General features: G+C 34.8%; 12 protein-coding genes across 18 annotated transcripts; 2 read left to right on the top strand and 10 right to left on the bottom strand.

Moving 5' to 3' along the window:
• Positions 1-14,582: 14,582 nt before the first annotated feature.
• Positions 14,583-27,937, bottom strand: LOC146919113 (alpha/beta-Hydrolases superfamily protein). The gene is made up of 14 exons (XM_085712359.1): positions 27,645-27,937; positions 27,232-27,366; positions 26,847-26,873; positions 26,316-26,406; positions 25,172-25,215; positions 24,677-24,775; positions 24,166-24,223; positions 24,034-24,086; positions 22,718-22,819; positions 21,072-21,137; positions 19,665-19,777; positions 19,067-19,238; positions 15,063-15,141; positions 14,583-14,786 (listed from the first exon to the last, which is right to left on the bottom strand). Exons 1-13 carry the CDS (start codon positions 27,762-27,764, stop codon positions 15,073-15,075), a joined length of 1,149 nt encoding a protein of 382 aa, XP_085568485.1. The 5' UTR covers positions 27,765-27,937; the 3' UTR covers positions 14,583-14,786; positions 15,063-15,072.
• Positions 15,812-16,506, bottom strand: LOC146919115 (putative calcium-binding protein CML27). Its single transcript, XM_085712361.1, has one exon. The coding sequence runs from the start codon at positions 16,369-16,371 to the stop codon at positions 15,952-15,954; it is 420 nt and encodes a 139-aa protein (XP_085568487.1). The 5' UTR covers positions 16,372-16,506; the 3' UTR covers positions 15,812-15,951.
• On the top strand, positions 16,451-17,016 carry LOC146919114 (putative calcium-binding protein CML27). Its single transcript, XM_085712360.1, has one exon. The coding sequence runs from the start codon at positions 16,451-16,453 to the stop codon at positions 16,874-16,876; it is 426 nt and encodes a 141-aa protein (XP_085568486.1). The 3' UTR covers positions 16,877-17,016.
• Positions 27,938-28,118: 181 nt separating the features above from the next.
• Positions 28,119-28,967, bottom strand: LOC146919112 (uncharacterized). The gene has a single exon (XM_085710603.1). It carries the CDS (start codon positions 28,965-28,967, stop codon positions 28,119-28,121), a length of 849 nt encoding a protein of 282 aa, XP_085566729.1.
• A 1,881-nt stretch (positions 28,968-30,848) lies between these two features.
• LOC146919111 (Tetratricopeptide repeat (TPR)-like superfamily protein) lies at positions 30,849-35,526 on the top strand. Of its 3 annotated transcripts, none has more exons than XR_015011349.1 (4): positions 30,849-33,410; positions 34,111-34,170; positions 35,213-35,317; positions 35,417-35,526. XR_015011349.1 is itself a non-coding variant. In XM_085712356.1 (4 exons), exons 1-4 carry the CDS (start codon positions 30,979-30,981, stop codon positions 35,285-35,287), a joined length of 2,421 nt encoding a protein of 806 aa, XP_085568482.1. In that variant the 5' UTR covers positions 30,849-30,978; the 3' UTR covers positions 35,288-35,415. The 3 variants fall into 3 exon arrangements, 1 of the variants encoding a protein (XP_085568482.1); XM_085712356.1 differs by lacking the exon at positions 35,417-35,526 and adding an exon at positions 33,470-33,505 and having other exon boundaries at positions 30,849-33,246; positions 34,131-34,170; positions 35,211-35,415; XR_015011350.1 differs by lacking the exon at positions 35,417-35,526 and having other exon boundaries at positions 33,259-33,410; positions 34,131-34,170; positions 35,213-35,312.
• A 3,809-nt stretch (positions 35,527-39,335) lies between these two features.
• On the bottom strand, positions 39,336-44,515 carry FKBP53 (FK506 BINDING PROTEIN 53). 2 transcript variants are annotated; one of them, XM_085712355.1, is made up of 12 exons: positions 44,471-44,515; positions 44,286-44,359; positions 42,995-43,227; positions 42,714-42,850; positions 41,906-41,928; positions 41,568-41,854; positions 40,716-40,892; positions 40,363-40,609; positions 40,153-40,240; positions 40,025-40,066; positions 39,881-39,929; positions 39,336-39,738 (listed from the first exon to the last, which is right to left on the bottom strand). In XM_085712355.1, exons 1-12 carry the CDS (start codon positions 44,481-44,483, stop codon positions 39,654-39,656), a joined length of 1,455 nt encoding a protein of 484 aa, XP_085568481.1. In that variant the 5' UTR covers positions 44,484-44,515; the 3' UTR covers positions 39,336-39,653. The 2 variants fall into 2 exon arrangements, with proteins under 2 accessions (XP_085568481.1, XP_085568480.1); XM_085712354.1 differs by having other exon boundaries at positions 41,568-41,928.
• Positions 44,516-46,087: 1,572 nt separating this feature from the next.
• LOC146919109 (uncharacterized) lies at positions 46,088-46,657 on the bottom strand. Its single transcript, XM_085710602.1, has one exon. It carries the CDS (start codon positions 46,655-46,657, stop codon positions 46,088-46,090), a length of 570 nt encoding a protein of 189 aa, XP_085566728.1.
• A 14,295-nt stretch (positions 46,658-60,952) lies between these two features.
• On the bottom strand, positions 60,953-62,234 carry LOC146919108 (60S ribosomal export protein NMD3-like). Its single transcript, XM_085712349.1, has one exon. It carries the CDS (start codon positions 62,197-62,199, stop codon positions 61,195-61,197), a length of 1,005 nt encoding a protein of 334 aa, XP_085568475.1. The 5' UTR covers positions 62,200-62,234; the 3' UTR covers positions 60,953-61,194.
• A 3,575-nt stretch (positions 62,235-65,809) lies between these two features.
• LOC146919107 (uncharacterized) lies at positions 65,810-68,850 on the bottom strand. Its single transcript, XM_085710601.1, has 3 exons — positions 68,839-68,850; positions 66,731-68,503; positions 65,810-66,427 (listed from the first exon to the last, which is right to left on the bottom strand). The coding sequence occupies exons 1-3, from the start codon at positions 68,848-68,850 to the stop codon at positions 65,810-65,812; spliced, it is 2,403 nt and encodes an 800-aa protein (XP_085566727.1).
• A 7,804-nt stretch (positions 68,851-76,654) lies between these two features.
• On the bottom strand, positions 76,655-77,963 carry LOC146919106 (60S ribosomal export protein NMD3-like). The gene has a single exon (XM_085712348.1). It carries the CDS (start codon positions 77,895-77,897, stop codon positions 76,878-76,880), a length of 1,020 nt encoding a protein of 339 aa, XP_085568474.1. The 5' UTR covers positions 77,898-77,963; the 3' UTR covers positions 76,655-76,877.
• Positions 77,964-95,341: 17,378 nt separating this feature from the next.
• LOC146919105 (Pentatricopeptide repeat (PPR) superfamily protein) lies at positions 95,342-99,385 on the bottom strand. 4 transcript variants are annotated; one of them, XM_085712350.1, is made up of 2 exons: positions 96,483-99,385; positions 95,342-95,945 (listed from the first exon to the last, which is right to left on the bottom strand). In XM_085712350.1, exon 1 carries the CDS (start codon positions 99,321-99,323, stop codon positions 97,332-97,334), a length of 1,992 nt encoding a protein of 663 aa, XP_085568476.1. In that variant the 5' UTR covers positions 99,324-99,385; the 3' UTR covers positions 95,342-95,945; positions 96,483-97,331. The 4 variants fall into 4 exon arrangements, with proteins under 4 accessions (XP_085568476.1, XP_085568477.1, XP_085568478.1 ...); XM_085712351.1 differs by having other exon boundaries at positions 95,342-95,900; XM_085712352.1 differs by having other exon boundaries at positions 96,984-99,385.
• A 3,842-nt stretch (positions 99,386-103,227) lies between these two features.
• Positions 103,228-104,538, bottom strand: LOC146919104 (ethylene-responsive transcription factor ERF021-like). The gene is made up of 2 exons (XM_085712347.1): positions 103,774-104,538; positions 103,228-103,485 (listed from the first exon to the last, which is right to left on the bottom strand). The coding sequence occupies exon 1, from the start codon at positions 104,327-104,329 to the stop codon at positions 103,778-103,780; it is 552 nt and encodes a 183-aa protein (XP_085568473.1). The 5' UTR covers positions 104,330-104,538; the 3' UTR covers positions 103,228-103,485; positions 103,774-103,777.
• Positions 104,539-128,074: the final 23,536 nt, after the last annotated feature.

The following is a 128,074-nucleotide window of genomic DNA, read 5'->3' as shown; positions in this document are numbered from 1 at the left end:
ATAAGGAGAAGAGTTGTGATGTTCAATTTTGAATTCTTCACATAAAGCTTGCATCATGCTATTGTTCAGATTGGAACCATTGTCAGTGATGATTTTGTTAGGAACACCATATCGACAGATGATGTTATTCTTGATAAACTTCACAACCACTTGCTTGGTCACATTGGCATAGGAGGCAGCTTCAACCCACTTGGTGAAGTAATCAATTGCCACTAGAATGAAACGATGTCCATTGGAAGCTTTCGGTTCAATTCTTCCGATCATGTCAATGCCCCACATAGAGAAAGGCCATGGGGAAGATATAACATTGAGAGCGTGTGGAGGCGCATGAATCTTGTCAGCATAAATTTGACATTTGTGGCATCTCTTAGCATGTTTGTGGCAGTCACGCTCCATAGTTATCCAGTAATAGCCGGCTCTTAACAGCTTTCTTGACATGGTGTGACCCGAAGCATGGGTCCCAAAAGTACCATCATGTACATCATGCATCAATTTCTCAGCTTCTTGTTTGTCAACACATCTCAGCAAGACCATGTCATAGTTCCTCTTGTATAGGATTTCTCCGTCCAGAAGGAATCTACTAGCCCACCGTCTCAAGGTCTTTTTATCTCTGTTGGAAACACCAGGTGGATATTCACGATTCTGCAAGAATTGCTTGATGTTGTGATACCACGGCTTTTTATCATTCACACCTTCATCAGCCTGATCTGGCATATTTTCAATGGTAAACACATGAGCGGGTCTATCAAGACGCTGCACCTTGATCACAGGCACATCATTCCAGTGATTCACACGAAACATGGAAGACAAAGTAGCGAGAGCATCAGCCATCTGGTTTTCATCCCGAGGGATGTGGTGCAGTTCAACCTTTGTAAAGTATGTCAACAGACGTCTTGCATAGTCACGGTATGGGATCAGCTTCTCATGATGAGTCTCCCATTCACCCTTTATCTGGTTAATAACAAGTGCAGAATCTCCATAGATGTCAAGGTGCTTAATTCTCAGATCGAGGGCTTCTTCAATGCCCAAGATGCATGCTTCATATTCAGCTATGTTGTTTGTGCAGTCAAAAGTTATTCGAGCGGTGAAAGGAATGTGGTGCCCCTGTGGAGTTACGATGATGGCTCCAATTCCTTTACCGTAAGCATTAACAGCACCATCAAACACCAATCCCCACTTGCTATTGGGATCCGGCCCTTCATTGATCAGTGGTTCTTCACAGTCTTTCGCTTTCAGATACATAATCTCTTCATCAGGGAAATCAAACTTAATCGGCTGGTAATCATCAAGAGGTTGGCAAGCAAGATGCTCAGCAAGGACACTTCCTTTGATTGCTTTCTGAGCTTTATACACAATATCATATTCAGACAACAACATTTGCCAACGTGCAATCTTTCCAGTAACAGCGGGCTTCTCAAAGATGTACTTGATTGGATCCATTCGGGATATCAACCAAGTTGTATGATTCACCATATAATGACGCAGGCGTTTGGCAGCCCAAGCTAAAGCACAACAAGTCTTTTCAAGCATTGTATACCGAGTCTCACAGTCGGTGAACTTCTTGCTCAGATAGTAGATAGCATGTTCTTTCTTACCAGTCTCATCCTGTTGACCGAGGACACAACCCACTGAATCATCTAACACTGACAGATACATAATCAAAGGCCTTCCTTCCGCTGGTGGGACAAGGATAGGTGGTTCCAACAGGTATTCTTTAATGCTATCAAAAGCTTCCTGACATTCATCATTCCATACAACGGGCTGATTCTTTCTGAGCAATTTGAAAATTGGACCGCAAGTAGTAGTCATGTGAGATATGAATCTTGAAATATAATTCAGACGTCCGAGGAAACCTCTAACTTGCTTCTCAGTTTGAGGGGCCGGCATCTCTCTGATGGCTCGGGCTTTGTCAGGATCAACTTCAATGCCTCTCTGGCTGACAATAAAGCCTAGCAACTTTCCGGATCTTACACCAAATGTGCACTTGTTAGGATTCAGCCGCAGCTTGTACTTTCTCAATCTTTCAAACATCTTTTTCAAATACACAACATGTTGCTCTTCATCACTTGACTTCACGATCATATCATCAACATATACTTCAATCTCTTTGTGAATCATGTCATGAAACAGAGTTGTCATACCTCTTTGATAGGTAGCACCAGCATTTATCAAGCCAAACGGCATCACTTTATAACAGAATGTTCCCCACGGAGTGATGAAGGACGTCTTTTCTCTATCTTCAGGAGACATTCGTATCTGATTATAACCAGAGAAACCATCCATGAAAGAGAACACTTTGGATTGAGCAGTACTGTCAACAAGCACATCAATATGAGGCAATGGGAAGTTATCTTTCGGACTGGCTTTGTTCAGGTCTCTGTAATCAACACACATTCGGACTTTCCCATCTTTCTTTGGCACTGGTACGATGTTGGCAATCCACTCAGGATATTCAGCTGTCATGAGGAAACCCGCATCAATTTGCTTCTGTACTTCAGCCTTGATCTTAAGAGCCATGTCTGGACGAGACCTTCTCAATTTCTGTTTGACAGGAGGACATTCAGGCCTTGTCGGTATTCGATGTTCCACAATCTTGGGATCTAGACCCGGCATATCTTCATAGGACCATGCAAAGACATCTGGATAATCATGGAGAAGCTGAGTAATCTTCTTTTTCACTTCTGGCTCAAGTGCAGCACCGATCTTGATCTCTCGCTTGTTTTCTTCAGTACCCAGGTTGATGAACTCAATTTCCTCCTGGTGAGGCTGAATGGTTCTTCTTTCTTGCTCAAGCAGTCGAGTGATCTCATATGGTATCTCTTCATCATCATCATCCTCATCTTCAGCTTCATATACAGGGAATTCAAAATTTGGAGGAACCATAGGGTCACTGTGTTCAACGGGTTTATTATGGTTCAATCTGCATAATATGATTGGGATGATTTTTAGCAAAAAGTTTTTCATGCAGATTTTTGAAATTAATAAGAAAATACAGATGTTTTGGTTTTTTCTGGCATTACCATTATTTCCAAGAAAAAGGCACTAAAAAGTAAAAAACAAAGAGTCGTGAGAAAAACGACAACTTTTATTGATAACGGCAATGCCGAAACAAACACGCCCTTACAATGATATCACTTTCGCCTTGGGCAGAGCGAAAGGATTGTTATTTTGAAAACAAAAAACATGAGCAACAAAACACATTACATGGAAGCATGCATGACTAAGGGAACATCAATGGCCTCCCAATTTCTCACAGTGCCTCATGGTATAACAAATGTAGGCACATGACCTCTTTCAGCAGCATCTTCAGCAATAGCATTGATGAACCCAGCACTGTAGAAGGTTCCCTTTGAGACAGCAGATGTCGGGGAGAATCCAAGGCCTTCTTTTCGCTTGTTTTCCAAAATCTGAATCACTTTGCCCCAGCCAGCAGCTTGCCCTTCTTGACCCGGAGAATCCTGAAGCACTGGCACAATCACACATACATCACTGACGGTCAAGCGTTTGTCATCCATCAGACCCTGGATATCATCTTGCACAACACAACAGCCCATAGGATTTTGGAGACACTCTGAACAAGAAGCATGATCATGATTGAACAAAGAAGCCTGACATAGCTTGACATGTAGCGGCACCAAGGGAGTAACAACATTGCGGACATCCAACATGGGCTCATCTTGAGTAACTGGAACCCTTTCAAAGGCCCCAATCATATTGACGGCAGCATGGTTTGGAAGCGGATTGTCAAGAACATGAGGAACACTATTCTCAAAAGTCAACCGTCCCTTTTCTATCAGGTCTTTCACAATATATTTCAGAGCAAAGCAACCTTCAACATCGTGGCCTTGAGCGCCCTGATGGAACTCACATGTCAGATCCTGACGGAACCTGGGAGGCAATGGATTAGGCGGAGGCTTGCCTGGTCTAGTAACACAGTGTCCCTTAGCCAATAAAGTTGGGAGCAGCTCACCATACCGCATTGGTATTGTTGGAAAAGAAGGTTTGGGTCGGGGACCCTGTTGTTGCTGCCGTTGCTGTTGAGCAGGAGGCTGTTGTTGTGTTGGCTGAGGGATAGCATTGACGGGCATTGGTGGTTGACCCGGTGGTAGAGGATATTGCTGATAAAATGGTGGAAAGAAAGGGTGTTGAGAGTACTGCATGTAGTGATAGGGCAGAGGTAATTGTGTAGCAGCTGCAGATGGGTTACCAGACACCATCCCTACATCAGATTCTTTCCTCTTGTGATGACCGTTACCGTACTTCTTTGGTGCACTGTTTGAAGATTCACCCTTCTCAAGGACAATAATACCATCTCGGACAGCCTCTTCTAGGCGAGTTCCCATTGTAACCATATCAGAGAAGTTGTTCGGAGCAGAGACTATCATTCTCTCCTTATATTCCTTCTTCAGAGTCTTCAGGAATGTCTGCGTTAATTCTTCCTCATCAAGTCGAGGAGAAACACGGGCAGCTGCCCCTCTCCACCTCTGAGCGTATTCACGGAAGGTCTCATCTGGTTTCTGAGATAGGGCTTTGAGAGAGTCCCTGTTTGGCCTCAGACGGGTGTTGAACTCATATTGACCTTCGAAAGCAGCAGCGAGTTCCTCAAAGGTATGGATGTTATCTTTGCTCAGACTAGTGTACCAATCTGCTGCATCATCTGTCAAGCTACTCTGAAAGCAGTGGATCATCAGTGCATCATTGTCTGCATAGTTAGACATCTTTCGGACATACCGGATGACATGGTTGTGTGGGCAAGAAGTCCCATTGTATTTGTCAAATTCTGGCTCTTTGAATTTCTTAGGAACCTCGAATCGGGATACCAAGCATAGATCACGAGCTTTAGCAGGGGCACCATTGTTTCCTCGGCTAGCCTTGACCTCACGGAGTTCTCCAGCCAACTCCCTTAACTGTCTCTTCATAGCTTCCATTGCGGGATCTTGTCCACGCGGAGTATCAACATCAATCACCTGTTGCACAGTGTGCACAATAGGGTCGGTAACAACGGTAGTCACCTGAGGCATAGCAGTGGACACAGGAATATGTCCTTGTCCAGCAAAACCAGAGACACCAGCAGCAGTATTAGGAGAATAGAAAGGTGGGAGTCCATAGGGACGGCCGTTGGGCATAACAAACCGAGCATCAGTAGCCACAGTAGATAGTGGGATAGAGGGAATCACCTCAGTAGTAACCGGAATAGAAGTGGCTGGTTGTTCCTGTGCAGCCATCATAGCGGACATAGCGTCATGAGCCTTAGCCAAGTCTTCTTTCATAGCAGCCAATTCGGCGCGGAGCTGAGCATTTTCTTCTTCAAAATTAGCCATCATCTTTCTCTTGTGAAATCTTGTCTGATGAATTCTATCTGGTTGGTAGACTTTGCGAGTACGAGCCACTTTTCAGACTGCGGCGGACAAAACCAGGAGGCAATGAGCACGAGAGAAGTTTTTTGTGCATATGATGCATGAAATGTGTTAATGCATATGCAAAATGACTCTTTTTTGTGTTATCGAAGGGTTTTAGACAAATTAAAAACTTGTAAACATTACTAGATAACAATTAACATAAACGGGAATCAAACAACTAACATATAGTTTTACAAGACAAATCCAACATGAACAAATGGAAATAACAACAGGAAATGGAAATCCTCAAGCATAGGAAGTGGAAGCATCATCCTCAGACTCAGACTCATAGCTGCAGTATCGTGCATAGAAGTCACGGGCACCCCTAGCCCTCTTAGAGTCTCTCATAAGCAACCTATCTTTCTCTTCAATCTCTCTCTTAGCCTTAGCTAACTCTTTCTTCAGTGTCAAGACCTCATGAGTCTTCTGCTCATCCTTTCCATCCAAAGTCATGATCAAGTTCTCAGCCTCATAGTATCTAGCCCTCCACTGATGCTTCTCCCGACTCTCCATAGCTAAATGCTCTTGATACATCTCCTGGGTAGGTGGGAGTAGAGGCAAAGGCATGGTAGGAACAGATGCAAACACATATCTCATAGAGGGGTAAGGCATACCAATCTCCTCAGCTTGGTTTATCACCCACTGTGTATAGGCCTCATGAGCAACACCGGACCTTACACCCATATGCTTCACCTCTTTCTTCCGAAGCTTGGTCCAAGCTTGCATGAAATCTTCTCTAATTCCGGTGGGAGCATTGGAGTAGTGAAAGAAGTAAGGAGCTGTAGCAAGATTGATGGGCTTATCTTTCATCGGGAAGCCAAATTGTCGCAAAGCAAGCTCCGGGTTATAGTTGATTCCACCCCGGGTACCATGAAGAGGTACATTAAGAAACTTTCCACCACCAAAGATGATTTCCTTAACTCTAGAAGCTGGAGTGAGCCAAACTACTTCATTAGGAGTGAGAGCCATAATCCTCTGTGAAATAGACCAATTCTCCGGATTGTCGTGGAAAGACTCCGGAAGGTGCGAAATAAACCACCTATAGAGGAGAGGCACACAACAAAGAATGTATCCGCGACCTTTGTCGGAACGATCGTGAATAGCATGGTATGTGTCAGCTAGCAAAGTAGGAACCGGATTCTTGGAGTGGAAGATCATAATAGCATTCGTGTCCACGAAGCCATCAAGATTCGGAAAGAGAATAAGCCCATAGATGAGAAGTGCAAGAATAGCCTCGAGAGTGTCCTGACAAGTGGTATTGAGATTGGCTTTCCCAAGAAGATACTCTGAAGTGAACCCTCGGATGCGTGCCTTAGTGACAAGATTCTTGGAGACATCGGTGGTCTTGAGATAGAGATCCTTAGCAATAACCAATGGAGTAGGAGAATTTTCAGGTCCTGAGAAAGGTATCCCCTTAGCAATAGATAAACCCATCAAGGAAGAATAAGCCTCCAGAGTAGGCACCAGCTGAAAGTCTGGGAAAGTGAAGCACCGATACCCCTGATCATAGAATTGCACTAAAGTGTGCACAAGCTTCTCATCCACATTAGTATGAAGAATAGGAAGTAAAGCCCCGTAACGATGTCGGAAACCAGTCGGATCCTCAATCTTGAGTGCTAAATCTCTCAAACTAGCCAAATCCACTTCCTTGAACTTGTAGGAATTAGTCCTCTTCATTCCTACAATGTTTACAAATTCAACTTGTCTAAGCCTTTCGATAACAATGCATGGAAAAAGTTTATGCATGTATGCATGTATGCATGAATGCATGATTATGTTCAAGTTCGGAGAAAACATGGTGGGTTTGAAGTTCAAAGTCGAGGAGTCATGGGTGGAGACGGTGTCCGGTGAAACTAGGGCTTTAGGATATAGTAACCGGGTTCTAAAAAGGTTCCCAAGTTGCAACCTCTCCGACGTATCTCATGGTGTCACGAGACAACACTCGCTCCATGATTATCCGCGGAAGGTCTAACTTGAGTGTAGTATCGCGTGACGACTAAAACTCGAGACAACACTCGGTTTAGCCTCCGCACTACATCCTAGAAAAATGGCCATGGATGGGTTTGGTTATCTACGGTTCATAGCGTCATAGAACAATTAGAAGTAAAGTGCCTAAACGCGACAACACGCGCCGACAACATCACCTCCAAAATGCCTTAGCTATGTGGGATTGATCGCATAATCCAAAACACGAGGCAACCCCCGGAATGAATTGTCGATTATATCCCTCCTAAATCCTAAGTTCACTCAGCCCGGGTGCAGGACTTTTGATATTCTCACCCCACACGTTTGCAAGAAATTAAACATTTATTCACATAGGAAAGCAAGTAAAAGAAGCAAGTAAAAATAGCGCAAGCGTGGAAATAAAGACTAGGCGTAACTCTCGAAACTCCCCAGTGAAGTCGCCAGCTGTTTTATCTTGGTTTTCGGGTGTCAAACATTGATTGCGTTTGAACCTTTTAAACCGGTGATATCTTATTTTTTCTTGGGAAGGGAAAAAAGTAAGCAAAACCCTTGAGAATCGAGGTCCGGGAGTTGTTTTCGCTACGGGAAGGTGTTAGGCACCCATAACGACTATAGTATCCTATAGGAACCGTCTTTAATTTCTACACGCGCGCTTTATTTTTAAATGCTATTTTGAAAGATGTTATTTAAACCTAAGAGTTTCTAAGTGAAGAATTGGAGGGAGAAGAATGTTTTTGGATTTTTATTTTAGTTGAATTGAAGGAATTTTGTTCCTTGCCTACGTACCCGATTAAGGGATCAAATCCACCGTAGTTCTCTTCCAAAAATGTTTTTGTTTTTGTTGGTTGATTTTAAGTTTGAAAATTGGAATTTTTAAGAATGAGGAAAAGAGGCCTCAAGGGCATAAGATTGTGAAATCGTGAGGTTGGAATTAGTTATTTGCAAAAACAAGTCAAAGTATGATTAAAGTTTGTTGAAATTTGATTAAGAAAATGAAATGAAAAATCAATGGGGTTTTGACCCCAAAATTTATTGTGAAAAAGCTTTGAGTGAAGTTTGTTCATATTTTTTTGGAAAATTGGTTTTTCTAAGTATAAAGCCTAAACGTTCATCTAAACATACAATCCTAAACATACATCTAAACATGCATATTCTAGCTATATACCTAAAGTGGTGTGTGTGCATGTGTCGGTGCTTGTGTCGGTGTACATTATTAGAGTCCATTGTCCTTTACATCATGCCCTAGATACATTCTATGGCCTCTTTGCCAAGCAATTAAAAGTGGCATAAAAGTAAAATATTACAAGAACTCCTAATTATTACATTCTAATTTTTGCATGAAATTGAAACTTAAAGTGCAAGAAATTGAATGGAGAGGAAGATGAAGTGGGAATGCTTATGATGTATGAAACATGAAACAAAAAAAATTTAGTAGCACAAGATATAAAACAAGTCAAAGCTATCATAACAAAAGTAAGAAAATTAACATAAAAAACAAGCAAAAACAATGCAAAATAGGCCTAAAGATTCATCAATAATGCAAGGCTTGAACAAGACCTATAATCCTCATATTTTAACAAGTTCCCAAAGAGTTTTATTTCAGTCCTAACACAAGAATTAAGAGGACTTATCAAGCCAAGCTCCCTAGCATATTTTTAGGCATATTTTCCACTTTACTTTCACACGAATACTCGCATTATTTGTAGAACAAGAAAATGAAAATTAAAACACACAAAGCAATAGGAACTTAAGTTTCTTCAGAGATAAGCAATCACAAAACCAAGTCTCAAGCATCAACATCACATAGCAAGATATCTTGACCAAAGTATAGTGGAATTTCGCAAGATTCGTCGAGAAAAAGTGAACAAAACATAAGATTTTATCACATATTTTTAATCAGGATTTATCATGTAAAATAGATCAAGAATTATCAAAAAAAAAAAATAACAAGAAAACAATTAGAAAAATTTTTAGGAATTTTATCACGGAATTTAAGCAAAGCATTGGTCCATATACGAAAATACAGTGGTACACATAGCAAAAACGGAAGCAAAAAACGCAGGTGCAAGCCCAGGCCCTAACAACCAGAATCCAAGCTCAAAAAGAGAGTACAGGGACCGTAGGATTGATCCGGTTGGATCAACCCTAGATCAAACGATCAAGAAGGCAAGAGAATATGTCATTAGCGTAGGCTTGCGCGCACAGGATCACAGGCAGGATATATAAACAAAATGCATCACAAAAGCTCATTATTCACCCTTCATTCTCTCTCTAAAACCGAATTAGAGAGAGAGAGTCTGCGAAAAGCTTGTCTTCTCCGACCTTCTTCTTCATCTTCCGGCACGGCGGCCGGTCACCTTCCGGTGGCGGCGCCGGTGCCGGAAGTACAAATCTACTCCGACTCGAAAATTTCTTGCGTTTTTAAACGTCAAATTCTTTCCTCTTTTCGAATCTGAAATCAGTTTTCAAAAGTAATGGACGGATCGGAGTAGATCTAAAGAAATGGATTCGGCTTAAAAGTCTCAAGAACAAGTTCGCAAGCACATGAATCTTCACATACAAATTCGAACAAAACGCATAGAAAGGGAGGAAAGGTGAGTTACCTCAGTCTCTATCTTCTTGTCCTTCGTTCGTGATTGTTACGAAACCACGTCCTCTTGCTTCTTTCGAATTCGGCTCCACTTTCAGCTACTTCGAGCGATTTCGAGTTTGTATGTGCTGGATTTGCCTTAGATTGCTGTTTTCGATTCTTTCTGGATTCTGAACTTTGATTCGGTTTTTGTGGAGTTCGAATTTGAAAGCTTGATCCTGATCTGTTGATGTTGATGATGGAAGATTTTGATGAATCAGTGTTGGATTGCGGTGATTGGTGGCGTTTTCGTGGTTTGTTACGGTGGAGTTAGGGCGGCGAAGTGGTGGTTTTTTGGGTTGTTACGGTGGAGTTGAGTTGGAGGAGAGAGAGAGATAGTTGGTTAGGGTTGGTGATGTGGCAGAGGATGAATGGGGAAAAGTGGAAAAATGAATAGTGAGTGATGACTGGGCCTGTGACTGGATTTATAGCTGACAAGTGTATGGACTGGACCAATAACAAACTGCCATGTGGCGTAACTAACTTTTGGACAAATAAAAGACTGACATGTGGCACTGGACTATGACTTGGACAAAAATGGACTATAATGCAAATTTTAGAAATTTAGGACTAAAATTAAAATAAAATTGAATTAAAATTGGTAATTGGTAAACAACGTAAAGTGAAACGATTAAAATTGACAAAACGGACTAAAATGAACCAATGGCCTAAATGAGGTACTTTAAAGTAACCTCTCTCTGCCGAAATTTCGCGTGAAATGACCAAAATGCCCCTGGGGCTAAAAACGACTAAAAATGACTCAGATGCGAATTTAAAAATGGATTTTTAACAGAAATTGAATCAAAGACTCATACAAGCAAAATTGAAAAGACTCAGGGACAATTTTTAGGATTTAAACAGGGCTTTAACACATGAAAAGACTAAAATGCCCCTAGGGGCAAACTGACTCAAAATGACTTCAAATGCAATTTTTAAAATGGATTTTGACATAGAATTGAAGCAGATACTTATTCTAACCAAATGAAAAGACTCAAACAAATTTTTAAAAGACTGAAAGAAATTTTGACATAGGAAATGACTAAAATACCCTTGCATGTGAATTTTGCAAATAACATTGAAATAAAATGCAGAGAAAGATGCAATTGATCAGAGACATATCAAATGGCTTGAAATGCAAGATAAGATGAATTGAGTCAGTATTTTTAGGTCCAAAATTAGGGTATAACATTCTACACTGAGTTTGATCAAACATTATATTAAGAGAAACCACACAAGTGAGATTGATATCATATATTTGTCTAAAACCTTTAGGTATCAGGTATTTGAGTCATCACACTTATATGTTGTTCAAAGTCTACTCTTCCATTCAATATATACAGAACTTTTTAACCCACACTCGACAGATTAACATCTCTTAATCAAATGCGCAACTATCCACATCCGTAATTACAAGACATATTTAAATCAGGTCAAATTAAGGCACGATTAAACAGTTTGGTTGGTGGTGGTTTCATGGAGTGAGTTTTAAGTTCTTTTCTTCCATAAGAAGAAAGAAATAAAATTAAAAGGAAAAAAAATATGGAATTGAAAAAGGAATTTAAACATGGGAAGATAGGAGAAAGACAATAAATATTATGTGTTTTGTAGTCTTAAAAAAATAAAAATATTATGCATTTTATTGTGGGTGTATAGGGAATAACGTGAGTTGTCGGTAATTTTATGGGTTTGTTGAAGGAGTTGGAGATTTTTCGGTATGGACAAAACTTAGGTACAATTTTTTAGGTGCTTTTCGTATGGTTCTTAACTAAAAATGCACCTTTTTTTTTGGATATAACAAACTTTCATAAATTATGGATTTAAGGAAATCATGGTAAATTCAGTTAAGAACCATACAAAAAGCATCTAAGGAATTGCACCTAAGTTTTTTCCTTTGGGTAATTAGTTTACCAACAAATTAGATTAGTTAAATAATTTTAAATTGTCTAATAAGCATATATTTTTGTCTACTTAGCATAATGCATCAGCATTTTACCATTTTCGTTTGCCACCAAAGTCCAAAAGTGAATAAATTTGAAATAATAGACTTTGAATGAAAAATTTCATATGAAAGAGAATGACATCCAAAAATTAAAAAAAGAATGGTTCATAACAACGTTTTGACTTTCAAAGAGTACTACATTGAGTTTGATTATCTCATTAGATAAAGAGATTCCACACGAGTGAGTTTGACACCACACCTTAACCTAAATATTAACGAATTAGGTATATGACTCATACCACTCATATGTTTCTCAATATTTACTCTTGCATCCAATGTAGAACTTTAGTTGACTCTTAAAACACTAACGTCTCTCACTCATGTTTGAGACTCTCTACATCTGTAACACCCGGAACCACACGTGCTTCCTCCGTAAAATTGAATTAGGTTATTATACCATCGTTGGACCTTATAGAGGGAGCCAACATTAGTCTGGATCAATCTATTGGACATAAAACAACTATATAAATGAGAATAATACCACATCTTCATCCAATATTTTAATTACAAGGGAATTCTAGCCCGTGCTTGGCACGGGTATCCATACTAGTTAATTAGTAATTTGTGTTAAACAAAGAAGATGATTCATTATTGCAATGAGAGAGAAAAAAACTAAAATTACCATAACACACATTGAATTTAGAGAAATGATATTTGTACAACCATTTTGGTACAACTTTTGTACAACTTTCTCTATCATACTCACATTATGTTTTTATTCTCTCTCTTCCTTTTTCTCTCTCTATTGTTTTTGACCAATGAGAAGAGAGGACAACAAAGTTGTCTCAAAGGTTGTACCAAAATGGTTGTCAAAATATCACTACTCTTGAATTTAATGGCTTTAAAAAGTAAAAGTGTGGGTTTTTGGTCCAAATATAAAATGTGTACATTGCTAATATACACCTTCTAATTTTTGAATGTGTGTGCATTAGCATTCCCCTTCTTTAATACGTTGAAATATCCAACGTTGTTTATGTGAGATAAAGGTTTTGTATATATCTTGTGTTATTCAAGCTCTCTATATACTTAAGTTCAAAAAAAAAAAAAAAAAAGCTCTCTATATACTTGGCAAATTCAAAAAACAATCAACTAGTATGTAGTTTGGCTAGGCAATAACCAATTAGTTCTTACAACCATTCAAGAAAGAGAAAGTAGGGTTTGACTCTAAGTTGTTCCAACCACTGACACCATGGAAGAATGATTGAGAATAAACGATGTCAACAACTTCAACAAGTAAAACTTGCTGAAGTATGACTGGAACAACTCTCTCTTTCAACTCAAACATGAACTTATTTCAATTTATCAGTTTTACATACTTACTATGTTTCTCATATTTATCGATTCAAATATTTCTCTCGGTCATGTCATTGAAGAATGAACATTTTGACAATTGTTTGAATGAAAGAGAATGAATTTATCAAGATTCCTTGCTAAAAACTTGATAGATCAACCCGATAAAAAACAGCTATGCATTCTTAATGTATACTTGAATTCGATTCTACAAGAACACTTTTATGTTCTGACACTTATTTTATAATGTTTTCTCATATTTTGTTTGGATGGAATTGATGATCTAATAATAATTTGCAACTATTAGATGTTGATAGCATGAAAGGGTCAAAATATGGTCATGCAAGCATTGCAAATATTACAAGTGTTCTCGTATTTTTCAAATAGATAGTCGTATACAAGCAATGCTAATTTTATAGTAGTTTTTTGTCATAAGATTGTCACATGCAAGATAAGATAACCTAGACGAGCTATAAACATTCCATTATTTATCTTTTACCATTTAAAAAAGTGTTTTTCATCGATTATAATTTTCATGTTCTACCTCTCTTACATTTCAGTTATTTGTCAATTGGGAGTGTGATACACATTACTTATAAGTTCTAAGTTCTACGTCTATTTCACTTATTTATTATTTTTACTTGATTCTTAGTGGTCTAAATATCTATTTGCATACTTTCTAAAAAATTATTTTTCAAAACCATTATGAACAATATCTATTTATATACCAATACCAATATCTATTTTCTTTAAAAACAAAAAAAAAAAAACATCAATACATATCCACCGTTTTTAATGAAATGTTTAAGAATGTTGATTTTAACGATAAAATATATATATATATATTGTTTACTAAACCACTAGTGGGATAGTTAGGTGATTGAAATACAGTAAATAATGGTATGTTAACGAAAACAAATACTCCCTCCGTCTCACAATTATATTTATTGTCCCTTTATCATTTTTTCTTTTTCTCAAAATAATTGTCACTTTACAATACCAATGCAGCATTTATTATTTTTTTTCCACTATTATACCCTTATTTATTAAATTTCATCCAACTTAACATCATAATGCCTGCACACAGAACAACTCCTAAATGTTGGGTTAGGTTCATGATGTTAAAACACTTTTTTTGAGGAAGATGTTAAAACACTTATGTCTGCATACTAAACAATTCCTAAAGGTTAGATTCATTATGTTCAAATAATAAACACAATGAATGCATACTAAACAATTCCTAAAGGCTGGGCTTGTGTGTAGTTGGAAAGAATTTGCTGCTTAAAAAACACCAAGGACGTGATGCACCAACTACTTGTGTTGGAGAGATTAAATTGATAGAGTACTCTCAAAATATGATGCACAAGAAGAGTAAAAGAATAATAGTATATACTGAAGGGATAACAGGAGAAAAAACGGGAAAATGGAAGGAAAAAATAACTAACATTTATGATTATATATCAAGCTGTGATGGCTGTACCCAGAACAAAATAGAAATTACATACTCCCTCCGTTCCTTTTTAATTGTCACTTTTGCAAAATTGTTTTGTTTCTAATTAACTGTCACTTTCAAAGTTCAATACAACATTAAATGTTGTTTTGCCTTTATTACCCTTGGTTATTTATTGCAGAGAGAGAAAGATATGAAAAGAAATATTAAATGTTGAAGGTTATTATAGGAAAAAGATAAATTGTTGTATCAAAAGTAGTAAAATGTAATTGTTGTCTTGGTTTGTGTAAAAAACCCAAAAGTGACAGTTAAAAAGGAACGGAGGGAGTAATTAGTAAAGTCACGTCCTGCTTCCTTGGAAAGAGGATGACAGTATCCTGAAGAGTCCGTCTGGGTTATCAGCATGTACCTGTTATAGACAAAAGTAAATCCTATTTTAAATAATATCACAAGAAAGCTCTGGAAAACACGATTCATCCTCATTTCATCTTAAATATGTATCCACATGAAACAAATTCCACAGAAAGATGAGCAAGTAATTCTGGCAAACACTCAATATAAAATCAACACTCATCGGCATGCAAGTTTCCCTCATAAATGCATACCCTCCTCAGTCGAATCAGGAGAGAAAATTTGCACCACTATGTGTGTGTGCGCAAGAGACATAACTAAAGCTTTTAAGCCTTTATGCTTCATTACTTAGGGTCCATGTTGAAATTGGACCTAACTCATCCGTACAAACCGGCTTAAGGTGAGGTGTGTATCCTCTTTATAAACTCTTATCAAGAGTCATATCTATCCAATGTGAGACGGGTTTTTCCCAATACACCCTCTCACGCCCAACATTGGTGCATCACCCGATCTAGAGGCTCTGATACCATGTTGAAATAGGGTCTACCTCATCCGTACAAAACCGGCTTATAAGGTGAGGAGTGCCTCCTCTTATCAAGAGTCCTATCTATCCATTTTTTTAAAGAGAAAATTGCAAAATATATTAATAACCAAGAACCAAAAGAGAACAAAGAATGTTTGAAGAGAAAACTACAGATCTACTTCTGGTAGTGTTGCTACATCTGCGGTCACTAACCTAAAATCCTTAAACCAAACATAACATAGAAAATATTAACAAAACTAGCTATATCTTATTAATCACTAAACCCTAAGAACAATTTGAAATTAAAAAAGTAAAACGTGCGAGTCGAGTATAGTAGGGATGAGATCAACGAGTCGTCATCTTCTTGAATTCCTCAAAGTTAACATTTCTGTCACAGTCAGCATCGACGCTGCTAACCATTCTCTGAAAGTCATTTAGGCAGCACTTCTCACCAAGTTTATTAAGAACGATGTGCAGCTCTTTTGGAGAGATGAGACCGTCCTTGTCGAGGTTGTAAAGGTCGAAAGCATCGTGAAGGTCGTCGTCTTTTCCGACAGCAGCAGCATAAGTGCAGTGAAAATCGGTGAATTCTTTGAGATCAATGTAACAGTCCCCGTTCTGATCAATCTGTTCCATCATGCGTTTTGCTTCACCAGATGTCATTTTGGATCCATGCGTTGAAAGCATTTCTTCCAGCACTAAGACAAAGATCTTTCTGTTGTTCTTGTCGAACTTGATGAAGATGTTACACACCTTATCTTCCATGGCGTAGTTGCTTTTTCCCGAAAGCAAAGGAGGGGAAGAAATGATTTCGTATTCTTGGAACCAAAACGGTGATTACGGTATGAACGACGAGGTGTGTAACATCTTCAACAAGTTCGACAAGAACGGCGACGGAAAAATCTCTCTCTTAGATCCGAAAGAAATGCTTTCAATGCTTGGATCCAAAACGACATCTGATGAAGTAAAACGCATGAAGGAACGGATTGATCAGAACGGCAATGGTTACATTGATCTCAAAGAATTTGCTGATTTCCATTGCACTCATGTTGGTGATGCTGCCAGAAAAGACGACGAGCTTCACGATGCTATCGACCTTTACGACCTCGACAAGGACGGCCTCATCTCTCCAAAAGAACTGCACATTGTTCTTAATAAACTTGGCGAGAAGTACTCCCTCGGTGACTACCTGAGAATGATAAGCAACGTCGATGTTGATGATGACGGAAACATTAACTTTGAGGAGTTCAAGAAGATGATGGCTCGTTGATCTCATCTCTACTATACACGACTTGCATGTTTTCCTTTTTTAATTTCAAATTGTTGTTAGGGATTAGTGATTAAGAAGATATAGCTAGTTTTGTTAATATCTTCTTTGATATTTTCTATGTTATGTTTGGTTTTAGGATTTTAGGTTAGTGACTGCAGATGTAACAGCTCTATCATGTAGATGTAGCAGCTCTACCAGGAGAAGTAGATCAGTAGTTTTCTTTTCAAACATTCTCTTTTCTCTTTTGGTCCTTAGTAATTAATATATTTTGCAATTTTCTCTTCAAAAAAATAAAAATAGATAGATAGGATTTTTGATGAGAATTTATAGAGAGAAAACCCTCCTCACCTTACAAGCTGGTTTTGTGAGGATGAGTTAGGCCCAATTTCAACATGGTACCAGAGTCTATCGATCCAATGTGGGACTTGGGTTTTTCCCAATAGACCATCATTCGGTTTCTTGAGAGTCAATGTTTGTCTAGAGCTTTTCAACATTAAACCAAATAGATCTGGACTTGGATTAACCAATCATGAAAGGAACTAATAAACTAATTATGCCAATATACAACCAACTCCTTGATGAAACAGCCGTTAGTGTTTTGTATGCCTGGTGAGCCAACAATGACATGTCATCTCGGATCATTTGCTGCCATGCAACCAATGCAACCAAATGTGAATTTTACATTGATTTCACAACCGAAATTTAGGTGAACCTGCTGCACAACTGCAGATAATCTCGGTCCTAAATATGTTTCCCTCTTCAAATTTCACAACCGAAATTTAGGTCAACCTGCTGCACAACTGCAGATAATCTCGGTCCTAAATATGTTTCCCTCTTCAAAAATTGTAAGATCTTATCCAACGAGACAAAAAAAAGAGGACATATGAATATTGATTTTAGTTTTGGTTCAGTTTATTTTCCTGCTATGTCGGCTATCTGGACAATACAGTACTGAAGAACATCTTTTTTTTTCCTGTCAAGTATATTCTCATCTAAGCCAAAGGGAGGAATACCCCGCTGTTCTGTTTCAGTTTATATTATGCTGTTCAGGCCAGCTAGAAAATTATTTGCTGCGAAAAACGCCCTTTTTTGCAGTCAAAACTTCTTTTCATCTTGCCCCAAGGGAGGTAAATGCCACAAACAAACAAACATGAACCTTGAATTGTTGAATGGCTTTGATCATCTTAGAATTCTGACCAACTGGGGAAAGTGTCAAATTACAAACTAGTAATAACATACCTTAGAACAGGCCTAGAAGACGAAAAGATTAACATAACTTCAGTTGAAAATGCAGTATGATATATGTCAAATTACCCTTAGACATCACCATCAAAATTGTCCTAGTATCAATTCCAAAAGAAAAAAAAAGAAAAAAAATCACTAGTATCATTCAAGATGTTGTACGGGCACCTAGCAGCACTAGATTTAAGTATATGTTGGGAATTTCACATTAATTGTGGTCCTCCACTAACCACCTTAGATGCGGCGGTATGTGGGTTGCCTTAGTTGCGGCGGTATGTGGGTTTCCTTCATTGCGACCTCTTGCACCATCCTTGTGTTATGTGAAGACTTGGATTTAGTCCCACATCACCTGGAGATACGACCTAAATGGTGCTTATAAAGTTTGGACAGTTCTCGCCTCACAAGTCAGTTTGTGGGGTTGAGTAAGACCAAACTCAAATTCTAAGATGGTATCAGAATCTATCCTAGATCCATTGTTGGGATGCCTGCATCATCCACGTCCAGGACCATTGGACCTAGGTTTTAGGGGATATTTTGGAAATTCTGCCATAATTTTGGTCCACCTCTAGACGCCTTGATTGCGGCATTTCAACTGCCTTCTTTGCAGCCTCCAACACCATCAGAGTTGGGTGTGAGGGGCTGTGTTTAGTCCAGCATTGCCTAGAGATATGGCCCAATATAATGCTTATAGAGCTTGGACAGCCACACCTTACTAGCCAGTTTTGTGGGGAGTTAGGTCGCACCCAAATTATACAAGTACATAATAAATAATTAAAAGCAACATCCTCTAGCCACACTTATTCCCTAACATCTACAACATTATGGAGCTAGTGGCTACTCACATTATTTGATTATGTTTTAGAAGATATCATGAGAATGGTCCATGTAAGGTGAAAGGCATGCAAAGAAGGGGGACCATACTCTAAAAAGAATAACCATATATCATACCCAGTGGCCAGCATCTTCAAGGACGTGCATTTCAACTCCACCTCCTTCCTCAGAAGCAATCTCCTCTGCAACATGGATTCGCTGAAGATCTTCAAGCGCCCATCTGTGTAGGCTTCTCTCTGCTTTCAAAAAGTTAATATGCACACCACGAGGTACATCTTCAACAATTTTCCTGTGAACAGAGTCATGAGATATTACAGGATCCACAATAATCTTGTAGTGTAAAAAATTGCAATTCAAATTTGAAAGTGATTGCATCTATTGTTAATCTTGGCATCGGTATATGCATTATTAATCATGGAATTTATTTCTTTGGCAGTACGTATTAAATATCAAATTAATAGCCATGCGAAACCTCTCACTATTATTCATTCTAATGATACACTAGACAGGACCTCTGTTGCACCGACACTTATGAACGAAGGCGTGTCCCGGTGTCCGACACCTACACGACACCAACACTTGTGATTACATTGAAATATGTCATTTTCTCAAAACTTTATCGGTGTCGACAGGTCCCTATTTTACTCAACTAGAGAAGGTTGATATGAACCAATACATTACAGCTAGTGTTGTTATCACAGTTCACAGTGCGTACCACAAATTTGTTTCTTCATAGGATTGATACATTTCTGATATCCCCTTGAGATCAAACACCCATGAAAAGCATGAATTAGAAGAGCTGGTAGGTCTTAGGTTGGTCACAACCCACTACATGAAATACACGAGGGAAAAAATTAAAAAATAATAGAAATAAACTGCCAATCAAAAGAACACTCTGCTTTTGGGCTCCGGCCCTTCCTTTATAAGAAATAAATTAAATAAATAAACATCTATTTATATTTGTTAGGTTTAATGTGAATTCTCTTATTTGTAATCTCCAACATATTCATCAAGGCAACAAAGCTCTAAAATATTTTAATAACTTAGTTAATCAGGCATCTGCTGAAATGATTATTACATGTATGACAAAGTCAGAACTCAGAATTCGATTCTGATCGACAAACAATCATAACTTTCCGGAAGGGTGAACCACAGACAATTCATGAATATAATATCTGTGTTCATCATTTAATGATTAGTCCTACAGTAGGATAGACTTTTCTAAAACTAACATCTGCTATCACCTGATGCCAATTTTCAATACTTGTCAGTTCATCGTACAGTCAATTGTGTAATACCCAATTATGTTTTTAACTTAGAATTCCAAAGTATGTCTTACTCCATCCTCAAATAGTAGCACGTCTAAAATCTGAATCCAATGTTTCAAAAAAGTAAAAACATTTGAATCAGTCTTTTGATTAAATTAAATGCTATTTGTTTGAATAATACTAACAACTTGGGTTTTAAAAAGTACAAAGTAAAAACATTTGAATCAGTCTTTTGATTAAATTAAATGCTATTTGTTTGAATAATACTAACAACTTGGGTTTTAAAAAGTACAGGTTGAGAAGATTTAGTCATTAGATTCATTGCAGTGATAAACTTAGCCATTCAATATTTTAAGAAATATGCTTACGAGTGCAATTAAAATAGAAATTATTATTTAATCAAAAAAGTAGAAGTTATTAAAAATGCCTAGTGGGGAACCTAGTTGGGCGAAAACAAACTACCAGTTGGTCCTTCCGCATCCTGGTCTGTTAAAGTAAAGCTGTCTACAATAGATCCACAGTGGGTCTGGCCCTTCTCTAGACACCCCCATGGCGGGAGCTCTATTACACCAAATTTCCCGTTTTCTTTTTTATTACATCAACTTTGTCTTTTAATTTTTTAGGATGGTAGACTCTTTTGTGTACAGGAGAATTTCCATGAGTCACAGATTTGTTAAAAGCATCAGTTTCACCTATCATGGCCTATTTAATATTATAATTGAACCAAGAACATGTGTGCAGTATCTAATCTAATTATCAATAAAAGAGTTTTAAATACTACATAACCAAGCAACAATACATGCACAATTTGAAAAATGGTCAGTATCAAAGTACGGGATGGCTCTGTTACGTACCTGTGCTACATCATTGGAAAATCCTTGTTGAATAAGAGCTTTGAGAATATCCTTCTTTGAAGAGACCTTCCTTAAGGAAAATACCATATAACAATAAAAATTTGCTCGCAAAAGGGACGGTGATAACAGATAGGGGAAAAAGAAAAATTGAGCGCGTAAAATTTAATTTCTATATGCATGATTTCAGTTGACAGAGTTCATTACATCATTCTGTGTATATAAACTTGCAAGAGAAGGTGTTTTGTTATGTATGTCTGGTTGTGCGGACAATGGGATAAAACACTGACAATAAATGTAGCACCGGAGAATGAACAGATGGTTAGATGGATCTGATATTTCGATAGCATGTAGATAGGGTGAAGGTGGTACTAATTCCGTAGGTTTCAGTTAATAACTCATCAAAAAATAACTGACAGTGGTAGATTGCTATGAAGGTGACCTGAAAATGTGTTTGAAAACAACAAAAGAGACTACACGACTGGTGAGAGTAGAAACCAGATCAAAACCGACAGCAGCAAGCGACAGTCACTAGTAAAGAAGTTTAATAGGGGGCCAAAAATGGGTCTGACGCCGAAAAATGGAGATAAGACACAATTTACGGGAGAAAGAAATTCACCAATGCACCAAGGGTCCACTAGATTTGTCTAACTGGGCTCTGAATATCATGTTGAAATATAAGAGAAACAAAAGGTATATAATGATATCAATGTACACTTCATAGTGGAGCTCAGTTATATATACAAAGATTAACACGACTATATTTACATGATATACAGAAAGTACAGCCACACCTACCCTATTTACATTCTAACACCCTTCCTCAGATGTCATAATAAATACTCCCTCTGTCACAAACTATAAGTCACTTTGAAATAGAATTTTGTCTCAAATTATAAGTCGTTTTAGAATATCAATGAAATTATTAATGTTTCTTTTCCTACCATACCCTTTACTATTTATTACTCTCTTCTTCCGCTTTTAATTTCTCTTTCTCATACCATTAATGAAGGATGATTTTGTAAAGTAACTCATGATTTCCCTTTCCCGTACAAAATTAGCTACATTTCATAATTTGTGTGAAATTGCCAGAGTGACTTATAATTTGGGACAAAGGGAGGACTACATAACGGAAAAAGACTGCACATACAAATTGTACACAATTAACATGGTTCAGCTCAACATCCTGCATCCATGGATGAAAATGGATCAAGTATTCTATAAAAAAAAACAAGAAGGCATGCGAATGTTTATGGAACTCTCAATCTCCTTTATCTAAGAACTACCTTACCACACTACCACTGGTCCTAGATGGCTAGATACATGCAAAACCCTACAAGGGTTATATAACCTTATGAACAATCTTTCTCACGCTCTTATCCTCATTCTTATATCTCTAACAATTCCCTAATATGCAAATTCACTAGTCTCTTTTAAAAGTATATATTTCACATAACTTAAACATACCATGATATGAGTTACAGATTGAATGTACTAACAGAATAGGAAATTGTGAATAACTAATAAAAACAAGAATTCAGGGCAAAACCAACAAATACACTTTGAGAATTAAGATCACCATTACACTCATTTACTCAAAAAGACAAGTTAAGTGAGAAAAGCAATGGAAGAATCGACTAAATATCTACCTCCTTTGGCAGTGTACTTAATAGGGATATGAGTTCTGCCGGGTGGTCCTCTCCATCTCCACCTGCTCGAACTTTTCCAGGAGTTGCATCCAGAATCCAAGCCTTCAAATAGCATAGGAACATGAGAGTATGGTCTAGTATAGCAAACAAGAACACATAAAGTATAATCATAATCTGATAGAAACTGGTAACAATCATAAAAAAATATAAAGGAAATAACTGATTTTTATTGAACAATTTTGCTTACTTCGGACAGAATTTAGATTGCAGCAAGAAATCTAGTTTACAGAATTATAAGAAGGAAAACTAAGATAGACACTTCCTATCCAAGAAGTTTGAGATTCTTGGTCTCTCCCTTCCAAGAAGTCGAGAGTTTGGTCTCCCCCAATCAATACCCGGTCCCAAAATAAAATGCCTACCGACATTTCCTTCCATTTCCCTATTTATTAAATAATTGTCAACGACATAACTGCGGCCTAATACATAATTGCTGCTTAATAAATATAATAATTGTGTGTCAACTTAGAATTTTAAGGGCTTTTTTGAACATTTTGAACTCATTCTGAAGTGTGGCACTGTAGAAGCTGCTACATCATTATTTTGGCTTCTACACTACACCGCTACATCCCATTATTGAGAACACTGGTCAGAATTAAACGACATCAAATTGGAATAATCCTATGACCCCCCCCCCCCCCCAAGTCGCATAACATCCAACGTCAGCACGTGCCCCACGTATGTGCATCCTCTGCACATTTTCCTGACATCAATGAGTGTACAGCATGGTTCCTTCCGGCCGCCATATTATGCAGGCACCTTTTCTGGCTATTCTGTCACACTTTTCAGACCTTGCCACACACTGAAACTTAACCAGTGATTTGTATACGCACCGTTAGCTTCCACCACAGTCCCATATGCACCGACCCCTAGACAGCATCACCCTCTGACACTATGTCAGCAACGACACACTATTATCTTCATTCTCACACAGTAACCAGACATGAATTTGGTTTATTTTGTCCTTTGCCTACAGTTCTGCTTCTCAGGCATGTATTTTGAAGTATTAAGATGATTAGCGGCAATATACTCAGGCATATATTATGAGGTACTAGAGTGATTGAAGAAAACCATTTTTCCTATATCCTGCATTTCATCCCTCTAAAAGTCTTATTAAACCTTGCAGTGTGCACAGTATTTAAAATAGCAAGAGAGAAAAATTGTCCCCCAAATCACATTTTTAACAAAAAATGAAAACAGTTTAAAGTTAATCCAAAATCAGTCCAGCAAAAGCAAACGACGACTAAATTTGGGCTTACTCTGACTGGTCTAGCAAGAGGTTTTGCAGCTTGGTCCACCATGCTCAAAACAACTGAACATACAGAACGAAGTAAGTAAAAATGACTTACAGATCCATTGAAAAAAGAAAAAAGTAATACACAATAACTAACCTTTTCCCCCAAAACTATGACCAACTAACACACGAGGTGTTATTCTTAGTTCCCGAACCTAACATGAGAGAGAATGACGTTACAAGAAATGGAAAATAATTTACATGTGTGCATAACAATATAAATTTAATCAGATCTCTTTAACTAAATCTTTTAAGTGCAGCAAATAAGTTTGATCAACCATTACATGGAAAACACAAAGGATTCACGTTCTCATAGTTGATATCATTTAACATTTCACATCAAAGAAAGGATAATGTATTGCAACAATAAATCAAGGGAAATAAAGTGCCAAGCAAAAGATAATTGAGGTATTCACCCAGTCTAGATGTAGAACATAAATCATGAAAGACATCCAAATGGTTCAGTACTGGATGTTCCATCTCATAGAACCACCAAGGTTTAAATTCAACCAGGAGAGCATGGCATTAAAGTCATATAGACCCCTGCCCCATTCTATATCACGCTCACCATATAAATATGATTTGTGAAACATGTTAAAAACACGTACCAGTTTCAAAACATCAAGAGCAGCAGAGGCAACAGTATGGGGATCTCTCTTCTTGATTGATGCTGAATCGCCATGACACCGCAGATCTACTAAAAGAAACTGTCAATACAAACACATGCAACAAACAGGAATCAGATTGATTTACATCTAGAGTGTTCTTACTTTGCAATCCCGAAGTTCATAATTTGTGATACCGTGAAAAGAAAATGTTGCCTAATAGTGGAGTTTAATAATTCAATCCATACTTATTATATTTATTCCATCATCAATAAACAAGAAGGTGATCATCTTTGTTGCAACTAAGGTTTTCACTTCATAAAATATTTTAAATTTTCAAAATCATGGAAATGCATGGTTCACTAATAGTGTGAATAACTCTAGAGTGTTAGCAGATGAAAATTAAATACATAGTCATGATGCATACTAAAATCATATAGTATTTATATGGAAAGTAAGATATAACAAAACTTGGCACAAAAGTGTACATAAACATACCTGCCACATAGGAAACTCTCTTGCCAATCTTTTTGCAAAAGTTCCTGAAATATCATTTTTCTTCAACAATGAATTATAAAACAAATAACTTATTCTTCCCATTAAAATTTTCTTGACAAACTATGCAAAAATATCTAACCCAAACTTTTGGCACCAAATGAGAACTACAACAAAAGAAGAAATTGAAAAAACAAAATTAAAGGTTTAACATCATTGATAAAGGAAACCGAGTCTATAAATGCTTTCAACATGTTCAAACACACATCATTAGGTATCCAGTAAAAAACAGATTCTTGTCGGCTTGGCGCGTACCAAACACAGCTGGGAAACCTCACGGATGCTTGGGGATGTCATTTTTTCCGCTTACATCCACACACGCACACACACACACGCGCGCGCACACACACACACACATGTATAGGAGGCATATCAAGTGAGTGGGCGTATCAAGTTAAATTTCGGTTATTATATTTCATCAGTATAACATGAAACCTTGGAAATAGAACCATTAGCCAAGATCAAACTCTCCAATGGATTGAATGTCCACAGACAATGACAAGGAAAGCCTTTAAAATAAGTTTTGCTTTTAGCCCATAAGGAATCCTAGAAAAACATCGACTTATTGAGTTTTAATGAACTCCTTTTTCCACTTGAATCCCTATAATTTCAATACCACAAATGTCATCCTTTAATATTGCATTTCAACGCAATGTGGCCCTTCAAAATATTAAAGATAAATGGCCACACCAGCAATGAAAAAAGATATTTAATTAACAACAACAACAACAATAACAATAAAATTAAAAAGGTATAGAAGTGGAACCATGCATTTGGAACTGGAAATATAAGAACCAAAATAATTGAACTTTTTGATTTAACAGCAAACGCGGATCCATTTTCATCGTTGAAAATCCAACGGTAAAATCAGTAAAATGTTGATCAATTTTCACCTGACTAGGAAAGCAAGACTTTTAAATGCTTGATGACATAGTAACTATTAATATTACAGACTTCCCAAATAGAACAAAGGTATTCTAAAATTCTATGTGAGTTTTGAGAACACGCAGAAGAGAAGTTTAATCAAGTGGAATACATTGCTGCAGCACGACAATCATGCACATTATACACAAACAGTAGCACTCACCCCAGTTTTTCCTGCACCCAAGGATACCGTGCAGAAAGACAGCTGTTGGTGGTTCGGGTAGAGATCTGGCCATAACAGAACTCCACTTCACCTGTATACCAAATAACTTATGTTTATCAGTCTATTGAAATGTTCACACAGTTCCAGAACTATATTTTACAAACTTTTTAACTCAATCTCCACATACAGTTTCAAACCAATTTGTTATGATTTATGAAGCCTTTTGAACATGATATTAAACAACTAATGGCTTAGTAAACTGTCTCGGTTTAAAATCAGACATCTCAATTCATCCTAAACCAGCAGGGTATGAGTGACATGAAGACCGACAAGAGTAGACGTTTTTTGATTGTCAACAAAGAACAACTAAACAAGATATGAATATAAAAATGAATACAACACTCACAAGCCTGCGTCTTAATGGACTAAATGTAAATAATACATCTAGAAACTGAGAAGATTAATCATCTGAAAAGTGCAGACAAATTCGTGCAAGATAAAATAGAGAATCAATAAACAAACAATACTTACAAGTGCTCCTTGAACCAAATCATATGCCTGAGACAAATAATAAATAAAGAGTTCTCAGTTGCAATAAACATGAACAAAATTAGATAATTCATTTGTTAAACTTCAAAATAAAGAATAAGATGAATTTAATTAGTATATTGTGTCAATGTAAAATTACTTTACACATGCATCCAATGTTTGTGTTGCCACGTCAATTAATGAATATGACAACTCATGTGTTTTCATATTCATTAGTCGACATCACAACAGATCATTAGGTGTATGTATAAAATGATTGTGCATTGACAAAGTATACTAATTAAATTCTTCTACCATTAGTAATTCATGATTAGCATACTAAAATAAATGAATCATAAAAGTGCATGCAATGAGCAGTGAAGATTACCAAAATGCTAGAAGAGCTAGCAACATCTTCCTTAAGTCCAACGGTATCGCGCACTAATGCCTCTGGTATGGTCCTAACTTTAACTTCACTTCTGGAGTGACTAAGATCCAATCGAGATACGTTGAAATCCTCATTCTACATTAAGAAACAAATAGATCAATGCATAATTCGCGAGGTTCAAAGTATCAGCATCTAACAATACTGTAAGTGACTAATAAAACAGTAACAGAATACAAATTTCAAAGCCTCGAACGGAAAAACAAGCATCATCGGAATCATGTAAACTGATTCAAGAACTGAAATAGTTAAAATTGCCAAAGCGAAGCATAAATGCGATATTGAATATATGAGAAATTTGTATTGCAGCATAGAAATAATCGAAGTGAAAATAAGAAGTGGTTAAGAATGGAAACCTGAGGAAAACGAAGAAAGCGAGGTGTTGTTGCGTTGTGTGAATTGGAGAGAAACGTTGAATTCCGATGCGACGAGTTAACGGCGGTGATGCAGGTGGAAGAATTGGTGAATAACGGCATGTCGGAGAGAAATGGAGACGCCGGTGAATACTGTTGGTTGGTGTCTCCGTCCGAATCTCCCTGACGGAGAAAGAGAGGAGCCGCCAAATATATAGCTTCAACGCTTTTTCTCTCTCTCTAAACACGCGCTTTTTCTTTAAATAAAAAAAATAAATCGTGGAAAATATTTTTATGTGACAGTTGGTATTTGTGACTGTGAATTGCCAACGCCCAACTGTATCAACTGCGGGGGCCGGTGCCACGTCCTTTAACACGTGCTGTGATCCTGGTTTCTTTGAATTTTTATTTATTTTTTGATGAAATGGTTTCTTTCAATTCAACTAATCTTTTTTTTTTGACGTAAACAAGATTTCATTAAGCAACCAAATCGGCTGCAATAGAAGAAGCAATACAAGGAGGACATTCCTCAATCCAAACGGTATCTGAGGAACTTAAAGTAAATTTAGCTAAAAAGTGAGCCACCGTATTAGCACTACGTTTAACATGACTCAATGAAAAGGAATTAAAACGGGAACTAAGACGATTACAATCAGCAAGAACCATACCAAAGTAAGATTGATTATTTGAGAGGTTGTGAAAACCACAAACCACATTTAGGGAGTCGCCTTCAAACATCACTTGGAAAAATCCCATATCTAGGGCAAACTGAATTGCTAGCCTTACACCCAATGCCTCGCCACTATCAGGATCCGGAAGTGCTTCAACAGACCATGTAGCTGCTGCTGCAACATTTCCATCTGAATCTCTAACAACAACACCAATACCCCACATATTGTTAATCGGACCAGCAGCGTCAACATTAACTTTATAACAATGTGGAGGAGGGGGGTTCCAAGAAATGGGAGAATTGGAGGGCTCCAGATTATCATTTGTTACATGTGTGTTCAACATTAAATTATAGTCATCTACTACATTCCAAGCCTTACAAACAATATCCTCCGCAGAAATTTGTTTCCCATCAAAACAAGACTTATTGCGAGCAAACCAAATACCATAACATAAAGAAAGAACATATGGGATGACTTCTAATGTTGAATGAGAAATGACATGATCGAGCCAAGATATAAAAGATAGGGGAGAATCCACTAATCGAACACCCAAAGGAGATTGAAACCACACCTTTTTTGCCCAGTTGCACCTTTTAAAGACATGGTTCAAATCTTCCTCAGCATTACCACAACGAGGACAAAAAGGGTCAATCATCATTCCTCTATGGATCAACTTCTTTTTTGTGGGGAGACTATCATGAAAAATTCTCCAAGCAAGATGAATATGTTTTGGGATGGTGCGAATGTTCCAAAGCTTTGCCCAACACTCTGAGTTGGAATTACAAGTAGAAGTTTGAGAAAGATCAGATTTCTCATAGGATGTTATAGAGTATAGACTCGAATCTAGAGATTATGTGATTTTTTATAAAAAAATATATATGTATTTCTTAGACGTGATTCTTATATTAGTTTACATCAAATATTTAGAGATTTCGTAAAGTAATTTCAATCTAAGAAAACAAGGTATAAAATGAATCAAATCTTTTTTAGAATATTTTGGGTAGAAGAGAAATTACAATTTTATTCCAAAATAATATAATATTACTAGTTAATTGGGGATGAAAAAATTCCTTATTGACTGACCTATCGATCAAGAGAATGAGAATTTTTTCGAAGTGTCATGAAAATGGAAGAAATCTTCACGCCAAATGTGAGAATATGATACTTTAAAATATAATTTATCTCCAAATGAAATTATATAAATATTTATAGTTTTATACGTGTCTAAAATTCCAAATTAACTCAATAAATATTTATTGTGTGAATTGATTTTCAATAAATATGACTTAAATGTAAAGTGATTTATATAATAGTGATTTTTTTTGGTAGTGTATATAAAAGTGAATTTAAAAAAATAAATCTGAAGCAGTAATCAATTTTATAAGGTAAAAGCTACAAATTTTAGCTTTAAGCATAACCAATTCTACAAGCAAAATCAATTCTCTTTTAACTCATTCAAACATGATAAAATAAATTCTACAATCTCTATGAATCACCGTTGATTCTCCAAAATTGAAACCAAACATATGTTAAATTTTGAAAAGAGGGTGTAGCTGGGTTGTCGAGATTCAAGAGCAAAAAACTACTTCTACCACGATATCGATGTCACGTGTATGGGTGTGCATCATTCATAAACCAAACAAAACTAAACTAGACTCCTCGTTGTCTAAGAATATGTTTGATTCCACTTTTGGATGGATCAAAATTGTTTCGAAGATGTAAAATTGCTTCTAATATATTTAGTTGTTTTGTTGAATAATTTATCTTGTTCATGGAATTGATTCTATTCAAAGTTAATTCAATTCGTCTTTTTTTTTTCCCTTCAAGTAGCTTAGTGGATATAATTTACCTTTTTCAAGGTGAATAAGTGAGGTATTGTGTTCGAACTATATAATAGTGCATATCCCTACCAACTACACTATACTCGGGGACAAATTCAATTCGTTTTTACATTAATGTATTTATAACACAACTCACTTTTTAAAAATAAAAAAAAATCAATCAATTTTTAGTCAAAATCAATAGGGTTAATTATGTTTCTGATCCCTATAAATATGTCAACTTTTCGTTTTAGTCCCTCTAAAATTTTCCTTCAACTTTTAGTCCTTATAAAATTTTCAATCACTACTTTTGGTCCATATTTTTTAAGTAAAATTTTGTATTTTTTAATGAAATTGTGCAGAAATGTATAGAATATTGTAAAAATCACTCCCGAAAAAATTAGAATTAAAAATTAGAATTTTTTTAACAAAACATGAATTAAATATGAATTTTTTACCGCGTAAAATATAAAAATTCATATTTAATTTATGTTTTAGTCAAAAATTCTAAATATTTTTGGGAGAGATCCTTATAATATTATGCATTTTTCTGCAAAATTTTATTTAAAAATATAAATTTTACATATGAGTTTACTTTAAATAATGGACCAAAAGTAATGATTGAAAATTTTACAAGACTAAAACGAAAAGTTGGTTGGTATATTTATTGGAAAAAAAAACATATTAAACACAAATCAATATTACAATATAATTTCACTCGGAATCTAACAAAACATATCCCCTGCCGCCACAACCACCTCCTCTCGCCACCGTCTTTGAAACTCATCGCCGGCAATCGTCGTCCACACGCCGGTGCTCCGCCAATAATGGCTTACCGTTTCACAAATGCGTACTTCTTTTCTAGCTAAAAACGTTTCCTTATCTAAGCAACTTCAAAAGTGTATTCCAAATTCATGGAAAGAAAAACCCACAAAACCCTTTCACAAACCACTCATTTCTTCAACTAATTCACCATCGTTTTCAATGGTGGGTGTTCTTATTGCATCCCTCAAGGATTTCATCACCCACAATCACTTATCAAATGCATTCAAAACCTTCATACACATACAACACCACCATGCTTCATCTTTTGATATTATCTTTCAACCCATTAAACATCTTTTATTGGGTTGCACAAATCTCAAGTCTTTATCACAGGGTAAACAAATTCATGCTCATATTATCTCATTGGGTATTGATAAAAATCCAATCTTGGTTTCAAAGCTTATTAATTTCTATGCTAGTGTTGATTTACTAGCTGATGCTCAAATTGTTGCTGAGTGTTCAAATAGTTTTGATCCTTTGCATTGGAATATGGCTATTTCTTTGTATGTTAAGAATTGTTTGTTTGAGAATGCAATTTCTGTTTATAGGAGAATGTTGAGTAAGGGTGTTATACCGGATGATTATACTTATCCGTCGGTTCTTAAGGCTTGTGGGGAGTTATTGGATTATGATAGTGGTGTGAAGGTTCATAGGTCTATTCAGCAGAGTTCTATTAAGTGGAGTTTGTTTGTTCATAATGCGTTGGTGTTTATGTATGGTAGGTTTGGGAAGTTAGAGGTGGCTCGTGAACTGTTTGATATTATGCCGGCTAGAGATGATGTTTCGTGGAATACTATGATTAGTTGTTATGCTTCTAGGGGTTTGTGGGATGAAGCGTTTCGGTTATTTGGATGTATGCGAGAGGCAGGTATTGAAAGGAATGTTATTATATGGAATACCATTGCTGGAGGGTGCTTGCATACGGGAAATTTTATAGGGGCGCTTAAGTTGTTTTCTCAAATGAGAGCAGTGATTCAGTTGGACTCTGTTGCAATGGTTGTTGGATTGAATGCATGTTCGCACATTGGAGCGGTTAAATTGGGAAAGGAGATTCATGGTCATGCTGTAAGAACTTGCTTTGATGTGTTTGACAACGTAAAAAACGCATTAATTACAATGTATTCCAGGTGTAGAGATCTCAACCATGCATATTTGTTATTTCGAAAAATGGATGAGAAAGGTTTGATCACATGGAATGCCATGCTTTCTGGGTTTGCTCACCTGGATCGATCTGAGGAAGTCTCCTTCCTTTTTAGAGAAATGCTACGTGAGGGCGTTGAGCCTAATTATGTGACCATTGCAAGCGTCCTTCCCCTTTGCGCTCGAATAGCAAATCTACAACATGGTAAAGAGTTTCATTGCTACATGATAAAGCGTGAAGAACAGTTCAAGGGCTATTTATTATTGTGGAACTCACTGGTGGAAATGTATTCAAGGTCTGGCAAAGTTTTAGAAGCCAGGAAAGTCTTTGATTCATTAAGCAGGAAAGATGAAGTCACATATACTTCCATGATTATGGGATATGGTGTGAGTGGGGATGGAGAAACTGCTCTAAAATTATTTGCAGAGATGCGCAGGCTCAATATTAAACCGGATCACGTGACAATGGTTGCAGTTCTAACAGCATGTAGTCATTCTGGCCTTGTAGCACAAGGGCAATTGCTATTTAGAAAGATGATAGAAGTCTATGGAATAGATCCTAGGGTTGAGCACTATTCATGCATGGTTGATCTCTTTGGAAGGGCTGGTCTTCTCGACAAAGCAAAGGAGGTTATCACAGGGATGTCATGCAAGCCTACTTCGGCAATATGGGCTACTCTAATAGGAGCTTGTAAAATCCACGAAAATACAGTGATTGGGGAATGGGCTGCAGGAAAGTTGCTGGAAATGAAGCCTGATCATTCAGGTCATTGTTTGTTGATGGCAAATATGTATGCAGCTGCTGGTTTGACGAACAAAGAAGCTGAAGCGAGGACTTATATGAGGGATTCAGGTGTGAAAAGGACTCCTGGTTGTGCTTGGGTTGATGTTGGCAGGGAGCATTGTCCCTTTTTAGCTGGGGACACCTCCAACCCTCGTTCAGGCGAGATTTCCCCCTTGATGAAAAGGATGAATATACTCATGAAAGATGCTGGTTATGTACCTAGCAAAGGGGTTGTCTCATCTGAGGAAGATATTGAGGAGTTGAGTATGATAGGGAATGAACTCATCAAAGATGCTGGTTATGTACCAAGCGAAGGGGTTGTCTCATCTGAGGAAGATTTTGAGGAGTTGAGTATGATAGGGAATGTAAGCTGAATACAAGTTAAAAATATTTTTAAATGGCTATTCATGTACTTAAAACACGTGGCAGATTTTTAGTACTAGTTACAATTACAAAGTTACATTCCCACATGCACAACCCACAGAGCAGAAATATGCCAGGTCAAGCAGCATAATTGAAGAGTACATCGGTAATGATATTTTTTTTTCTCTCTTAATTGCATTTGATTTTTATTTAACAGTTATGCAGTCACGGTCCATGATGTTAATGCAACAAGCTATGAAAGTAAGAATTACTAAATACCTTCATTTTCTAATCTTTTTCAACAATCCACTCTATAAGCAAATGTTGTTTATTATCACAAATCATAGTGATGTGAAAGATCTTTTTTATTGATTAATAATTTCATCTCCCTGATCATATGTCTGTTAATGCATCCTCTTTTTTGCATTTGTTCATGCATCCTTCTGTAATGTGGTTACAAACTAAATGACTTGGTCTTCCTGCCCCGTCACTTATTTCAGGTCTAATTGGCTTCTATGTGCACTTCTAAAATTTATCTTCTTACTATAATATAATGATCAATTGTTACTCTGTCTTTACATGCATATGGAATTTAATGAAATGTAGCTATTTGCATGTTCCTATTAAATGAGCCAAGGAATAGAGTCAATGTAAAGATATTACAGGTTTTGTTAAAAAAATCGAGTTCGCTGAGCTTACCTTGTCTGTTTATCGATGAAAATTATGTGGTTGTTCTATTATGTGTATATAGCTTTGGTCTATAATTTTGTAATGCACATACTCTTTTATCTGGATGAAAAATTGCAGTTAAAATTGTCTTTTGCTATTTTATTGAAGAAAATTGATTGGCGTTGATTTGATTGAAGTTTTGGCATATGCAAAGCAGGGTCATGGACAATTTGGTGTGCAAGTTGAGAGCAACAGAGGTAAAATTTCCTCATTAAAATCGTGTTGTATAATTTTGGACTGTATTAACATGCCCTTTCTTTTCTCGTGAGTTATTACAAGTAGGCTATGCAACCGTCTATGCTTACCATGTAGTAATTGACTAAGAGAAAATCACAAGGCATACTTTAGATAAGTTAAAAAATTTGAGTGCAGTTTGTAATTAGACCTAAAGTACAGTGTTGAAACTGAACTGTTTTAAAAATAAGTGAGATCACCAGTTTGTGCGGATCAATTTTTGTAGTTCGGGTTCGGTTAGTGAAACATGTTTGAAACACCAGTTCAGTTCGTCTACTCATAGAAACGGTTTGGTTTGTTTTTGTGTTGTATATGGTTTGGTTTTACAGTTGGGTTCTGTTTTTCAGTTTTTTGAATAGTCCTAACTAACTGCTAAGATAGTTCCTTGAATTCCCAGAACCAAAGCATTTTCTTCGGCCTCATTATTTTGTTTTGCTTTGGGTGTTTGGGTTGTTGGTGTCCCATATATTTGCAGTGCCATTCGTATCTGTTTCTTTGTTTCTCCGCGAGTGTTTTGCGCCTTGCAATCCTCGTCGTAATAAATTTGCCGTAAAAAAAAAAAAAAAGCATTTTCTTAGTCCTTGGGATTGTTGTACTCTATACTGTGTTTTTTATGTAAAAAAAGATTAGGTTTTTATATTATGAAATAGGGTGAGAGTGCTTTTATTGGTAATTTTATTTGACTTTAGTGAATAATTAGCTTTCACTCTATCAGTTGAAATATAAAGACTGCCACAGATACTAACATAAACATAGTATTTTTAAGTTTTTCCTACCCATTTTTCAGCAATATTCTTTTCTACCAAAAATAAACTGTTCTTTCTTTTTTCTTCAAAAATTTGTTCCTCCTTCCTTCTTGCCCCATACTATTATTCTCAATGTTATGAATTATGATATCTTTTCTGCTCAGAAAATTTGTGAATCTTTATATACATCTTGGTGTGGGTTTATGCAATCTTGTGGTATAAATTTCATTAAGCAAAACACTTTGTTAAATTTCTATAGGATCCATGGCATCTGTCCTCAACAATGGAGATAAGAAGGCTGTTAATGGTGCAAGAAGTTGATTTCATGGCTTAGAGGATCAAAGATTACATCGGAGAGAAGAAGGTTGTTAACAGTTTTGTTTGTGGAAATCTTTGCAGAATTGGTTTCTCCATGTTTATTGATCGAGTTCGAAGCATCTTGAACCCTCATTTACTTTTGTAGTTTTTATGATGTCCTTGATTTCCAGAAACGAGTTATTCAAATTAGTATTTTATTTTTGTACAGCAGGTAATCTTTAGAGGCATGAATAGCATTATATTGATTCAACTTAACTTTTAAAATGAAATTTAGATACCTCTTGATGTAGTGATTCTACTGATATTTGGTGTATTATGTTGTAGGTGGAGAGCATTTGGATATAGAATTTCACTTGGTTGCAACTTCTCAACAAGAATGCAAAGCCCTTAATAGTTGCCTTATAAATTTATAATGATAATTTTTTTCCACCATTGGATTTAATTTTTATTAGCAGTTAGAAAATTATTATTATGTATTTTCGTTAGTTGCTTTCTGCTGTTTCTCTGCCCTTTCCTGTGCTATTCTATTAGCATTGTATTGTATTGGTGTAATTTTTTATGTTTTAATTTGAGTTTGGGATCTGATTGCTGCTATTTCAGCATTTGATAAAAAACCCAATTGTGTGGTCCTGGTCCACACAAGTCTTTCTCTTGTTAATTGGTCTAGGCTCTACTTGTGTCTAAGACCTCTATTATCTAATTTGTCAAGAGTAGATATGCATTTCCGAGTTAAATTTTGTTGCTAGTTTTTTATTTTATTACATTTCATTAGTCATTTTTAGTTTATGATTCACAACGACTTCTCAAATATCATTGATGTTTTTTTGTGTTATATTTAGTTATCATAGTGGTACAATATCTTAATAAAATGTTCTTTTAATGTATGTTTATAAATTGTTGTTGCTAAATAATTGAACAAAACAAATTAAAAATCGTGACAAATGTAGATTGTTTCCGCAACGAGTTCTCTATACCAGCATCCATGAGAATGATGGTAACAATTTGTAGTAAAGAAGTTAACAGTTTTTTCTTTTCTTTCTGAAAGAATTCTGCGGAACAACTTTTTTGTCAAAACTATGTTCACTACTATTTTTTTTATGGGTTAATTTAGTAAATGGTCCCTATAAATATTAAGAATTTTGTTTTTAGTTCATACAAAATAAGATCACGCTTTTTAGTCCCTGTGACATTTTTCTTTAGCATTTCAGGGATCGAAAATGCTGACGTAAAATTTTTACAGAGACTAAAAATGTTGATGGAAAATTTTACAGGGACTAAAAATGCTGACGAAATTTTATACAAAGACTAAAAATTGCGATTTTATTTTGTAGGAACTAAAAATGAAATTTTGAATGTTTATAGGGACCATTTACTTAATTAACCCTTTTTTTATTTTAAGAAAAGTATTGAGATTATTTTTCAATAAAATTCCCCTCATTGTGTGTTAGTTTGTACAAATAGCCATAGGCGAGTGCGCTTGGTAGACAAATAGAACAAGGATGCCCTTAATATGGTCCCTTTTTATTAAGGTCCAACTGTGGACCTCCTAATATGACCCGTTATAGCAGGTTCCCCATTGTTCTTCAAAACAAAAAGTTCTCCATAAAAATGCACCATCTTTTTTGTGTGGGTGAAGATTGCAAATTTGCAATAGAGTTGGCCGAGATGCTAAGGACGATGGAGTCAGGGAGCATGGACAGAATGAATGTGAAGGAGAGGGAAAACTCTTAAATTTCATTATGGCTCTTTAATTTAAATAGGCAATTTCATCATCTTTGAAAATTGAGCTGAGCTTTTGAGTAGTGAAAGTTTACATCTTGACACCATCACATAAGTTACAACCTCTCATCACATAGAACTACTCATATAAACTCTAATTATCCTATGTTTCACATGTGTAACCCCACCAGAGAACCACCCCCGACCATATCCTCTTCAATTGCAACCCTTATTAGGATATCGAGGACCCAAATCCATGTTTACAGTCAGATCTTGTGAAGCTTTTTGCTCTGACTGTGCAGTGAAGAATTCAAGAATGCAAGATGAAAGTTATTGTTCATGGAAGTCAAAATCGCATGATTTTTGTTATTGACGAACCGTGTTATGTTTTCTTTATAAGAAGATAAAATAAAAACAAAATATGAATCTAGAATTGCAGATTCATAAACATCAAATTTCACTCTCATTTTGGACTTTCTGTGACTTGACTTTAATTAGGAGAACCAAGACACGGATTAAAGACAATATATAACCCCATAATCTTAATTAGCTCACACCGTAGAATCTTGGTTGTGATTTTCAAGAAGATGAAGAAGGGTTTGGTCACCCCCTTGAGGGAAGATTAACTTTATGATAATACATCTACCTGCTATAACCGGTCTTATCAAGAGGACCACATATGGACCTTAAAAAAAAGGGACCATATTAGGGGTGTCCATAGAACAAATGTATCATGATGAATGAAATACTACATCTACCTGCTATATCCGGTCTTATCAAGAGGACCACATATGGACCTTAAAAAAAAGGGACCATATTAGGGATGCCCATAGAACAAATGTATCATGATGAATGAACTATGTTCACTACTATTAGACAATGAAGGTTCACTAGATCTAATGATGCACCATCCACACCAAATTCATAGTGCCAGGGGTAAAGCAGTGAGGGCTGAGAAAGGAGATCAAACGATGACTAGAATTGAGATAGAGGAGGGCAAAAGAAAAGAGAAATGAAATGATTTTGTATGGAAGACAGACCGTTATTAGATTTGATGCTTCAACATCCAAGAAGATCATACACAATCCACCAACTATTATTTATTCAATACTCCCTCAGTTTCAAAATGAGTGTCACTTTAGCCAAAAAAATTTGTTCCAAAATGAATGTCACTTTCAGTTTCCAATGCAATAATAACTTTTTCTTTTCAATTGTACCCTCCAATTAATACTCTGCACACTACTTCCAAGGTATTACTTTTAAAACTAACCAATAGTTAATAAGGATAATTTGGTAAAATAATCATTCTCTTTCTTTTAATCATTGCATTTCTTAATATGTGTAAACGGAGGGAGTATTAAAATTGACATGAACAAACATAGGGCCTGTTTGGTTCAGCTTCTGCCCAGCCAAAAGCAATTCTCTACAGTGCCAAAAGCAATTCTAGCCAAAAACAACGTGTTTGGTTTGGCTTTTCAGAATTGCTTTTATCCTCCAAAAGTAATTCTCCATGAAGCTACAAATCCTAGCTTCTAGCTTTTCTAGAATCAATTATAAACAGTAAACATTATATTTTATTATTACAACCTATTATTTTCCTTTATTGCCCTTTATCAATTCTCCTTCTTTATCAATTCTCCTTTAGCTATGTCTATTTTAGTAATTATACATTCAAAAGCAATTCTACATAATTGTATCCAAACATAAATCAGTTTGTTTAATCAATTCTACATAATTGTATCCAAACATAAATCAATTCTCCCATAATCAATTCTGTCAGAATCAATTCTATCAGAATCAATTCTGTCAGAATCAATTATATTCAAAGCTGAACCAAACACACACATAATACGTTTTAAACGCATTTAATTTTAGTTAAACATTGACGGTCAAAAAGGTCTTTGATACATTAGGAATAAAAAGTCTTGAAATCTGGCCATCAAAACGAGATTTAAATCCTTCAAGTTCAGTACCAAAAATAAATCCTTCAAATTTCATACTCCCTCCATTCCTTTTCTTTTAATGTTTTAGAACTTAAACTTTATTCCAAAACTTTTGATGTTTTAGAATTTTTAATATTTTTTATCCAATTTTACCCTTGTTGAAAAACACACTTTAATAGTAATTAAATAAGTTGGGACTATTGACTTATCACAATTGAATTAAAAAATGGGTTAAAAAATTTAGAAGGAGTACAATTGCACAACTCCCACGTTCAATTTAAAGTCATGTGATAAGTTTGAGAAAATTGGAAGTTTAAATAATAAATGCAATTTGTGTGGTGAGTGTCAATAATTAAGGAGATTAGAATTTTGAGAAAAAAAATCAAGGAGTAAGTAAGGGCATTTTAGTATAAACCATACAATTATTCCTTTAATTTAATGATTCCTTAATATTTCTGCAATCACCTAAAACATAAAGGAATGGAGGGAGTATAAGAAAACAAATCCATCAAATTACTCCAGACAACCAACATTATACGGACAAAGAAAAACAATTGTAACTGATAGTTGCATTTGCATGTTTTTATGTGTAGAGCTGTGAATTTCCTACCAAACTTCGGCTCCTGTAAAGTCTAGCGACAAAGGCCAATGAATATGCGAGGTTTGCAAATGAATGATGTGAACAGACCAAAACGAAGCCGAAGCGGCAAAAATTTTAAATCAGCGGCCTTCAACGCCAACCAACTCAACATCAAATATAAGCCATGAATTTTGTGGTATACTCCCAACACGTTTGTCACCATATCTGCATAACAACGAACATAACATGAGATTAAACCAATCAAAGTCATCCCATTTAACAAAGAATATGGCATCTAACACGGGACAAATCATTGACTAAATTAATATATCAAATCACACCAAAGACATATTGGACAATTTCATACCCCATAGATGGTGGAATTGTAAGTCTTCTTTTGTCCCCAACCCTCATCCCTGAAGAAAATAAAAGATAAATACAGTGAGCAATAAGAATAACATAACGTTGCATTAAATCTTATTACGTTATTACTAGGATGTTAGTATATTACCATTGACGCCAACATCCCACCCCTTGATGACTTGTCCTACACCTGCAAACGATAAATATAGATAAAGGCGTGTTTGAAAACAAAAATAACTAAAAATGCAATGATCAACACAGTATATAATTACATACCAAGTCGAAACTTAAAGGGTGCTTTTCCAATACACGAGTCAAATATTTTCCCATCTTTTTGTAGCTTGCCGGTATATCTAACACTGACCTGAATATCAAACAAGGATTTCCTATCAGAAGAAACTGGATTATAAAATAGGTCAAACAAAATTACACATTGGTAAGTTATGTCAAATTCAATAATCAAAACATCAGTATGTAATGTGTAACCTTCTTTCCAAGATCAGCTCTTTTGCCATCTGGTTTGCCCATAGATATGTCCTCTATAACCAATCCATTTGGATAGGTTCTCACGTTAGATGGCTTGGCTTCAGTTGGTTCTTTCTCTTTTTTCTTCTCAGATGTAGACAACTTCTGATTTTCAACAGTTGTAGCAATTTCATTCTTAGCAGCTTCTCCTTCAGCCTCTTTGGTCTTTTTCTTCTTTTTCTTCTTGTTTTTCTTCTCAACGAGGACTCTGCCAAAAAACACCATAAACTCTTAACAGTTAGCAACACAATATGTAATGAGAAGAATACAAAACAGAGAAGGGAACAATGCAACTCATAAATGAAAACCCTTACTCATCATTGGATAGTTTCCCATCATCTCCATCCTTTGCATGAGAGACATTGTTCTGGTTGGTTGTAGTTTTAACCTCCTCAGACTTTTCATCTGGCACAGTAACATTAGTCTCCTTTACATGAGCACTTTCCTCCTTACCATGATCTTTCAACTTGTTTTTCTTCTTCTTCTTTTTCCTGAAATTATTATCAGAAACGTTAAATTAAATGCAACACAATCCAACACAAATATAGACAAAGGGCTTGTTTGAATGTGTTTTACTATTTAGTATTCAAAATATATTTTATAAATCAATTTTTAAAAAACAGATTTGGAGAAAGAATTAAAAGACAAACTATTTGGTAATTTTATTTGTTAAAGCTGTTGTAGAGATGTTGGTGCACTTCCAATTTTGTTTTCACGGAGCAATATTGTACATTTCTAAATGGCACAATATTACAGAACTACCATTAATGAAAAATGTACCAAAAAACTGAAAACCAAACCCACTAAAATCTGTTTCAGTTTTGTAGTTCCCAAAACTGATGAATAGAGGAGTGTTTTCAAAATTAGTTTTGTAAAATTAACCTACCAAAAGTTTTTGAATTTTCAAATTTTAAAAACTGATTAGTTCCCAAAACTGATGAATAGAGGAGTGTTTTCATAATTAGTTTTGTAAAATTAACCTAGCAAAAGTTTTTGAATTTTCAAATTTTTAAACTGAAAAACTGTTTTTGAGAACTAAATCAAACAGGCCCAAAGTATCTGGATTATTTATTTTCTATTTTTCTATTCCTAAATCAAACAGGCCCAAAGTATCTGAAAAACTGTTTTTGAATCCACGTGGATTATTAAAAAGTTATGCATCTCACCCATCTTGCAGCTGCTCATCCTCATCGACAGCTTGAACTTTTCGTTTTAAGCTAGCAGACTCATCAACATCTTTTGCCTTCTTCTTGGATTTCCCAGTTTTTTTTTGAGCTTGTTCTCCTTTTGTTTCTGTTTCAGCCTTCTGAGACTCAGATTTAGCTTTGTCTGAAGTGGAAATCGGGAAACCATCTTCATCTTCACTTTCCAAGACAAACTTATTGTCACCTCTAATGACAACTGGAAGCTGAGAACTTTTGCCGGGTTTCTCTTTCAAGTGAGCTGTTTGTTCCTTTTTCTTCGATTGCTTTGCTGGATTATCTCCATTTTCAGGCTGATTGTCGTCGGGTATTTCCTCGATCACGACTTCAAAAAAGGTAAGGAAACAAACAAATCATATATCGTTTTTCATGTCGATTTCAATTGAAATATCTTAAAAACTATGAAGCAGTAGAATTTCACACAACATTTTCCTTGTATTTTTCAGTTTTCTTTCCTATTTTCATGCATCAGGAATGAGTGGGAGTAAACAATAAGGTGGGTATACCGATAAAACTTAGGGGGTGTTTGTTTTATGGATTGCAGAATGTAACATTGGGAATCCTACGTTCCCATGTTTGTTTCAAGTTTTCATAAATTATGCCTAGGTACACATGACTTTTCCACTTTTTATTCCCATGTTAAAGTATGGGAATCTTTTATTCCCATGGGAATAAGAGGTAACCACCTATAACTTCCCACTCACACTATTTTAACTCTTATTTTTTTGTTTTAAATTATAAATTAAATTTTAAAAATGTTCCTGGAAAACTAAATTAATTACTAAACACTTTAATAGGATTAAGATTCCTAGGAATAATGTTCCAGGGAATGTTATACCCAGGACTGTAAATTTAATCCTTGAAACAAACACACCCCTATAATATTTTAGTTAACGTGAGAAATATATGATAAGAGCATATCTGCTATAATATTTATTTATGAATCCGGCATGTAACACACCCAGATCATTCTGGACCAAATTTACTGGAAAAAACATCATGTTATTGGATAATATTAATGTTTCTATAAATAAATTAACAAATCACATGAGCATTATATGTATGAGCATTTGATGGCTTCAAGAAAACACGAAGATACAAACAAAATACCTCCACTACTCCGGACTGGCGAAGATGTGTACATTTCCATATCGCTATCGTCAAAAAAGTGATCATCATATCCATTTTCACTATCAAATTCAGATGACTCCTCTGACCCAGTTCCCACGTCCTCTCCCAATGAATCACTTTTGCATTGTAGTAAGAGTTAACAAAGATAACGTGCGCATAACAAATTAACAATAATCACTATGTTTAATCAAAACTATGTGCGCAAAAAATTGAAATTAAATAAAAATAAACCAACAAAAGCTAGTTATTCAAAAGGATACTATTCATAGTCATCTCTCGTGTCGTCGTCATCTGGCACAAAATAACCAGAAAGATGGATGCTTCGGGAACCGACGACCGAGAATGCCACCAAGTCATCCTCACCAAACTTAAGATTCAAAGGGCACGTCTCAACCTTGTTTGGCAGCAAGGAACACAAAAAAACTGGATTTTTGCGTCCAGAAGCGCACTGAAGAATGCTTTTCTCCGTCGATGGACCAACGCCTAGAGTAGCCTGAAATTTTAGAGGACGGGAAGAGAAATGTTAGTGATTATTCGTAACCATAAAATCATATTGGACTTCAAAAGGTATCAACACCCAATTAACCAAACTCCAGACACCTCAAGTGCCAATGCAAGCAAATAAATGCATATTATATAGGAATGCAACTGTTATATTGAAATCCAACAAAGCAAAGCAAATACTAAACTATGACAAATCATTTTTATCAGCGGATGTATGCTAGATGAAGGCATAAGTCAATAACTAAAAACCAAGGCCCATTTGGATGGGCTTATTTTTTAGCTTATGGAAAAAAACTTATGCAAATAAATAAGCTTTCATGTTAATTCATGCGTTATCACTAACGAAAATTGTATCTTCACAAGCTATTTTTTAATAAGCTAATTTGACAAGCTTGTGAACAATACATAGAAGCTTATTTATTTGCATAAGCTCAAAAATAAGCCAATCCAAACGTGCACGAATCATTTTTAACTCTGATGAATAGATAACACCAAGAAAAGTCGTGAAATTATTACAATCACAGCCGAAGTGCCAAGTAACCATCAAACCAATTCAACGACAAAATTATCACAAAAAGGAAACAGAAAAATCACTTACAAGACAATACCAGAATTAATGTGTTGAATTTATGGAAAAAATCTCATGACTTAAAAAAAATATATCAACAAGTAATTCAACAGAGTTCAGAGTTCAAACCCCTCGAGTGTCATTTCAAGTATATCCATGTAATTCTATAGGAATGCAAATATTACGACAATGTCCAATAATGCATATACTTCAATTCAATTATTATTTATCATCTAAGGTCTCTGTAGCACCGACACTTCTGATTGAAGGTGCGGTGCGGCCTTGTGCAGAAGGAATGTACAAGTCTGTCTTACAAACAAACCTAGATTATACAACGAATGGTTTTGAACCCTAATAAACAGTAAAAACATCAATAAAATTCATCCAGATTCAATGAAAACAAAGCTGATATAAGAAAAAACTTCAAATTCAAACGCAGATGGCAGTTATCACAAAAATTGTTCAGAAATTCCAATAACCTGAGTGACGTGAAGCTTTCCTTCCACATCGTCAGTACTATACGGAACCGGATTGCCAGGTTTCACTTCAATCCCTGATAAGTTCAAATACAAAACGGAAGAAAAAATTATTCTCAAACGCGATTATAAGTTGAAGAAACAGAAATAAGTGATTAACGGAGTGCTTCAGATTTTCTCAGACTTACCCCAGAATCCCATTGTCGTCAGTGTTGAAAAATGAAATTCAACTTCGTCAGGGTTTCTTTCAACCTTTCTTTAAACCCTAAAAATGAGTCTGTCGTTTTGGGATTACAATTAGCGTTTTGGTTATTTGAAGGTGCTTCGGCCCAATTTAGAGTTACTATTTGCACCGCTGATTATTTGAAACACGTCTGCAACTACTTTATTTTTCGGTAGATAATAGCATTCATTTTTAGAGGTAGATAATAAAATTCATTTTTAGAAGTATACTTTTCATATATTGGAACAATTTTTTGTCATACTTCATTTTTTTAAAAGAATTTTCATACTTTAATTATATTGCTGCAAAACTCTGTTTTTTTTTTTGAAGGACAAAACTCTGAATTATTAAGACTTCTTCTTCTGAAAACTGGAAGATTAACAAAAACAATATACACTTTAAAATATAATAATATAATATTTAAATTATAATAGTTTTACGTGCATAGGATGTGTTCGAAAAATGGGGTACAAATAAACAACACCCCCTCGTCTCAATATTTCCAAGTATTTGTAATAAAAAATCTAAAACAAACAAAAAAAGTTTGAGATATTTTTTCTCAAACTAACTATTCTCCTTTCTTGCGCGTTTTCCAAAATTTTGATTTTGCCTGCGTTCGGATTATATAATATGAACTCCATCAAAACTCATAATACATATTACAATTGATGTGAAGGTCTCTGCTGAACATCGCATCATCACAACAATAAATGCACGACAGTTTTGGGGATGATGTGAATGGTCAGCAGTGATCATGGTATCATAACCTGCTTCCAAATGATAAGCAAGAAAGAAAAGATAAAGGCTGATTTGCAATAGAAAACGAAAAGAATCAAAGCTATGTATAGCCACAAACCATCCTAGACTATAATTACAATTAAAGGAATTATTTAAAATGACAAAAAAAGTACAATAAACACATCGTAAATGGTTTAAATGTTGCTTCAAATGCCATCGTCCATATTCTAGCCATCTTAAGATTGTGTATTTCGAACACCTGCCAGATTGGTTTGGATTGGATAATTTGAAACTTTCCAGATAGTGTTAAAACTCGTGCTTTGGATTATATAATACGAAACGTGTCAAAAACATAAAAAAGTTGAAAAAACTACCATTATTTCATATTCTACAAAAACATCAACAATAACATGCATTAAACATATCAATTTCAACAACACAATTTCAACATAGTAGTTGTTGCCGAACATTCAATCAGAAAAGAATGACAAAGATCAATTGTGTAGAAACTGACCAAACTAAACTCTATAAAGCATAACTGTTTGATCACTATTCTACGACTGAAATTGACTACTATGTGAAGCAGTTACAATAGGTGATCCAGATCCATCTTGAATGCATTATTTTTTGTTAGCCGGCTCGACATGTTTTTGCCCATCAAGATCTCACCATTTCCGCTTTTAAACCGACTATACCCACTTCGTTACAAAATATACGGAAAAAATAAACACATGCATCAAATCTAAATGTTTTTCATAGCTTCCTTTGATTTTTTTTTGGTTACAGAGGATAAAAAGAAAGCAAAAACATAAAAAGAAAGGAAACAAACAGAAACAGAAACTAACTAGCCCCTTGGGAAGAAAGTTCCACAAGCGTTCTCCCTAATGAGAGGTAACAACTCCTCAGGTGCAGATGTATGAATCATCAAAACGTCATCAGCAGCTGCTCCCTTTTTTGCTAGAAAGTCGGCGCAATGATTCCCCTCCCGAAAAGTGTGAAGAATAGAATAACTGCTGAGAATGATCAAGTCCTTAATATCATGAATAAGGGTGGTGTAAGCATGAAATTTCAGAGGAGGACCGTTGATGAGGTTAATCGAATGGAGCGAATTAGAGTAGCACATAACATCAGAGAATCCTAGAGCTCTAACCATGCGCAAACCCTGGTAGATTGCGTGCAATTTAGCAAGGAGAACGTCGAAAGAGTCAGCAGTGTATCCAGAGAACCCTGAAATAAAGAGGCCAGCATTGTTCCTAAGAAGGCCACCAAAACCGGTACGTTGAGGATTGCCAATACAAATCCCGTCGACATTAAGAATAAAACCAGGATGATTATTGCAATTCCATTTTACCACCTTATCAGTTATCACTGGCAGCAAGGTTAGAATTTTGATGGAAAGCGGTGCGATTGACATGACTGGAATTGTGAATGTTGACGGTAAGGCGATTTAGTGACCACTCTTCGTTGTCGAGACATATTAAGTTGCGGTGCCACCACACCCACTATAACACCCCGTTTTCCCAACATAAAAATTTCACATATAAATCAGAGTCATTCAACATAAACGGAATGCTACACTTCTTAAAAATCATAAATGGAATAAATAACAATTCATCCTTCATAAATTGGTCAACATAAATATTCAAAAACTTCGCAGCGGATTTTAATTCAACAACATAATTAGTCTTGGCACAAAGGCCTCATCAAAACATCTCGTAATAATCCAAAAACTAAATCATAGTCATGTAAAATCATAAGCAGTACGTAAGGAATAGAAAATAGCCACAAAAGTTCTCATCCCGTTACGTATCAGAGCACCTAAAGACACAATGAGAGATAGTCACTCACGACAGAAATCAACAGCTACTTATTCTCGATCACCTGCAAGTTACTCATACGAAGAGCAACATTTCCAAGCAGATGGGGTGAGATTCACAAACAATAATGCTAAGCATATAATTCAACAATTATATTTAACAACATAAACATCATCAACATATCATAACAATGGTCATGTAGCATCATTATCATCATCATAATCAACTTCATAATCAACATCAATATCAACTTCATAAATCAACTTAATAACTTGACTCGACAATGCAACTTAACTCGACTATGCAACTCTATCATTTTACTCATGCATGCGGTACCATTCTAGGGCATAAGCCCTCATCGCTTTTTGAGCATAAATATACTCCTAGGGCATGAGCCCTCGTCACTATTGTGCAAAAGCTCCTAGGGCATGAGCCCTCGTCTTTATTGAGCAAAAGCTCCTAGGGCATGAACCCTCGTCTTTAAATGAGTATGCATGGACTCAACATCTTACAACTTAGACAACATGAACGTTTTATATGACTCCAATAATTTGGATCAACATCTCACATCTTAGATCGACACATGCAACTTTAATCAATAGTAAACAGCAACATGGCAGCACATCAATAATCTCAAGATATAACAATATCAAAATGTAATCATCGTCTCAAAACATCACTTATAATTCACATAATGCATATACGATTATATATATCATCAGTAACAACATTAAACCATCTTATAATAACTTCACAGATCATCGTTAATATTATATTCAAACATCAACCATTCATCATATAACATCGTATTCAAACATCAACAATTCATCTTGCAATTTTGTAAAAACATAATAAATTATACATAACATATTTCCATGTCAAACCAAAGCCGCTAGAAAGCTAACAAAATTATCTAAAACTTTCATATTTACACCCAAGGCCAATTTTGTACCGATCAATACCAGTTTTTGTTTCGAAATCGAAAAAGTTGTGCAAAAAGTCCATAAAAATTCACTGTGACCTACGTGTAGTAATTTGACCATAACTCAAGTTCTATAAATCATTTTGACGTCAGACCAACGACATTAGAAAACTAACATCCATACCTACAACTTTCGTGTTTACACCTAAGACCAATTCTATACCGATCAATACCAGTTTTCTATTTCAAAATTCAGGGCAGAGATAAGAAAAAATCAGGAAAAGCAACTTATATTATTCAAACTTCACATTCATTCAAAATTATCACAATCAACAACAACAACTCAACATAATTCATACCCAATTCATAATATGACATTAACAACAACAATCATCGACAACCACAAATCAACAACAACATAACATAAATCATCAATTATCACTCTTAACCCTAATTCTCCAATTCTCAAAAACTAAACCTACAACATGTTAAGTGAAATTTCCAGAATCATAGACCCAAGATTATTGAATGATAGTCCCACCCTTACCTTAGATTGATTGATTGCAAGGATTCTACAGACTTCTCTTCTCTGGTTTCTCCTCTTTCTCTAGGTTTCTCCTCTTTCTCCCAAAAACAGTTTGCACGTAATCCCTCTTTTCTAACTCTGACTCTCCTCTTTATATAAACCTTAACCTATTTATTTTCTCTTAATTCCAATTCTGCCCCAAAGCCTCATTATTCTAAATAATTATATTTCTCCACTAAATATATACTTCCACTAAATATATTCTCCCACTAAATATATTCTTCCACTAATTATATTCTCCCACTAAATATATTGTAATAAATAATAAAATAAAGCCACTCAATAAAATATCAACATATCACATAATTAAATAAATCATATAATTCGGCTCTATCTCAAGAAAAATAATTAAATAACAAGGAGGGCGTTACACCCACCACACACCATCTGAGAAATTGTGATGTTGAGAGCCCATCAGACCATTCTTTAACCAGTCATAAGTGTTATTTTCCGCAAAGAAAGCATCGGTATTGAATCCAATGCGACGCCAAATTTTGGAGGAATGAGGACAGTCACGGATGCAGTGAAGGAAGGTCTCTTCCTGGTGATTGCAGCGAGAGCAAATGGCTGATTGAGCAATATTCTTGTGCATTAATAAAGAAAGGGCCTAGCCAACCACACAAGGAATTTATATTTCTCCGGAAGGTGCAATTTCCAAATCCAGGGCCAAGATTGGTGAGAAGTGGCGGTGTTACCAGAGGCTGAACGGGAAAGGAGCCAATCATATCCACTCTTAGCTGTGTAGACTTCATTCTTGTTGGGAGACCAAATGAAAGAGTCTCCTATGGCATCATGAAAACGGACCTTGAGATTGTTGATATTATTGGCAACCTCTGTAGGTAAAATGGTGTAAAGCATGTTGTTGTGGGGTGTTAGACTATTGAGAACATCTTTAACAGTGAGTTGAAGGTCATGGATGTCAACATAAGGGACGGTTGAAGCTAGAAAGCCTGATTAAAAGATATAAATTAAAATAATCAATTTTTCTTTTATGTAAAAGTAATTTTTTTAAGGGATGTAAAAGTGATTGTTATTTTGTTCGATTTTTTTATATATATAAATGTGAAACTTGATATTTTTACGATATTTGTACCCAAAAAAAAAACATTACTATATATAGGGAGTGCAGTATAAAATTAGGTGACAACTACACTTATCAACAAAAGACAGATATACAAATAAATGATTTTGATTTGTGTCAATTAACTCTACATTGTTTTTTGTTGTTAACCCTATAGTATTCAGTAAAAAGATGCTTAAACTAAATATCGTTGGACCAAAAATTGTTCTTCGTTAACAATTCATTTTTTTGTTAATATATTAACCATTGAACTCAATCATTTGATAAACTCCACGCATTTTATTGATGGGTAAATAGCAAGAATTTGCCATAAAATAAAAGTTGAATCCACTCACATTCACTCACTCCTATTTCCAAAGTTCAACTTCTTTCTCTGCTATTAAAAAAGGGTTATGTTAACCGATGCCTCTGGTGCACTAGTTCAGCAGCTGAAAATGGAAAGAAAAATCAAAGTCAGCATTAGACCATTTACAATGGTTGACACTCTCAACACCCACTTTTTCTCTTCCAAACACTCCACATCATTTTCTCTCTCTTCCACCTAATAATTCAACACTCATTCAACTTTTACACTCTCCAATGGTTTTTCATTCAACACTCTATCCCACCACTTTTTATTTCCTATTCTTATTTAATTTTATATTTTTGTTTTTTTATTACATAAAATTACAATTATCGATTATAATTAAATTAAAATAATAAACACTTAACAATTTATTTTTTATCCTTAAAAAAATAATTTATTTTTTAGTTTTTTGTAAAAACAAAATCTATTTAAATAATTTATTTTTATTTTCTTAACTTAAAATGCAATACAACAAACTAATCACGCGGCATGCAAATAACTTCAAATGCAAGACAACAAACTAAGCACACAAAACACAAGTAGCTTAATTAGTATGATACAAATCATCTCCAATTACGAAACTTTCCAAACTTTTCCCATATGTGTTTCACTAGATCTGCTTGCAATTCGTGATGAACATCTGGATCACACAACTCGTAAAAACCAGATTAAAACTTCAAAAGAAAAACTAATAGAAAGATAATAATAATATTAAGATAATGGAAAATTTCGGTTTTTTTTTGTGTCCAAATCAAATGAATCAAGTCTATATTTATAGACAAAAAAAAATCATGAATTTTGGTAATTTTTTTTTAATTTGCAATGAAATAATTGAGTTCAAATTATTAAAATGAGTAAAATCCAGACAGCCAATCAGATTTTGCCACGTGTTAAAGCTTTCAACACTCTCTCTCTGCGTCACTGCTGTCCTCACGCGCGCTGCAGGCCAGTAAAAAATCAACACGTGGCGGCTACGGGTCCCCCTTTGCAGACTTCAACTTATTTGAATACATTCAACTCCTTTTTCCTCCACATCATTTTCCCCCCAACTTCAACACTCCATTGCAAAGGGACCAAGTGTTGAACCTTGTTTTCAACACCACCATTCAACACCATTGCACTTGGTCTTAAAAACAAAACTTTTTCGGGTTTCAAAAAGTAAAATACACAATTTTCAAGAAAACATTCCCTTTTATATTTCTTTAACCAGTGTTTGGGGGCACTAGTTAACATTTTCCTTAAAAAAAATGTTAACTTGTGCCCTCAAGGCACAAGTTAATGATTCAAATATAGAAATAATTTATTGGAATGTCTGTATTGCATTTAATCTTTAACTTTTTAATCAATTAAATGCACAAAATTTTAGAAAATATTTTTTCTTTTGGATTTCTTAATATGTGCTCTAGAGACATAAGTTAACACTAAAAAAAAATACTTCTTTCTCTTTATTTTTTTATACAAAAAAAAAATACTTCTTTCTCTAAAAAACTTTGTAGCAATATATTTTCAGTTATTTTTCCCTTCCTTCACTTATTTCTGTTTTTTTTTTGGGAATTAGTCACTTTAGTCCCTGAATGGGGAACGATTCGTCAATTTAGTCCCTGAATGCAGATAAATTGCAAAATAGTCCCTGAATGTAGACTTTGTTAGTCAATTTAGTCCCTGAATGCAGACTCCGTTAGTCAATTTAGTCCCTGAATGTAGACTTCGTTAGTCACTTTAGTCCCTGAAATTGACCATGCAGGGACTGTTTTGCATATTATCTGCATTCAGGGACTAAATTGACGAATCGTTCCCTATTCAGGGACAAAAGTGACTAATTCCCCTTTTTTTTTGATTCCACTCCCCGTGCGAAAATTCCGGATCGAAAGTACAATCTTTTACTGAGCATTAACCTTTTCACAATGCCAATTTTTTTTTTTAGGGAACAATGCAAAAATTATTCAATATTAATGGGTATTTAAATTTGGAAATACGAGTAAAATCTTTAATTACAAAATTAAAGTCTCATAACAATAGCACACGTTATTTCCACTATAAATTAACCCTTCTCCCATGATTCAAACTCATTCATATTTCCTTTTTCTAATTAACCCTTCTCCCAATGAAGATAATGATTGTTGCTATTGTTGTTGTCCTCTTAGCTGCCATAAGCGCCGTCATGGCACGTGATCACCACCACCATCATCGCCATGTCGGTGGGCCAGCCCCAGCTCCAGGACCAAGTAGTGATGCTGCTTCTCTTGGTTCAATCCTTGGTGTCCCTCTCTTCTCCTTTGTTGCCTACTATTTGTGTAATCATGCATAATTCAAATTGAGAAGAGATAGGTTGTAATTTTATTGCTCAAGTTTTTCTGGATGATATTGTTCGATAATAATTGTAGCACCAAGAAGTTCTGTTCCCTTCTATTATGCGTTTTTTTCCTTTCTAGTTATATATTATGTGGTTTGGACAAGAATTTGTATTCAAATTTTTGAAACCAATATCCAAGATCATTGTGAAATAGGCAAAACCTCTCGGACAGTAATTCGATTATGGTTCAACCGAACATAAATAAATAAAATGAGTTCAATTCCAATCAACGACTTGATCAATTTTTGGTTCAATTTGTTAAATTAATTGTTGCTCGGTTGGTTTTTAGTCAATGCATTGGGGCATAGAGGAAAACCGATTAAAATAAAACTTGTGCCTAAAATAGTTAAGCATCCTTATTTATTAATTTTGTTACGTCTGCAACAACTTAACCTAATTTTTTCCCGCTCATTTGCTTTACTAGGTTTGCAATTATTTAACCTAACAAATTCCATCTAAAAAAATGCATTGCACACCAATTTCATTCCTATCCGCTTGCCGTTTTTTTGTTGAAGAAAATATTTTCTACCATATCAATGATCACGTATGATCCTTCTATTTCATACTTTTTTTTTCAAGAATTTTACACTTTTTTTTTTTGGATTTTTTTTAATTTCATGCTTTTTTTTTGAGATCCTTATTTATTAATTTTGTTACGTCTGCAACAACTTAACCTAATTTTTTCCCGATCATTTACTTTATTAGGTTTGCAGTTATTTAACCTAACAAATTCCATCTAAAAGAGTGCATTGCACACCAATTTCATTCCTATCCGCTTGCCGCCTTTTTTTTTGTTGAAGAAAATATTTTCTACCATATCAATGATCACGTATGATCCTTATATTTTATACTCTTTTTTTTGTCAAGAATTTTACACTTTTTTTTGGATTTTTTTTTAATTTCATGCCTTTTTTTTTTACATCCTTATTTATTAATTTTGTTACGTCTGCAGCAACTTAACCTGATTTTTTCCCGCTCATTTGCTTTATTAGGTTTGCAATTATTTACCCCAACAAATTCCATCTAAAAAAATGCATTGCACACCAATTTCATTCCTATCTGCTTGCATTTTTTTTTGAAGAAAATATTTTCTACCATATTAATGATCTTACAGGTTAAAGATTATTTATTGGTCTCTATTATAGTCGAGAAAACCCGTGCGACGCACGGGTCGAAAGTCTAGTTAATTCTTTAACTTATGCCGCAAGGGCAAGTTAACATTTTCCAATAAGGAACTTAAAATAGAATTAAGTAATAAATTTTATGTTGAAAATATAACTTTTAAAACTTTCAATACATTGAATGCACAATTTTCAAGAAAAAACTTCTACTTTTAGTTCTTTAACTTGTACCCCAAGGGTACAAGTTAATATTTCCCGTTAATTAATTGATCTATGTATTTTTACAAGTTCATTTTAATCATACACAAGTACAACCTTCTATTTTTCTTATGTTATTACTGATAATGTTCGGAAATAGTACAATAACATGTGTTTCCGTTAAAATTTATCGTTATAATTGTTGCATTAAACATTTGAATTAACCGTGCCCATTGCATTAAAATGGTTTAAACACATTACTCCTATGCAGGGGTGTGAATAGGGCGGGACGAGCCAAAATTTGTTTAAATAAGTCCGATCTGGTTTAAAATATTAAAGCTTAAGCATGATATACTAGTATGTTAAAGTACAGTTTAAGTAGACCTAACCTTTTTAAAAGTCTAGTCTGACCTATTAGCTCGTAAGTCTATTTTGTACTAAGGATTTTAAATAGAACATTTGACCTATTTTTAAAAGGCTTAAGTGTACTTTTGACCCCATAAGTTACAAAATGTTGCAATTTTGACACCTGTTAAAAAATGAAAAATTTAGTCCCCTAAATTAGCTCTTTTGCAATAATTACTGATTTTTTTAAAAACGAAAAATGCAAAATAATTAATAATGAAATAAAATAATTGAATTTTTTTTTCAAACTCAGTTTTTTTTTAAATACTCATCCTCTTCTTCATACCTTCATCTTCATCATCATCATTCTTCATCCATTCATCATAAAAAATTCAGATTTTCTTTAAAAAAAAAAAAACTAAATTAATCATTTTCATACCAACACCAGCGAAGATGCATGGTGGGATAGGTGAGGAGCTGCGAGCGGTGGTGATACGAAGGTGGTGGTCGCCGATGCTTTAGGGCGACGTATCTGATGGTTGGTGAATCTCCTTAAATACCCCTCATCCCACACCACATCTGTTCATCACTCACGATCATTTAACCATATCCATAAACAAGATTTCCAGATTTCTCAAGATCAACACTCGCCATTGTGAGGGTGCACTTGAGATAATTTTCTGAGTAATTTTAATTAATTAAATTTAATACTTCTAATTACATTTAACAGTTAAATCCTTTAAAAATACAATTAAATGAAAAAAATTAACAATAAAATAATCTTGATTAAAGAATTTTTAATCACGGATACTTTGATACTTTTAAAATAATCAAGACTCCTTTCAAAAAAAAATAATCAATACTCCTTTCTTCTTTTTTTTAACAAATCTATTTCTTTTATTTTTTGTTTTATATCGATCAACACATCAAATCAACTTTATTTCTAACTTATTTAGAAATACTTACTTAGAGACAAACACAAAATAAAAAGTGGTTAGACACACACACACACACATAAATTGAAAAAATTAAAAGAGAAAATAATTGAATGATGTGACTAAATTTTTTCTCATTTATTTCTCTCAATTTATGTGAGTGTGTCCAAGCATTTTTCATTTGTATTTGTGCCTATGTAAGACTTGCTCATTTATCCCTCTTCATACTCTTTTCGAGTAAACCACCAATTTGGTCTCTGTCTTGTGATTCTCAAATTAGTCCTTGACTTTATTAATATTTCAAAATAGTCTCTATCTTTGTCAAATACTTCTCAATTAAGTCTCTCATCATGTGAAAAAAAAACTTAGAAACATGCGTCTAATTGAGAAACTTTTGATAAAAACATAAAATATTTTGAAATATTGTCAAAAGTTTCTCAATGAAACCCATGTTTCTATGTTTTTTTTTTTAATATAAAAAATGCAACCTTATTAATGGGGTAATAGTCACTTTGGTCCCTGAAATTGTAATGAGTAGTCAAAATAGTCCTTCAATGTATCAAAACTTCAAAGTAGTCACTGATTGTGCATTTTGTTAGTCAAAATAGTCCTTAACGTTAAAATATTTCATTAATATTGTCAGATTAGTCCTCCAATATACTTACTTATTGTCATATTAGTCCTTATAAGTACATGTTTATTGTCATTTTAGTCCCTATATGAAGAGTTATTGTGAACATTGAGAGGTTATTTTAGTGTCAAGGACTATTTTGACTAACATAATGCACAATTAAGGACTATTTTAAAATTTTGATACAATGAAGGACTAAAATGACTAATCATTACATATTCAGGGACTAAAGTGACTATTACCCCCTTATTAATACTAGCCCAATGATTGCTGCTCATTCCACTCCTTCCACGTGTAGCTGATATTGCCATTATTGATAACTACAATAAAAAAAAGGGTCATGTTATCTTGTGCCCTAAGGACACATGTTAAACAATCAAGAAATAGAAATATTCTCTTAAAATTTGTGCTTTCAATTAATTAAAAGTTAAAAAATTGAATTCAATACACAAGTTTCAACAAAAAGTTTCTACATTTGACACATTAACTTGTGCCTTAAGGGCACAAGTTAGCATTTTCCTAAAAAAAAGAGTGGTGCTATTTAAAGGGAAAGAATTGTTCCCGAAAGCTTCCCGAAACTCATTTAGACCAATCAAATCTTGTTAATACCCGAAATTCATGCAGGTGGTGGGGTCAAATTTTCAAAACTTTCAACAATCGTAGTGGAATTTTGCTAGCGATGCCACTCGTGAAATGGCTTTAAGCCTAAAAAATAAATCATATTCATTGAAGTATTTTTATTTTCTATTTTGATTAATATATTTATTGAATTTCATTTCACTTAATTTTGTATTAACTACAATTAATAAAATAATTATATCATTGAACTCAACAAATGAGGGAGTAATAATTTTTTTTTTGGAGTAAAATGGGGGAGTAATAATCAACACGCGTCCTTCCCACTATAAATTAACCCTCCCATATATAATTCCATATCATTTCATATTGTTGTGTAATTGACATAATACTAGTACTAAATACACAATGGAGACCAAGAAGATTGTTGCTTTTGTTGTTGTCCTCATAGCAGCCAGCACCAGAGACATACCACTTGATCACCAATATAATCAAAACCATGTTGAAGGTCCAGCCCCAGGACCAAACAGTAGTGATGCTGTTTCTTTTGGTTCAATCCTTGGTGCCACTCTCTTCTCCTTCATTGCCTACTATTTACATATTCATGCATAAAACACATGTTTGTGTTTTTGGAAAAGACGGTAGAATTTGGGAGAGATAAGAAGCATTTTTATTGCTTAGTTTTTTTTTTTATTGTTTAATTAGGTTATGTATCACGTTATTTTATTTCTTTTATAGATAATATTGTTCAGTTATGATTGTAGTAGCAAGAAGAGGTTATGTATCTCCTTATATTATGTGATTATTGTTTTTGTAGTTATATATTATGTGGCTTCGATAAGACATTTGTGGTAAATTTTTTTTTTTTTGTAGTTATCTATTTGTAGTACCACTTAAGCTGAAAGGAAAGTTCTATCGGACAACAGTCAGACCAGCAATGTTGTATGGTACGGAGTGTTGGGCGGTTAAGAGCCAACACGAGAGTAAAGTAAGTGTAGCGGAGATGAGGATGTTACGCTGGATGAGTGGTAAGACGGATAAGTGGTAAGACTAGACATGATAGAATTAGAAATGACACCATTAGAGAGAGAGAGAGAGTGGGGGTAGCACCTATAGTAGAAAAGTTAGTAGAAAATAGGCTTAGATGGTTTGGACATATAGAGAGAAGACCCGTAGATGCCGTTGTAAGAAGAATAGATCAAATGGAGGAGAGTCATGTTAAAAGAGGTAGAGGAAGACCTAAGAAAACCATTCGAGAAACCATTAGAAAAGATTTAGAGGTCAATGAGTTAAATCCAAATATGGTCTTTGATAGAACTCTATGACGTCATTTGATCAATGTAACCGACCCCACATAGTGGGATAAGGCTTGGTTGTTGTTGTTGGGATTTGAACCCTGTAACATATTTTAATCGGTTGGAAAATAAGTTTATAAAATCAGTTCAATTCCAAATCAATTAGACTATAGTGTAATCACGATATATAACTAATCAATGACTTTTCTATATAAAAAAAAACTAGTCAATGACTTGATCAATTTTTGGTTCAATTTATTGAATTAATTTTCGGTCGTCTAATTTGTAAAAGATTTGTGGGGGCTGAATAACAACAACTACTAGTCAACTACCCTGTCCCAAGAAAAAACCTAAAAAAAAAGGAAAATGTTAACTTGTGCCCTTAAGGCACAAGTTTATAAGCCTAATGTGAAAATAATGTATTGGAATGCGTGCATTAAATTGAATCTTTAATGTTTTAATGAATTGATTGCACAAAGTTTAAGGGAATATTTCTTTTTTTGGATATCTTAACATGTGCCCTAAGAGCACAAGTTAACACTACCCAAAAAAAAAAACACTTCAGCACCTAAAATCTTTTTGAAGCATTAATTAATTGATTTTGGGTATCTACCATGGACCGTGTGGTCTTGATTTGAGTTCGATATTTTAAGAATTAAAAAAATATAATTAAATCTACTTTTTATTGACCGTCAGATCAAGATCGAACGGCCACTAATGCCTTGATTGCATGAATGCTTCGTCTACATAAGTCCGTTTTTAATCTTACATGAGCCGTTGAAATGATTTTACTATAATTTTTGAGAAAAAAATAACACGTGTCTTCTTTAAAATTGATTGCTATAAACGTGTGCATTAAACGTTTGCATTAACCATATGCATTAGAACGGTTGAAACACACTAAATTGATTGCTATTAACCGTGTGCATTAAAACTTTTTAAATACACTAAATTGATTACTAAACGTGTGCATTAAACGTAGGTAATCAAGTCATGTAGTATATTTATTGTTTCCACCAACCTCCATGATTTCCGCAAAGCCACATTTTGGTATTGGTTAAATTATTTGCTCGCGAGCATTTCGTACGTCGTTGGATATAGCGAGTAGAAAGCATAATGCTGTTTATCGCGAGAAAGTTTATAGCGAATTTATCCGACTGTATATTTGGCTCGAAAAATGCTGAATCTCGCGACAAGTTGTATCACGAATTTGTCCCGATAAGCATGCAAACACCCCACTTGCATTTATTTTATTGGTGAAAACTTGCATTATTTAACTATTAATTGAGCAATATATATAAGACCACAACCACTTCACATCTAATTATTAATTTTATATAGCTTTATATGCTTTCGATTGGAATGAGACATTGAGTTATAGAGTTGTTTAAAAGGGATACTGGAATAACGTGTGACGGTGGATTTTTTCTTCGAGGGCGTGTCCCTTTTCCTTTTAGACACATGACCTTGTTTTTTTTTTAATATAATAGTAGTATATATGTGAAAGAAATGTAACAATAAGTTTATTCGGGATAATCGTGAGCAAAATGGTTCGGGAAATATAGCATCACTCAATTGCCTCACCCCTTTATTTATTGACTTCCATAATGTGTTATAAGCCTTCCGTAATTTATGCCAATCCCTGATTTTTCATTAGTTGATATATGTTCGTGATCCATTCGCGTTAAAACATGTTGCTGTGTTTAGCATTACTCGAGTAGAAATTGATCATAGCATTAGATTGTATCAGTATTAATATCCCTCTACATGAGAATTAATGTCAATGTTGTTTGGAAATTGCTTTCTTCTTTTTAGTTTTACTCATTCACATGTTTACGTGAGTTAACTGACGTTGAAAAAGCCGAACGTGAGTTAACTTATAGTAAACATTTTTAAAGGAATAAACGATTTTGAAAGGGAGAAGAGCAATTTTCATGTTGCTTTTATGAAGAGATGTAAAAACATTTGTAATTTGTAGGCATCTTGTCTTGGTTCTAAGTCTTGGATGAGATCTGTTCCCAGGATTTTGTTGCTACATTTGTAAGGAATAAACTTCAAGATCAGGTCTTTGTAATTAACTGTTCCTAAGCTTAGTTAGCTGAGGTTGCTGCTATGTGTATGTGTTGAAGACCATCTGCTATGTGTATGTGTTGAAGACCATGCTGCTTATGGTAGCTGACTTGGTTATGTGCATTGCATAGCACATGTATGGTTCCTTTCTCACTCACTCTACGTCTGCGGCTACACACGTAATTTCTTTGTTGTCGACATGAAATTGGGAACGACGCCAATGGAGCTTATGCTTTCCTTCTTCCCCATATTTCACTTTCTTCAATTGCTTAACACAAAGGAGTTGTTGCAGCTGTGTCTACTGGAAAATTCTTGTATGATTTGAGAGTACTAATATGTTAAATAGTTAAGATTTTGTCTTAACCATTGTCTTAACCACCTAATACGTATAATAGTAATATTTTTAGTCCTATCTACCAAACATTTCATCAAGAGACAGGTCAAAATCCATTTATTGCATCCTACAAGTACTTGCACATATACTTCAAGAAATTGTATAACAATATAAGCATTGCATATTAGAAGATATTGACTGACTTAATAAAAGAGCAAACAACCATTTTAGTCATTTTAAAAGTGTAAGATGTTGTCACACTAGTCCCCAACTCAAACGAAAACAATGTTTAATCCTCCTCTCTACACTCTATTAGTCATTTTAGTCACTATCGTTAAACATCTAATATTGTGAAACAGGGACGTCAACTCGTTTAAAAAAGCTAACATAGCTAGTTTGAATGACAAATGAAATGCCAGGGATCAAAACTAATGGAAAAACATAAATTTGTTCTTTAAAATCCCCAATATGAAAAAAAAATAATTATAAAAACACTAACTTCCTGTTTCTTAGTAGTGATAAATCTGTTTATGTTAATTTGGGTTTGTGTAACACACTTAGATGTTGATTTTTTTTTTTTTTTTTGGGTACAAACACTTAGATGTTGATTTTATGTGTATAAGCTACAACCGATGTTTATAAAACCAATGCACATGATTAAGGTCAAAAACAAGTATTGAATATTTAACAAGCAAGAGCTTTGCAGATTCCATGATAAAAATCATCACTTAATGTAGTCTTTGCAAGTTGTGAAATATCACACATTAAGGCAGTTTTCTGCATAAGAGACTTTTACAGCAGTAAATATCACACATTAATACAGTTTGGTGCCACTCTAGTCTACTATACTAATACCAAGTGAAAAGAAGTAAAACTAGCCATGTTTGAGTGCAAGAGTTGTATAAACCAGCCAGTTTTGCTGCAAAATCTGCATTCCTAAGGCTTTGAGACAGGATTGTATACTTAAAAAAAGTATGAGATTGTGAAGGGGTTTGAGACAAAATAATTTTCAAGCTCTATAATGATATAACTGAACATCTAAAAATGTCATATAAATGCAATCAGCAAATTCAGCAATCTCATAATTGATGGACATAAATATCAAACATAACTTGTTCTAATAAACATAAATATCAAACAGAAATTGCAAATTGCAACAAAGTAAGTGAAAAGAACCTTTTAAGTAGTTGTTCTTGTTATCAGAATAAACATAAACATAAACATGAAACAGAAACAGCAAATAGAAAAAACCTAATAAATGAAAAAGCATCTTCCTTGTTTTTGTTATTGGAACTAACAAAACATCAATAGAAGTGATGTTTGTTTAAGCTTGTAAGTAGATCATCCATCAAGCAAATCCTCCAATGGACAAAAAGGTCTATAAAAGGGGGATCTGATGAGTGGGCCAGATGGATGGCAGTTGGTTGGATTTCGGTAGATTGCTCTTCGGTCGAAGAGGAGTTTAGGGTCTTGTTGTAGATCTTTTAAGAAGAGTTGATAATCAGATTCCCACTTATCCTGAACAACAACAACTCTACCATTCTCCTCTTCGGCATAACTAATCTTGGTAATCAAAATGGCAGCAGGAAGGTTTCCTCCAGACAGGTCATAACCAAGAGCATGGTCACCGGATTTTAAAATACGACCAAGATGAGTCCTGATTTGAAAAGTTGTGTGATTATTATTTCCAATATCTTTCACACGAGCAACTACGGCATTAGCTAAACGATATTTTTTGGCAGCAGCAGCATAAGTAGCATAAGAATCACCATTTTGATAATCATCATCATCATAAAAAAACAGCTTCTTCTTCTGTTTATTCTCCTCCACCTCCTCCTCCTCCTTCTCTAATTCCTCGATACAGAGAACAACATATTCCACTAACTGATGCCTAGAGAATGAAGGCGTGAACGGTGCATCCCAGTACTGATCAGCCTTTAAGAAATAGGGGGTCAAGGTAAATGGATCAAGCAAAGTAAATGTTCTAGCAACCCTAGTACAAATGACAATAGGACCAATATTTGGACCAATATTACGAGGAGGCAGAAAAATCAAATCCCCGCAGCAAATTGGGACGATTTCAACAGAAAAAAGGCATGGAGGAATCGTGTTCCACTGAACCTGGGCAGGAAGCATGTCCCCTATAACATTGACAACTTCCGCAGCATCAGATATGCTATTGAAACAGAAAGACAAACCTTCATCGGTGTTGTATTTGATTTTCTGAATATTACTAAGGCTATCAAGACGGTTCCAAACGCTGACCTGCTCCAAATGAAACAAAGTACGTAGTTCAGAAACATGTTGTTGACGAACATTCACAACAGCACAAAACCCTTCCTCCATCTTCGACACTTTCTTTCTGACCTAATTTTTTGAAAATTGCAATTTGCAATACGCTGCATGCACAGCTCACTTTTCTATCTATTTATTTATGGCAAATGTTAACTTGTGCCCTCAAGGGCACGGGAAATACTTCAGTGACTTAGCTTAGGTGCCATTGGTGCCATTGGAGAAATCCTGGTCGTTGATGTGTGTGAATGTGTGTGGGAATGTGTGTGTGATGTGTGTGTGTGGTGGAGATGTAATGGTATGGTGACATTGGTGCCATTAATGGCACCAAAGTGGTTCCCCAAGGGCACATGTTAAGAAACTTATTAAAGAAATATAAGTATGAAAAGCCGTGCATTCAACTTCTTAAAAGTCAAAATGTTATATTTTCCAATGCAAAGTTACTTCTTTTAGGTTCCTTAACATGTGCCCTAAGGGCACAAGTTAACATGACCCTTTATTTATCTATCGAGTATTGAATATCACTTTTCTCACCCTATGCGTTTTTTGCACTTCCTATTTTTTCCGAAATACCCTTGTTCTTCCGATTATATAATCCGAACTACGTTTGGATTATATAATCCAAATTTTTATGAAACTTTTGTAACGTGAAGCACCCTGAAGAAACTTGAAGTTGAAATGCATAAAGAAGTTTTTCGCACGCCCTATTTTTCCCGAAATACCATTGTTCTTCCGATTATATAATCCAAACGTATATAATCCGAACTACGTTTGGATTATATAATCCAAATTTTTATGAAACTTTTGTAACGTGAAGCACCCTGAAGAAACTTGAAGTTGAAATCCACAAAGAAGTTTTTCGCACGCCCTATTTTTCCCGAAATACCCTTGTTCTTCCGATTATATAATCCGAACTACGTTTGGATTATATAATCCAAATTTTTATGAAACTTTTGTAACGTAAAGCACCCTGAAGAAACTTGAAGTTGAAATGCATAAAGAAGTTTTTCGCACGCCCTATTTTTCCCGAAATACCCTTGTTCTTCGGATTATATAATCCGAACTATGTTTGGATTATATAATCCAAATTTTTATGAAACTTGAAGCACCCTGAAGAAACTTGAAGTTGAAATGCATAAAGAAGTTTTTCGCACGCCCTATTTTTCCCGAAATACCCTTGTTCTTCGGATTATATAATCTGAACTATGTTTGGATTATATAAGCCAAATTTTTATGAAACTTGAAGCACCCTGAAGAAACTTGAAGTTGAAATGCATAAAGAAGTTTTTCGCACTCCCTATTTTTCCCGAAATACCCTTGTTCTTCCGATTATATAATCCAAACGTATATAATCCGAACTACGTTTGGATTATATAATCCAAATTTTTATGAAACTTTTGTAACGTGAAGCACCCTGAAGAAACTTGAAGTTGAAATCCATAAAGAAGTTTTTCGCACGCCCTATTTTTCCCGAAATACCCTTGTTCTTCCGATTATATAATCCGAACTACGTTTGGATTATATAATCCAAATTTTTATGAAACTTTTGTAACGTGAAGCACCCTGAAGAAACTTGAAGTTGAAATGCATAAGATAAGTTTGTACTATATATTCCAAAAAAATTTAAGCTAGTTTGGATTATAAAATCCAAAACGTGTCGAACACCCCATGAAAAGTCAACAATTGGAGAAAAAATATGGCTTTTCGGATTATATAATCCAAAATGTCTAATATACATTTCCCTCATCTCAAAGATACTTGAATTACGCTTGATAAAATAAAGAGTAAATTACACTCCCCTCATCTCAAAGATACTTGAATTACACTCCCCTCCCTTATAAGATGCTTACACTCCACTCCTCTCAAAGATACTTGAATTACACTCCCCTCCTCTATTATGTTAAAATATACACTTCACTCCTTTAAAAAGTAAAATTTATACTCCCCTCCCTTATAAGATGCTTGAATTACAACCCCCGCCCTTAATAATTAAATATGTACTACACTTTAATCTATTTTAACATAAATAGATATATTTATGATATATATTAATTTTAAACCACCATTTAAGAAAAATTAATTCATTTCTTTATAATTTTTTTTGTCTAGTAGCCTAGTGGCTAGAGCTCACACAATTAAATATGGAGAAGTGGGGTGTCCGGGGTTCAAACCCCGACCCCTGCATAAATTATGCAATGTCCCTGCCAATTGAGCCAAGCTCACGGGGACCATTCCTTTATAATTTAAATGTTAATGATAATTAAATTTAAATATTTTTCTATTGATTTTATAATTTAGATTATAAAATTACATTTTAAATAACCATGTTTTATTGTCTTTAGTAATCTTTCACATATTTTAACTTTATTTTGTGTTGTTTCATATTTTATAATAGGGTTTAAAACTACATGTTAATGAAATTGTGATTAAGGTTATCAAGACGGTTCCAAACGCTGACCTGCTCCAAATGAAACAAAGTACGCAGTTCAGAAACATGTTGTTGACGTACATTCGCAACGGCACGCCACCCTTCCTCCATCTTCTCCACTTTCTGACCTAATTTTAATTTTTTTTTCCTCCAATTGCAATTGCAATACGCTGCAGAACTCACTTTTCTATCTATTTATTTAGAAATTTGCTCTTCACACTACACATTTTGCTCGCGCCCTGCAAGTCTACCAAACATGCCCTTGCGTTAGTTAAGTCACGCAGCGTGACTTAACTAACGCACGTTGTAATCTATGCATGACTTAAGTCACGCACCACTAGCCTATGCGTGAGTTAACTCACGCACGTTGGCCGGTGGTCTCTCCTCAAGAATACACGTTTTTGTGGACGGTGGTCACATTTTTAACCTTCATTCTACACGTTTTTTACAACCTTTACACTTTTTTTTACCATATTTATGGTAGTTACAACCTAGGCTCCCATTTCTACCTATAAATACCCCTCCATACTTCCCTAATTCCTCACACCATATTACTTTCTCCCTCTCCTCACTCTCTCACTCTCTCCCTCTATTTCTCTTTTTTTTTTCTTTTCAATATTCTCTTTGGGGTAAAAAGTGATCAATTTTCGTCGGGGTAAAGTAGTGAGTAGCCGACTTGGGGAAGTGATCGACTCTTGGGATAATTTTAAACCTACTTTTTTAACCGCATAAGCTTTTTACCGTGGGTAAAAATAACTTCTTGTGGTAAAAAAAACCAGATTTAAATTTAGCCCAAGGGTTGATGATGTATTTTCCCTAAGAATGCTGCTCACTATTTTACCCCACGAAGATTGATTACTTTTTACCCCAAGGAGAAAATAAGTAGATTTAGTGAATAAGTTCAAAATTATTGTATGAATTATTGTAATGTATGAATTATTAATAAAATGAGATATTATTATATGCCTCAATTTTGTTCATTTATTTTATATTTGCTTTTAGTTTCTAATGTTGTATTTACCTTTATTTGTATTTGTATTTATTTAAAGAATAATATCGAATCAATAATTTAGAATAAAGTTAAGAAAATAATTTAGAATAAAGTTAAGAAAATAATTTAGATTAATGTAAACAAAATAATTTCAAAATAAAGTTAAGAAAATAATTTAGAATAAAGTTAAGAAAATAATTTTGATTAATATAAACAAAATATTTTTTTTTTGAGCAAATGCAAAGTTACGCCATTTCATTCATAATCAAAGGGTACAAATAAGAAGGTACATCATTAAAGATATGGGGACGAGGGTAAGATAAGGAAGCTCTAGCTATAGAGTGAGCAACCTCATTTGCTTGCCTTCTTACATATTTGACAGAAAAATGATTGTGAAAAGACAACAATTCTTGACAGCTACTAATGATGTCTCCGACTTCATTCTGAGGGACTTGAGTAGTATTGACTGCCTCTACAACAAATCTGCAGTCGGATTCAAAAGTAACAGATTGGTAGCCACGCTCAACAGCAAGCTTTATTGCTTCCAATAATCCTAGTGCTTCGGCCTCAGTTGACGATGAGGAAAAGAAGGCATAATTGGACATACCAAGTACTAACTGTCCTGTAGAATCACGAAAACAAAGTCCATATCCAGTAATAGTGTTATTGTTAAAGAGCGCACAATCGACGTTACACTTCATGGTTGCCGGTAACGGTTTTAACCACTTATGCTCTTGATGTGTACCCTGTCTCGGCTGTTTTGCTCTTTGCATAACTTGCCACTCGTGAAGAGAGTCTTTAGCTCTACGAACAATGGTTGAAGGAGGAGTGTCTGAATTTTCCCATAATTTAGAGTTGTGGCTCTTCCAAATACTCCAAAGAATCATAGAGGCCAATGGTTGTTGCTAAGCGGATAACCTGTCAAAGAGGCTGAACAGAAGCGCAGTGCAGTCATGAGTGGTATATAACAGATCAGAAATGACATTATGTAAATGCACTAATTCCCAACAACATAAAGCTTTGGGACAAAAAAAGAATGTATGCAAATGTGTTTCAGCCATAGTATCACAAGTAACGCAGGCGTCCGAACAGTTGATTCCCCTTTGAATGAGGCTTGTGCGCATAGGGAGACATGTGCGAGCTAGCCTCCAAAGAAAGGAACGGACTTTATGAGGGACATGAAGCCTCCAGATTTTGTTCCAATCTCTCTGCGTCTCTGCTGTTTGTGCTTCAGATTCGGTAGCAATGGACATACATCTGCGGTATGCAGATTTAACAGTGTAGATTCCGTCCATAGTTTGATGCCAAACGCGGACATCAGCAAGATTGCGTGTTGGCAGCGGTATGTTGAGTACAGCAGCAGCATCCTGTGCGGAAAACAAGTTGTGGATCACATTTAAGTCCCAAGATAACAGATCCTGTGTCATTAAATCCTTAACAGTGAGGTCCTCCATATTTAGGGGTGGAGGCGTAGATGGCTTGAGACCGGGAAGTGTACGGATCCACGGATCTGTCCAGGCATTGATTTGCGAGCCATCTCCAATTTTCCATCTATAGCCCAGCTTAATAAGGTTCTGAGAACTCCATATACTCCTCCATGTAAAGCTTGGATTGTGGCTAATGCTAGCTTCCAAGAAATCCCGTCTAGGGAAATATTTAGCTTTGAGAATGCGTGTTAGTAAGGAGTTTGGATCATTCAGGAGTTTCCATCCTTGTTTTCCTAGCATAGATAGATTAAAGGCTTCCAAGTTGAGAAAGCCTAGACCGCCCATGGATTTGTGAATTGTAAGTTTATCCCATCTCAACCAATTAATGCCGCGACCTCCATTTTTCTTAGAGCCCCAATAGAAAGAGTTCATTATTCTTTCTATTTCTTCACACAGAGAGGAAGGAATAAGGAACGCACCCATGCAATAAGAGGGGATAGCTTGGGCAACCGATTTAATAAGCACCTCTTTGCCCGCTCTAGACAAAGCTCTTGCACTCCAAGCCTGACATTTCTTCCAGATTCTGTCTTTGATGTAATTAAATATAGCCTTCTTACTTCTACCTACTAAGGAAGGAAGGCCTAGATATTTTCCTTCACCAATACTTCTTGTAACACCCAAACAATCAGATATGGAAGTAATAATATCAGGAGCCGTGTTTTGGCTAAAGGATATAGCAGACTTACCAAAGTTCAAGGACTGTCCGGAGGCTGCTTCATAGCTTAGAAGAATATCCTTTAGGCAGTTCGCTTCTTGGAGAGTGGCTTTACAGAAGATGAAACTGTCATCTGCAAAAAGGAGATGGCTGATAGACGGGGCTGAACGGCAAACACGTGCACCATGAATTCTGCCTGTTTGCTCGTGGTGCTTCAACAAAGATGAGAGGCCTTCGGCACAAATAATATATAAGTAAGGCGACAAAGGACAACCTTGTCTAAGGCCCCTTGCCGGATTTATCGGACCTATGCGATCACCATTAAAAAGTACATGATAGTCTACCGAAGTAATGCACATCATCATCCAAGATATCCAACAATCACAGAAACCCATTTTTCTCATAGCCGCCTTAAGATAGGTCCAACCAACACTATCAAAGGCCTTTGAGATATCGAGCTTTAAGGCAACCTCTCCTGATTTGCCTTTGCGCTTACCCCTCATGTAGTGAAGAATTTCAAAGGCTGTTAAAGCATTATCCGTGATAGATCGGTGCGGTATAAAAGCAGCTTGCTCGGAAGAAATGAATTTTCCAATGAGAGGACGGAGACGGTTAGCCAGAACCTTTGATATAATTTTGTAAAGCACATTACATAATGAAATTGGACAGAGATCCTTAATGGTCTCTGGATGGTCCCCCTTTGGAGCAAGAATAATATTTGTGTCGTTGAGATGAGGTGGAAAAGATCCTGCTTCAAGCCAGGAGCAGGCTGTGGTGTAGAGCTCTTCGCCTATGTCCTCCCATAAACAAAATAATTTAGAATAAAGTTAATAACATAATTTGAAAATAGTAAATAAATTAAAAAAAAAAGTAGCCTTGCGCCACTTAACTTGCGCTACGTAACTTAACATGCACATTAATTTAAACTTGCGCAAGTTAACTAGCGCGGGGGCATTTTGGACATGGCTGCAGGGCGCGAGCGAAATGTGCTGGGTGAAGAGCAAAATTCATTTATTTATTTGATTCCTATTTGTTTGTTTATGTTGGGCCAACCCACCTTTCTTTACTCTTTTTTTTCTTGGGCCACTCATAATCCTATAATGTTTAGAATTTTTTTATTAGACCCTCCAACCTTCTTTTGCATCCTATTTTCAAATTCTAAAATCCTAAGAAACAAAACATAATTCAACAGCGTAAAACACGTAATAAAACAAAACATAACAGATTATGGATCAACTAAATTAACTCTCTTCATAGTTCCTGAGCCAAATCAAATTTTTATGATTTTTCCAACACATCTAACCAAAGAAGCGTTCAACTCGATCGGTTCTCTATGATATTAGTTTCTGATTTTTCCAACACATATTATATTAGTTTCATGATACAATAATATATGTTTGAAATTTGTATTGTATGATTTTCATTTTTCAGATATTTGGATTTGAGGAAGTAGAATGTCCCAAGTTTGGAGAGTTTAATGTCGTATGGTTACATCTTCCACCCTCTTCCTTATATTTTCACCTCATTGAGCAAAACCTATGAAGTCCGGATACTCCAAAATGGACACGTACGATACTCCACGGATACTTACGGATACGCACCCACAAAGTATCAGAATTAATTATTTTAATTTTTTTTTTAAATATCTTATCGGATACTTATTGGATACTCCATAGATACACAAGGATGCTTATAAGATATTTCACATATACGTATCCTAGAAAAGATGAAGGGTAAAAAAGTAAGATAATGTTGTAAAAATTCAATAGAAATGTGTATGGTTCAATTTAAGACATGCATAAGTAAAAAAATATCTTATGGATACTCCACAGATTCAAAAATAGAAACTATTGATAACTTTCATGTAGAAAATGTTGTTTTTCTATGTTTCAATATGTTGAATACATAAATTTTAAGATAAAATTTCTATCTTAAACTTCTGATCAAGTGCCCTTAGCATTTCTCTATAATAATTTACGAGGATTCCACCAATTTACATGTAGTCAATTTCTATATAAATGTGACCCCAAGTTACGATTCATACTTTACACGCTTTTCAACCTCATTCGTAACATGAATGTTGGAGTGTTAATATTTAATTTGCAGGTAAATTTTCTAGCATCTGAGAACCTCTTGCGTTGCGACGGAATCCTTACATCACGATTGTTACCACAAGTTCATCTTGATTCTCCTCCACATGAAATTATTATATTAATTAGTTTTTAAATAGTTAATAAACTTCTAATTACAACCCCTCAAATAAAAAGCTTCTAATTAAAAATTACGACATACTTGTAGCAAAAAAAACACTGAAAGCACTCATCCATCTTCAACAAGTCGACCCATTTTTCTCTTTCAAGGTTCTCTCTTCTATTTTCTTTATTGAGAGAGTGGTTTTGAGCGAATTTGTTTACCTGAAATCACTTATCTTCATTCTTTTCTCGCTATTTCAATCTAAATAAGTGATTTTCACATAAATCTAGGTTTTGTTCTTTGTGATCTCGTCGTCTAAGTGTGGTGTAATGTTGTTCGTCGTCTAAATAATACATAGAAGTTGTTGGCAAATACAATCCAGTTTTTGTTTTGATATCTTCTAAATAAAAATATGAATAAAAATAATTTACTAATTTGAATTTATTATAAAAGAATCATACACACGACAAATGTTTTTTTTTTTTTGGTTACAAGGCTAAAATCAAACAAAAACAAAAACAGAGAGAGGAAAAACAAAGTCAAAAGCCTAAGCTCTAGGAAAAGAGGTTCCTATGGCATCATTTCTAATTAAAACAAGAAGCTCATGAGGAGGAGAAGCATGGACTAAGCATTCTTCATTCGATGAGGCTCCCAATTTGGCCATGAAGTCCGCACAATGGTTTCCTTCACGGAGACAATGATGAACGGAGAAATTGTGAGCAGATAAGAGGTCCTTTATCTCCTGAATTAGGACAGCATAGGCATGGAAATTTGATGCTCGGCCTGTAATGAGATTAATGGAGAGAAGGGAGTCCGAGTAGCAAGCTAAATCCTCTATTCCCATAGCTGCAGCCAAGAGAAAGCCGCGGTGAAGAGCAGTGAGTTCAGCTAACAGGATGTCTTTCGAATCCGGAATGAAGCCAGAGAAACCAGAGAGGTAGAAACCAGCGTTGTTTCGAATGATACCACCAAATCCAGCACGAGTTGGAGAACCAAGGCAACTCCCGTCCACATTGAGGATGTGACAAAGATGATTATTTTGATTCCATCTCACCATACGGTCGGGAGGGGTGGCGTTAATCTTTTGGAAACTAGCCTCAATGACATTTACTGAATCCTGAATATGGAAACTGATCCGAAATAATGGCCAAGTTTCATTGCTGATACACATCATGTTGCGGTGCCTCCAAGACCACCAAAGACCGGCGAGGAAGCTGCTTGCGCGAGACCCAGAAGAGAAGGTCTTAAGCCAGACTTGTGCACAACCCTCAGTGAAGAAAGCAGTGTTATCGAAACCAATTTTGTGCCAGATCGCTGTGGAGTATTTGCAGTCACGGACACAATGCAAGAAAGTTTCTTCATTTTCTCCACAACGCGAACAAGTTGCTAAGGCTGTCATATTTCTGCGATGAAGCAGGGATAAGGTAGGGGTTGCATTATGACAGACAAGCCAAATTAGGAACTTGTATTTTTCAGGAGCTTTCAGCCGCCAAATCCAAGACCAAGTAGTATCATTACTCGTTGTTTCTGAGAGGGAGAGAAGCCAGGAGTACCCGTTTTTGGTAGTGTAAACGCCATTCTTGTTATGGTTCCAAATGAGAGCATCTTCAATATGAGCATTGAATCTCATGTGAGAATTGTTGATGGTGTCCGCTATGTGTTGAGGAAGGTTGGTGTAGAGAACATCAGTATGTTGGCCATCGGACGTGAAGACATCTTTGACAGAGAGATGGAGATCATGAATGTCGATGATAGGGACCAGGGAACCAAGTAAGCCATGAGAGCTCCAATTGCTAAACCAGAAAGAGGAGGTGCCCGCTCCTGCACGCCAAGTATAACCGACTTTGAGAATGTTTTTGGCTCGAACTATAGAAGACCATGAAGGGGAGCTGCTGCTAGTCACTCTGGCATGAAGCATGTTAGGACCGGTTGAATACTTATTAGAGAGGAGATTCACCCATAACTTATTGGTGGATTGTACCATGTACCAAACAAGTTTCCCAAGCAGACAAGTATTAGCATCTCTTGCTGAGCGAACACCCAAGCCACCAATATGCTTCGGTCTAGTAACTGTTTTCCAATTGACTAGGTGGATCCCTTTGTTATTAGAGCCTTTCCAGATGAAATTACGGGTTGTTTGGTCTATACTATCACATATATTTTGAGGAAGCCAATTAATCTGCATATAGTAAGTAGGGATGGAGGAAAAAACAGAAGTTGCTAGAGTCAGTCTACCTGTTCTGTTTAGGAGTCTGTTCTTCCAAGATGCAAGTCTGGTTTGCATTTTTTCAATAATAAAGTTAAAATCACTTCTTCTAGGTCGACCCTGAAGCATTGGAAAACCCAAGTACTTGCCAAGAGAAGTTGTGCTTTGAATACCAGAAATAGCAGTGAGGTTATTGATTTTGCAATTTGGGGTGCCAGAAGAATATAATGCTCTAGACTTGGAAATATTAATTTTCAAACCTGATGCTCTACTAAACCTGTCAAATAAACTAGTGATGAAGTGAAGTTGGGAGCTTTTAGCCTTAGTAAAAAGAAGAACGTCATCAGCAAAGAGAAGATGGGATATCTGAGGCCCGTCATTAGTGATGTGAATTGGTTCCCACCTCCCTTGAAGAACAACATCATGAATAGCAACTGAAAGCTTTTCCATACACAGAATGAAGAGGTAGGGAGAAAGTGGGTCACCTTGCCTGAGTCCATGAGTGGGCTTGAAATGAGGCATCTTGTTTCCGTTCCATAAGATAGAGTAGTTGGCTAAGGAGACACAATGCATGATAAGCTTGACGGTAATGTCTGGAAAACCAAAATCATGTAGACAAGAGTTGAGGAACTCCCAATTAACATTGTCAAACGCTTTTTCCAAGTCAAGCTTGAACGCTACCCATCCATTCTTTCTTTTGGATCTTTTCATGAAGTGGACAATTTCCTGCAAAACAATTGAGTTATCAGATGTGCCCCTACCAGGTAGGAAACTACTTTGATAGGGGCCAATAATATTGTTAAGAAGAGGCCGCAGTCGATGAACTAAAACCTTTGTCATGATTTTGTAAACTATATTGCAAAGACTGATGGGTCTGAAATCTTTGTAAGTTTTGGGAGGATCAATTTTTGGGATTAGTGCAATGAGAGTGTTTGAGATCTCCGAATCAAAATGACCTGTTAGGAAGGCTGTTTGGACAAGATGGTGGATGTCATCACCAACAATATGCCAGTATTGTTTGAAGAAAATGCAGTGGAAACCATCGGGTCCAAGGGCAATTAAATTTTATTTTTTTTATATTGTTGAAATACTTGGGATCAATTTATTGTTTTCAATACCATTTTGGGTTGGTAACTTAACACTTTTGTAGTTGTTTGATTTGAAATACACTTTAGGGATACATCTACCATTTTTGTGCTGCGAGTTAGGTATATGCCCTCCAAGTTTATTGTATCTCTCTTCTATTATAATCTATTTCATATTTTGGTTAAAAACATATAACTGAAATAAAAGTAAGTACAATTATAATACACCGACTATAATTTTTTACAATTCAGTATTATTCAAGTTGTTCCTTTAGTAAGAAATGTATTAGCTTAATTTAGTTTTTTTTTTATATTTTCTAAATAAAAATAAGAATAATTATGATATACTAACTTGAGTCTAATATAGCTTGAATTAAGTGTATGTTCGGTTCCACTTTAGAGGGACTAGAATTGATTTCGAAGGTGTAGAATTGATTATGATATGTTTGGTTGCTGTTGAGTAGAATTGATTCTGTCTCCAGAATTGATTCTACTTGGAGCTAGGATTTGTAGCTTCAAATTCTAAAAAGCAAAACTTTCGACGCAGAGATACAAAGGAAAACCAAACACAGTGAAATTGATTTTGAAGGGATAGACTCACATTTTGGCTATCTCACCGGGCAACCAAACATAGACTTTAGCTTAACTCACTTTATCATGAATATATCTAAAACAACTCACTTTACTTTCAACTCACTTTTATTTATAATCAATTTTACAAAATTCATTCGTTCAAAATCAATTCTTATCATCACAGAACCAAACATACAGTAAATATGTTTTTTACAATGAAATTATTGTTCAACCCACTTTTACATAAATGTGTCTAAACACAAAATACTTTACGTTCAATTTACTTTTTTAAGTAAAATCAATTTTCAATTCATTCTAGATCAATTTTTGACCTCAAAACCAAATATGTACTAAGTGCATGTTTGATTATGCAGTGACAAAATGATTTTGGATGAATTGAATTTGTAAAATTTATTCTGTCTAAAATGAGTTGATAAAAAGTGATTATGGTTAAATACATTCATCTAAAAGTTGGTTGAACAATGAACTCAATGCTAAAAATCAATATTCGAGGTAAAAGCTTCAAATTCTAGCTTAAAGTTAGAATCAATTCTACCCGAGAAAGTTCAAACATGTTAAAATCAATTCTAAACAATCAAGAATCAATTTCGACTCATCTAAAGTGGAACCAAACATACACTAATTTTTGTGTATTAGTAAGAGAGAAGCTTATGACACACTAATGTAAAGTTTTGTATTTGAGTGCAAGCATAAATGTCTAACATGTCTGTTTTATGCAGGATAAGGGTATTGAGACTTTTGAGTAATCTCTGCCTAATGGCAAAATCAAACAGGTTTTCATCTTTGACCCTGATGGTAAGACTATGTAGTAATTTTCTGATATCAGTAAAATTTGGCATTGTTATTATTCTCTGTGAGTTGGTTGTTTATTGGCCCTGAGCTGAGCCCCTTATATACTTAGGTACTCATCTTATATATGCCCGTAAGATGAGCCCCTTCTTTGACCCTGATGGTAAGATGCATGTAAGCTGAATGATGCATCTTGTATACTTAGGTACTCATCTTATATATGCCCGGTTGAGTTGAATGAATAATGTTGTACATCCACTTGTTCAATATCCTTTTCATTATTTTAACAGCAAGACCAGGTCATACTATTATTAGTCTTGTGATTCTTCTCTTTGCAGAACTTAAAATGGTAAGTGTAGCAAGCAACTGTTCGATGTCCGGCCATTGTTAAGTTAACAATCATTCAGGGTTGGACTTGTGTGAAGAGGGATCCTTGTGAATAATTATTTATTTAAACTTCAAGATCAGGTCTTTGTAATTAACTGTTCCTAAGCTTAGTTAGCCGAGGGAATATTTTGCTGCTATGTGTATGTGTTGAAGACCTTGCTGCTTATGGTAGCTGACTTGGTTATGTGCATTGCATAGCACATGGATGGTTCCTTTCTCACTCACTCTACGTCTGCGTCTACACACGTAATTTCTTTGTTGTCGACATGAAATTGGGAACGACACCAATGGAGCTTATGCTTTCCTTCTTCCCCGTATTGCACTTTCTTCAATTGCTTAAGACAAAGGAGTTGTTGCAGCTGTGTCTACTGGAAAGTTCTTGTATGATTTGAGAGTACTAATGCGTTAAATAGTTAAGATTTTGTCTTAACCACCTAATACGTTTAATAGTAATATTTTTTTTAGTCCTAACTACCAAACATTTCATCAAGAGACTAGGTCAAAATCCATTTATTGCATCCCACAAGTACTTGCACATATAGTTTAAGAAATTGTATAACAATATAAGCATTGCATATTAGAAGATATTGACTTATTTAATAAAAGAGCAAACCACCATTTTAGTCATTTTAAAAGTGTAAGATGTTGCCACACTAGTCCCCAACTCAAACGAAAACAATGTTTTATCCTCCTCTCTACACTCTGTTAGTCATTTTAGTCACTATCGTTAAACATCTATTGTGAAACAGCGTCAACTCGTTTAAAAAAGCTAACATAGCTAGTTTAAAACATAAAATTGTTCTTTAAAATTCCCAATAAGAAAAAAAAAATATATATATATATATATATGTATATATATATATAAACACTAACTTCCTGTTTCTTGGAAGTGATAAATCTGTTTATGTTAATTTGGGTTTGTGTAACACACTTAGACGTTGATTTTATGTGTATAAGCTACAACGGATGTTTATAAAACCAATGCACATAATTAAGGTCAAAAACAAGTATTGGATATTTCACAAGCAAGAGCTTTGCAGATTCCATGATAAAAATCATCACTTAATGCAGTCTTTGCAAGTTGTGAAATATCACATTAATGCAGTTTTCTGCATAACAGACTTTTACAGCAGTATGAGCTGTAAATATCACACATTAATACACAGTTTGGTGCCACTTTAGTCTACTAATTCCAAGTGAAAAGAAGTAAAACCAGCCATGTTTGATTGCAAGAGTTGTATAAACCAGCCAGTTTTGCTGCAAAATCTGCATCCCTAAGGCTTTGAGACATGATTGTATACTTTAAAAAAAATAAAAAAATAAAATGAGATTGCGAAGGGGTTTGAGACAAAATAATTTTCAAGCTCTTGTTGTAACAACTTGAGTAGCCTATAATGATATAACTGAACATCTCAAAATGTCATATAAATGCAATCAGCAAATTCAGCAATCTCATAAATAATTGACGGACAAATGTATCATGAGAAAAACAAGTTGCTTTGCTTATCTTAAAGAGATTCTTCACCTATCCCACAAACAACTGTTTAAGATTTACGAAACAGATATTTACAGAGCAGAGAAGATCAAACCAATGCATATCAGCTGCTTACACATGGAAGACAGGAAAGGAAAGTAAATGGTGAAAGGAACTTTATATGCCGAATATAATGACAGACATGGTTTGGGAAGCACGATAAACACACATAACTTGTTCTAATAAAAATAAATATCAAACAGAAATTGCAAATTGCAACAAAGTAAGTTGTTCTTGTTATCGAAATAAACATAAACATAAACATGAAACAGAAACAGCAAATAGAAAAAACCTAATAAATGAAAAAGCATCTTCCTTGTGTTTTGTTATTGGAACTAACAAAACATCAATAGAAGTGATGTTTGTTTAAGCTTGTAAGTAGATCATCCATCAAGCAAATCCTCCAATGGACAAAAAGGTCTATAAAAGGGGGATCTGATGAGTGGGCCAGATGGATGGCAGTTGGTTGGATTTCGGTAGATTGCTCTTCGGTTGAAGAGGAGTTTAGGGTCTTGTTGTAGATCTTTTAAGAAGAGTTGATAATCAGATTCCCACTTATCCTGAACAGCAACAACTCTACCATTCTCCTCTTTGGCATAACTAATCTTCGTAATCAAAATGGCAGCAGGAAGGTTGGCTCCTCCTACTCCTCCTCCTCCAGACAGGTCATAACCAAGAGCATGGTCACCGGGTTTTAAAATACGACCAAGATGAGTCGTGATTTGAAAAGTTGTGTGATTGTTTCCAATATCTTTCACACGAGCAACTACGGCATTAGCTAAACGATATTTTTTGGCAGCAGCAGCATAAGTAGCATAAGAATCACCATTTTCATAATCATCATCATCATAAAAAAACAGCTTATTCTTCACCTCCACATCCTCCTCCTCCTTTTCTTCTAATTCCTCGATACAGAGAACAACATATTCCACTAACTGAGGCCTAGAGAATGAAGGCGTGAATGGTGAATCCCAGTACTGATCAGCCTTTAAGAAACAGGGGGTCAAGGTAAATGGATCAAGCAAAGTAAATGTTCTGGCAACCCTAGTACAAATGACAATAGGACCAATATTTGGAGCAACATCAATATTACCAGGAGGCAGAAAAATCAAATCCCCGCAGCAAATTGGGACGATTTCAACAGAAAAAAGGCATGGAGGAATCGTGTTCCACTGAACCTGGGCAGGAAGCATGTCCCCTATAACATCGACAACATCCGCAGCATCAGATATGCTATTGAAACAGAAAGACAAACCTTCATCGGTGTTGTATTTGATTTTCTGAATATTATTAAGGTTATCAAGACGGTTCCAAACGCTGACCTGCTCCAAATGAAAGAAAGTACGCAGTTCAGAAACATGTTGTTGACGAACATTCACAACGGCACGCCACCCTTCCTCCATCTTCGACACTTTCTTTCTGACCTAATTTTTTGAAAATTGCAATTTGCAATACCCTGCATGCGCAACTCACTTTTCTATCTTTTTTATTTATTGAGTATTGAATATTACTTTTCTCACCTTACATGTTTCTCGCACCCCTTATTTTTTCCGAAGTACCATTGTTCAGATTATATAATTTAAATGTTAATGATAATTAAATTTAAATATTTTTCTATTGATTTTATAATTTAGATTATAAAATTACCTTTTAAATAACCATGATTTATTGTCTTTAGTAAATTTTCACATATTTTAATTTTATTTTGTGATGTGTCATATTTTATAATAGGGTTTAAAACTACATATTAATCGAATTGTGAATAAAAAATAGCAAAAAAATATGTATTCGATTTTTTATTAAATTAAAATAGACCCGCAATGCTATTTTTTTCGAAGTGTATTAGATTTTTTTTTTCTAGATTATTAGAAATAAAAAAATATATTAGGGAGTAAAATGTAGATTTTAACATAAGAGGGGAGGGGAATGTAATTCAAGCTTCTCTCAGGGGAGGGGAGTGAAAAGTTTTCAATTATGTTTTGAATAAGAGGGGAGGGAAATGTATATTTTAACATAAGTGGGGAGTGTAATTCAAGCATCTTTGAGGAAATGGAAGTGTAATTTACTCTAAAATAAAACATAACAAATTAATAATGGAGGATGAATCAATAAATAGAAAATTTGTCACAGCACAATTAATTACCATTGGATTTGGAGAGCCAAGAGAATAAATGAGAAGCAAGTTGATATGATTTCTGGAGGGAATCATAACCACCCCATTTGTTCTTGATGGCCATTTTAAGAGCATACCAACGTGAGATAAGCAAAATGATACCTAATCACATAGAGTATTTCGGTTTCTCGATGGTTGTTCCTATTGATGGAATCCATGAGAAGAACCTTTATCTCTCTATGTGTGTTGTCCAAACAGCACACAAAGAGTGGGAGAGAAATGAGAGGAAGTGTATATTGTCCTAGATATTTTACCCGTGCGATGCACGGGTCTAATGTATCAATTACATTTCATGGTCAGGTTTATTATTTATTTATCAACCAAAATTGTATAGACGTTGTAAGTAATTATATTATTGTTCAAATAACAAAGAGTATATAGACAATAAAGATAATGAAGATTGTCGCGTCATTTTTTGGAGGTCAAGCCATTTCATTGGCGTAGACTCACTATTTTTATTTCACGACTGAACTTTTAATTTTTCAAAAGAAAGTGGAAAAAAGTTCTAATAAACTACATTTTAAAAGATTTTAGGTTCGAGGGTTAGTTACATAAAGGGAAGGTATTAGCACCCTTTATGTTCGTAGTACTCTACAAGAACCTCTTGATTTTATTTAACTTTTTGTGCTTAAACTTGCTTGCTTTTTTATTTTAGAAATGGAATTTAAAGTGAAAAGAAAGAAAGAAAATGAACATTTTTTATTTACATTTTTTATGATTTGGAAGGACAAGTCCTTTGCCTACGTACCGATGAGGGATCAAAACCTTTTAGTTCGGAGCAGAAATTACCGTTTGATTGGTTTTGTGTTTTTTATTATAGTTTTAAAAAAAGTTTTAAAGTAAAAAGCCAAGTGGCAAATGAGTATTTGTTTGTATTTTTAATATTAAAAGAAAAAAGACTCAAAATAGAATTAAGGTTGATTGTAATTTGATTAAGAAAGAATAAAAATAAAAAGGGAATCGCTTGATTTTGAATCAAAGTTTATTGTAAAAATATTTTTTGTGATTTTGGTTATTTGCATGTTTTTGTTTTTTTTAATTAATATTAAAAATAAAACTAATGTGACAATAAAATAAAAGCGCGAGAATTTCGTAGTGACGTTGGATCACCACAAAATCCCTTAATCTAACCTAATTTTTTTGCAATTTTTTTCAATATATAAAAGCATAAATAAATAAATAAAAGGACACATGCATGATTTTTCTCATTTATATTTACATTGGACCTAAATACATTATAATTGCTGAAAAATAAATGACAATAATTAAAATGCTAAATAGGAATAAAATGAAATGCAAAATTGCTAAAAAGAAATAAAATGCAAGAAAATAAAAGGAACCGACAACCAAAGGGACAAAATTGCCGAAGGGACTTTTCCGAAGGGACAAAAAAAGAGGGAGAAGAAAAGAATAGCTCATCAACACAAGCTAAATGAGGGAGAAGAGAGAAACGTTCTTTGACAACTCAAGAGAACTTTTGGTGTGTGAAATTGTGAGGGGTGAGGGTTATATTTATAGGTGAGGAGGTTGATGAAAATGAAAAACTGGTTTAATGAATTTTGATGGTGATTTGAATGGTGTTTAACGGTGATTTTTAAGAGAGGAATGTGAAAGTTGACACTTGGAAAATTTTGGACCTTGGACATTTTATTTTTGGACCTATTCTAAAGAAAATAAAATAATAAAAAAAGGTAAAATAAAATAACCTAAAATAAAACAAAAGGATAAAAATAAAAATAAAAATAAAAGATGGAAATTAACTAAAATAAAAAACTAAAGATAAAAAATAAAAAAGACTAAAAATAAAATAAAATAAAAAACGGTCCCGAAATCGAACAAAAAATGAGGTATTTTAAAATAGCTCTCTGCCGAAATTTTCTTTGAAAAGTCGAAGAATATTCCGGGTTAGAGGACATGTGACAATAAGTCCTTAGGTCAAAAATTGGGGTATGACAGATGTCCCTATTTAAGTTTCTTCGTCCGAAGACTTAAAGATGGAATCTTTGATTTGACGGGCCGAAGAGACTTAAATACAAAGTACGCCATTTTTGACCTAAGATGCTATGAAATGCTTGTGAAATGCTCGTGATGCAATTATGAATGCAGGATGGCAAATATGACTTGACTAGGACGAGAAACAACGACGGGATACCCGAATTCGTTGAAGAAAATGGGACTCGACTCCACTTGGGGTAATGTAGTTTCACTGGGGAAAATGGTTGTCTACTATCTGTATGATAGCTGTATGAAGACAAATGATAGGTTTTACCTGCTATCGATATAAGGATAGCTTAATCGAGGTAACCTGTAAGGAAGTGAAATGTTGTCTACTGTAGATGTAAGGACAACTTAATCAAGAGACAAAATAGGCTTTGAAATATTGTCTACTGTCGGTATAAGGACAACTTAATCGAGAGACAAACTGGCTTTTACCTACTATCGTAGTAAGGATAGTTGTATGAAGGTAAGATGAAAAAAGACATTGTCTACTATCTGTAAGATAGCCTTATGAAGACAAATGATGTGGATTACCTACTACCCGTATGATAGCCGTATGAAGGTAAGATTGAAAAGGACATTGTCTACTATCTGTAAGATAGCCGTATGAAGACAAATGATGTGGATTACCTACTACGTATGATAGCTGTATGAAGGTAAGATGAAAGAAGACATTGTCTATTATATGTAAGATAGCTGTATGAAGACAAATGGCAAGGATTACCTACTACCCGTATGATAGCCGTGTGAAGGTAAAATGGAAGAAGACATTGTCTACTACCCGTATGAAGACAAATGACATGGATTACCTACTACCCGTATGATAGCCGTATGATGGTAAAATGGAAGAAGACATTGTCTACTACCCGTATGATAGCCGTATGAAGACAAATGACATGGATTACCTATTACCCGTATGATAGCTGATGAAGGTAAGATTGAAAAAGACACTGTCTACCATCTGTAAGATAGCTGTATGAAGATAGATGACGAGATGTTTTGAAAAAAAACTTATCAATTAAGTCCATTCCTTTGTCAATTAAGTCCCTTATCATATGAAAAAAACATAGAAACATGAGTATAATTGAGAAACTTTTGACAAAACATAGAATATTTTGAAATATTGTCATAAGTTTCTCAATGAGACCCATGTTTCAACATAGAATATTTATCTTTCCTCATTTAACGCATTCTGAATAATTTCCCTTTTCTCTTGCCGTAATAAATTGTCATTTGCCTCTTTTTAAAAAATTAATTGTCACGTTAAAATATCAATATTTACTGGCCATTTTAAAAAAAATCATTTATTGAAGTATTTTTATTTTCTATTTCGATTAATATACCCTTATTTATTGAATTTTATTTCACTTAATTCTGCATTAACTACAATTAAAAAAATAATTTTATCATTAAACTCAACGATAGAGGGAGTAATAATCAACAGGCGTCCTTCCCACTATAAATTAACCCTCCCATAATTCCATATCATTTCATATTGTTGTGTAATTAACATAATACTAGTACTAAATACACAATGGAGACCAAGAAGATTGTTGCTTTTGTTGTTGTCCTCATAGCAGCCAGCACCAGAGATATACCACTTGATCACCAATATCATCAAAACCATGTTGAAAGTCCAGCCCCAGGACCAAACAGTAGTGATGCTGTTTCTTTTGGTTCAATCCTTGGTGCCACTCTCTTCTCCTTCATTGCCTACTATTTACATATTCATGCATAAAACACACGTGTTTATGTTTTGGAAGAATTTGGTAGAGATAAGAAGTATTTTTATTCCTCTCAAAAAAAAAAAGTATTTTTTTTGAAGGAAAAAAGGAAGTATTTTTATTGCTCAACCCTTTTTAGATAACATTGTTTAATTAGGTGATGTACCACGTTTTTTTTATAGATAATATTGTTCAATTATGATGTAGTAGCAAGAAGAGGTTATGTATCTCCTTATATTATATGATTTTTTATTTATTTTTGAAATAAAAAAAAAATCAATTCAATTCCGATTCAATTAGACTATAGTGTAATCGTCTTCGTAAGCTTAACTAATACATGCAAGGTTCAGGTTCGAACCCCGAACACCACAGAAAAAAGACTATAATGTAATCGGCTACATAAAAAAAGACTAGTGTAATAGCGATATATAACCAATCAATGACTTGATCAATTTATTGAATTAAATTTCGGTCGTCCGATATGTAAAAGATTTGTGGTGGCCGAGTAACCACAACTAGAAATCTATAATCGATAAATTTGTGAAGTAAACATGAAAAAGTACACCAGCCCTTAAATTCATCTACCTTGTTTGTAACCATCTAGATAAAAAAACACTCAAGCACCTAAAATCATTTTTAAGCATCAATTGCTCTTGGTTGTCTACCATGGATCGTGTGGTCTTGGTTTGAGTTCGGTAATTTAGAAATTAAAAAATAAAATAAAATCTACTTTTGATGGACCGTCAAATCAAAGGTCGGACAATAATGCATTGACTACATTTTTTTTTTTTGAAAGGAATGCCTTGACTACATGAATGCTTATTCTACGTAAGTTCATTTTTAATCTTACAACAAGAAGCGTTGAAATGATTTTACTATAGTGTTTGAAAAATTAAAAATAACATGTGTCTTCTTTAAAATTGATTGCTATAAACGTGTGCATTAAGGGTCTGTTTGATGGTCAGGATAGGATAAAGATATGATAGGATATGATGCAGGATAACGATAGGATATGATATAGACAGGATAAACATTTATAATATCATATGTTTGATGCACAACTTGATAATGACTTAATAGGATATAAATCATAATAAAATGACAAAATTATCCTTGTTATCATCTTCTTCAAAAAACCAGATCTTAATAATATAACCTTAGAAATATCATCTTCAATATTTGTTTCGTTGCATTCCCTCAATATTTGTTTCTTCCCCAAAGCAATTATGTTAAAAGAAACCACTGGAATTATAAATTTTCATTTTTATTAAAAACAAGTATCTGCAAAATTATCACAAAGAAAATTAAGAAAGAAAAATTAAGGATGGATAATAACTAGATGCTAAATCCATTATTTAATCGGTGGAGAATATTTTATTTTGGGTTGGTATGATTGATTTATTTTATTATATTGGTGGATAAATTAGAAAGCAATTTCCAATTGAACGTGAAGAAGAGAAAGAAGCAATTAGGCGCAACAATTTCAATCAACCTACGATGGAAATGTTAATGAATGTTTTCACCGTCTCTCTTTCGATATGAAATTAGGGAAACAATCAACCTAATAAATCAAATATTCAAGGAAAAAAATCACAATATTTAAACAAAAAGGAAGAAGATGATGAGCGATTAAGATGAAGATGGAGATGGAGGGAGGTAGGCGAAGGTAGAGGATAGGAGAAAAGACAGATTCCGAGAGCGTGGGCAAAATAAGAAAAGGGGATAGGATATTTCTAACCCTGCCTATACTTAGGATAGAAAATACAAAGGCTTGATTGATTGCTAAACGTGTGCATTAATCATTTGCATGTATGTTCTTCTCGTTCTAGCTAATCGATTTTTTTTTTGGTGGCCGGGGTTTGAACCCCGGACCTTGCATATTTTATGCATTGTCCCTACCAACTGAGCTAAGCTCACGATGACTTCTAGCTAATCGATTAGCACATCAAATATCGTGTATGTTTTTTTCCGACCAAAATATGTATTCTTATGTTGATCCTAAGACATCTTTTACTTTCACTTTTTTTTCCTTTTAAATTAATTTGAGCCTACTAAGATTATTGCATCGCATTGCAAATTGAGATTGGTATTGAGTGAAAACATGGTAATGCACATTAATATGGTTAAACCATGTTTGAGTTCAACATTTTTCTTGTAGGAATATATAGTTTGCTCCCCTTACACTTATTAAAATAAAGCATAATATTAATTTCCCTAGAAGAACAATGTAAGATATAAATTCAAAATAAAGAAATAATCAATCTAATTATCCATATCTGTATCATATTAAAATAACTTTTACCATTATGGTGGGGTAGCAATGGAATGGAACAACACTAAAGACCGTTAATTTTTACCAACATTCAACTATCTTTGAGAAGGAAACACAACAAATCCTGTACTGCTCACATATAAGAAGGACTAATACAGAGTCTCAAATATCTGTGTTTAATCTAAGCATTGCAATGGAATGTTCTTTTTTTTTTTTTATTTTTTTTTTAAACACTATCCCACAAATTAAACAACCAATCACAAAGTGACGCAGTAACCCAAAATAACCAGAATGATAGATGCTTCGTGAACCGATGACTGAGAATGTTTGTGTCCATATAAAGGAACACAAAACAACTGGATTTTTGTGTCCATATAAGAGCACTGAAGAATGTTTTTCTCCTTTGATGGTCCATTTGCCTAGACTAGCCTGGAATATAATTTTAGAGGACGAGAAGAGAAAGAAACAGTCGAGTGGTATTTCCTATTGGCATAGACGATCAACTGATGGAAAATTACCTGGAACCCCACGTGCCTATATCGACCAAAATCATATTTTTAACAGTTCCATAATGCTTCCAAGCATCATGGCAACGATGAATAGTTCACTTACTATGTGGTCACACAAAAATTTCATTGTGACTTTTTCCATTTTTCGTCTCTTCCAACTTCTACAATTTGCAAACTAGTAATAAATGCAGGCTACGGCATAAGAATTGTATAAAGGATTGCAATTCTTGGATTGGTGTGGCTATGGAAGTATGGAACTGTTGGAACACTAGTTAATTCTAGTGAAGAAAATTGGAAAGAAAAACACTATGAAAAACTAGTGTGTGGGTGTGACTTAAAAATGTCCCACATTGAAGGGTCACCCCAACTAGTAAGTGTTTATATATGGGAAAAGTGACCTCTAAGGGTGTGCCCTTGGGGTACCCAATTTTGTGAACAGGTGAACGCTTAAAAAAAATTGATATATATTTTTTTGTCACTTTAAAATGTTAAATTAATTAATTAATTAATTAATTTTTCATTATACGAAAGCGTTACGCGTAACAAATTGATGTGTTACATTCCGACCCGATCCAAACCCGTATCCAGAAGCTTCCGGATATTTCCAATTAAGAAAACACGTTTGCTTGAGGATTAAGCAAACTTAATCCCCAAGTCACGCGTAAAACGCGTTTGCTTAAGGATTAAGCAAACTTAATCCCCAAGTAACTCTGCCTATAAAAGGAGAGCTCGCCCCACTCATTCTTCACACCGAAAATTCACAGTTGATGCTTCCTGTGTTTTTTCCTCTCTTCTCCCTCCGACTTGTTTTTAACAAGTTTCTTCTGCTTCTACTCCTTTCTGTCCCTTCGGTATTAAGAGTGTTCTTAAGACCATAGTCCCTTGGTCTTAAGTTCATAGTCCCTTCGATAATATATGATTCTTCGGAATATAGAGTACTATTAAGATCATATTAAAGAATGATCTTAACAGTATATATATATTATTTTAAAGAGAAATGGTGGTATCACCATATTTGAGTGGTCGTAGTGCCATATTCATGTTTTGGAGAAGTTAGAATGGTGGTAACACCATATTTGAGTGGTCTCAGCACCATAATAGAATGGTAATAATACCATATTAATTTGAACGGTTTCGAATAGAGCGGTTACGTACCGTATCGAGTGGCTTCGATCAAACGATTGAACCATATTTTGAGGGTGTAATTCTCGAACGATTTTTCTACAGTGCAGTAATTAATCGAACAGTTGTAGCTGGGCTTGTTTTATCCTGGAGGCGGCGTGGTTGATAGTCTACCTTGCACAATTTTGGGTAGTGCCACGAAACGTCTTAAAGAGAGCGACCTGGTCGTGACTCAACCTAGTAACAACTTCGGTAGATGATAGAATTTGGAAATTCAAATTTAACAGTTTGGAAATCCAAAAACAACAATTTTAAAACGTTTCTATATGCTATGTCTACCGAAGAAGTTACATATTGAGGTTTAAGGATAAATCAAGCTATAGAATTGCATCTTTCGACTGAAACGATGAAGTATTTGTTGTTTCTAATAACAACGCTAAAATTCACCGAAGAGCAATGTTGTTATTATTTGACATTAGAAGCCATGTTCGGCAAGGCTTGTTTACTTTAAATATTGAATCAGAACACGTTGCTATTGAAAAAGTCAGCACTTGCAGCAAATCCTATATTGGTGACTATTTAAGATTGGATGCTAATGGACAAACGATTTCTGAAGATGGAATTGCTTGGCATTCATTCGGTTGTCACTTTAAGTGGAATTGCTTTGTACTACTTTGAAATAACAATTTGAAAAAATGCGCAGATTTAATATTCTTAAATTTGTGTCCTTGGTTAATTGGTTGAAGGAACTAACATGATTTTAGTTCAAAGGGAGTGCTAAAATTCGGAAGTTAGTTACTCTAAAAATAAGAAAGAATCTGAATTTCAGATTTCTATTGAATAAGACTGAGTTGACTCATACTTAAAAGAAACTTGTGTACCATGCATTCTTGTGGAAAAAGATTGCACTTTGATGGTATGTTAAAAATTAAATTCTCCTTCTATTTTATTAGTTGTGTGATTTTAATATTTGACATATCAAAATTGATCATGAACAAGTGTTTAATTTTAAACTTGAGTAACTTGGACTTAATTCCAAAGTTATATAATTAGACAATTTTATTTATTGCAGTCAAGATATATGAACCAAAAGTTCATATAAATCAGAATTTAGAGAATATGAATCTCTAAACATAATAAATTATGATATGTGTTAATTTGATGACACATAATTTAGAAATGATAAAATGATATTTTTATCATATTTATTGATGACTGTGAATTTTGAAAAATAAAATTGATATGCTTGAATGTTCAATTTTTTATAACGAAAATTGAAATTTATAGAGTACCCAAGTCTAAGAACAAAAATTCTAATTAAGAAATTTTTGAAGAAAAGACAATCCAATTTGTCTTATTTTTGAACTTGGGATTGTCTGAACTATACTTAGATTCTGGACCCCAAGAGAGTTGAACTCACTAGTAGAGCCTATGAATATGTATTCATCGGGTATGCGATAAATAACGAAACATATAGGTTTTATGACCTAAATGTTAAAGTGATCATAGAATTTAAAAGATGCCGAATTCTATGTAAATATTTACCCCTTTAACTAAAGAATAGTGGGGGCACTAGTGGGGGCTCTAATGGGAGCACGACATTAGTGGGGGCAAAATAAATTTCCCTTTAAAAATTAAGAACTAGTGGGGGCACTATATCTAATCACATTCATGTAATTAGAAATAGTTATGAAAACATCATACAAGATGTTATAGAACCTCAAGGAGGTAAGAAAGCTAAAATTGCTAAAGAGTATGAACTTGGTTTATACATTGGAAGAAGATTCATTAAGCCTTAAAGAAGTTATATCCTCATTGGATGCATAATCATGGCAAAAGCAATAAACGATGAAATGAATTTTCTAGAGTCTAACAAAACATGACACTTGGTTGACTTGTCTCATAGTTGCAAAACCAATCGGTTGTATTTGGATTTTGAAAAAAAAAAGAACTAAAACCCGATGGTACGGTTGATGAATACAAGGCTTTCCTTGTAGTCAAAGGTTTTAAACAGAGAGAAAAATATAGACTTCTTCGACATTTATTCACCAGTCACGAAAATCATATCCATAAGAGTACTAGTCCCTTTAGCCGCCGTTTATAACTCGATAGTACTCCAAAAGGATGTGAAAGTTGCCTTTTTATGGTGAACTAGAAGAACAAGTCTATATGGAACAACCTGAAAATTTTTGCAATTCATGGACAAGAAAACAAGGTCTGTAAGTTAGATAATTATTTGAATGGTCTAAAATAAACTCCTGAGGAATGACATGAAAATTTGACATTCTAATGTTATCGAATGAGTATAAAGTGAATGAAAGTGACAAATAATATTTGCACGATCATATGTCTCTATGAAGACGACTTGCTCATATTTGATTTAAAGATTCATGTTATTAATTATGTGAAATCATTGTTTATCAACAACATTGATAAGAAAGACCTAAATAAAAATTGAAGTAATTCTTGGTTTCAAGATTACTAGATCAGAAAAGATAACTTTTTTGATAAATCTCACAAAGTTGAGAAGATCTTAAAGAAATGTAATTATTTCACCGTAAACTTGCAATCACATATTATGATCCAAGTGTAAGAACACTTGAGATGGAAAAACAGAATATACGAGCATCATTGGCAGCACTTAGGTATGCCACTGAATGTATTAGATCCGACATTGTCGATGTCGTGAAACTCTTGTGCAAGTTTACTAGTAGACAGATGGGAAGCATTGCCATGCTATAGAAAGAGTCATGAGGTGTCTTAAGAAGACTATGACTCTAAGATTACTTCACTAGGAGTAACATATTGTACTTAAATGGTACAAGATATAGAATTGAACATCTTTCAGATGAATATTTAGTGACTAGTGTTTGCACATTGAGCATCACTAGAGGAGTTGTTTGTTAAAACAAATGATATTGACTCAGTCCACTATGGAATGAATTTGAGATGAGAACACTAGAGAAAACTAGTGAAGAAGCAAGTTGGCTAAGATCCTTGCTAGCTGAGATCCCTCTATGGGAAAAACCGTTACCTGCTGTGTTAATTCATTGTGATAGTACCGCGGCTATTGCAAAGATTAAGAATTGTTATTACAATGGTAAGAGACGACAGATAAGGCGAAAACATAGCACGATTAGAGAGTGTATCTCTAAATGGAGCGGTTAGAGTTGATTTTGTACGTACGAATGAAAACTTAGCTAATCCTTTGACGAAAGGACTTAATAGAGAGAAAGTCCAAGAAACATCCAGTAGGATGGGACTAATGCCTATAGCCCACAAGTGATGGTAACCCGACCTACATGACTGGAGATCCCAAGAAATAGGTTCAATGGGTAAAAACAAGTCATGAAGTGGTAGAACATGCTATGAGAGAAAGAATATAGAAAGCATGATCCTGCAGCGAAAGAAGGATGAGGTAATAGTAACTCTTAATGAGATCTATACTCTATGTTGAGTGGGGCACACAGCTACAGGAGTACCCTTGATAGACTCACCTATACGAATGTGGAACTTAGGCCAGTCCTATGGAATTTCGAGGCAGAATTCCTAGAGCATTCGTTAAAACCGGGATACACGTGCAGGGCCTTAAAACGCACGGGCTTTTAGAATACACCTATGAAAAGGTTTGTGTGTGGATTCTATGTCTGAGATAGAGTTCAATGCTGTAAGCAACTCTTGTTAAATCAGAATACCTTCCACTATGCAAAGGTTCAAGTTGTTGGCGACACCTTTGTATATTAGCAAATCTTATGGAAACGTTTTACGTTATTTCTCGAAACCATTTTGAAGTCAAGTGGGGGATTGTTGGAACACTAGTTAATTCTAGTGAAGAAAATTGGAAAGAAAAACACTATGAAAAACTAGTGTGTGGGTGTGACTTAAAAATGTCCCACATTGAAGGGTCACCCCAACTAGTAAGTGTTTATATATGGGAAAAGTGACCTCTAAGGGTGTGCCCTTGGGGTACCCAATTTTGTGAACAGGTGAACGCTTAAAAAAAATTGATATATATTTTTTTGTCACTTTAAAATGTTAAATTAATTAATTAATTAATTAATTTTTCATTATACGAAAGCGTTACGCGTAACAAATTGATGTGTTACATTCCGACCCGATCCAAACCCGTATCCAGAAGCTTCCGGATATTTCCAATTAAGAAAACACGTTTGCTTGAGGATTAAGCAAACTTAATCCCCAAGTCACGCGTAAAACGCGTTTGCTTAAGGATTAAGCAAACTTAATCCCCAAGTAACTCTGCCTATAAAAGGAGAGCTCGCCCCACTCATTCTTCACACCGAAAATTCACAGTTGATGCTTCCTGTGTTTTTTCCTCTCTTCTCCCTCCGACTTGTTTTTAACAAGTTTCTTCTGCTTCTACTCCTTTCTGTCCCTTCGGTATTAAGAGTGTTCTTAAGACCATAGTCCCTTGGTCTTAAGTTCATAGTCCCTTCGATAATATATGATTCTTCGGAATATAGAGTACTATTAAGATCATATTAAAGAATGATCTTAACAGTATATATATATTATTTTAAAGAGAAATGGTGGTATCACCATATTTGAGTGGTCGTAGTGCCATATTCATGTTTTGGAGAAGTTAGAATGGTGGTAACACCATATTTGAGTGGTCTCAGCACCATAATAGAATGGTAATAATACCATATTAATTTGAACGGTTTCGAATAGAGCGGTTACGTACCGTATCGAGTGGCTTCGATCAAACGATTGAACCATATTTTGAGGGTGTAATTCTCGAACGATTTTTCTACAGTGCAGTAATTAATCGAACAGTTGTAGCTGGGCTTGTTTTATCCTGGAGGCGGCGTGGTTGATAGTCTACCTTGCACAATTTTGGGTAGTGCCACGAAACGTCTTAAAGAGAGCGACCTGGTCGTGACTCAACCTAGTAACAACTTCGGTAGATGATAGAATTTGGAAATTCAAATTTAACAGTTTGGAAATCCAAAAACAACAGGAACCTAACCTTTAGACATGAAGAAACATTTTCTGCACCCAAGAATCACCATAGCGGTTGAAGGGTATACATGTGAACTTGAAAAGATAGATAGCTACTTGAGTACTTGGTGCTTAATAAAAGTAGTAATATAAATCTTCCTCATAACAACAATGCAAGAAATAAAGTCAAAATAACGAAACAAAATGATTAGATACTGAATTGTTCTTCCTCTCTGAAGACTACAACCATGACAGTATACTACTACCAAATTAAAATTATCAACGACATTTGGTAAAAAAGCATCTATCTTGTTATCCTTATTTATATCAATTCAAATTAGCTTTTACCATTGTTATGAGTATTAATAGAATGGAATGAAACAAAAATAAAGATTTTGATTTTTAATATTAGACTAGAGGGATCACTCAAAACTGAGTACAGTGAATAACACAAGTAATATTGGTTTGTGAAATAATGTATTTTTGAATACGAACAAGCAAAGAAAATCTAAATCACAAAAGGGATAACTAGTCCCAAATCTTTGTACATTAAGTTAGGTCAGTGCTAGAGAGAACATAAAAATTATCCTACGCTCAATAAAGCAGTTTGAAAGACGACGAACCAAGATGACATAGCAGAATTCATAACCAGTAAAAAAAAATTCCCTACATTCATTTAACAGTAAAATATTCACCTCCTTCTCAATTTCCCACGATCATAACCTGTTCACCTCCTTCTCAATTTCAAAATTTTTACATGATTAGCATTTTTTAAGGGTAAAATATATTAGCATTTCTTTCTTCATTTTGACAAGGTGAGTGAGAGTGATGGTCATAGTGGTGAAATTTAATGTGGATTTTGGTTGTTGCAATTGTGGATTTTTGTTGGTATTGGTTACTGTTCTAAGCTTTTTGAATGGAGGATGTGAGTTAAAATAAATGATGAGGTTAGATGAGAGTTCTATCTTGCGTGTTTATTTTCTTTCTACATATCTTCTTTCTATGGGACTTTCGTTCTCTTGTTTTCAGCCTCCTTTGCTCTGAATCTTACTCCTATTTATAGTAAAAAAGCTAGGGTTAAGGTATGAGAAAGATGTCAAAACTTAGTGAATAAAAATAAAGTGTTGCTCTGCTTTTGATTGTGCTAGGACATTAAGATGGTGCCAAAATGCAAGGTGGTGTTTGTTGCAACGCAGAGATGCAGTGTGGTAGAAATGCATTGACTGTAATATTTAGAGGTATAAATAGATAGAAACATGAAAAAGCAATTGAGAAAGTAGAGTTTGAATGATATTGAAAACGAAAGATATGACTTGTTTTAAAAAAAGAAAAAAGAAAAAGAAAATATGTTTAGAATTAGAACTCAAACTTGGGTTGATCATTTGCACGCAACTAAAGCTTAAACGGGTTTGGGTCCAACTAAGGATTAGCAATCCCCTAAGAGTCCTGCTCTTTACCCAAACAGTATTGCTCAGTCCCAAAGTAAATGTCAAAAATACCCCTACGCAAGTTAAGTTGCGCTAGTGTTAAATTTGCGTGACTTAAGTCACGCAGCGTGACTTAACATGCGCTAGTGTTAATTTTAGCGTGACTTAACTAACGCAACGTGAGTTAACTCACGTAGCGTGAGTTAACTCACGCTATTGTATTTTTTTCAATTATGTTCAACCTGCTCTCAACTCTCAAGTCTCACCTTTTGGTTCTCTCTCTTCCTTCTGTCTATCTTTTCACAATCATCATCTTTCAAGCTCTCACCACCACTTGTTATAGTATCAATACCTTAATTTGTTTTTCCATCAATTTTTTTCTTCTTCTCTCACAAAACCACAACAAGTTCATAGTAAAAAATGGAAGTGTAAGTTTTAAGAGATAGAAGTGGTAAAATGGAATAGATGAATTTAATTTCATTTCGGGTAGTTATGAATTTCATCAACAAATAATAAAGGGAGAAAAATATTATATGAATCAATTTTCTTTCAATTACTAATTTTTATCTGCTGAATTTCTAATCGAATGAATTATATTGATTTCTTCTTCCACTTCTTTTCAAATTATTTTGAAGCTTCATTTTCTTCCCATTTTAAAACCTATGGGTATTTTAGATTCTTCTTTCTGGGTTCATGTTTGCTGGTAGCAAGTAGGTGAGTGTGATGATGTTTCAATAAGGATAAAAAATTGAAGAAGAAGAGAGGAATAAATGAAAAGGTTGCTCTATCTACAGAGGATGTTTATCAAAATCCATTTAAGACAGTAACATATTTAAGACTGTGATTGCAATATCATTGTGCCGCTTAATGCAATATTGTTACAGAGGATGTCTTATATTTGTTGCCCACAAGCCATGAAAACCAACGTGAGTTAACTCACGTTGGGATTTCAATGTGATTTTTGCAGAATTATAACTAACGTGAGTTAACTTAAGTTGCGTAACTTAAGTTGCGTTTCTGTTATAACTAGCGCATGTTAACTCACGCTACGCATGTTAAGTTGCGTAGGGGCATTTTGGACTTTTACTTTGGGAATGAGCAGAACCGTTTGGGTAAAGAGCAGGACTCATCCCCTAACGGGTTGATCAAATGCATATATTTCAAGACATTCCACATGACAATTAGATTTTTTCAATTTGATACTCTTATTGGCTAATGTTATTAGCAAAAAATACTTTAATGCTCGGGCACAATTCAAGAAACAAACCTTTGAAGCTGCATGATCAACTAGCAGTATTTCTAGCATAGGTGCAACTTTCTCATTCTGAATGATTTCAGAACTGAATAGTATAGTCTCAACTCAATACAATTACAATCATTAGTTGAAGTAATTAAACCGCATTTAAGTGTACTATTCTAGTTTTGGAAGATAGCTTTCAGAATAAGTGGCTTTTTATTTGGCAAAGCGAAGAGAAAATGATTTACAGTAATCATCTTTTTAACTAATTAATGAATGAGTTGTTATTGCTTATCTGCTTTTATTTTTAATGAATAACGTACCAGAACAACAAAAACAATAAAAAGACTAAAAACTCATTTAGCCAAAAAAATACTATACACTCATACATAGGAAAGGCGACAAAGTTCCAATCAGCCAACAAGGTAAAGCAAATAAAATCAAAAATAACATCAAAAGTACAACCAAGACCCATCAAAATTAACCAATGAATGCTTTGTCGCATGGTTGACTTCATGAAACAATGCTTCAAAGAGTAATGATCCAACTATCCGGGACATCAGTAATTTGATTTACCAGTAAGAAGCAATGATGTATGGTGTTAGAACCATCTACAACAGACCCCCCGGCAACATTAGAATCAGACTCCATGTCAATTATGCGATAATGAAGCACAAAAGCTAACTTCAGCCTCTTAATCAATTGTGTTATAACAACGCACAAAAGCTAACTTCAGCCTCTTAGGCATAGCCCATAACTCAGCCATTGCGAGGGTACAAGCACCACGAGAATTCACATAACCAAACCGAAAAATTTCTATTATGACCGCGAACTAAACCCCCACAAACCGCTTTAGCCCCATGAGTAATCACAACACAGTCTCCATTCAACTTCATACATCCATGATCAGAAGGAAACCAGCATTAGGAGAGGGATAAAGACAAATCTTCATTGGACTGCGAAATAGCAGCCCTTTGATGACTGATCTTAAGGAGTAACACTCCAACTGTTGTACTAGAGTTGTAGAAAATCTTCTCATTCTGATCCATCCATAAGCAATCCAACGCCACCAGAGATTCGGCCAACCATCTTCCTCTTGACAGTAGTGGCTCTTCAATTTATTCACCATCCAACTATTGATGTCATGCACAGAGAAGTTTGAGGTTGTTGATGTTTATCTGGACAATAGATATCAACTCAATTGTACCTGTTTTTCTAGTTCTTGCTAATTAATTAGTACAACAGATATTGTGGTAATTGAGGTCAAGCGTGTACATGCTATGTATTTCTATGTTCATAATCTCACATTTTTAAATTCGAGTCTACTTAGATCATTGCATTGCAAATTAAGTTTGGTACTGAATGAACTTCTAAAAGTGTTGTTGTATTCCACACTAATACAGTTAAACCATGTTGGAATTGAACATTTTTCTGATAGTTTGCCTACCACAAACTTAAACACATATTTACTCGGTTTAAACAGAATTTAATACAATCAGGTGTTTAAACTTATGTATTACCCAATAGAGCGAGGGATTTTATCAATATATCAAATAACCACAACTGTGTCACTCTTATATACATAAACTGATATTGGCTACTTCTAAACGTAATATACATAAAGCTTTATAATTTCACCATTGTTAACCTTTGTCCTGACTCGGTGCCTTAGTAATTGTTATTTGAGAAGATTAATTGGACTGCATCAGTTCCATACAACTTTCAAGCATCATACCAACAATGAGTCTCACAAGAATTTCATTGCGACCTTTTCCATTTTCCGCGTCTCTTACAAGCTTCCACAGTTTGCCAACTAGTATTAAATGTAGGCTCAGTCCTAAGGATTGCAATTGTTGGAGTTGGCTGAGGCTATGGACTATGGAGCCTAACCTTTAGACGTGAAGAAAAAACTTCTGCACTCCAACCAGAATTCACCACAGCAGTAGAAAAGCACAATCCTCCCTAACTGCAGCATTAATTTTCCGCTGTGGCATACATTGAGGACAAAAGAAGTTTATTTCAATTGCATCCTATAAGAATATCAGAGGGATCAGCTATCAAAACTTTGGAAAAACACATTTAATTTAAATAACACAGCCAAAAGGTAACTGGACGCAGGTTGGTTATCTACCAAACATTCACTTTTCATTTGTCTTCCTGCACACATAGGTAACTGGACTCATTATTCCATGGGATTTCAATTAGGGCTTTGAAACAAACAAGCATCAACTGCTGCTAGTGCTACCTAGAAGAAATTAGTGAACTTCCTTAGGCCACCCTATTACTTTTCACATTACATTGGCCACATGCACAAATAGAGAGTGTTCACTTTTTGTTGCAAGTTGCTTTGTCTATATATCTATCTCCACAAAAACACAAAGGAAAGAATAATGGATCACAGTGGGAAGCAAGGAAAGTAGTTCTTAACTCAGCTAATATTGATTTGTGAAATAATTGGATTTTTGAATACGACCAAGCAACCAAAACCAAAATAAAAATGCGACAATCCAGTCCCAAATTTATGACCACAAATTCAGGGATCATGCTAGAGAGAAAGAAAGTTTTACTCTTAGCAAAGGAATCATTGAAGATGACGACCAAAACAATGTCGTAGACCTCTCATCTTTGAGGTTCCAAAGCGCCATGAAGTGAGTGACATGACCGCCGTTTGTTGTCACCTCATGGCCAAGAATCGCTGTTGATCCATTACCTTGGGGCTGCAGTCTGCACAACCTTATCTAGAGACAAAGGAGCTGGAGGGCAATTTTAAACCATCACAATGTTCTAGAAATTAAGAAAACGGCACCGGAGGGGGAGAAAAGCCACATTTTCTTTAACTGAGAGTACTGATTGACAATGAAGATCTCAGTCGTTGATAATATTATGTATTGTATCGTACAAAGAAATTTGATGGTACATGAGTGGGGGACTTAGTTAGGCTCTCACCGTAGAAGCTGCCATCAATTATGCCCTTATATTTTAGTTGTGTTTAGGACACAATACACCTTGGTAAGACTTTGACTCATTAAGTTAGCTTTCTAATCAACAACTGTATGAGAAGACTGTACCTCCATTTTGTGATAGTATACCCATCTGCTGTTATTGAAGTGCATTCTCTAAGGTTGACTCAGCAAATAATGACAATAATTGACATGCACTGTGACTCAAGTCCTCCTTCCTTTTCTCGCACTACCAAAGGTGAATAACGGTAAACTAACCAGACCTCTAGTAACATCTTCATTCCACCTGCCTCAGGAGAGCGTATATCTTTCCAACAATCAGTTCCGCTTCAAATGAAAGCGAAAGAAGGCAAACAAAGTTGCTAAAAGCAAGAGTCTAAGCCTGTGTTTTCTTCTACAATGATACACTGAAAGTAGCAATTCAATGCTAAAGAAAGCTCCTATTGTAGTGCACCACTACCAATAGTCTTTGCAAGAGCAACTACCATCCTCAAAACAATGAAACCTATTTGAATCTCTCACTATTATTTTTCTTTGAACAATATTTGATATATATTTCATTGCGGTGTGACAGTCTACACAAGTTCTTAAATTTTTAAAAACCTTGATTGGAGTTCCTGGTGGAGTTGAAATGATTCCAAAGGCAACAGCAAGCTTCTCGCTATGGTAAAAAATGTTTTGCTCTTTCTGCTCCTCCTCCACATCATGTAGCACAAAATTTGTGTCTGGAACATAGCCTTTTTCCTTCATTTTCTTCAAGAGTTCTCCCAAGTATTCATGTATATCACTTATTTTGGGGTGAGATGTATCTCCTACTAAGAACACGTGCACTTGTCTTTTAATCTCAATCCAGCTCTTACCTGGCTTCTTTACTATTCCTCTATTGTCCATATCATTTCTAACCTTGGTTTCCTCACTCCACATACCAGCATTAGCATATATATTAGCCAGGGTGATATAGGTAGCTGGATTCTCTGGTTCTATCTCAAATAATGCTTTTGCCGCTCTTTCAGCTAGTTCAATGTTCCCATGAATTCTACATCCTCCAAGGAAGGATGCCCAAAGGAATTTATCAGGCTTCATGGGCATGTTATCAATAATACTCTCTGCCTCTTTGAATCGTCCAGATCGTGCCAATAAATCAACAACACATGCATAATGATCTGCAGTATGCACCAATCCATGCTTCTCCTTTACTGAATGGAAATACTCCAACCCTTTATCCACTAATCCCGCATGGGTGCATGCAGAAAGAACCCCCACAAAGGTAATTTCATCAGGCTTTGTACCCGATCGAAGTAGCAATTCAAAAAACTGAAGAGCCATGTCGGGTTGACCATTCTGAGCATACCCAACAATTAAAGAAGTCCATGACACCAAATCTGGACGAGGCATCTGGTTGAACACCCTTTTTGCGATTTCAGTGTTCCCACACTTCGAGTACACATGGACAAGAGCACTCGCAGCAAACGAACACGGGTCGTACCCTACTCGTGTCATGTACCCGTGAACCTCCTTTCCCATTCGTTCGGCAGCAAGATCAGCACATGCATTCAAAACACCAGCAAATGTATACTCATTTGGTCTAACACCCGACCCCATCAAGTCTCTAAACAAAGAAAATCCCTCTTTCTTTCTTCCATCTTCAAAACATCTATGAATCATGGTAGTCCATGAAACAACATCTTTATCAGCCATCTGATCAAAAATACCCCTAGCTTCATTTAAACTCCCACATTTTCCATACAAATCCAAAAGAGCAGTCCAAACAACCTCATCCAATTCCAACCCACTCCTTATTAAATACCCATGAATTTCCTTCCCACGACGCAAACTTGGTATAGCAGCAGCAGCCGCCAAAGCACTCGACAACGTAAACATATTACAATTAGAACTCTCATTCTCCTGCATCATTCTAAACAAATCCAAAGCTTCCCTATATCGACCCTGACTAACATAACCCGATATAACAGCATTCCACGAGAAATTATCTCTATGCGGCATTTCATCAAACAGTTTCCTCGCTTGGTCAATCCTCCCCACATTAGCATAACCAGATATCATAGTATTCCAAGAACACAAATCCTTTTGAGGCATTTCATCAAACACCATCTGGGCATCAACCAAACTCCCACATTTGGCATACATGTGAATCAAACGATTGGAAACGACAATGCCGGGGATAAAGTTAGAAGCTTTGGTGTGGGCATGGACTCTTTTTCCGAATTCAAGTTTTCGGTGACGGAGACAAGCGGCGATGAGAGTGGAGTAGAGACGAGGAGAGGGTTGCGGAATGCGGTGGAGGTAATCAACGGCTTCTTTGAGGCGATTCTGTTGACAGAAAACTTGGATGATTTCTTCGAATTTGACGTTTTCGGAATGGTGAGAGAGAGTGAGGTTTTTGTGGAATTGAGAGGAAGATGAAAATGCTCTACGAGATGCCGCCATTAGAGAAAACTCTTTTCGTTCCAAATTGATGCTAGTTTTTTGTGCTGAAGAAAACTGGGATTAGTGATTCTCTCTGTTAATGGTTTGGTTAAAAAAACAAAAAAAAAACTCTGTTAATGGTTCGGTTTAGGAAGGAAAACCGAACTGAACCCAACCAATTTTACGGTTTAGTGTACCGATTCAATGATTTTGAACCCAACTGAAGCTGCATTTACAAAAGACTGAGTAATATTTCGGGTCTTGCTAATCAGTACTCTAGATACACTTTGAAGACACTCGCTCGTAGTACCGAATTGAGATTTGAATTTGATACATAGGTGTATGAAAAAATTAGGTGTATTTTTTATTTGTATGGCTCTTATATATCATTTTTTACTACAACAAACTTTAAAATATAATTATGAATATTTTTTTTTTCGTAAATTAGGTATCATTTGCATGCAATTGCGGAGGGTAATCTCTCGAGTCTTGTGGAATATAAATGGGCGGCAACCTCTTCCTTAAAGTTTTAACGCGACTGCATGCCCAAACTTAAATTCTAACCAAAAACCTGATTAAACTAAAAGAAACCAACATCATCTCGTCTAAACGTTTTATTTGGATAAATCATAAATAATTTAGTTAATAAACAAAAAACACCCAAAAAACATTTCCCATTAAATGCTAGTCATATTTCTTATCATCAAAATGATATTTTCTTTTACAATTTCTCTTAACATCTTTTTTGTTAAAGAAGGAAACAACAATCTGGACATTGAGAGGTTTGCATTCTTTTATAGAATCCTCCTCCTTAGTTAACACAGCAACAAAAATCCACTCATGCTTTTCGGGTATTGTATGAGGTTATCATAATATCGAACTTAGGAGATTAGGAACAAGTAAATGTAGGATCCATTGGCGTTCGAAGAACAGTGTGAGATTGACCGTTGAAGTTGACAGCCAGGTTACTATGACTAAATGGGATAGTAAAAAATTACATTCACCAGAGAGTAAAAACCTCTTAACATGCTACTTCAGTCCAATTCATCACAAACATTCTCAAACAACCCAATATATTAAGAATTAAATAATTGATATAATATTTTCAATTACTTAAAGCAATTCGTAAACTTCAACATTTTGTACTTGTAGATCTTTATATGCATGTGGGATTTACATGATATATACAAATATACTGTTGAAGCTTCCTATAAATATACATGTGAAGATATATTCTTAACTGAAATAATATAGTTTACTAAAGAAACTGTGATACATGAGGTTTGGACTATGGTGTAGAAATAATATGGAGATTCATAAATAATAATGTAGTAAATTTCTTTAAGGTTATGTTTGAATTGATAGAGAGTGATCGAATAGAATGTAATAGAGTGAGACAAAACTTGGTTTCATTGTCTCGTTTTGTAAAAAAGGAATATACAGTAATTGAATAGAGTGTGATGAAATCCATTTTATCCAATACCACCCATTCATTCAATTTTTCATTCTCCCAATTTAGAGTGTATCCAATGAAATGGAACATATTAATACTAAAATAAGATCTTTGCCCCTATTTTTTCTATTTCATCAGCTGCTCTTTATTTTATTTTCTTCTCTCTTCGCTTTGTCACTAGTTATGGGGAGATCAAGTGGATAGGAGTCTCGTCGACAATGTCTGACATAGGCATATACCGGCAAAGCTGTCTCTATTCGTGTGGAGACTTCTCCGTAATCGACTTCCGGCTCGAGACAATTTGTTACGGAGGAACATACTTCACGCCTCAGATTCTTTGTGTGTGGTCGGATGTGACGTTTTGGAAACAGCGCGTCACCTCTTTTTAGCGTACGATACATCACTTTCTTTACGGTCTTATGTGTCGAATTGGTTAGGCCTGTATTTGGTGCCTCCTTATGAGTTACGTGATCACCACCTTCAGTTTTGCTATATGGCGGGACTTCCGCGGTGCACTCATTCTTATTTGAAAGGTATATGGTATGCTTGTGTTTGGACGATATGGAAAGAACGGAACAATCGTATTTTCCAAAACGAACCATCACACCCTTCGGTTCTTATTGAGAAAATCAAGATCAATTCTTTTTTGTAGATGAAAGCAAAGCATATACTCCCTCCGTTTCAAAATGAGTGTCGCTTTAGCCAAAAAAATTTGTTTCAAAATGAGTGTCGCTTTCAGTTTCCAATGCAATAATAACTTTTTCTTTTCAATTGTACCCTTCAATTAATACTCTGCACACCACTTCCAAAATATTACTTTTAAAACTAACCAATAGTTAATAAGGATAATTTGGTAAAATAACTATTCTCTTTCTTTTAATCATTGCATTTCTTAATATGTGTGTAAACACCTAAAACGACACTCATTTTGAAACGGAGGGAGTATCTTTTAATTATTGTTATTATGATTGATGGACACATCTGGTCCTTTGTATAGGTGTTCAACATTAATTTATTTTGACTGTTTTCTGGAGGTGTCATTCGTTATTTGGCACCCTGTTTATGTAAATATTGGGCGGTGATTCACTTTTCGCACGTCTTGTGCAGGGTGTTTCACCGATGTTATTAATATATCTCATTTTAACTTGTGCAAATTTTTATTTTTTTTTATTATGTTACTTAAGCGTAATAGTACTAAAAAGATTTTACTTATGTTGATTGTATCACGTTAAAATATGGGATCTTATAATTGTCTTAAGCTATGTTGGTTTTGTTTTTTGAGTCTTAAGCTATGCTGGTTATAGACGAGTGGTATGCTACTAAGATTATTTCCTGAATATTATTATATCGAGCTAGTTAAACATCCTCTAAATGTTCATCTTAGACCATCCAACATATACTGTTATAGAATGGGAGTGTCAACTAATTTGCTATGTTGGTTTCAAACTCAGAATTATAGGTGTCCATGAAGCTTTTCCAAACATATTCTATTCTTATTGTGGATTCCAATAATCCATGAAAGTTCTTTCTCTAGGCCTTAGTTTTTCCTTTTTCGTTTTTGTTTAATCTCTTGTAACAAAAAAGCAGAGTAACTAAAAAATAAATCAATTTCCACTCATACTAAAAATGGAATATAATAATCAATAATATTATTAATAATCAAAAGTAACAAAGAGTACTTAAGGAGATCAAATAATCAAGGGATAAGTATGTGATTCGTCCCTGCAAATAGGGATCGCTTAAAATTTCGTCCCTGCAATCGCTAATCCTTTTTTTTTGCCCCTGCAAAGTTTAATCAGTTAAAAATTCATCCTTTGACCCAGTTAATCACTGTCACGTTAGCAATTTACCAAAAATGGCATGGGAATTGACGAAAATACCCCTGGCTTATTTTTTTTCCTTAAAAAAAAATTTCAAAATTTTGAAAATTTTTTTTAAATTAAAAAAAATCTGAAAAAATAATTAAAAATCATAAAAAATTTCGGACAAAAAAATGTTAAAATTAAAACTGAAAAAACTGAAATTTTTCGGAGAAAAAATTGTAAAAAAAAAAATTCGGGAAAAATCTGGAAATTTTTTTTTGAAGGAATAAAAAAAATAAGCCAGGGGTATTTTCGTCAATTCCCATGCCATTTTTGGTAAATTGCTGATGTGGCAGTGATTAACTGGGTCAAAGGACGAATTTTTAACTGATTAAACTTTGCAGGGGCAAAAAAAAAGAATTAGCGATTGCAGGGACGAAATTTTAAGCGACCCCTGTTTGCAGGGACGAATCACATACTTAACCCAATAATCAAACGAGAAATGATCTCAGAACAATAGCTTCATCTGCTTGACAGATGGACTTCTAATACAATCAACTTAATTAATTTAATAATAATAAAATTTTATTTAATATTAATAAAATAAATCACACCACACACTTCCCTTCCCAGAGCCTATAAAAAACAGACTTTGTGCCCCATTTGTGTATACAAATAAATATCATGAGAATCACCCATTATAAATAAACTCTAAATAAATCTAGCCATACACCTACCCAAAAATAGTTAAATTAATGGGTCCCTCCAAAAAATACTGCCTTATCTAACAACACAAATGGTAACAAATGGAATTTTATGTATGCCATAATAACTCAATCTGCTGTATACCACTTCTGAATTAATTCTGATGAGGTGATCATGAATAATTATCAATCCTCACCACCGTCCTTTATTTGTTTCTTTCATCCTGAAAGAAAGAAAATTAATATAACCAAACTCATTCCTTTGATCCCTTGCTACTAATTTTCATAAAACAGGACAAGAGTCAAGTGGATTTTGTGTCACACTATCCCACCCTTCTAATTATATCAACCTTAATTAATTGAATAGTTATAACTATTACATTATACATTAAATACGTAAATGTATAAGTATAAAATCCAATTAACATTTAAATACTAAAATACGAAAAGATGATGTATAGGTATATTAATTATATGATCAGCATACGTTATACGTTACGTATGTTACGTACCAAGCTAAGGATCCCAAAGAGAATCACTGTGTTGTATGTCCTCCCATTCCTTTTCTTCAAATTCATAGCCGTTACCATATAACACGGTTTGATCATCCATCATAAAGGGGTGTGACATTTGCATCCATGTAGGAGGTGAATCCATAGGTGAATCATTAATCGCCTGAATTTGACTAGGAGAGAGTCTAACTCTGATAGGCGCCACCGCATCAGTGGAACTGGCTGAGCCTGTTCCACTGTTGTTATCTGGTGGCGCCAACATGTTGGCTCTCAACCTTAAGGCGGCCTCGTGTGCTGCCATTCGAATGTGGTCAGCATTGTTGCTTAGAGGACGAGGAAGAGTGTTTGCAAGTTCTGGGAAATTGAGTCTGGCTTCACGTCCCCTGAAATGCAAGGCAGCTACGTCGTATGCAGCCGCTGCCATCTCCGGTGTCTCGAAACTTCCCAACCAGATTCTTGTTTTGGTGCCGGGCTCGCGAATTTCGGACACCCATTTTCCCCATTTTCTCTTGCGGACTCCTCTGTATGCAGAACTAGCAGCACCACTTGAAGACATTGTTCATGCAAATTAAGTATATACTATAGTATAGTTTTTATCGAAATATATTTATGTCAATGTTAGTTGGTACTTGATATTGGTACTTTCTAGTGAGAAATTTTGTCTATGCCAAAGAAAGGTATTTATAGATATTGTGATTGTGCGTACCTAGCTTTCAGGTGAAACTCTTTGGAAGTGAGTTTCCTCGTAGGTGCACAAAATTTGTGTTTGTATTTATGTGCTGCTACACTTTTTTCTACTTAGTTTAATTAATTCAATTGATTGTGAAAATGCTTATGTTCAATTGAGCACGGATGAGATTTTATATTGTATATTATTAAAAGTTGATTGAAAGTGAAATTAGGAGCATGGTAATTAATGTTAGAATGACATGTGTGTGACCACTTTTGAACTTGAAATTATGGGAATGGATTGGCGCAATGTTTATGGAGCAATAATAAAGAATTGGATTAAGTGACACAATTCAGTCCCCTGTTTCATAACGCGTTTTGAGAACTTAGGTGTCATGGGATTTTAGAAAACCACTAATCCAAATTCGTGGAATCTCATATAATTAAGGTTTAATTTGGAAATCTTAGATCAGCAAGGAGGGTGTAAATAAAGAGCAATGTTATATCTCTAGAAAAAAAAAACATCAAGAATTCTTCAAGAATAAAAAGCAACCAATCACAATGCACTATTTGCCACAATTCAAGGAGGTGTGGCTGAAAAATAGGAAGTGAACAAATAAATCATGCAATTAAAATTTGCCACATGTGTCTTGAAAAATTCTTGATGCTATTTTTCTAGATAAATAGCATTTTCCGTAAATAAATAAACATATATATATATATATATATATAGGGCTACTAACTTACACCCACCTAAAAACACTAAGGTGCAAGGTAGCAAGTTACACCCACCTAAAATTATTAAGGTGCAAGTTAACAACCTACAACCACTTGATTATTTACACTCATTTTTATAAGTATTATTAAGGTGCAAGTTAGCAACTTTCACTAATTTACACCCACTTTCTTCATTCCAAATATTGTTTCCTTAAAAGTTTGTCTTTATTACATGTTTTGTACCTTAAACATGTCATTGTCTTTTTTGTTTTTTTTTTAAGCTAGTTACAAAATTGTCATTCTATTTAAAATTAATTAGAATATAAACAAAAGGGTGTTTTAGTAAATTATAAGTGGGTGCAACTTGCTAACTTGCACCTTAGTGTTTTTAGGTGGGTGTAAGTTAGCAGCCCCATATATATATATATATATTATAATTAGTTTATTTTTATTTTTTGAGGGGTACTTTATATTTATTTATTAGTACACACCGTAAGATTCAAAGTCCAGTGAGACTCTAGATTTTCTTGGAGATTCAAACCTTTTCTTTTGGACTGGATGCAAATACAAACTTTATTTATAGATGACGTAAGGATATGATATTATCAAATCATTAATAAGTTATCAAACTTTCGATTGATTAATAGCAATAAAGAAAATGAAATTATCTTATCCATAGACACCGTCAAATGTTTGACTTTGATCATAACTACATTAAGTCACACATTTAGTTGATTGTGATGTGTCGATAATGTAAAACTCATTTTATATTAAGTTGTTTGTTTAGGATTATTTTTCACCGCAAACAACACTATTTAGCTTTCCCTAAGGTAATTAATTCCTGTTGAAGCAACTCTATTGCTCCTTCTACTCAACACAAGGATCGAAAGTTTGGTTGTGTTGAAACAAACGTAAAATCAAACATACATGTTGTAAGTATATATTAATAACACCATGCATTTTGTATCTTTCTTGATAATTTTTATTATTTTATTACTCTTGTATCGTTGATATTCCAGTGATAAGTAAAAATTTCACATTGAATAAAAAAAAATAAGATTGAACAACATATAATCGAGAGAGTCCATTGAAATTTGGATCCTCTTACACAATTTTTCCACATGGATCCTCTTACACAAAACTTTTTTACATCGCTCTCCCACACCATTTTTCTATTTCTCTTTTAATTAATTAGTTTTTTTCTCTTATCTACTTCCTAATTTTTTTTTCTTTCTATTTTCGCTCTCCTCTCCAAATAATGTCTTTGAAGTTTTGAGAAATTATCCCTCCACGTGTCACTCACACCCACACTAAAAACAAAAAAAATACCTCTTGATTTTTTAGTTTTAGAATCCGAACCATGTAAATGGAAGAAAAAATTATGAAATTGCATTTTGTCACAAAAGGGGTTCAAAATATGTAAAAAAGTATGTAAAGAGAGTGTTTGCATTCTTAAATCGGGATTTGTAAATTTCTATTTGAATTCTAAAATCTAAATGTGTAAAAATCCTAAATAAAAAAAAGTAGTTAGCCGCAGTTCAACCGTATTTTTTTGTTGGTATTATTGATAAATATTTGTTCTGTATTTTTTTTTTTATAATCTTTAGTGACAAACATTTTTCTATGCATAATTTATAAGAAATCAATATCAAATAGATAGATATTCATATATAAAATATTTAAGTGATAAACATTTGTCTCATTTACAATTTGTATAATTTGTAGAAAATCTTATACAAATAAATATAGATATATATTGTATTATAAAATTATAAGTGATAAATGTTTGTTAATTTATGTCTTTAACACTATAAGCAAATTTAAGAAAAAAATTAAAAAAGTCCTTTAAGAAACTGATGTGTCACAAATTTAAGACAAGAAAGAAGAATTGTTAAATTTAGTGGTTCCTTGGTGCTTAAGAAACAGATGGAAAAACTGTTTATTTAGATTAAGAAATATGAGATTTGTTGTGTCTCACATATATAGGGAAGGTAATGTTTGTGCTGATAGTCTTACAAACCTTGACATTTCTTTCCTTTCTTTTGAGTTGTTTTGGTCAAATACTATCATTGATTTTATTAGAGAAGAGTACATTAAGAATATGTTGGGTATACCTAATTTTAGGTTTAGCACCTTTTGAAAAAGTTTTGGAACAATCCTCTTTTCTTTCTTGTACTCTTTTTTGTTTATTCTAATGAATTGATGCTCTTTACATCTCTTAAAAAAAAAGTAGCAATTCATTTTCCTAAATTCATAGGAGAGGAGATATATTTTGGGCTTGACAAGAGCGTTCCACATGGATTTTTGCTCTCCACCCAGCAACTTTTACTCGCACCCTGCACTGCTTCCAAATATACCCTTGCGTTAGTTAAGTCACGCTGCGTGACTTAAGTCACGCACGTTGTAAGCCATGCGTGAGTTAAGTCACGCAAGTTGTAAGCAATGCGTGACTTAAGTCACGCACGTTGGCCAGTGGTCAGAACTGAAGAACAAACGTTTTTTTGGTCTGTGGTCAATGTTTCAACATTCAATCCACACGTTTTCTACCAAATTTTACACGTTTTTTGACCACATTAATGGTATTTACCACATATACTACCATTTCTACCTATAAATACATCTACATTTTTCCCTAATTCCTCACACCATCTCACTTTCTCCCCCTCATCACTCTCTCCCTCTATTTCTCTTCTTTCTTCTTTTTCTTTTCAATATTCTCTTTGGGGTAAAAGGTGATCAATTTTCGTCGGGCTAAAATAGTGAGTAGCCGACTTGGGGAAATGATCGACCCGTGGGATAATTTTAAACCTATTTTTTTAACCGCAGAAACTTTTTACCGTGGGTAAAAAGAACTTCGTGTGGTAAAAAAAATAGCTTTAAATTTAGCCCAAGGGTTGATGATGTATTTTCCCCAAGAAGGCTGCTCACTATTTTACCCCACGAAGATTGTTCACTTTTTACCCCAAGAAGGATAAAATAAGTAGATTTAGTGAATAAGTAGATTATTTTTATCATATGAATTATTGTAATGTAATTTATGAATTATTAATAAAATGAGAGATTATTTATGCCTCAATTTTGTTCCTTTGTTTTATATTTGTTGTATTTACCTTTATTTATATTTGTATTGTATTTACCTTTATTTATATTTGTATTAATATAAAGAATAATATTGAATCAATAATTTAGAATAAAATTAAGAAAATAATTTAGATTAATGTAAACAAAATAATTTCAAAATAAAGTTAATAAAATAATTTTGAATAAAGTTAAGAAAAAAACATAATTTGAATAAAGTTAATATAAACAAAATAATTTTGAATAAATTAATAAAAATAATTTGAAAAAGTATCGTTGCGCCACTTAACTTGCGCCATGTGAGTTAACTTGCGCAGTAACTTACACTTGCGCAAGTTAACTAGCGCATGGGCATTTTCGGCATGGCTGCAGGGTGCGAGTAAAAGTTGCTGGGTGGAGAGCAAACTTCTTCCACATGACCCACTTGTGTTGGTAATTACCATCTGGCCCTGTTTTAATGGAATTTCTTTGACAAGAGAAAAAAGTCAATACCATATGGTAAGTTTCTTTTTTACATGCCCTATGGTAAATAACATTGACCACTACCGTCTTTTCATTCAAAATAAATGCAACTTTTATATTGTTTGAGTCACACTTGTGCTTAAGACTTCATTTGTTCCAAATTATATGTCAATGTAGCAAAATTTGTTTTTTCATTTTTTGTAGTGGCCAGGGTTTGAACCCCGGACATTTTTTGAGTCACACTTGTGCTTAAGACTTCATTTGTTCCAAATTATATGTCAATATAGCAAAATTTGTTTTTTCATTTTTTGTAGTGGCCGGGGTTTGAACCCCGGACATTACATTACATATATTATGTATTGTCCCTACCAATTGAGTTAAGCTCACAAGGACATAGCAAAATTCATTTGTTTTAAATTATGTCACTTTACGATATCAATAAATTATTAATGCTTAATTTTCAATTATGCCCCTTATTACTCCCTCCGTTTCAAAATACATGTCCAATTTTTGCAATGTGCACTATTCACTTGACTTACTTTGACCATACTTTTTAACTAATGTATAAATACAAATATTAGCATGTAAGATATTGTTTCATTTGTCTCGACAAATATTTTTAAAATATTAAATTTTTAAAATTTTTTACTTTAGATAATTAAAGATATTAACGGTCAAAATTGTACATTGGCATGTGTGAAGTGGTTGATTTGGACATGTATTTTGAAACGGAGGGAGTATTTATTACATTATCTTTTTCCAATTATTTTAGTTATGTTTTCCATACCATCAATGAATGATATTTTATAAAACAACTCACAATTACTCTTTTCTATACAACATTAATTACATTTCTTAATCTATATGAAATTGCTAGAATGACATATAATTTGGAACGGATGAAGTATTTTCTTGCCATAGATTCCTTCACATCTGATGTACAATCGGATATTAAATATCGACATATCTCTTGGTTGTGATTCAGATATTATTATCAATGACCTTAAGTTTGTGACACACTTTTTTTGAGATATTGTTTTTTTTTATGTAAGTCCTTCACAAATTTATCATTTATAAAAGACACTTTGTTGGATTGAGGAATATGGTTGATGTTTAAAAAATAATTATAAATTGTATTTTTTAAGAAATGATTAGTTACCAGGGCAGTATCGGAGGCCAGAAGAGTAGGGTGACCGTTCTAGACCCCAAAAAATAAGCAAGAAATTTAGGCCCCAACAAAAAAAAAAATAGGGGTTCATTAGACCCTAAAAAAAATTACTTAAATTCTAAAGGGAGGTGTGATTGTTAATAATGAGCTTAGTTCTTTGTTGACCGATTTATAATTTATTGCGATGTTATAAAGGGAGTTCAAATCCTTAGTTTTCCACCATCACAAACCATTCCATCAAAATCAAAAGAAACCATCAGACACCCCCTTATTTAGAAAAATTGTATGATAAACAATTTAGGGTTATATGTCATGAATCGACATGAACATTGTGAGAAGCCTTGTATTTTTATGGGTATAGAGTTGACACTTCCAACAAAGTTGTAGGCTAAACAATTGAATCTAGCATGAACATTGCCAAAAGCCTTCCATTTGATATGAGTATAGAGCTAACACATCAAACAAAGCGTCATATCTTTAGAAAAAGACAATATGATGAGAATGATAATGATGAGGAAATACAATCAACAGAAGAATCTTTTAGAGTTAATTGAGAAATATATGATAGAACATTGATGTTGACACAATTATTAGTGACGTTACATCTAGAAATTGTTGTAGAAATTGTTTTGTATGAACATTTGAATATTAAATAAAAAACTTTTTTACATGAATTTTGATGTTTTTGTTAGATAATTTCTTAACGTGGTAAAAACTATCCTCTTCAAGCATAATATTTTCACACTTTGGACATTTAAATTATTTTTATATACTCATTATTTAGGACCCAGATTTTAAGTACGCTCTAGACCACTAAAATTTTAAAAATGGTCATGTCTGCGTTAATTTTATTGAGAAAACGAGTTTCATTTACTAAATCACTTTTATTAACTGTAGTTAGTAGAGTAGTCAAACGAGCTTAAATAATAAATAAGAGTATATTAGTAGAAAAATATAATCAACTCTTCATTAGTATATAAAATGACAATTGATTTCTTTTTGCTTCATATAAGTTTTCTTCATTGGAGGTAATCTCATTTAAGATGTGTCAATCATTAAATATGTATACCTCTCCAACCTAGTCCCGTCCATTTAATTCAGCCCCCCGGTAAGCAAAAATTGATTTGAGACATAAAAATATTCTAAAAGAGTCATTTATACATGAGAAATATTAATTAGTGTTTTTGAGACATTGTTTATAGATTTTGAATGACACATTTTAATAAAAAAATATTTAATCAATACATTGAAAATCGAAATATTTAGTAACTTTTTAAGAAATATTTTTTTATTTTACGATCATTAAATAATACACAGAGACACTCTTTTCATTAAATGAAAAGGAATGAATTTATGTTTGCCATATGTCCAAATTACTTAGACAGTAATGTACCCTACACATCTATGCTTCAAATGATGAGAACAATAATGGTCGCATATGTTTCTCTATCTCTGATTGGTCTCTAAGAATGTCAACCTTTAAGATTATTTATGATTATGAATACATCTTATGATTAAACATAACTTTAAAAGTGAATAAACGCAGTAACGCACTGAATGTAGTGGACTACAACACATGATCATAAGCGGCTTCTACGAGTAAAAAAAAAACTAAATGTAGTGTTTTTTTTTTTTTTGAAAAAACTCATGTAGGGTATAGTTTTTTTTTTTGTGCGCAAAAGAAATGTAGGGGACATTTGGGTTGCATTTTTATTTTTATTTTTTAAGAAGAGGGGGGATATTTTGACTCCAAGAGTAAGTTTGATTACTTACTCCAAATCTTGGCCTTTAATTGTATTGTCAATTAGTGGCTTGGATTGATTAATAATAAGTGGTATGATAGACTATAATTTTCTTCTCTATTGGAGTTAACTCTCATCACCCAAAAATGGCAAAACATTTAATATTGAATTGATTGTTTTTTTATTCTCTTCCCTTTGCTCTTTTTCTACATGCATAAGTATATTTTTTATATTTGAAGGAAAAAAATTGTATTTTCTTAGAAGAAAAAAATTGTATATTTTTTTGTAGGGAAAACGATAAAAATAAAGTTGTATAGTTGCGTAGAGGGAAAAAAAAAACTACCACATATGGATAACACGATATATATTGTTTGCTTTTTTCATTATATAAAAAAATATTACATGTTTTCTTCACTACATTATGTAGGATTATCACTTTTTGTTTTGGATCAAATGTAGGATTATCACTTAAAGAAACATGTGTGTGTGTTTTCACGATATATTAATACATACAATTACATTTTATTAATAATTTATTTCAAATTTTTAGCACTATGGATGTGTTTGTATCCCCCTCTCTCTATATAGTTTTTCTCTACACAACTATACAAATTATATTTTATGTTCTCTTTTCAGAAAAATATACAATTTTTTTCCTTCGAAAAGAAAAACTATACAATTTATTATGCGTGTAGAAAAAAAAAAGCAAAGGGAAGAGAATAAAACAATCAATTCAAAGTCATTAAATATTTTGCCATTTTGGGGTGATGAGAGTTAACTCCAATAGAGAAGAAAATTATAGTCTATCATACCACTTATTATTAATCAATCCAAGCCATTAATTGACAATACAATTAAAGACCAAGATTTGGAGTAAGTAATCAAACTTACTCTTGGAGTCAAAATATCCCCCTTCTTTTAAGAAAGGTCGTTTATTATCCTGCTATATATTATATCATGTTTCTAAGATACCATGTACATCAAATGAATCATTGTGTATTCTTTTTAGTCTTATATATAAGAAAAAAAAAAAAACTCCATTTAGTTTTTCCAAAGTAATAGAAAAGGTAATTGTGCTCGCTAAATCACCCTTCAAATAGAAAAAATTAACTCCATTTAGTTTTGCATGTTCATCCGAGACATTTGCATAAAATGATTCAACATATCTTTTATTGTTGGAAGTCTAGTGCCAGAGGATATTGATTGTATTATTAATATGAGTGATACCCATAATATTATCCTTCGTTTTGGTTTAAATCTTCTTGGATACTGGGGCTATCGTAACCACGACCAATGGTGACAATTTTCTAGCAAGTGTACTGGTGTGTCGACAAAAAGTAATATTTATAAAAGTTTGTCTACATAAGGATTGTCTAGTTTCGGGGGGGGGGGGGGGGGGGGGGGGGGGGGGGGGGGGGGTTTGCACTTGACAAATTTGTTGGTTTGATTTCCATAAGATAAAGAGAAAAGTGACTAGGTCATGTCAGATTTCCTTACCTGAACTGTTTGGGTAACTACAACTATAAATTCAGTGTGAACTAATTACTTGATTTTAAGACATTTGAATAAAATAGCAACGCCAACCTCTTGGTAACTAACTCTCTTCAACGAATACTGCTCCCTAATGTCTTAGGTGAACCCATAATCCTTGAAGGTTTAGGAACGCCAAATTAAATACACAATTATCAATAGTTTATGTCTAAAGCTAATCAATAATTGAACATTTAAAATAAGTCAAGCCATCAAAGTAAGAGTTAGTAATCATTGTGACCTAAATCGATTTATGGACATTCGTAATCGCATAAAAAATATTAAGAACAATATTAATTGAATAACATAGCAAGTAATCAGCTGAAATTCATAGAATAGTTTAAGGTTACATAATCAAACAATCAAAGGGAAGTTCCTTTTTTACAACCTAACCTAGAGAGAATTAGTTACTCATAGTTCAAACGAAAGAGTTTTAAGACTTCTCTCTCTAAAAACTTATCCTCTAACCTCTCTCTAGTTTTCAAATCTTCTTCCCCTTTTAATCCAAAAACTGGCTGATACCATGTAGTTTTCCGGCGGTGGTGGTGCGATGAGATCTCGTCTCCGCACCACCGTCCTCCTCCCCTTGAGGTGCTCTGTATGTTTCATTTTTTCGCAGCTCTTTCTCCTGGTTTGTTTCGTGTCCGGTCCTGTTCGTTCCTTTGCCCATATCTGCTTCAGATCTAGCGCCGCAACACCGTCTTGGAGCTCGTTTTCCTTTCTCAGTATTGAAGAATCTTCAAACATGGGCGGTTCCTGCTGCTTCCCTTGCTTCGATTCGCGTCACTCCACCACCACCGTACCATTGTGGGAGCACGTGCGAGCTACAGTGGCCTGTAACTCCAATCGGCGGGACTTTGCGTGTCTGGTTCATTTTGTTTATCTTTTGGACTGAGTTTAGGTAGTTCAGTGGCATGTAATCCTAATCGGCGGGACTGTGCTTTTGTTGGTTGTTGGCTGGATGCTACATCGGTGGTGGTGATGTGTGGTGTTGTGGTGGTGGTAGTGATGGGTGGTGACGCGGGTGTGGTGTTGTGTGATGTCGAGTGTGGTCCGTTTCCGACAGCTGTAGGTGTCGGTTGTTGGTGGGTTTCAGGTGGAGTGTAGGTGGTGACGGGGTGGTCGGTGGTGGTGACGGACGTGTGGTGTGGAGGGGACGATGTGTGGTGCTAATATGTGTGATCTGTTTCCGGCGGCTGTAGGTGTGGTGGCATCCCGTTCATTCACGATTAATCCTCCTTCAACGAACTTCCGGATCATTTGTCGTCGTAAGGATTGTGGTGGTTGTGGTTGTTCGCGCTGGTGGCCGTAGTGCTGCAGATTTTTGCTTGTTTGGTGGAAGATCCCCCGAGGTCACTGTGTGTTTCGTTATTTTCACTATTTCAATGTTGTATTCTGTTTGTGTGGTGGTGGGGTTTTCGATTGAGATGGTGGTGGTGGCTTTGCGTGGGGATCATGGGGCTATCTTGGTGAGGTTTGGATGGGTGGTCGTGATTGTTTTGGACTCGATTTTGGTGTCGAAACGGTTTGCGGACGGGAGCTATTTAAAGGGTTAACGGGTGTTGTTTATGTCAGGAGGAGAGTGTTTGTTGGGGGTGATTTCTTTTGGAGGTAGCCTTTGTTACTCGGGTCCTTGTTCGTCGTCACTAGCTCTTGTTTGTGTTTTTTAGGGTTGTTTAGGGTGTTTGGAGGAAGCGGGTCCCGTTTGAGCTGGAGCCTTTTTCTTTTGATTTGTTGGTTGTTTGCACAACTGTATTTCATGTCGTTTGTCATACTTATTGTGTGCTGGTTTTCGGCGGGCATGTTACTTTTGCTTCTAGATCGGGAGTCGGTGTCTACCTGCAATCTTGTTTGGCGCGATTTGGTGTTTCTATGGTGTATCGAGGGTGAGGGGTGCCCTTTTGATTTGGTCATAAAGTGTGGTGGGCCGATCACTTTTGATTCGAGATCGGGAGTTAGTTCTTTGGCTCAAGTTTGGTTTTGGGCTTTTTATGGTTTCTTTCGGTGGATCGGAGATCGAGAGGTGGTGGCAGCTGAATGATCATCGGTTAGGAGTTTTTCGAATGTGGCTCTGCTTTGGTTTCAGGACTGAGAGTTTAGTTTTGAGGGGTGTTTTTCTTTGGGGGTGAGTAGTGACGACGAATGGTTTTGGATATCGTTTTTTCAGTGGTTGCTTTCGTGAAGGGGTTTGTTTTAGGTGGTGACATGTATTTTGATGGGTGTTGTATTCATGGGTGTTTTTAGGGTGTTTATTTTCGGGTGTTCCGCCTATATACGGCGCCGTTTGTTTGTATTCTCAGTTTCACGTAGTCTTTGTTCGTCTTGAGCAGGGGTCTGGTTTTTTAATAAAATTTGTTGTTTAAAAAAAAAGTTACTCATAGTTCATAAACCTATACAAATGAATATGAATAAGAAAACATGAGAAAAGGATCTCCAGTTGATGATTATTTGGTTCCCGAATGGCTCCAGTTGCTCCGCTTCTTTTGAAATTGTATTTGTGTCTTCGTCTGCTCGTCAAAAGGTGTTATTCCACTGACCTAGGGGTCCTATATATATATATATATATATATATATATATATATATACACGCGTTTCCTTAGAATTTAGGGAAAGTTGGTTCGTGATGCGAGCATGTGACTCACGATGCGAGGTCAACATAACCAAATCCATTTGCCTTTCATTCCACACTCGTGATGCAAGGCTCATAGCCTGCAACGAGGTAGACGGTAGCAAACACCTTACCTGATCTTCATATCTCGCGACGCGGGACTCATGGCCCGCAATGTGAGATTGACAATACTTGATCCTTTGGTTTCTTCATTCCTTGCTTCATTAATATTTCTTTTCAATGTGTGAAACGACGATGTCTCAATCATCATTAGTGATACTTGTAAAAACCATAACACGTCACTGAGTCGTCTGATTCAGATGGATTTCCATGATTTCAATGTTATTTCCCTTTTTTTTATAACTTTTAAATATTTTTTTACAAAACTCGACTAAAATACCAATAAACTTCATACTTTAACTCAACTCTAAACATGAACCAAAAAACCTATAGAATATTGTCGAATACTAAATATCAACACATGGAAATACTTTTCACACAAACACACCCAGAATATGGGAGTCAGAAATTGCATATCAAGTGCAGGATTCGAAGCAATTAACCAATGACTACCACATAGAATTTTACCTAACTGTGCCCCATAGAGTCCCACATAAGGATAAAATCTTCTATAATTTATATTCTAAAATGCATATTAGATCGAGTTAGTTTAAAATGGTGTAATTTAAAAAGGAAAAGGTAACTTAATAGAAAGATTTTTAAAAAAGTAATTAGTGGGGGTTTGATAGTGCTCACTGCTCAACGTGAAACCAGAAATGAGTGAATCTATCATACTAAAAATAGAGGGCTCCAGTATGCTATATTAATAAAGTCAATACCTTCATTTTTAAGAAGTAGCTAATGATCATAGTTAGATATACTAAATTTCCATATAATTGGTGCCCATACACGTAATAAGAAAATCAATGGTGGTTCTCTATAGAGTTTGAGAACAGCTGTATCATGCTAAGCTTCAACAAAATCGCGTTTAATAAATTAATAGACACTTCATTTTCAGCAGAACTTTGTAACAGAACTTACACTAAACGTACTTTTCAACTTACACTTCATTTAAATTATACCGTACGAATTCCGCGTTTTCCTTAGATTTTCTTTGACTCCTTCATTCACATATGTTCTTCCCTAAATCTATATTTATTCAACTAAAGAATTGAGTTGTGATGGACATGTTTTAACCATCGAAGACACACATTTGTCTTTTCCTAGATTACAATATTCTACCATTAAAAATAACTTTATTTATTTATTTTTCGATACATGACACACTATAATTTTTCTAGTTTTGTGAAAGACTGAAAGAAAGCTAATTAGTTAAATAATCAACCGTTGAATTAATTTGTCACCTTAATTAAACGAAAGAAGAAGTTAACTTTTTTTCAACCGACATTTTTGCTTTTGGATTAACAATTATGTGGAATATACGAATTAACTTTAATTAAGGATTCTTAAACATTCCTTATTTTATATTGAAGTCTTTAAAAACAAAAGGATGAAAGACAGAGCCCCACCGTGGACAATATCCAAAACAGAATCTCCAACATTCAGTGAATTCAAGACCTAAGACAAATAAAGGATACTTCTCCATTGCGTTTTTTTTGATATGATATATGTTTTTTTTTTGGTCAAACAAAGAAGTATCCTTTATTAAAGTATGTAAGTACCTAAACTCTTGCAATATTTTAGAAAGAAATTTCCCACACCTGACCAAAAGAAGAAGAAAATCATGGTTAAATAATATTTTTGATGTCATAAAAACTTTTGAACCCGTCACTATAAGATTATATACCATTTATTTTTCAAACAAAGAAATATCATTTATTAAAGTATGTAAGTACCTAAACTCTTACAATATTTTGGATTTTTTTTTTCTACACCCGCCCAAAAGAAGAAGAAAACATGGGTAAATAATCATTTTTTGATATCATAAACACTTTTGAACCTACGACTATAAGATTATATATCTTTTTTTTTTAAAACAAAGAAGTATCATTTATTAAAGTATGTAAGAACCTAAACTCTTACAATATTTTGGAAAAACAAACATTAAATAAGAGGTAGAATAATCTTTTACTCTCGTAATAACTAAAAGTTGACATATTTCTTATAAATAAAACCAAATTTTTATTGATTTTTTTTATATTAATATTAAAGACCGAAGAGAGTATTTTTGTTTCTCTAACCAATGTCTAAGGATATTTTTTTTTATCATTTTTCTAATTTTTTTTACTGTGAAATTGCATGGTATTACTTCGGATATTCATTCTTTGTCCCGTTTCAATACTAGTATCTGTTGGCAGTAGTCGAGGCTTAATTGGCTAAGTGATGGTGATGCAAATTCAAAAAAAATTCATTCTGTCATGGCTAGTCGACGGCGGCGAAATTATTTGTGTACAATTTTGGTGGATGGCGCTACGGTGGAGAGAGTGCAGTCGGTCCGCGATGTTGTGTACTCGCATTTCGCGGCTCACTTTAAAGCGCAAAATGTGGTGTGGCCAAGGGTGGGAAACCTTTAGTTCCGTGCCTTGTCTTACGCGGAAGGAGTTGGCTTGATCAAACCTTTTTCTGTGGAAGAAGTTAAGGCTGCTATGTGGGATTAAGACAGTTTTAAGAGTCCGGGTCCTAACGACATCAATTTGGGATTTATTAAGGATTTCTGGCTTGACTTGAAGGATGATTTAATGAGGTTCATGTCGGAGTTTCATCGGAAAGGGAAATTGACAAAAGATATAAATTCTACTTTTATTGCTCTTATTCCAAAGGAGGAGAGCCCTCAAACATTAAATGTTTTTCAGCCTATATAATTGGTGTGGAGCCTTTATAAAATTTTGGCAAAAATTTTAGCGAATAGACTGCGACATGTGATTGGTAGTGTTATTTTCGAAGCGCAATCAACTTTTGTTAAGGATAGACAGATTCTTGATGGTATTCTGATAGCTAATGAGGTGGTAGACAAGGCTCGCAAGTCGAATACGGAACTCATGTTGTTTAAAGTGGATTTTGAAAAGTCTTATGATTCAGTTGATTAGGGGTATCTAGATGCAGTCATGGGAAGAATGTCTTTTCCGACTTTGTGGAGAAAGTGGATTAAAAAGTGTGTTAGTACGACTATAACATCTGTGTTAGTAAATGATAGTCCCACATATGAATTTCCTCTTGAAAGGGGTTTGCGTCAAGGCGACCTGCTCTCACCATTTTTGTTTCTGTTGGCGGCGGACGGTTTGAATGTTATGATGAAAGCCATGGTTGATTCTAACACCTTTTCGGTTATAGTATTGGTTCGTCTAATCCGGTGGTTGTTTCCCATCTTCAGTTTGCTGATGACACGTTACTGCTAGGGGCAAAAGTCAGGCAAATGTTTGTGCTCTGCTGGCTGCTCTTGTTCTTTTTGAAGCAGTGTCTGAATTGAAAGTAAATTTTCATAAAAGTATGTTGGAAGGGGTTAACATTATTGATTCTTGGTTGGGTGAGGCGACATTTGTTTTGAGTTGTAAAGTTGGTAAGTTATCGTTCATGTATTTGGGGCTGCCCACTGTGGTAATCCGCGAAGGTTGGTGTTTTGGGAGTCTATTGTTAATCATATTAAAACTAGACTGTCTGGTTAGCAAAGCCGATTTTTTCCTTTGGTGGTCGCTTGATTCTTCTTAAGTCTGTCCTGACTGCTCTGCCTGTCTATGCTCTGTCCTTCTTCAAGGCTCCATCAAGTATAATCTCTTCCATTGAATCTCTTTTGAATAATTTTTTTTTTTGAGGGGGAGTGAGGAACATAGGAAAATATCTTGGATTGGGTGGAAGTCTGTTTGTTTGCGTAAAGAGTATGGCGGTTTGGGGGTTAGACAGTTACATCAATTTAATATTGCATTGCTAGGTAAGTGGTGTTGGAGATTTTTAGTGGATAAAGGTAGTTTTTGGTACATGGTGTTGTTGGATCGTTATGGCGAGGAGGATGGAAGGTTGGAAGATGGGGGGCCGAAGTTGTTCTATGTGGTGGAGGGAGATAGTGAAGATTAGGGATGGTGTAGGTGGTAGTGAGGGCGGGTGGTTTGAGGAGTTGGTGTCGAGAAAGGTGGGGGATGGGGCTGATACATTGGATTTGTGGTGTTCCTTTTCGTGTTCGCTTTAGTCGTCTTTTCGACTTAGCGAATAATAAATCAATTACGGTTAGGAACTTGTTTTTGCCTGGGTGGGAGGAGGGGGAATGTGGAAGTGGATGAGGAGATTATGGGTGTGGGGGGAGTTGTTAGAGGAGTGTAGAATATTACTTTTTGATGTTTCTTTGCAGTTTTCTTCTCTCGATGGGTGGCAATGGCTTTTGGATCCCATATGGGGATACTTAGTTCGTGGCGTTTATGTTATGCTTACTTCTCAAGAGCATCCACATGTGCGTTCGGAAATGGAATTAATTTGGCATAAACAAGTCCCGTTGAAGGTGCCAATTTTTGCGTGGCGACTGCTTCGTGACAGATTGCCAACTAAATCAAATTTGGTGGCGCGTGGTGTTATCTCTTCAGATGAGCAACTTTGTGTGGTCGGGGTGCGGTCAGGTGGAGGACGCTAAACACTTGTTTCTCACTTGCAGCACTTTCAGCTCTCTATGGTCGTTCGTGCGGTCATGGATTGAATTCGAAAGGGCGGATACTCAAGTTATTGCATATCACTTTTCTCAGTTTACTTTTTACACATGTGGTATGAAATCGCGGAGGTCATTCCTTCAGCTTATTTGGCTCTTTTGTGTATGAGTGGTGTGGAATGAACGTAACAGCATGTTATTTAAGTAGAAAGAACATACTATATTTCATTTATTGGAGAAAGTCAAGTATTAGTCTTTATGGTGAGTGAAAGCTAAAAAATCCATTTTCGTGTTTGGTACCAATTTGTGGTGGTCGAGTCCGCTTTTGTATTTGGGCATCGGCTGACCTGTTTCTCTATTCAAGTTCTGACATTGTAAATTTTAGTGGTCTTTTCGATATTATAAAATAGGGAAATGTTAACGAGTGCCCCTGAGGCACTCTTTAAACACCTTTAAAAGTAAGTTTTTATGAAATTCGGTGTAATCAATGTATTGGAATTTGTGACATTTGATTTTTTTTTAAAATAATTTCTAAATTTAGGATGCTTAAAGAGTGTCCGGGGCACTCGTTAACAAGACCCTATAAAATATCGGTTTGGGACGAAAGACATGATTGTTCTCCCAATCGACTTAGTGTGTGCCAAATCAATAGTATATGCCTATAGGGAAACAGCTGCAAGACACATCTTCAGCATTGACTGCGTGATTAATAAGAGACTAATTAGTTTTAAGTATGGATCATAAACGACATTATTTTACTTTTGACTCGAATTGATTAGCCCATAAAGCAACTCGCCGGTGGTCATAAACATGATCATGTGGGCCCATATTGCGGGATATGGCGGTGTCTGCTGATCAAAACTTGTCTTTGACAGAAGTCTCCGTAAGTATTTGACGTCGGTCATAGAAAGCTTGAAAAAGGGTAATAGTAGTAGTTACATGAATTAATGGTTAGTGTGAAAAGATGGTGTTTTTCACACTCTATCCTGTTATTCGAAAAGGAACTTTATATCCTTTAATTCAGCTCCTTGAATAAGGATAAATATTTTTTTTGGTTACATGAATTTAGAGAAAATCGGAGCATGTTTAGCTTAATTCTTTACCCTTGTTTAGCAACCTTAAATACTAACTTTTTGTTAAAATTTATGTAATCAATGCATTAAAAATTGAATTTTTTGACCTTTATAAAGAATATTTTCTTTATTGGAAATCCTTAAAGAGTGTCCTAAAGGCACTCGTTATCAAGACCCATTTTTTTTTTTACCTTGGTAACTGACTTAACTGTCAACAAGAGATTTGAACATATTTAATAAATGGTAATCGGTTTGATCATTGACTATTATGTATGGAGAGAATATAATTGGCGTGAGAGAACTTATCTTAAGTGTCCACAAATTCATCAACAAAGATTAGACGGGATAAATTCACTTATTTCACACAATTCTTAATCGATTTAGGAACTTCGTACTTATAACATAATAATAAATAAAAAAGTATAGTGTCTCGTGAACTTTTTTTTGAAGAAGCTAGTGTATCGTGAACGGACATTGCATAATATATATAAGGGTCGGAGTTCGAACCTTTGACTCCCAACTTCTCAACATTTAAACTCTAAGGCTATGTTTGCGCGTCTAGAGGGGAAAGGAGGGGAGGGGTTTAAAAAAAAAGTAAGGAGTAAGTGGAAGAAATAAATGACATTGAGAATATAAGGTTTTGAGGGTTCATTTTGTCATCTTCCCCAATATTTTTAACCCTCCAAACTTTTCTCTTCCCCTCCAAACCGTAAAAAAACTAGTAGACACGAATAATTAAGATAATATCTAAGTAGGGTGGATATAGATCCACATGAGATGGTTTTTCCTTCTTCTATACAAAAATTAAATCAAATATAGATTCACTTGAAGCATAAAATAAATAAAAGTATATAATAGGCGTGAATTCTTCTTGTTAAATAAAATAATATTTGTTGTTTCGAATTGGACCAAGATTCATCCAAAAAATATTCGTATCCAAGATTCATAATCACACAAGTATAATGCAGCCATATGATGCAGCCATGCAGGCAAGAGGATGTTCAACAAATCACTGAACGAAATTTTCTCCCAATTTTTCTTGTGAACTCGAGTATATATAAAAGGATCCCTATCTATCTTCAGGAAAATTATACACACTGTTTAAAATATATAATTCATGCAATTAGTGTGTACACACACGAATTTCACGCAAGATTGAAAATGTTTTTTGAGTGCATTGTAGATTTATGGCATTGCTACGTAAAAGCAGTAATATATTATATGCTCAGTCCGTCTCAAATTATAAGTCTCTTTGAAAAAATTATAAAAAAATTATTTGTCACTTTAGAATATCAATGGAACATTAATGTTACTTTTTCTATTATATCTTTAGTTATTTATTACATTTTTTATAATTCTTTAATTTATCTTTCTTGTATCATTTTTTAAGGATAACTTTGTAAAATAACATATAATATTTTTTTCTCATACAAAATTAATTATATTTCTTAATACCCATGAAATGTCCAAAACGTGTATAATTTGCGACGGAGGGAGTAGACTAAATCATTTAGTTGTTGTAATTAATTTAGTGATTGATCAATCACTCTTATTATTATTTTATTTTTGTAAGAGACTATGACTTTGTTTTGATAAAAAGTAACGGATATTTCATAAACCAACTAATAGCAAATGAGCTTCATTGATCTCAAATCAATCAAGCGCAGAGAAACCATCAAACGCATAAGAGTGTTTTGATGCGATCATTCGTGTCTCTTTTTAATTAACTAAATGTTTTGGATTCTAAGTCAGTCTAGAGAATACAATAATGTTAAAAAAATTGAGGAAAAATTTTGTCGTTCACTATGTATAATCTGATTTGAGAAATTAATCTCAACAGTTGTACATAGAAAATACCTGGTATAAGCACACAAAAATGTATAAACACAACAAAACAATGCCAAAACAAAAAACTTGAACAAAAACTAATTAAAATAATAATGCAGTAATTAAAATAGGAGCGGAAGATGAACATTAAAATCAAAATCTAACACAATCAAGTTCGAAAATTGATTTTCTCACAACAAATTTTGCTTAAAAACACAAGGAAAATATCATTTTATCCCCAACTGCAGTTGCTCAGTTGCACTTAAGTGCAGTTCGTGCAGAGCATCAATTGCTTCAGAATGCTATGGAACTTTACTGATCCTCTATGTGCATTTTTATATAGGTGTCTGCAAAAAAAAAAACAGCTCAAAATTCGATTTCTAGGTCGAAGTTTTGATGTTTTGGTTTCTTGAGTTTTAGGCGCGTTAAAAATATATATTTATCCGTCCTTGTCGGAAAATTGAAATTTTTTATGGGGCATTTTTTTTTATGTCCTAAACATGAGTGCAAAAAATAATGAAAAAATTCATCCTCTAGGTCACTATTCCGGATGCGCACTTGGGAAAAAATTTCGCTTTTGCGCGTTTCGGTCGAAAAATCAAAATAAATCAAGGCTTAGTCGGAATGGTACAGAGATTTTCAGATCCTCTATATGTATTTTTATAGAGGTGTCTGCAACAAAAAAAACAGCTCAAAATTCGATATCTAGGTCGATGTTTTTGTTTCTTGAGTTTTAGGTGCGTTAAAAATTCATATTTAACTTGTCCCTTGTCAGAAATTCAATTTTTTTTGGGGGAAATGTTGTTTTTTTCCTAAACAAGCGTGCAAAAAATCGCGAAAAAATTCAACATCTAGGTCACTTTTCCGGACACGCACTTGGAAAAAAAATGCGATTTTATGCGTTTCGATCGAAAAATCAAAATAAATCGAGACTTAGTTGGAATGTTATGGAACTTTGCAGTCACCTACGTAAAAGTACATATAGAGGATCTCCAACGTTCCATAGCATTCCAAATAAGGCTCGACTTATTTTGATTTTTCGACCGAAACGCGCGAAATCACAATTGATGTTCTCCCAGGAACTGCACTTAAGTGCAGCTGAGCCAACCATAGTTGGCTCATCGACAGTTAACTACAGTTCGCTTACCGTTACCGAACGGTAGTTAGCTACCGTTGGGGATGAAATGATATTTTCCATTTGTTTTTAAGCAAAACTTGATGTTAGAAAAGCAATTTTCATAAAGTTCTCTTGCTCTCTTGCTTTTCAATTTGATTAAGAGTATTACTTTTCCCACCCTATGCCTTTCCTCGCGTGCCCTATTTTTTTTCAATTTTGCCCCTGCTCCGGATTACGTTTTCCGGATTACATTGTTAGAATTTTGCAGATATTTCCGAATTTTAAATTCCGGAATAATGTTTTACCAGAAGTAAAAATAAAATAAAATGCGAATAAAAATAATAAACAGAATTAAAAATACATAAGCATAAAAAGAAGTCATTTTATTAATATATGAACAGTACATTACAATAATTTTCAAGCTTTCAAGCTTTTTAAGCTTATTACATCCTAAAACTATTTCTAATCCTATCCTATTACATAAGCTATACCAGTGGCTCCAGCTCTAACTCCACCCACTGATGGAGAGGAAAGAGGGTGGGAGGAAAGAAGATGGCGGGGAAGAAGAAATGCTGTTGGTGGGGAGACAGAGGGGGCACAGGTGCCTCTAGGGAACAAGAGACCATGATGGTCAACATGACACCCAGGCAAACCAACCTCAGATTCAGACTGACCCCTACCCTATTGACCGATCATATGACTCCTGATGGATTTCCAAAGAGGCCTCTTTCTATGAAAGGCCAACGATGGAAACACATCGTTGTAGAAGAGGAGAAGAAGAGAAAGAAGAATGTGTGACTTGCATTGAGAAAATGAAGCCTATTTATAGGGGAGGGAAAGTAAAAAACGTGTGCTTAGCCATAATTACAGTCAAAAAACGTGTAAAAACACATTTTTACACGTTGACCACCGCCCAAAACGTTTGAAAAACGTTTTCTTTGTGGTGCAGACCACCGGCCAAAAGCTTCTGATGCAATCCGGAATATATAATCTGGAATGCACATACATTCCGGATTATATATTCCGGAAAAAGACGATAATGAGGTTTATCAAAGGAGAACTTCGGCCTTTGTGTATGGTGAGGGTTGGTTCGGATTTTAGAATTCGGATTGATTCAGCATTGGATTCTTCTATGTGGCCCACATTGCACCGACAATTTTTGTGGTCCACATTGCCCAAATACCTCTATAAATAAGGGTCCCTGATTTCATTACAAGTAAACTACACCAAAAAAAATATCATGGAATTCCATGGCTTTGATCCGAACACCAAGCTAGCGGCAGTCTACTACAACGGTGGAAACTCACCCCATCTGTTTAGGATTCGCGACGATGTCACCCTCTCCGGGCTGAAGGATGAGCTTGATCAAATCAACCGTCAACTCAACCACAGAGACACGAGGAGGGTGGTCGGTGTTGAATATCGATGTCCATTGTCCGACTCAGCCGGATCTCTGCGCTTCAGCCGGATGAAACTCACAAACGAAGGCGACCTGAGAACCATGTTCTCTGTCTTTGGTCAGCACAGCGTTAAAGGACCGATCTAGTTGGACGCTTCGTTGGTTAGATCTACTGAACAAATTCTGAAAAGTTTGAACCGGCCCAGGAACTACGAAGAGATCAGGGCTCTGCTGGAGGGACCAGAGGAGGAAGAAGTTAGTTTAGATGATCTGTGATAATGTGTTTTGTTTTAATTAATCACATGTTTTATGTTGTTTTAATTGCATGTTAGTTATGTGTTGTTGAATTAAGTTGTTGCATTATGTTTTAATTGCGTGTTTTATTGCGTGTTAGTTATCTGTTGTTGAATTTAATTGTGTGTTTTATTATGTTTTAATTTACGGCAAAGATGTTCATTTAATCGATAAAATAACCAAATATATGCTTTTCGGATTACTAAATCCGGAAAAACATAGGGCGTAAGTGTATTCCGAAAAACAAAATTCGGAATGCCTCAGTGTAGGATTCTTTTGTATGGACCACATTGCACTAAGAGTTTATGTGGTCCACAACATCCAAGGACCTCTATAAATACACCCTCTCCGGTTTTGATCTTCAATACCAGCAAAATACACAAACACACCAAAGCAAACCATGCAAATTTTTGTCATCAAGCTGAGGATCTTTCTCATGCTGTTTTAAATATATAGATCTCTATATAACGGCATGATGAAGATCCTCAACATGCTGTCAAAAATATATAGATAGTCCTTGATGCCTCCTTGATAAATAGATAACTCAAAAATATCAAGAGGTTTCTATGAGTTAGATCTTGCTGCCTGCCAGATGAATATGTCATTTTGCAAGGCAGCAAGATCTAACTAAAAGAAATCCTCTTGAAAACACCTTGCCTTTCTTCATTGTGTTGCAGATCTAACTCCAAAGAAGAGGTTCTTATGAACTCGATCATGTCGACCTGCAGATCGTAACATGTCAGTTGGCAGGCCGGCAGGATCGAGTTCAAAAGCTCCTCTTCGAACCACCTTCCCAAAAGATTCATCATTTATGTTATTCTGGTGCAGTTCGGACTATATAATCCGGAAATACTTCATGCATTCCGGATTATAAAATCCGGAACCACTCAGTAACAATTTGGCCGGTGACGTTTCACCAAAGCTTTAGCCGGTTAGTGGAGTTTTAAAGCGTTTTTTGGACGATTTTGAATGAAAAACACGTTTTCTTTGACTTTCAAATGACCTAGGACTTGTTTTAGGCTATAAAAAGGCTTGGATCTTCAACATTTTCCTTCATTCTTCTTCACCTCCTTTCTTACATTTTCTTCAAAAAAAATTAGTTTTTTAGGTAGCTTTTAGGAGTGTTTGTGGTGTCATGGTCATTGTTGACCGCTCATACGACCCCTGCAATTGCATTGCAGCTTATGCGGGGGTCGTATAACGGTCAACAGAGACCCTTGACATCAAAGAAAGATACAAAATATTCATATCGCATTTGTCCAGATTTTATATTCCGGAAACACTAACAATCTGGTTCAGAATATGTAATCCGGACCAGGGGTATTTTCAGAATTTTCGCAGGGCGCGCAAGAAGGCAGTAGGGTGGAAAAAGTAAATCTCTTTGATTAATAGCCCAACTAAAAGTTCGCAAGTCCATTTCTATACTCTATTTTCACTTTTTCCTTTAATTTCTTTAGTTTTCATTTACAAAAGCAGAGAGTTTACATGATTTGCCTCACATCACACTCCCATGTATTTCCTTAGTGATTCTCTTCGAGCATACCCCTTAGAGATGAAAATTGCTCTTCTCTCAAACATATTTGCTCATTCCCACCTAACTTCCAAAAATAACCCCATGTGAGTTAACACACGCTCCTCTCAAACAAATTTGCTCATTCCCACCCAAACTTCCAAAAATAACCCCATGTGAGTTAACACACGCTTGGAACCAACGTGACTTAACTCACATTGTGTTCTCTTATAGAACAACACGTGCAGAAACAGAAAGACACTGTGTTTCAAAACAAAGAATACGAATTTGGGAGCTCCAAGTGTGAATTTCATCAAACTTAGGCAAATCAACTTCAATGTTCAAATGTTAGATTTTTTTTTTTGATAGAATTGTGAAATGTTAGGTTTTTAGGGTTGATGAAATTGTTAGAATTTTTGGATGTTAATGATCACATAAGTTAAAAATTGTACTTTAGATGTTGATTATAGTAAGTTTCATTCAAATGTGGTAATTTAGAGATTGAAATGACACAATGAA

This window comes from Medicago sativa, chromosome 5 (genome assembly GCF_051527215.1).
Source record: "Medicago sativa cultivar Bolivia chromosome 5, Bolivia_mono, whole genome shotgun sequence".
NCBI classification, from domain to species: Eukaryota; Viridiplantae; Streptophyta; class Magnoliopsida; order Fabales; family Fabaceae; genus Medicago; species Medicago sativa.
Note: the sequence above shows the minus strand (reverse complement) of the source record. Positions and strands in the feature narration are given on the sequence as shown.

Excerpts from the sequence above, each read along its gene's own strand:
- LOC146919115 (XM_085712361.1), bottom strand. The coding sequence starts at position 16,371 with ATGGAAGATAAGGTGTGTAACATCTTCATCAAGTTCGACAAGAACAAC.
- LOC146919114 (XM_085712360.1), top strand. The coding sequence starts at position 16,451 with ATGAACGACGAGGTGTGTAACATCTTCAACAAGTTCGACAAGAACGGC.
- LOC146919113 (XM_085712359.1), bottom strand. The coding sequence starts at position 27,764 with ATGCCGTTATTCACCAATTCTTCCACCTGCATCACCGCCGTTAACTCG. Across the intron at positions 24,776-25,171 it reads GAGAGTTTCCTATGTGGCAG|TTTCTTTTAGTAGATCTGCG; the intron begins GTATGTTTATGT and ends TTGTATTGACAG. Across the intron at positions 24,087-24,165 it reads TCATAGTTTTGGGGGAAAAG|TTGTTTTGAGCATGGTGGAC; the intron begins GTTAGTTATTGT and ends CTGTATGTTCAG.
- LOC146919112 (XM_085710603.1), bottom strand. The coding sequence starts at position 28,967 with ATGATTGACCCTTTTTGTCCTCGTTGTGGTAATGCTGAGGAAGATTTG.
- LOC146919111 (XM_085712356.1), top strand. The coding sequence starts at position 30,979 with ATGCGTACTTCTTTTCTAGCTAAAAACGTTTCCTTATCTAAGCAACTT. Across the intron at positions 33,506-34,130 it reads TAATGCAACAAGCTATGAAA|GGTCATGGACAATTTGGTGT; the intron begins GTAAGAATTACT and ends TATGCAAAGCAG. Across the intron at positions 34,171-35,210 it reads GCAAGTTGAGAGCAACAGAG|AGGATCCATGGCATCTGTCC; the intron begins GTAAAATTTCCT and ends TTAAATTTCTAT.
- FKBP53 (XM_085712354.1), bottom strand. Across the intron at positions 40,241-40,362 it reads GAGCTGATCTTGGAAAGAAG|GTCAGTGTTAGATATACCGG; the intron begins GTTACACATTAC and ends TTTGATATTCAG. Across the intron at positions 40,067-40,152 it reads ACCCTTTAAGTTTCGACTTG|GTGTAGGACAAGTCATCAAG; the intron begins GTATGTAATTAT and ends TATCGTTTGCAG.
- LOC146919109 (XM_085710602.1), bottom strand. The coding sequence starts at position 46,657 with ATGTCAATCGCACCGCTTTCCATCAAAATTCTAACCTTGCTGCCAGTG.
- LOC146919108 (XM_085712349.1), bottom strand. The coding sequence starts at position 62,199 with ATGGAGGAAGGGTTTTGTGCTGTTGTGAATGTTCGTCAACAACATGTT.
- LOC146919107 (XM_085710601.1), bottom strand. Across the intron at positions 66,428-66,730 it reads GGCTTCATGTCCCTCATAAA|AGCCACAACTCTAAATTATG; the intron begins GTCCGTTCCTTT and ends AGTATTTGGAAG.
- LOC146919106 (XM_085712348.1), bottom strand. The coding sequence starts at position 77,897 with ATGGAGGAAGGGTGGCGTGCCGTTGTGAATGTTCGTCAACAACATGTT.
- LOC146919105 (XM_085712350.1), bottom strand. The coding sequence starts at position 99,323 with ATGGCGGCATCTCGTAGAGCATTTTCATCTTCCTCTCAATTCCACAAA.
- LOC146919104 (XM_085712347.1), bottom strand. The coding sequence starts at position 104,329 with ATGTCTTCAAGTGGTGCTGCTAGTTCTGCATACAGAGGAGTCCGCAAG.